Here is a 144,179-nt window from a genome sequence, read left to right on the forward strand (position 1 = left end):
CATCGTCCAAGCCTCTGCACCATATAGCAGGAATTATTCTCTCCAGAAGCAGGTTGAAGAAGTCGCACGATAGGAGTCGCCTTGTCTGAAACCTCGTTTGGTATCGAACGGCTCGGAGAGGTCCTTCCCGATTCTGACGGAGCTACTTGTCAGAACAATAAAACTTTCTTTGGTTGCTGTGATATCTACTTGGAAAACACTGCAATGGTCTGGTAAACGGAAGGCGTATTTGGTATCTAAGCTTGATTATATACTTAGTTAGGACCCATCCGTATAGATGCTTATCTCTGCGTCTCTGTTCACCTCGCCCCTTTCCTACTCTTTCTGGAAGGGATAGCAATATTGGGGGACCGAGCTCAATTTCAGTGCTCTAGGATTTCGAAAATCCGTGACCTGCTGACCTGAGCATCTGAGACGTTCAGAGATGTCCGCTTCTAGTATGTCTCCTGGTTGGATATTTTTAAAAGCTATATCCATATCTAAGAACTAGAGTATATTTTTTAACCTCTAAAGAGTTTTCAATCTCTGCTACCACTAATTAACTTTTTTTCTGTGGGTTTTCCTTCAGTAAACGCATTTTGAGAAACAGCCAGTTTTTCTGAGTTTAATTATGTGTAATTCTATTGATATTTCCAATATTTTAGTGAGGAATGAGAAAAAGCAATTTGGTCTGAAATCCTTGGAACCAATTATGTCAGCTTTTGCCCGCCCTAAGCTCATGTTACTATTTTTATTTTCCTCCGTAACGAAGGAATATAGTTAAATTACAGCGTCCCCTCAAGAATAGTTACTAACCAGACTATTATATAGTTCTGAGGGTGCTGTAATTGAGTCGCGAATAAATCGTTTGGTTCCGTCGATTTTACGGGTTTAAAATTGTGGCATTATTCTTCTAAGTCGAGATGCTTCCGGCGTATTCTCGATATCACTGCACTGCATCCTTCAATCCTTATGTATTTTTATACCCTGATCAGGGTATATTAAGTTTGTCACGAAGTTTGTAACACCCAGAAAGAAGGATCGGAGACCCTATAAAGTATAGATATAAATGATCAGTATGTCGAGCTGAGTCGATTTAGCCATGTCCGTCTGTCTGTCTGTATATATACGAACTCGTCCTTCAGTTTTTAAGATATCGTTTTGAAATTTTGCAAACGACATTTTCTCTTCAAGAAGCTGCTCATTTGTCGGAACGGCCGATATCGGACTACTATAACATATAGCTGCCATACAAACTGAACGATCGGAATTAAGTTCCTGTATGGAAAACTTTCATATTTCACAATGTATTTTCACAAAAGTTGACGCAGGTTATTTTCTAAGATAATAATGTAATCTCCGAAGAAATTGTTCAGATCGGTTAACTAGAGCTTATAGCTGCCATACAAACTGAACAATTGGAATCAAGTTCTTGTATGGAAAACTTTCACATTTGACAATGTATCTTCACCAAATTTTGTATAGATTATTTTCTAAGGCAACAATATAATCTCCGAAGAAATTGTTCAGATCGGTTAACTGCATAGAGCTTATAGCTGCCATACAAACTGAATGATCGGAATCAAATGCTTGCATGGGAAACTTCCTCATTTGACGACATAATGAACGTCTAACAAGGCATTCAATGAGTGCAGTTATATCATTATCTTCTAAATTTAGGTAACAGCTAACTCAAATTGAAATTTTCAAGAACTTCATCGGAAAAATGCGGAGCTCTCCCGCAGTCCCCCTCATTTGGTTCCGCCCCTGTTTAATATTAATTTATCAATTGCCTTATGTAACTTTAAAGCGAATATACCTATTATACTCACCTTGTTTGGAAGAGTAGAGAATAATACAAAACTCTTAACCACTATTACCATCACAGTAAGCGATTAGTTCCAATAACAACAACTAATTGATTCAATAAATTCAGTTTTATATTTAATAGTATTTTCTTAGATTTTTTACAACATAGAGTGGGAAAATTGCATTTTATATTTTTTGAATATTCTGGGCTTAAATCATAAAATAGTATTATTCAATTGTAATCAATTAGTTAGTAGTTAGTACTTAATTACTCATTGCTTAGCTACAACTTACAAGTACATATGCATTAGAATCATTACAATAGAGTTGCATCAGCCGTTTCGTGTTAGTCAAATTACACATTTGTCATTGGATTTATTTAGCTTTGTTGCAATTAACTGTATTCTTAAGAGTAGACTATCTTTAAAATGAAGAATTTGGCATCAGAAATAATGTTGCAGAAATGCAAATACATATGTATGTATGAGTATCGCAATTGTGCGCACTCGTGTAGATCGTTTCTAGTTATATGTGTGTATGTATTTTCCGGTTATATACAGGAATCTATCAAATGTGTACTTTTGCAATTCTTATTTGGCACTTTCGTGCACATTTCCTTACAATAAAATGTACACGATTATAAAAGTCGGTTGTCAGTAGCTACCATATCTTACAAACATGCAATTACAATATATTTGTGTATTTACTATATACATACATACACGCATGTACATACAAACATGAGCGCAGGAGCACTTTCCCTTCGCTCAACTTCTTAAGGCTAGAATTATTTACAATAAAATTGCATTAAGTTTTTATTCAGTTTTCTCTCTAGATATTTATAAAATTGCCATTTAACTTACACGGTAATTCATTCGCATATGAAACATAATAACTCCCAAGCATATACATATGTTACACACGTATGGAAATGTATATGTAATACCTGCATATAGTCAAGATGCGTATCGACGTTTCATATTCGCCACAAAAAGTCGTGATTTTAATCTCTTAATATTTTTAATTCATAAAAAAGTTAGTTTTTACATAGAAGAAACCCATACATTTTGCATCTCGCGTTGTGTAGGTGTGATCCGGTTACCCAAGTAGGCTTTATAAAGGCAAGATATTGTAAAAATCTCAAACAGTTTTGTGATTGCTTGACTCAGTATTGTTTGATGGTCACCATTAAAGAGAAAATACGCCTTTTTTTACAGTTTTTCTTCGATAAAGACGAAGATGCATGGAAATGCGCCAAAATTGCGCCAATTCTATTCCAATAATTTAGGCATCAAAGATGGACCACGATATGGAGTTCTAATTGTCTAAAATATCGATAAAACAAGAAAAAACGTTAACTTCGGTTGCACCGAAGCTAAATACCCTTCACAAGTGCATTTTTGTTAGTAACTATGTGTTCAGTTTGTATGGCAGCTATATGCTATAGTTAACCGATCTGAACAATTTCTTCGGATATTACATTGTTGCTTTAGAAAATAATCTATACCAAATTTCGTGAATATATCTCGTCAAATGTGAAAGTTTTCCATACAAGAACTTGATTCCGATCGTTCAGTTTGTATGGCAGCTATATGTTATAGTAGTACGATATCGGCAGTTCCGACAAATGAGCAGCTTCTTCAAGAGAAAATGACGTTTGCAAAATTTCAAAACGATATCTTAAAAACTGAGGGACTAGTTCGTATATATACAGACAGACGGACATGGTTAAATCGACTCAGCTTAACATACTGATCATTTATATGTATATACATATGTATACTTTATAGGGTCTCCGACGCTTCCTTCTGGGTGTTACAAACTTGATATACCCTGTTCAGCGTACAATAATGAAAGTTGTCAAATATAAACGTCATGTAAGCACGTCTTTAAATGAGACTGACTAAAAAGGAGACCCGATATACATATGTGTGTCAATGAAATTTTTAACTACAAATCTCTACTGAAGTGTGTCACAACTGACAACATCAAGCAAAACAGCGCTGATCGCGGTGACCTTTTTCAAATGACCTAAATTAATCATATATAGTAATCTAAATTAAATATTTAAATTATTACCAAAAAAATGAATTTCCCTTTCAGGAATAAATCTTGGATATAATAGATCTTACATAAAAAATGAGAGCCAATGTGAAGAAAAGTGTTTTTTACAAAAAGAAAATCAACGACAAAAAAAAAAATAATGAAAGGATCAAGCACCAGAGTCATTTTACTTCTAATCTTAACTTTATCGCAGTAAAATACTTTCAAAAATTACTGAAGATGCACATTAAATTCAAAAAAACTTGGCCAATATCATATTTAGAATATATGTATGTATGTAGAAATCCATTTTTAGGTTCTATGATTTCAATACGCACCTTAGCTTTATGCTTAGGTATATGTACACAACATTCACATTGTCACAATTAATCATACATAATATACACTTTCTTTTGTTTTGGGACTTATAAATTATTTTTTCACTTTCCATTTGATCATGCTATTTTTGATATTGCGATTTGTTTTAAAAAACGTTTAACAAACTTGCACCTGACATGGGTGACACTGTCCATATTCTACCTACATACATTAGTAATTCATCACTTGACGGCATTCCTTTAAAATACAAATATTGAATAACCCAGAGAACCAGGATCCCAATTTTCATTTCATAGCTCCATATTTGTATTTTAAAAGAAGTCGTCAAAAGTCTTCGATTATGTTTGATATTGCAGCATTGGCGCGGATAAGTTAGGATGGTGCGAACTGTTCATGCGTAAGGCTGATAAGCTTTTGTTGTACCATTCATCCTCCGGTGACATACCTTGAAATATAAAAATGCATTTATGTAAAAGTTAGTAAAATTTTAATGCGTTTATGAGGCTACATATTTTCTATTTTAGTGTTTGTGATTGTAAGCTCTGATATCTAACGTCAATAACGTCTTCAATACTAATGGCAGCGAATATCAATACGACCAATTAATATTGAAGAACATACGAATATAAGAATAAAAGAGCTGCTATCAGGAAGAGCAAATACAAACTTACATCTACTATCACGAGGCATTAGCCTTTTGGAGAGCATACACTAAAAATGTGCCTGTATTATCTGTATAAAAGTAGGTGCCGCAGCTGTAAGCAAGAAGGGAATATGGAAACAGTTTTCCACTTCCTATACGAATGTCCAGCTTCAGCACAAATTCGACACAAAATTCTTGGAACCCATCAAGCACCAAACCTTCAATAGTTGTTCACAAAAAGCATAATGGACATGAGTACTTTCATTGAGAGCACCAAATGCTTCGTGCGCAACAATGAAACGGAATAGCAAAGCTATAAGGTCCTACGACGCTACGAGCGCTAACTGAGCTTCTGGTGGCGGTAGTACCAGAAGAATGTGTTTATTACAATAACAACAACATGCGGGAATAGAAAATCGATGATCCAAGTATCATAAAACTGGATAAGATGAAGATTCTTGCAAGGCAATGGAATCAAAGCAATGGAATCAAAGATACAAAATATCACTTCCTACACACGGCATGAAGCAGTTATACCATTTACGTTCGAATTTATCATAATTATTTATTAAAATCTTAAGACAAGTATACTCTGCGGTTTTTGTGGAGCAGCTACTAAAAGAAAAATTCACTTGCCAATCTTATCGATAAACAACAACAAGCTGTTTTATTGTGTAACAATACTAATGTGAACTAGGCCTGGAAATTTCATCCGGATAATTAAATTAACCGGTAAATTAGAGTCTCCACGGATCTAAACAAAGAATCCGTGTATTAGATTATCCTAATATATTATTTGGATATCAGGATAGGAGAAATTAATGCTACGGAACAATATACGGCAGATATGTAGGTAAGGAAGAATGAATACAGGTTTCGGTTTCGTAAAACACACTAAAACATAAAAAAATGTTTTAAACCCTAGCATTGTTAAACTTCAACGTCTAAGCGCTTAAGATATGCGGACGACATTGTCATTTTAATAACGGATCATTCTCTATACAGTCCAGAATTGGTTATCACAAGCGAGTCTGGGGTTGAACCCGGATAAAACGGATCTGCTTGTGTTCACAAGAAAGCACAAAACTCCTCTATAGAGGTTCCCTTCGATAAATGGGACACAACTCTCTCTCAAGAACCAAGTACCTTGGGATAGTCTTGAAAAGCAAACTGCTGTAGAAGCAGAACGTGGAAGAAAGAGTGAGGAAAACTAGAATGATTTATATGCAGGTTGGCAAATGCTCCGCATCACCTGGGGGCTGCACTGGTGCTACACAGCTATTGTAAGACCAATTCTGCTCTGTAATGCAGCATTAGTATGGTATACAGGCGTGCGGAAATCCACCTACCGCAAGCCAAAGGAAAGAGTTCAGAGGATCGCTGCGCTGTGTATAACGGGAGCTTTAAGAACAACTCCAACGGTGACTCTTGAACTGGTACTAAACCTACTTTACATATAGAACCTTCGGGCATAGCCCGATGGGTAATGCGGTTTGGCAAACACCGACTACATGATCCCACTTTTCAACTGGGCAAGAAGGTTCAAAGTAAATATAGAAAAAGATGGTTGGCGTATACTCGTAGTTATGTTAGCTACGCGCAACACTCTAAACATGTATACGGATGGCTTGAAAAAGGCTGACGGAGTTGGTGCGAAGCTATATGTACTTGTATTGTTCAGAGTTAGGCATAAGGCGGTTTTTTACGTTTCCGAACCACTATCATATAATATTTCAAGCCGAGGTCTTAACCATTGCGAAAGCCGCGGAGCTAGCGGAGCAGTTATGGAAAATGTTGCCAGAAGCGAGCAACTTCACTTCTACTGCGTCCCAGGCCATAAAGGCATCGAGGCCAATGAAATAATGGACCAAGAATGATGTACGGTTAACACCTGAAAACGTGATCAACATTGGGAAACCCATACATTGTCTATACTAACTGGTCACTGTCTCGTGGCGACACACGCCCGCAGAATGAGGCCGACAGATTGTGACTAATCCCTTTACCTTTATCAAATTAATCGATTCAACGCGTTCATATTTGAAAAATACCTAATAAGACATGTATGTATTTTCACATTTATATGTATGTACTCGTGTACATACTCGTATATAAGTGGGAATGCAATAATGTGAGCATAATGACTATCACTTATATGCCAAACGGAATAATCAAATTCAATGAAGTAAGCAATTGCCTCATTTCCCTTTATATTAGGTGCCGCAACGCCAAATAATTGATTTTGTCTAAGGCTTTCGTCTTTTTACTAAGGATCTAGTCTTGCTTTCTTGTACTTTCAAGACGCTTTCGGTGCCTTGCCAAGGAGGAACTTCAATTTAAGAAACGGAAATGCGACCAATGCGAATGAGACTTTCTGCATATATGATGAATTGAAGAAAATAAATGCATAATTTCCTGCTAAAACATACATATGTTTGTATGTGTCGATATATGTTTATGCATGATTCTTTGAACATGCGAAGTTTTCTTGACTTATCCGTTCAAGCAGAACATCTTATAATCTGCGTATATTCGAAATGAGTGTAAGTACATACATATGTATGCACAGATACACATGTGAATACGTATGCAAATACATAATTGTATAAAACTCCCAGCTTTAATTATCTTCCTAACTAGGGCTCACTATTCATTGCAATTTAATTCAGCAATGTTGCTTAGGCTTAGTATAACACATAACACACACACATACACATAAAATGTTGCTATTTAACATAATTAAACATACCCATTGAATCTTGCCGCACCCCCACGGAACCCATATTGCTGCCATGCGTCATTGTGAAAGGTTGTGTCATGCCAGGATATGAGGAAGCGCCCATTTGAAATAAGTCCTGGAAAAGAGAGTGGTAAATACTTTTCTGCAAAAATTGTGAAAAATGCGTTTTAAATCATACCTGTGGATATCGATTTATCGAATTATGATGTGGATAGGGCTGGTAACCACGTGATACACCATATCCTTGAATATTCCTCATCATACCATTGCAGGAGGGGATCACAGATGGAGCTAAAGCTTTCTGCAGCTGTTTTTCCTGTTTTCGGTATTTTGCGCGTCGATTTTGAAACCAAACCTTTGGAAAAAGAACAAATTTTTTTATTTAAAATATCTATTCTATTGATCAAGAATAAAATATCATATATATTTCATTCACAATAAAACGTGTGCTGCTTTATATGATTATAAAGTAACATCGCCACAATTATGCCAGATTGTTGTTAAGAAAATCGAAATTCTCTAATCCGGAAATAAAGTTGTACTACTGTGGTGCATACCTAACTGCAGGACCAAAAAAGATTGGTGTCGAGTTTTACAAAAATATTAAATTTATGACGCTAAGGAATCGTAAGTTCAAGATATTAGTTTGGATGGCGCTGATGATCATCGAAAATATTGAAAGATACTATTTTATTTAAAAAGCTGTTCTAAACTCAAACCTGAAGGTCTGGCCACAGTGGAAAGACAATGTGCATTTAACCGTTCAAAATTATTGCACAAATAAAACCATAATTTCTGTTACACATATCAAGAAATCTCCGGTTAATCGAGCGGCCCGCCAAAAACACTGAACTCAGTCCAACTCAAATATCTGCGATATGCTTTCAGTCAAAATTTACCTTCTTGAGGAACAATATAAACGGGCTTAAGGCACTTGGAGTACAAATTTAGTGCATAAATAATATTTCTTTACTAAACAAGTGAAAACACAACAATGTGACACTCTTTCTAAAAATTTTTAGTCAGAGACTTTTTAATTTATAATGACTATACCTCTACCTATATTTGCTGTAATATGTAAAAAGGAGAACAGAATGGCTAAAACGAGTTAGACGATTGTGTTTTGCCATCCTCCAGACAACTAGTAGTGAGGTAATCACGTGTTCGAGTTTATTTTTTAATACTTTTATTGAAATATTATTTTAAAAGTTTTGAAACGTTTTGTGTAGTTAAAATGGCTTCGATATCCAATTTCGTTTTTTAGTAAATCTACCTAGTCGGACAAGAACTTAAATATGTGACTATGAGAATCACAACAGGCAGGTAAAGGTTCGACGAAGTTCCACCACGACAGTAAGTTTTCATTTCGTTGGTACTCTTGTAAAATAGGTCATTTTAGATGAGATATCAATCGCATCGACAGAATTTACAAATTCGCTTGCAGAATAAATAGTAAAACGTCCAGTTTTTAATAAATCTCCTGCTCTCTCATGCTAGGAAGTGGTAAGTACTAGTAGTCACCTCCGATTGCCTGATATATTTTGAATACATAGCACTTCATGTTTATAAAGAAACACGCTCGCAGTTTGACCGCTATTAAAACAATGTTTTCTATAGATTTAAGCCCCTCCCACTGTATTCGTAAATGTTGAGTTATGGTTTCAAAGCTCTCGGCATTGAACAGCGAGAGATCTCCTCCTGAGTTAGATGTGCTATTCAATTATCTAATGTTTTATGCGACATCGTAGCTTTGTAGGTCAATGAAACCAAAAATTTAGTTCAAACCGTGAAATTAAATTTGTGTTCATTTAATTTTAAACACATCCGCCGACCGAACGTTCAATTTGTACTGAAATAATTACGTTGGGTATTCCTTATCTTTGGTTTTCACATAAATATTTCAGTTAGAACGCTTTAAAGTCAGTTGGCAAATGATAGCATCGGCAACCAGTGAATTAAATATGTGGAAAAACGTAGAGAGAAGAAAGTGGAAAAATATGTAATACGAAAATTGTATTTTCCTATACAAATGTATATAAGTATGTATGTATGTATGTGAGTGTTTGCTGGATGTATGCACATAGTTATGTATTACATTGACTGTATATTTGTTTTAATACAAATAAGCAAGTGTGTATGTGTGTATGTGCGCCATCAAATGGATCCTTAATTGAGTTACTCCGCCCACCATTCGTTCAGTTACAAACACATTTTCATCCACGCAAAAGCAAGCAAGAAAACAAGCAACCAACCAACGAACCCACTCGACTGCTAGCCCGCCGGCCAACGAACCACCTGCAACCACCTACACACTCATTCATGCACAGGCGCATAACCATCGTCACCATCACCATCATCAACATCAACATCAACATCGCCATCAACGCCACCACCATCATCTGTTTCCCAACATTGCAAAGTTAAATCCGCCATTCCTGAAAGCAAAAAGCAGCCAAGCGAACACAAATATACCCTTAGTACACAGACGAACAGACAACTAGCAAATGGATGGAACGGATCCCAATTTCAACCCAAGGGGGATGAGGCAAATCGGCAGCAGTAAATGTTGAAATGAATTTCGAGCAAACTTACACACAAACATACCAAATTTGTACAGGATTACCCTGCAGATAGTTGAGCCCTCTCGAGCCTAATGTAAGGCCAAAATGTTTTCAAATTATATCTTTAAAATCTTCAGTCTTATTAAGTACGAGTATATGTTGAAGTTCTGTTTTAGATCGCAACAATTTTCTCCATAAAATATAAATACCATATGTATGAAAGCAGTGAAATATTTTGAGATTAACTACTATTTCCAACATGACGGTTAGTTTTTATTATATAAAAACACTCTTCCAGGTGCTTTTATAAATTCTTTCTTGGAATTTTGTAAATGATGTTGCTAACTTAAAAGGGCGTTTGAACTCACTTACCTTAAATCGAAGCCGAGTGCACTAGCTTAAAATATTGGGGACATAATATGAAAGCAAGCAGTTCGCAGCAACTCGGACTGAAATATCGAGATCTTAAATTGAAAGCGTACAAAATTCAGCGTGTGCAAGAACTGAAGCCTATCTCTTGAAAAGTTACAAAAAGATCCGACGTTTTCGGGGCAAATTTTGTTTAGCGATGAGGCCCATTTCTGGCTCAATGGGTATGAAAACAAGCAAAACTTCTGCATTTGGGCCGAAGAGCAACCTGAAGCGATTCAAGAGCTGCCATTTCTTAAGGAAAAAAGAACGTTTGATGTGGCCGGTGGAATCTTCATTTCACATTTCTTCAAAAATAATACCGGTGAGAACGTAAGCGTCAATGGCGACTGTTATCGTGGCATGATAACCGACTATTTGCTGCCTAAAATTGAAGCCCGTGATCTTGGCGATATTTTTTTCAACAAAACGGCGCCACTTCCCACACATCGCATCAATCAATGGATTGAGAGAACACTTTGGTGTTTTTGGCCGGCCAATTGGCCACCAAGATCGTGTGATACCGTTAGAATTTTTCCTGTGGGGACATGTAAAGTCTAAAGTCTATGCGGTAAATCGCGCTTCGATTCAGACCTTGAAGCAAAACATCAAGAGTCATTCGACAGTTACCAGTCGAAATGTTCTTACGATTCATCGAAAATTGAACTCAACGGATGGCCCATCTGAGACGTAGCCGTGACCAACATTTGAAAGAGATAATATTCAAAAAATAAATGCCAAAGAATGTTCTTTCGAATGATAATAAACATTCCCCATAAAATTTGAAGTTTATATGTTTTTTTTTTTTAAGTAGAGAATGTTGAAATATATCACCCTTTACATATGTAAGTATGTATGTATGGTTTATGACATAGCGAATCGTATATCGTTTGTATATATAAACACATACACGTAGGCCATATAAGAACGGGTTATTCATTTTGTTACTAGATATCTTGTAGATTTAGCAAAGCTATCATTTCTAAAATAATATGATTTTCCCTAAAATGTTAAATGAACATACCTTCGAATGTACATTATTTTGATAGTTTATACTTTTTCATTTCAAGACCGCTAAGTATCCGCTGCAAGACACAGACGTTGCTGAGTCTTATTGCTTTATTTTATTTTGCAATCTACTTGTCATCAAGGCGCCAGCAATACGACGAACGCACACACAGTCATAATATAGACACAACACTAAGCTACCCCATTTTGTGATAAATTATTTTCTTCAAAAGCTTCCATCAACTTACATACATCTGTATGAACATATACATATGTATGAACATATACATATGTATGAACATATACATATGTATGAACATATACATATGTATGTATGTTCAAATTTCAGTAAATTCATACAAAAAAAATACGATATAAAAAACGACACAAAATAATATCGTCCTTCCATTTTGCTTGGCTTTCATCTTAAGACATTTCCACGTCTCCACCATTAAAATTGCTATTGCCATCATAGTCTTTGATGCTACCTCCATTAATATGGGTATATCTGTGTATTTACGATTGTATATGTATGTGCCGCAATGAACGGCGTCGTCAACTTGAGCTGCAGGATTTGCTCCCTTCTTTATACGCACTGCGCGACGTTTCGGAATTTTTCGTTTATTTTCTGTTTGCTTCCCTTTTCCATTCGCCTTCCTTCATATTATATTCAATTTCAAATTTAGCATTTCTCTATATTTTTTATTCAAGCCTTGTTTATTTTGTATTTGGTTGTGTGATGAAATTTCAAAGCGATATAACCGCGTAGCAAGATGATAAATGGGTGAGGTAAGAAGGCTGGGATTAACACTGGTCATTATGGCATGATTAGTAGGGGTTTTATTAAAGTTTGAATATGAATTTAAAAACTCTCACAATATCAGTTTGTATTTTGTAACAAAGCATGCTGTTATTACTAAATATATAAGTAGATATACAAGGTGCTTTCCAAAGTAAACAGGAGTTTTTGAATCTAGCGCCGCCTGGGGGAGAGCCATCTATGTATATATCGACCGGTGCGTTAGAATCTGCTATCTTTATCGATTGTCCATTCATGACATTTCATTGATTGGAAGTGAAGCTATTGCGTTTTAAGTGTCAGTATGTTTGTGTTATCGGTGCGAAAATGAGCTTCGAACAAAGAGCCAACATTAAATGTTGCTTTAAAATTGGTAACACTTTTACCGAAACGTTTCAATTGATGAAACAAGTTTATGGCGATGATTGCCTATCACGTAGCAGAGTGCACGAGTGGTTTCAACGTTTCCAAAGTGGTCGTGAGGACATAAATGACGATCGACATGTGGGCCAATCAAAATCCGTGTTCACCGGAAATTCCATCGAAACTGTGTGTGAATTCCTTAAAAATCAGCCGAAATCATCATTGAAATTCATTGAAATGGAATTGAACAACTCCAAAACATGGATCTATTGCATTTTGACGGAACATTTGGGCTTACGAAAGGTGTGTGAAGGGTGTGTTCCGCACAAATTGACTGACGACCACAAATTGCTCAGAATCCAACATTTGAAGGACGATTATTTGACCAAAAATCACATTTTAACCATTTAACCACTCACCGTATTCACCTTATATGGCACCGTGCGACTTCTTCCTTTTCGGAAAAATGCATTTGCCCACGAAAGGAAAGCGTTATGCAGACGTAGAGTCCATTCAAAAGGCTTGCACCGGCATACTGACGGCCATACCGGCCAACGAAAAAAAAAAGCACTCGTTCAACATGCTTTTGGACCGTGCTAAAAGCTATATTGAAGCAGAAGGATTTTGAATAAAATAAATTGAGTTTGCAGAATAAACTATTTGTTCTGTTTTTTTTACAGTCCTCTTTACTTTGGAACACACCTTGTATAATAATTATGATTACATATTATTTCGTCTTAGTTTTCTATTTTAATTACGTGTTCTTTCGTAAATATATAACATAGTACATATATGGAAAACAAGAACACACTGTTAAAATAAGCAATTTTTTGAAGGGTCCATCCGTGTACTTCTACTCGAGATAATTTTATCAAAAGTATCTCAACGAAATAAGAGGGTATACAACTTTTCTTACCTAACGATTTTTTCTATCATTTTTAAGAAATGAAGATACATATCGTGTTATAATTTTCAAAATAATCAGTATGACGAATTGATTACTTGATGCAGAAACATATTAGATGTCTTTTTCTCAGTAGGATGATTCTCTTAAAAAATGTCGTTATAGAGTATAATAGTTTTGATCAACCAACGGTAGGTTGTATGTTATATATAAATAATCAGGAGGAAGAGACAAATAGGTTTTTAGAAACCTCTACGAAAATATCTTCACCCTGCGCCTCTGAGGTAAGCCAATTCACGTCACAAAACAGTCGAAATCGAACCTTAACTTTTTAAGTCTTCAGATACCGAAGTGGACCTAACTGCCTATAGCTTCTTTGAATCGAAAATAACAGTAAAACTCTAAAATAATATTGAAGCTCAGAAAGAATATTTTCCTGATAATTGTATGAAATACTTTCCATATCGCTCATATATGGTACTTAATATAAAGACTTCGAATTTCCGGTTGACCTTATGCCGTATATACCAGTCAATATGTGTGAGATATGTTAAAGAACTAAAAGAGCGTCTCTCTATAATAACAATATATTCTCTTGCCTAAACTGGATAAAAGCGGGTCAATACTAACACAATATACGAGTTTAAAACTTTCGATTGATAAGATGTCTTAGGTGGATAAGGCATCTTAGTAAAATTTAATAAACGTATAATATCCTGGTTATTTAAGCAAATGTATATGGGAAAGAACGATTGCAAATCGAAAGTATTTTCGTTTTAAGCAATAAGACCGATTTGATTTTCGCTGCTATATAAATTCGGACTGCAGATACATTTCGAATTCTATCTGGAATCTGAACCAAATTTGCCACATCTCATCAACTCTGAAGGCTTCAATGATTTAATAAAAGTCTTAAAACTACAAAAAAATAAAGAATATTTATTGACAGCGCGGTTAAAATAAATTAAAGAAAACTATATAAATGGACTACGCTTGTGTCAAGACATGAAATATTTATCTTTGAGCCATGCAAATTGCGAGTATAAAATGTTAGGTTACACCCGACCCCATTCCTCATTTGTTTGCCCCTAGATATTGCGAATATGTTAATATATTGAGTAGAGCCCTCAATGGATGCAATGGGTGCACAATTTTTATACTCTCGCAACAAAGTTGCCAAAGAGAGTATTATAGTTTTGTTCACATAACGGTTGTTTGTAAGTCCTAAAACTAAAAGAGTCAGATATAGGGTTATATATACCAAAGTGATCAGGGTGACGAGTAGAGTCAAAATCCGGATGTCTGTCTGTCCGTCCGTCCGTCTGTCCGTCCGTCCGTCCGTACAAGCTGTAACTTGAGTGAAAATTGAGATATCATGATCAAACTTGGTACACGTATTCCTTGGCTCCATAAGAAGGTTAAGTTCGAAGATGGGCAAAATCGGCCACTGCCACGCCCACAAAATGGCGGAAACCGAAAACCTATAAAGTGTCATAACTAAGCCATAAATAAAGATATTAAAGTGATATTTGGCACAAAGGATCGCATTTAGGAGGGGCATATTTGGACGTAATTTTTTTTGGAAAAGTGGGCGTGGCCCCGCTCCCTACTAGGTTTTTTGTACATATCTCGGAAACTGCTATAGTTAAGTCAGCCAAACTCTATAGAGTCGTTTTCTTCAGACATTTCCATATACAGTTCAAAAATGGAAGAAATCGGATAATAACCACGCCCGCCTCCCATACAAAGGTTATGTTGAAAAGTGCGTTAACCGACTAACAAAAAACGTCAGAAACACTAAATTTTACGGAAGAAATTGCAGAAGGAAGCTGCACCCAGGCTTTTTTTAAAAATTGAAAATGGGCGTGGCCTCGCCCACTTATGGACCAAAAACCATATCTCAGGAACTACTAGACCGATTTCAATGAAATTCGGTATATACTATTTTCTTAACACCCTGATGACATGTACGAAATATGGGTGAAATCGGTTCACAAGCACGCCTTCTTCCAATATAACGCTATTTTGAATTCCATCGGATGCCTTCTCTGTATAATATATACATTAGGAACCAATGATGATAGCGGAATAAAACTTTACACAAATACGGTATTTGAAAAATATGTAAATGACGGATAATGAAATCTCGATTATCACTTTATCATGCCAGAGTATAAAATGTTCGGTGACACCCGAACTTAGCCATTCCTTACTTGTTTCATATGTTATTTTAGAATTTCATTATCATTAAATTATCATTAAAAGTTGAATCAGAGTTCCATTAAATTTTGTGGGCACAATAAAATTTCTAGTGCCGAAACTTTCAAAATGTTGGAATAGGTCTTCGGTGATAATTGTTTGTTGCGAGCAAGTGTTTTTGATTGGTTCTTTGAAAATTATTCAAAGAAAAATATAATGCCGAACATGCAACAAAAAAGACCAATCATGTGTCAACAAAGAGATATTAAGAAGAGCAAGACCACGTAAAACCAATATTAGTGTTGACAAAACCATAGTACGGAAGAGCAAAGCCGATTCTGTTAAGTCATCCAGAAATTTGATGATCGATATTAATGACGAAAATGGTGTGGACGTGTCCAGAAAGCTTTTTGGACGAATTAACATGAAGGAACCACTTCGGTCAAAATGACACATCAAAACTCGACTGGCATTTGCAAAGGCCCACAGAGACAAACCAGCACAACGGAACGTGCTTTGGAGTGACGAAATCAGGATAAATAAGACGGGTCTAGATGGACACACATTTGTACTGGACATTTATGCAAGGCAATGATCCAAAGCACACCGCAAAGGTAGTAAAGCATTGGCACGACAATAGATATTGGATTGGTCTGCACAAAGCCCGGATCTGAATCCAATAGAAAATTTATGGAATGAATGTCAACAAAATAGAAAGCGAAAAATTTTAAAAATTAAGATTTATTATATATATATACTATATATATATAGTACAATATAGTAATGAAGTGAACAATCTTATGCCTTTTTTTATAATTTTTATACATTTTTGCCCTTTTTTTTTAACCCTTTTCAGATTGTGCTATTTATGTGTCCCAGCTACCATATAGGATACCAATGTTTTCGTCTTTTTTTAACGATAATATAATTTTTATTGTTTAATGACTTAATAATAAGATAGTGAAAATAAAATACAGGCCTCTTTAAATCATTAAGTGATAAACTTAAGCGGCTATGCCAGTGTGACGCTTGAAGAATTAGGCGATTTTCGTGAATTTTTTTTAAAGAAAGTACTAGATTAAATGTTTCGACGTTCTATGGACGTAATAAGTATATATTAGCTATATTAAATTTTTTTTTTTTGCAAAAGTATTGAAAAATAACGGAGTTATGTGCTGTCTGCGGAAGTGCCGAAAAAAAGTGCTTCAATTGCTGGCATGGCTCCGGTCGAATGAGTAGGTGAAACAAAAAAATTCAAAATGTTTATTAAACTTAAATATATTTTCTATACAATGAACTACGATCTTTGAAAAATATCAAAAATTAGGAAAATGGCGTAATTTTGAAAAAAAAAAATCGTTTTCTTACGAAAAAAATGGTCGTTTTTTTAATGCCAAATTGACAATTTTCAACCACTCAAAAAGATTGTAGTCCATTGTATAGCAAATGTATTCAATTATACCCAGTTTTAATTTGAAGTCGATCGGTCAATTTTTCGTTGAGTTATGACGTCAGCAATTTTGAAAAATGTCGTTTCGAGAAAAACGCGCTTAAAGTTTCACTTATATATGTATGTCTGAACCTCTTAGCTGTCGCTGTTTAGAACGCTGCCATTCAAAAACTTTTCAAGATACGACCTTGCCGATTTCACAGGATATTTTTGAATATATAAACTATCGAAAAAGCAAGAAAAAAAATTTTTTTGAAAGTGTCACACTGGTATAGCCCCTTAAGGAATATATAAAAGTTATTTATTTGATGACCAAGTGTGCTATATATGTGTCCATGGCTGTATATTCAGTAATCGCAATAGCCTGTAGAAAGACTAAAGTGTATTTAAAGTATACAATTTTCAGTACAATTATTAATTTGTACATATGTATGTGTTTATATAATATATTTGCAAGTAAGTGCATATGGGTAATCGCAGATTAAATGTGTGATAAGGTTTTAAAAGCGCATTATCAAGTCATCAAATGACAAATGTGATGCGATGTCATCAGCTTTCAACTCTTACCAAATAGCGCCACCAACAACACCAAACACTCTTAAGGTTTGAACCATTAACCACCGTCTTATTAGCGAGCGAAAACCATATTTTATTGCAAATGTTCAAATATTTTCGATTGCGGCAGTACTATTACAAATTGAGCAGCAACCCCAGCAATTTGAAGAACGCTGCCGGCCTTTTCGCCTTCCCGCCTACCCTTGGCCAGCCGCTATTTGAGTCGGCACAGAAGCGCTTTTAAGTCTACATCTGGTCTAAAATATTCACGAGCAAGTTAAAATAACGCAACATACTTTGAGGCGTACCAGCGACAAGTGTTACAGTAATATGAGCAAGGGTGCTTCACCAACGGCACCACCCATCGACTTTACTTGCCGCACAAGTATTTCGCCCTAACGAGGGTTGGCGTCATTATAAAACTATAAATTAATTATAGCTGCGGGGCACAAAGGGAACTACGTGTGTAAATCCATGACGAACCATGTGCATACATATGCGAGTAAATGTATGTACGCATGTAAGCGGGTTTTGATAGCCTTCTAAGCCGATGCATCGGATGTCAACAGTTCGAATTGTTTTGTATTGAAATAAAATAATGATTGCACTTTACAGCGACACTGCGGCCAAATGCTAGACGCGTTGCAAGCATTGAATCGGAATAATCGCCGACTAATCGCTAATCATGATTAGCACGGGCAGCAAAGTGATACATACGTGTACATTCGAGTACAAAGAGATATCTGATCGGGCGACAATGGAGTTTGTGTTTTTAGCATGTTTTTTATGATTATGATTAGTTGCGCTATTGTGGTGAGTCTAATTGTTTATTGTGCGACCATTATCTCAACTGTGGGCTAACTTACTTGTATTCGTGCTTCATTCAGCTTCGTCGTTCGTGCCAGTTCCTCTCTGCAGTAAATGTCCGGGTAATGTGATTTTGCAAATGCTGCCTCCAGCTCGGCTAGTTGCTCCTAAAAAAATATCAAAAATATATTTTTAAACTCACAAATTTTATTACCAATGATAAGAAAATAGAACATTGTCTTCAAAACTATATTCATAACTTAACTTATTTAACAAATATTTCATACATCGCAAACAAATAGAGTTAAGTTTATAAATTTATAAAATTGTCACCAATATAACGTACTTATATATGTACTAATATACTCGTATAGTAGATACACCAAACTATTATGGCGAAAATGGTTGAAATTTATCCACGAATCAACTCTGCTCTCAATCTTATATTTAAAATAAGAATGAAACGCATTTTGTTATGTGCCCGCATAACGTCTGAATATTGATTATACTGGTAGTTGTTACTGAATAAGAAAAAGTTGAATAACAATTTGAGAAGAGTGCGCAATAGCTCACAAATATTCCTGAAGCACAGAATAATTCAATATTTAAACGGCAACGATCAAACTTGTGTGTTCTTACGTGTACTACTATCTGGGTTTTAGCCGTCGATTTTGCTATTACATTCGATGGATGTTGATCAAAACATTACAAGATGTTTAGTTATAGGGCGTGAGAAGCGCCATCTTCTGCTCAACTCCTGCACTATTATACTTACACTATAACAAGAATGTATGTATGTATGTACCATTCCTTAAGGGGTTAGGGGTAGTCAGAATTTTCGAAAAATTAATTTTTTTTTTTTGCATTTTTGTTAAACGTAATATCTTGAAAATATTCGCTGAAAATTTGAGTTGATCCGATAATTAGTTTTTGAGTTATTCGAGAAATAAGAAAGAGAGCTCGGGCACTTCAAAGCGCTAGTGTGAAACTTTAAACGCGTTTTTCTCAAAACTATGTTTTTTGAACTGGTGACAACTGTAACTCGAAAACCGTTCAGTAAATTTTAATGAAATTTATACAGCTTTTCGAATACATAATAAACTCGGGCCTGATCGAAGGATTTTTTTTTTCAAAAATTTCGATTTTTTAAGATCAATTAACTGTTAATTTTTCGCAAAAATTTAGAAAAAAATTTCCTGAGGCCGCCATTTTGTTAATTTTGAAAAAAAAAAAAATCTTCGATCAGGCCCAGGATTATCTATTTATAAAACTAATTTGTTTGTCCGATTGATTTTAGATGAATCTCCAAAGACTTATGGTTGTCACCGCAAGTACCTTTTTTTGGAACAGGGTCAACACAAACAACTATAACTTTGGAAACTAAAATTTTTTTTTTGAAATTTTCGTGACCTCAAGTCAACACATTCTATAATAATGCCATATTACTACTTTTGTAAAATAACACGATTTAATAACAAAAAAAATAGTGAAAATTCAAATTTTTTCGTGCCTCTGACTACCCCTAACCCCTTAAGTGATTTACGAAGTCAATAAAAAATGTAGATTACCAATTTAACTATTCCATTATATTGTTATCATGATTACTGTTATCCTCACATACCCAATATAATCAATTTAGTCCCTTTGATTTAGTTTATACTGCATCTACATAGGTTAATTATGTTCTTTTAGCACAAAAATTTTTGGAGTAGTAACAAAACTAAATTCCTATAACACTAGTTTACAGTCATTTTGCTTCTGTGATGTTAGAGACAGTATCTTGCTAAATTTGGGCAGCTAAAACCGAAAAATATAGTAAAAATTTCCTACCACGTAGGATTTTTTGTGTTATTGTCAAGGGGCGTAGGGGTCAAACCACTACCATTTACTAATATAACAAAAATAGCTGTACGGGATGGAAAATTTTTGAACTCAAATTTGTTATCAGGACACCTCAAATATAAAGATCTCTTAGCGCATTAGTCGCATTTTTTTCCTTCAGATTTGTTAGTAGTCTAATTTATATTTGTTAGTAAAATTATAATTTATTCAAGTTTTAGTGAAATAATTAATTTTTTATTCCTTTGCAACATTTGTAAAGCTGTTCAAAACGACGAGACAAGTTGAATTTCAGGTGACTATTTGGCAGTGAAAGTGATAAGTGCTGGAATATCTTCTCCGGATAATATTGTGTGCTTGTACTGAAAATGGATAAAATCAGGTCGGTATTACTGCCGTCCTCAATTACCTAATAAAATAGTTTCTTAGAACTAAATTTATATAGTAGGTCGTATGCTCATTCGGCTTAACTAATTACTATAACTTTATTTAGATCTGAAATATTTAGTTCAAAATCAACCAAACTAGTATACGTAAGCGTATTTGTGTCTGTATTTGAATAGTTTTGGTTAATTATACCCTGAACAGGGTATATTAAGTTTGCCACGAAGTTTGTAACACCCAGACGGAAGCTTCGAAAACCCTATAAAGTAAGTATATACTTAAATGATCAGTATGTTGAGCTGAGTCGATTTAGCTATGTCCGTCTGTCTGTCTGTCCGCCTGTCTGTATATATACGAGCTAGTCCCTCAGTTTTTATCGTATTGAAATCGTTTTGAAATTTTGTAATCGTCATTTTCTCTTGAAGAAGCTGCCCATTTGTCGGAACTGCCGATATCGCAAATCTATAACCTATAGCTGCCATACAAACTGAATGATGGGAATTAAATGCTTGCATGCGAAACTTCCTCATTTGACGATATATCTTAAGGAAATTTGGTTTCAATACGATAAAAACTGAGGGACTAGTTCGTATATATACAGTTCTGGACGACCTTCGACCTCTGATGAAAATATTAAAAAAGTTAAGGATATGGTGCTTAAAAATCGTCTGGAAAGAGCTCGACATTTCTCGGGAGTCCGTTCGAATGATTTTGGTGCATATTTTGGGCATGAGCATTGATTTTTGCTCGACTCGTCCCGATAAAGTTGAAAGCTGTTTTTCAAAAAGAGTACCCTAAACTGGTCTCTTTGGTCGTGCTTGATAAGAAGTTCTATTTGACCGTATTGGTGAGCTTGCGTGAGAACAGCCGCGAAAACGGCCGGAGTTGTCGAAGAACAATTTATTTATTTTACACGATGATAATGCACCATCGCATCGAGCCATGATTGTGAATCGATCAAGCGCCGTATTCACCAGTCTTGGCTCAGTATGATTTTTTCTTGTTTCCCAAACTGGACTTGCCGCTCCGTGAAGCTCGTTTTCAGTCGATCGAAGAGATAAAACAAAATTCGCTGAAGGAGCTGAAGGACAACACAAAAAGTGCTTATGAAAAGTGTTTCAAGGACTGGAAAATCGCTGCCATAATTGTATTGCATCTGGTGGGGATTACTTTCAGGGCGACAAAATAAATATTGATGAATAATTAAATATTTTGCGTTTTCTCTACAATTTCCGTGTACTTTTTTCTCACAAAAACAAAAGTAAAACCCACTTTTCGACTAGAAAGAACAGAGAATCATATTGCATGTTGTCTTTACCAATGATTTTTTATACAAAGATGGGAAAATCAAAAACAGTTTAAATAGCTAAAAGTTAATAAAAAAAATTAGATGTTTCTGTTGGGTTGAATGGAGGGGTATTGACTGGTGACAAGTAGGGTATATGTGGAGTTTTGGTATCCAATAACATTTAGCCAAGAAATTTGATTGATATACCATGATGTATTACATTACAATACATTTCAAACATGGACCGACCAACAAGAAACAAAGTCAACCAGAAGGGGAGATAAATCGTCTTATACTATATACTGTATATATAGTATGTATGTTGGAGCTAGGGAAATTAAAACTAACAGCTTTGCAAGAATTGTATATAGTTATATATGTATGAAAAATGGTCCTTCCTGCTTACTTTTGAAAGTATACGGAGAAAAATACGTCCTTAAGTTTAAAGCTTATTTTCATGTAAACAAAATTTGTTAGAAAAACATCTTTTTTTGGCCAGTAACTCGTTTTTATCCAGCCACTTTTACCGATCTTTTGTACTTACTCATCAAAAATCGATTTGAATTTCGAATTTGTAAGGAAGTTCATTTAGTAATAAAATACTATTTTTGTCGATATCTTTCCTGAAAAAACCGATCGATTTATAATACTGTTCATGAATGTAACTGTATGATGAAAATGTATAATTTCTGTGTATATTTGTGCAGTACACATATGTAATTATACAAATATATTAAAACATTTGAATGTGCATTCTAATTTTTCAGGCAATTAGGCCGGACAATAAGTTTATGAAATGTCAGAATTAGATACACTAATTACTTTCCATAAATTCTTAACAAGATTTTCAATATATTAAATAAACGGGACTTGATTGCTTGCACCAACAGACAAAATTGGTTGCTAATATAATATTGTATATCTGCACACATATGTTTGTATAGATATGGTGGACGTACACACAAATGTTATGTAAACTAGACTAGTATTAAGATTAGAGTTGATTCGAACAAGATTTATGTAACTGACCTGTGTAAACGTCGTCCGATGTCTTCGTCTCGCTGGAGTCGGGCAGGATGCTGTGGTCGGTGTATGGCCGGCATGTTGACTTAACGAAGATAAACCATTTCCGGGCGACGTGACACCGCCGGAAACAGACGAGAGTCCCGTATTAGGTTCGGGCTTGAGCTTCTTAAATGCACCTTCCGCTGCAAAATTCAATTTAGTCCAAAGTAAACTATTTAATAAATATGTATGTACACTTAGTCGTCATTTATATATAAATTATATAAGTATGTATATTGTTTGCGTATGAGGTTAAATTAACTAGACTTGAGATAACTATGCCAACAGCTGTTGATTTCTTAAACACGTGACATTTATGTATAATTTGAGGCAAACTGGCATACAATGGCATGTACCCAGCTACACACACATACATACACGGATGTTCACACTTCTCGGCATACACATTTTTAAGACCTTCTATCTCATGCACTCTTATACGGTACATTCAGTCAAAGATGGCGACTTTAAGGCGGCATATAAAATACCGGCAAATTATTATTCAAAAAACGTTTAAGCGCCGCCAAGCACTGACCCTAAAATTATGAATAATTAGACTAACCAAACTGCGGCCACAACACAAGCAGAAAGTCAAGGCATACGCACACAAACACAAGAGGGCGAAAAGGCAGGAAGGTGTGTGCGAGTTGGTGACGTGCAAAAGATCAACAACAATAACACTTGTACATGTATACTATCGGTAGAACAATATTCCCGCAATGGTGAAGATGAAGCAGAAAACGTAAAATGTAAAGCACAGGTGCGTCTAACGGCAACGCAGCGGCCTAACGGTCATATGAATATGCAACATTGGGATAATTTATGCAAATTTTATATTAATCGAGGTGAAATTTCATCAAGTTAAAACTCATCCTAAGTAATTTGCGTATTTACATGAATGTCTGTCTGTCAGCTTTTACCAAGCAGGTAAAGAGCGACAAATTCGACAATCACTTAATTCGGAGTCCATGTAAAAGACGGTTTGGCGCAATGAGTAGTAGCTATGAAATACATTAGCGGCATTAGCGCAAAACTAATTTCGAAACTAACAGGTCAGGATACCACCGTGATAATAACAACCCATATTTTTCACCCCTTTGGAACTAATTCTAATTTTATGAAAAAAGTCTTGTGGCACGAAACACAAATTGTAGAACAATTGTAAGAACAAATATTATATCCATTCGCGGTTATTAACCTAGTCTTCGTGCGCAAAATTTCAATTGATTTCATACATTTTTGCGAGAATTAACAACTCGGCGACTTAAACTGGAAATTATGGAACTATTTCACTAAATTTGAGATCAGATCTTAAGGAGTTATATACATACAGTTTAAACTTTAAAAATTCGATAGTTTTTATTTTATTTTCTTAATGAATTTCTGAATATTTTCTAAGTTACACGCAAATTTGAAAAGGCGTTTCAGCACGCTTGAAAGTACAATACCAAACTTTAAACTCGTTTTTCCCAAAATGGTGTTTTCAAAGCCGGTGACCAACATTACTCGGAAACGGCTTAACCGATTAGTCTCAAATTTTAACACAAGATTCAAGTTTTTAGTAACAAGTCGGGGATTTTGCTCACCGATAAATACTTTAAAAACAATTTCAGACCGAAAGTTTGGTCAAAAATCGATTTTTTTTTAGAAACCGTCATTTTTTTTAAATCACTTGGCTTATTCCTTCGATTAATTACTGGATTTAGCATTACTTTAACGAAATCTGTGTGACTTTTTAATTTCAGAGGTTTAGAGACATAGTGGTCACCGCAAAACGTCTTATTTGAGAGAAGCTCCCGGAGATCAGCTGTAGTTTTTTTCCAAATAAATATTTTCACTAACACTAAGTCTTAAAATACAGTTAAAAGATACCATAACATGTGTACACATTTTTGGATAATAAATTAAAAAGTTTTCTCAGAAAAAAATCTGGAAAATTTAATCTTTTCGGCCTTCTAACGGTTTATAACCCTTTAAGATAAGATACCGATATATTACTAGATTTAGATCTATGTTTCCCACAATATACATAAATTAAGTTGATTTTTGTTAAAACACCCCATAATTCACCATGTTAAAATAAAATATAAGCTCATTTTGTTTTTATAAATTCATCTTTGTTTGAAATTCAATACCAGGGCCAATGAGAACAATATCAGACCAATGGACACCTCACGATTTTTCTTGTAATTAAAGCAAACATGATGTGAATAAATATTAATATCAACGAGTAAAGCCGAACAGAAATGAGAAAAACCACGCTAAAAGCTCTGAAAAAAGTTTTTAATTCTTATTTAAATATGTACCAGATTGAAGAATACATTTATAGGTGAAACCTTTGGATATTTGCTTCTTACAAAGTTAGTCTTTACAAAGTTCTCTTTATTGTAAGAGTAACAGGTCATGTGTATAAGGAGTATGGCCACTGTAGATTTTTTTAAAAATCGATTTTTTTGCTTAAGGGATCGTCTCAGTGTGAAATTTTCGAGCAATTGATTTTTTATCGGATAGTATACGCTGTAATAAACAATCTCTCAAATTTTAAAATCGAAATTCAAATTATTGCGGTCGCTATGTTTCTTGTAGAAAAGAAACATACTGGAAAATATAGCAGCTCAAATCTTAAAAAGCGTTTTTCTCAGAATGGTGTTTTTCAAAACGGTTTCCACTCTCAAAAGAAGAGTTTTGAAGATATTTAGTTCCAATTTGGAGCTATGTAAGCTTTTATTTTTTTAATCTTCCTTTTTTTCTACGAAAAACTGTTGAAGAAAGGGCCAAATTCGATAAATTTTCAAATTTTCCTACAGATTAATAATCTTTTTGAAATTTTTGTTTTAGATCAAAATTGCGGCCGTAATCGTGGACATCGTACGGGACTTGTTTTTTACATGTCATTCCAACAATTTATTTAACTATTATACACCCAATAAATAAACATAAAAAAATCGATTTGTATTCGTCATGAATGTATTTATTTATAAAAAAGGGACTTCAATATTAAAAAAAACTCGGAAATCAGTGATTTTGGAGGGTCACACTGAAACGATTCCTTTAACTATGATTTAATTTAATTTAAAAATTTTTCAAACGGCTTTAAAGGTATATAACTAGTTAGCCCATTCCCGGCTCAGCAATAGTTATATGTGACACTAACGCCGGTATTCTGCTTGTCACGATTGTCTCATGTCATACTATCGGGTGATTTTTTAAGAGCTTGATAACTTTTTTTAAAAAAAAAAACGCATAAAATTTGCAAAATCTCATCGGTTCTTTATTTGAAACGTTAGATTGGTTCATGACATTTACTTTTTGAAGATAATTTCATTTAAATGCTGACCGCGGCTGCGTCTTAGGTGGTCCATTCGGAAAGTCCAATTTTGGGCAACTTTTTTCGAGCATTTCTGGCCGGAATAGCCCGAATTTCTTCGGAAATGTTGTCTTCCAAAGCTGGAATAGTTGCTGGCTTATTTCTGTAGACTTTAGACTTGACGTAGCCCCACAAAAAATAGTCTAAAGGCGTTAAATCGCATGATCTTGGTGGCCAACTTACGGGTCCATTTCTTGAGATGAATTGTTCTCCGAAGTTTTCCCTCAAAATGGCCATAGAATCGCGAGCTGTGTGGCATGTAGCGCCATCTTGTTGAAACCACATGTCAACCAAGTTCAGTTCTTCCATTTTTGGCAACAAAAAGTTTGTTAGCATCGAACGATAGCGATCGCCATTCACCGTAACGTTGCGTCCAACATCATCTTTGAAAAAATACGGTCCAATGATTCCACCAGCGTACAAACCACACCAAACAGTGCATTTTTCGGGATGCATGGGCAGTTCTTGAACGGCTTCTGGTTGCTCTTCACCCCAAATGCGGCAATTTTGCTTATTTACGTAGCCATTCAACCAGAAATGAGTCTCATCGCTGAACAAAATTTGTCGATAAAAAAGCGGATTTTCTGCCAACTTTTCTAGGGCCCATTCACTGAAAATTCGACGTTGTGGCAGATCGTTCGGCTTCAGTTCTTGCAGCCGCGGTCAACATTTAAATGAAATTATCTTCAAAAAGTAAATGTCATGAACCAATCTAACGTTTCAAATAAAGAACCGATGAGATTTTGCAAATTTTATGCGTTTTTTTTTAAAAAAAAGTTATCAAGCTCTTAAAAAATCACCCGATACTATACTGTATCTGCCAGAATACCAAAATGAGACTCCTGACTAACAGAATCACTATTGTGACAATTAGAGACATGAGAAAATCGTGACAAGCAGAATACCGGCATAAGTATAAACGCGTTTTTCTCAAAACGATTTTTTCCAATTAGCGAGACAAATAACTTTGGCAATTATCTTTAGAATTTGATTTGATAGAAGTACTTGGATATAGGAAAATTTCGTTTGATTCAAAACTTTTTAAATTTTGATTGATAAAATTTTAATTTTTTGTGTTCAAATGCCTATAATTTTTGAAGGAATCAATATTTTCAAATTTACCTAGGTTCTTCTATTTGATGTGATTAACAACTTTTTTTTGTGCCAGGGCGACAATTGTAGATGCTAAATGTTCTAAACGATCAACATTTTTTTCAACAGCTTGATGTTCAAACTTGATAAGTACTATTTCATTAGTTATGTGATCGAAAAAATTGCGAAAAACAAATAATGAATCTGCACATGATATTATGCCCGCTACAGTGCCCATGCACCTAAAAATATTTTAAGAAATTATTTTCATATTCTCATTTTCTTTTATTCATCATTTGTCAAAAATTTTAAATATATGGAAATCCCGTCAGACAAAAAATTGCTAGTTATGTCTACTGAGTTATGTCTGATTTTTGTTTTTTTATATAAATCTATTTTATGAATATCATTTTTGTCACAGCATGTTATATTTAGAAATTTTTATTATAAAAATAGCTTCAAGCAAATTCCACTAGGAACTTCTCAAAACGACATGCTAATTTTTCTAGCTTAACGACTCAATAGTTTTAAACACAATAATCTTTCGGCTGTTTCGGCGACTCGAATGGCATTAACTATACACATTTTTTAAAAAAGCAGCAGTAAGTAAGGAAAAGTAGGTTCGGGTGCAACCGAACATTTCATACTCTTGTAACTTTCCAGGAGTAAAACTCCGAAAATACCTTCAGGTCTAAAAGGTTTGTTAGTTGCATGGGGTCTCGGACAAATTTTCACCCGACCTTATCGAAGTTAGGTGCAAAAAAATACTGTTATTAGAAAGCACACATTCATTCATTATTCATTAAAATAACTACCACATTGGTCGATATACGTATAAAAACTGGAAGTTTGAAAATCTTTATATTAGACATATGGGGGCTAAGGGAAGTATTGACCCGATGCAACCCATTTTTACACAAGGGTTTATTATTATCAAAGACACATTTTCCCCGAATTTCAATAACATATCTCAGAGATATGAATGTGGGCGCTTTAACAGTTATGCTGCGATTTTGGCAATTTTTATACTCGAGATGGCATACCTTAGAGCCACTATTTGTGCCAAATCATATGGAATTTATAATTGTGCTATATGGGGAAGTGACGTGGTTGTAGTCCATTTGCGCCAATTTTCAAATAATGTTATGTACCGAATTTGATTGAAACTGTTTGAGTAAGTCCGGATATGTGTTATTTCACCTAAATCTTATTATTTTGTGCCAACCTATAAAGCTCTCTTGTATCATCTTGGGTTTATATTTAAGTATTCACATATCGCACTTGTTGTAGTTTTTAAGAAAACTGTTATATGTAGAGAGAACGGATTATAATCCTGATTTCATCCATTTTCACACGGTCGGTAGGGGTTCTTATAGAGTTTGTTCTGAGCGAGTTTGGCTATTGTGGATTAAGTCGTTTAGAATATGCGTACGTTAAACACATACGGGTGTCACTTGTTAATGCGATCTCATATACCAAATTACAGTTTTATATCTCAATTTAGTGTTAAATTACAGCATTTTATACATTTCTGGAGCAAGCTTGTTGAGGAAAAGTATTATTAGCATTTATTCAAACACTGTAATAATGATTTTGTCAATTAGTTGTTGATTCATTTTTACTTTGTTCACATCTAAAATTCCTAATATTGTTTTTTTAAAATGTCGGTCAAAAGGTTATCTTTTGAAGTGGTCCAAATATTGTAACTAGCGATCCAAGCAGAGGTACTTTTTTCAATTGCCTTTTTTGTTAGATCACGCGTGAATCGTGTCAAGCTGTTCTGTTTGGCATTTCATCATGGAAAGACTTACGCCTGAACAACGTTTACAAATCCCGCACGCAGTAAAGTAAATATAGCAGCCATAGCTGAGAGTGTACAAAAAGACCGTGCAGAGTCGATTTGGGGCCGTTCGCAGCAATCTTGACTGATGTATGGAACGACTTGACGCATTTTTGGATGAGATCTTAAATTGAAAGCTTATAAAATATAGATTGTGGAAGAACTGCGGCCGCTCGAACTTCCCAAGCGACATCGCTTTGCTCTATTGTCTCTTGAAAAGTTCGAAGAAGATCCGACGTTTTCGAGTCAAATTTTGTTCAGCGATGAGCCCCATTTCTGGCTCAATGGATATGCAAACAAGCAAAATTGACGCATTTGGGAGGAAGAGCAACCAAGAGCTGCCATTTTATCCAGAAAAAGCGCCAAAAATGGTTTGGTGTGGTTTGTGGGCCGGTGAAATTATCGGTCCAAATTTCTTCAAAAATGGCTGGTGGGAACGTAACCGTCTATTGCGACCGTCGATAACCGACTATTTGATGCCTGAAATTGAAGTTCATGTAATTTCGGCGACATTTGGTTTCAACAAGACGGCGCCACTTCCCACACATCGCTACAATCAATGAATTTATTGAGAGAATACTACGGTGAGCAGATAATTTCACGTTTTGGGCCGGTCAATTGGCAACCAAGACGTTAGACTTTTTCCTGTGGGGCTATGTAAAATCGAGAGTCTATGCGGACAATCTCGCTTCGAATTAGACCTTGGAACAAAACATCACGCGTTTCATTCGCCAGTTACCAGTCGAAAGGCTCAAACGAGTCATCGAAAATTGACTCAACGTTATAACCGTCCGAAACGAAGCCGCGGCCACATTTGAAAGAGATAATCCTCAAAAAATAATTACCAAAAAATGTTCTTTCGAATGATAATAAACATTTTCCATTAAGTTTGAACTTTTTGTTTTTTTTTTTTTAGTAAGGAACCCGAAATGTATCAACTTTTATTAAGTTTTGCCAACACCTGGACGTGTGTACTTGATACTTGCAAGTTGCAATCGTATAAAACAGAGTCCTACTTTACTTGTTTATTAATATATTTTGGCGACGACAAAGACCAATTATTTACCGCGTTTAAGCAAAAGTCCTTGACATCTGACTTTACAAGGTTTATAATTTTCAAAGCTTTCCATTTACACTCGCGAATTTTAACTGCTTCAAATCAAAACGCTATCGGTGTTATGATGAACTCACATTTATAAAGATAATATTATTGAAATTTACTAGACATGTTTAAAAAAAATTAGTAATTCGTCCAGTTTTAATAGAATAATTTATGTCTGACTTATGTTAAAAGTTAAAACAATTCCTAAAAAAATATATATTTCTATATATACACCAAAAGAAAACATATTTATAATTTTGAATGAAATGCCAAATGGAAAATTCGAAATATTTTTACCAATTATTCTCAAAATATAGCAAAATCTAAAATTATTTTTTAAGAACGATCTCCCGACGGCAGTCGAATTCCGAATGTAACATGGAAATTAAACGTTTATTTTATATCACTTAATAAAAAAATTGATTTGTAATATTTAGCAAACACAAAAACGCCTACATGTCTCCATCTAAATTATTTAAACTCGATCCCTGCTCAATTGACTATCCAATTTTATATGGATGTTTGTGTACTTTCATGATCCTTTGTTTTTTCTGTACAAATACACATTGAGGCATAAAATTTCATCGAGTAAGTAGTTCAATTGTTCCTCGTATTTGAGAAGATAATTGCGGTACTTAGCTTAACAGTCACCCGAAATGCGTGATAATCTCCGGCACGTGTGCACAGTTACAACAACACACTCAGCGGCTGACAGCGCAAACAAACAAACGCATTGTGGTAAACATGCAAACACATACATACATACGTACAGAGATTCGCAGGAGTTATTGGCTTCTGCTCAATCCGGGGATTTAGAATAATCCACTACAAAGAGAGGGGAATGTGCGAACGCTGCGGCAAGCGCACATCAAAATGTGCAACAAATTGAAAGAAAGGATTAAAGTGACCACTCGCAGGCACTACAACTCTTTTCACATTCACACATGTCCCTTTGTCAGTCATTCATGCATTTTTCTTAGAGCAAGCTCCATGCAATACAACAATTACCGGATATCGAATGGTCAGAAAGTCGCGTTGGTGGCGTGTGCGCGGGTGTGTGATGGTGCGAAGACGTGTCCATGCCAGGTGTGGGCAAGCCGGAGTACAATGAGCTAAAGTCTTCGGGTGTACTACTGCATTTGCGTTGGTGATTAAGCGAGCCCTTGTCGATGGATGTGAGTGGGGAACGAGTATCTTGCATCGATGAAGTTAGGCCGAGTAAACGGTTCTCATGCGAGGAAGTAATGCCCATTAACCGATTATCTTGAAATGACATGAATTTCGTATCTTGAGATACACCAGCATGCTGCATATTCGCCGCATGGTCATCTAATAAGCCTTGTTGCAAGCCCAACAAACCGCCAACCAAATTCGGACGCAGTTCATCCATTGAAAGTTTGCTTTGGCCGCAAGTACCCGCAGTGAAATTGAGTTGTCGACTAAATATAGCCGGAAATATATTAAACTGTTGGGAGTCTGCACTGGATTGTGGACTCAGTCCCAGGCTGGGTGGAACGATGTGAGGTATGGAAGAAGCCGTTGAAACAGATGTGGCCACCGACGAAATCGGATGGACGTTATTACCACCCGAACCGGGTCCGTTGCCAATGACCAACGACGATACGGAATTCGAGCCGATGGCACTGCTGCCACTACCGGAGGTGGCGCTGCCGTTACTGGTCGCACAACCGACGGAAGTTGGTGTATGTAACTGTTGGGCTTGTGCCTGCGCCGATTGTTGTTGCTGCTGGTGTGAAGGCTGTTGTTGTGCGGTCGGTGCTACTGAAACTGATTGCTGCTGCTGCTGCTGTTGTCCTATGGGCGGTAAACCGCTATGCGATAAGCCGACGGCGTGAGCTTGGACGGCTGCGTGCGATACGGCAGCGGTACCGGCGTGATGTGGATGCAAGAGAGAATGATGCGGTGGTAAATGGGCAGACGGATTACTAGTAGACAAATGAGGCTGATGTACGTGATGCACCTGAAGGGAATTCGAGATGGTATTGCCGACGACGCCACCACCGGACACAGGGCCGCCGGCACAACTGTGTTGTTTGAAATCCAACTTGTGGCCGGTGTAAAAGCGCGTATCAATATACGTCTTGAAAAAATCAATTATACCACTCAGCGAAAAACGGTATGAACACGAGGAAGCGGTATGTCTATGAGCACACCTTCACAACAATACACAAATAGTTGGTAATCAGTTTAATCCTTTCAAGTACCAATAGAGCTTTCGATTCACACGCGTACAAATAAGTTTGATCAAAATGCACAAACACAGGATAAAATATTAGCCATTTGCAAAATAGTATCACTGTAACATAGACGCCACTTCACGAATTCGACGCACTTCACAAATTCGGCGGTTGAATCAATTAATTAATTTCAAAATCAATTACAATTATTAAGGTATCTGGGTAGATATCTATAAGTGTGCGTACGCATATATTAGATTTGTTTGCTGCTTTTTATTTGGTCCGCCGATTGACCGACGCGTAACCGACACTGGCGTCTCGATGTCTATACTGAGTAGGTAAACGACTGGTGAATAGTTGAAATCATCACTAACCCCAACACATGGAGGCACATACACACGTAGTCACTATTCCAGCTGCAAACTGTTTTCCTGGCCACGGCACCGCCAGACTACAGTACTCAGAAGACCGATTATAGTACTGGCTGGTTTAGTGTGTAGCGTTACGAACCGCCTGTCGACGGGTGAACTTTGTCCAGCGTTTCTTTTACACGCCCGTCATGCCGAAAGAGAGAGAGAAAGAGCGAATGTTGGGCCCGATAAACTTTTTAATCGCGTCAATTTAATGCCAAAATCTCTCCATATATGTAGATATGTAAATGGCGCCCGACCACCATACAACGCGAGTGTTTAACTAACTGTTCACTGTACGTCGTGTTGATAGCTGATGCAGACCAGACCAATTTCTAATGTTTACAAATAATGAAAATTCGATTTCCTCTTCTTGAGAGGGGGTAATAACAATAATGTAATTTCGGATGCGTTTAACTCTATCGCAATTTACTGCCCTGTGCCGCACCACAGCCAGAAAATGTATGCAAATGTGTCCCTCGAATTATTCACTCTGCTGCTAACTGTTCCATCTATATGAGTTACCGTGCTGTCGCGAAGAGTACGACCTCAATGTCTCGGTTCGGTGGTACGCGCGTATTCGCGGCCGATCAAACTTAAAATGATATACGATTCCAGGCAGCACACAAAATTATAACGAAATTAAGGATCATGTGCTTGCTGTCCGCTTCGAAGGCTTCGTAGTTCTTTACATGCCGTCCCGTGGTGGTGGGTGGCAGCTCATCAACGCCGACGTCGGTGTAAAATCTCTGAACTACTTGAGCTTGTGTTGCTCTTGTTGGTGCTTTCGTTCCCGTCGTTAACAGAACGCCGTTGGTGGTGGTATTGGTGGCGCTTGATTTGGTACATACATATACATACGTATGTATACATATATGTAGATATAATGTAAATAAATATGTGCATATGTACATATCAATTTGAACGAGCTCATCTGCTTTATGGTAGTTTTTGCAAGACCACGAATCGTTAGCCATACTAATAATAATGTGGAAAATAATGAAACTTCATTGCTCTGAACGAATATGTCATCGCACACCAACTGCAATATACATACGTACAAAGATAATGGCTGCGAAACAGGGAAGGCAACAGCTTTTGTCGCTGCTCTGTACGCCTTGTCACTGTGAATCCCGTCGTGCACTCATCCCTTCTGTTTACGAGCGTCTCTTGACGACGTCTACTCGCGTCAGCTCCTCATTATGCCGCACATCATAGTATTGTCTCTTTTTAACTGGTTTAACTTCGTTAGAGGTAAGTTTTTGCTTTTTTGTCGGTCTCTCAAATAGCTTACAATAATAACAATTCATGGCTGGTTGTTGGACCCTTCGACCCAATGAGAAATGACTGCTCTGAGGTTGAGTCACTGTCGCTGCTAATGATATGCGTCCACTATTTTCTGTGTCTAATGTATGTATGTATGTTCCAACGTTGTAGTGTTATTTTACTGAAAAATGAAACAACATTGTCACCAGCGCTTCCAGTTCAGCATCTGCATAGTATGCGTAAACCAGGAGCCACAGGAAGACGAATACTTTAAAATCGCTACAGCGCTAGCAACATGACCGCAAAGACAGACAAGCCTTCGAATTTATTGGTGTCCGGATCATTCGATGGTAAAAAGCATAATCACTATGCGTCTGACACACTTCCCTCGAGTTTATGCTGCAAATAAACTTTTCACTGCCCTGACACCATAGCCTAGGCGACGGTACATACATATGTATGTGTGTATATATTTGAGGCACATTTTTGTATATATGTACATATGTACATATGTATGTTAACTTTCACAGTTTGGTAGTTTCGCTGAAGAAATTTCGCACTTTATTGGCAAGGTGTCGTCGAACGTCGATTTGCGCGCCAACTTTGCAAAATTAAATTGCTTACACATAGCTTTATATTCTATGCATATGTACATGCATGCGTGCATATGTATGTATCTATTTACATACATACTCTTTCAGAAATATATGTATGTATGTGTAGTAAATGCGGAAAGAATATACGAATCACGGCAGCAAGAAAGAAAATTAATTATTAGCAGTGTACATGGTTTTGAAAAGGAATTGACGAAATATGGGTAATGCTAAATACTAAGAAGTGTATTTCGTCACCTAAAATGCTAAACAAGGTATCATCAAAAAAATCTAAATTAAGTTTTTTTTTGCGATTTACTAAATCATATTATAAATATATAGAATATAGTTTTCAACTTACGGTGTCAGATATAACAAATTTATAACCAAAACTCAAATTTCAATATGAGTGGTTTCTATTATATCGTTTTTCCATCGCCTTTAGACTTATGAAAAGTGATGTTAAGTTATTTTGCATTTTAGATGACGATTTGAGATGACGGCCCTGCAAATATGTATGTACATATGTACATGCAAATGTTTGTAAGTATTTACATACATAAGTATGTATGTTACCTTTTTAAATAATATGAAATTGTAATTTCTTATTTCATAGTATTTTCACTCAAAAAAAATTTCAAATAAAGACTTGGAAAAATAGTTGATAAGGATTTAAAAAGTTAACATTAGACAAGGCATTATCACAGAGTTTTGCATTTTCAAAAGATATTACATATTTAGTGCCACGTCCAGTGTAATTTAGGGAATATTTGCCAAACATATTTATAATTATGAATGTTTTAGTAACCATGAAGTTATATTTGAATTATTTATGCCTAATTTTCAAATGAAATCAAAGAGATAAAAACATACATACATATTTCTCATTTGTTGTTTGACAAATATGAAAATTTCGTACTGTGTCTAGGAGTTGGCGGAACTTAATTTTTGATATTTTGAAATAAATGGATAAAAGGTAATTTATTGTGTCATGAAAATAAAAAAATTATGAACAAAAAAGCTTATTTATTGTGTCATGAAAATAAACAAATTATGAACAAAAAAGCTTATTCGGATCTGCGCGATACGAATTGAAATTTTGTTTTGTAATTCCTTTCAGAATATAATCAGAGCCATCAGTAATCGATAGCAACTTTTTTGAATAAAAAGTACCGCTAATAATTGTATAATATTCATATTTTTTCCGGTGTATCCGTTACAAACCGCACTTTTAAAAATATATACATATGTATGTATGTATATCCACATGTTTTCCTGTAGTGTGTAGATTTTATAAGTTATGTGCAAGAGTATCTAAAATGTTCAAATCTACACAGATTATATGTAGATTGACCTTCCAAATATCTGTATCGTTTTCACGAAATTATCTACGGCACAGTTTTAAGCACACTGTACACGTTACACGCATGTGTTGCATTTCTTTTCGTACTGTACATGCAGCAAATTGTTTGTTGCGCCAGAGAATGTAAAAACATAGAGAAGGCAGAGAACTTAAAGCATAGAGAAGGTGCAGATTCGATATCGAACATTTGTTAGAATTAAAGTAAGGAATTCACCTCGCAACCACAGAATTCACGCTGTGAAATGTTAACATTGTTTACAGTTCTCTCACATACTTAACCAGTGAAAATGAAGAGAAATAACATATGTACGGCATATGATGCTAGTATATGTATATGATGAAGAAAAATAAGTCCTTTGATATTCCATTTTTAACAGCGAAAAATGTGTACAAATACAGCTCTCTCACATACTCAAGAATTTTACATATTTTTTACATATGTATATTTCTGCCAGAAAATGTGCTCCTTTCTGCTAAATAGCAGCGGGAATGGTGAATTCCTTACTCCAAGTTTATCAGCTCTGTTGGTCGTCAAATCGAACATCATACAGAATTCAATTTGCACCTTCTCCAGAGAACTTAAAAGTATATACTTTTATAGTTCTCTGCCTTCTCTATGTTTTTACATTCTCTGCTTTAAGTCCTCTGGTTTTTACATTCTCTGCCTTCTCTATATTTTAAGTTCTCTGGCACAAGCTGTGCACTCTATTTATCTCTTTCTCTCTTTATTGTCTTTTTCACTCCTTTAGACAATGTTTGCGGGAAACTTCAACCAATCAAAATTTGTTTCACACACAAACGCAAACAAAGGACTAAAAAAAACTCGACTGCGCAATGAATTAGTCCTCGTTAAAACCAGCATCAATACCAACAACAACTACTGTACGAGTAAGTGAATTCTGTTTCAAAGCGGCTGCAGATGATGAAGCTGACTTCAATACGTTCGTATATACTTATGTAGATGTACATATGTATGTATAAGAAGGGTGATATGGAGAGACTTGAATTTGGATCCGTGTGACGTATAAAAATCAAACAAACTTAAATCCTGTACCATTGCAACAACAATAGTGAATTTAGAAACAATACAAAGAGTAATGGTGCGGGTGTTGACCGCACTAAGAATTGCGTTCAAATATACAAACATGTGTATATAAATACATACATACATGTGACATTTGTGCTATTTCAGTATTCTCCGACACACAAATAAGGTCGTCATTCGTCAGTTTGAGCCTTGAGTTTCTTTTGTTTAAATTTTTTAGTTTTTTAGTGCGCTAGATGACGTATTTCAGCTATTCCTCGAATGAAAGCCGTTTGGTGGTCAGCAGATAATGAGGGCTCAAATTCGCGGGCATTTAAATACCAATTTTACTAATAAAAATTAATATTTGAAATGATCGGTAAAAGGGATTTATGTATATAAAAAAGCAACAAATTTACATGCGTACGTATTTGTATATATACAGAAAATTTATGTATGTACATATGAATACATACATATATACATACGTATTCATATCAATTTGTAAATGCACATCTGCGCAGAACGAAATTGTAATAAATCCATCTAATAGGGTACTGCAGAGCTGCAGACATTAAATGCCTTTAACAGAATAAAAAATACAAAATCGAAATTTCACTGATGCGACTATGGAAAATAGTCAGCTTTACTTATACTTGTACAATTTTTGTTTGAAGAATATAAAATTTTTTTCTATAAGTAAAAATAGATTGAATAAATTTGCAGAGGTTCAACATTAATTTTTGAGGATATGCATAATTAAACCAAAATGTTGGACTTTACCTTGGTAAGCGATTGGATTCACAATCCATCGCCACTCACTCAGACACTATGCTACAAAAATCAATGAAACCTATTTTATATTATTTATGCATTGATATTATGATAAATCGATCCAAACACATATATGTAAGTAAGGAAGTGTTGAATTCGCCTGCACCGAACCTTTATACTCTCGCGATTTGAGTGGGTTCAAGAAGGGAAATACTTTGAGTTCAACGCCCTATTTGGTATTTTTAAAGTTTTAGGCGACTATGTATCTGTATTTCCAAACTTTTACTTGGATTAAATTACATAAGACAGTTAAATGGGCGATGTTATTCCCAATGTCCAATAATGACACCAGCTCCTATAAAGTCTTTCCGTACCATCTTGGCTATGAAAGTTAATGATTCTGACGCATTTATAATATCTTAGTAGCCTTAAACATAACCAGTATATAGTACATATGTGATTATCCGAAAGCACAGTATGAGGAGGTACTAAAAAGACTTGTGTTCAGTTAGTTTAGTTTATATAGCTTTAGTTGTTTTTGAGATACCTATGTATATAGATTACAGTTATTAGAGAGCGAATCCATCCCCATATTTAAAATAGTTTTAAACTGTAGATGATTCATTTCCCTGTACCAAAATTAATTTTTTGTATATTCATTTGCCGTTCAGTTATAGACCTTTCTCTTAACTATATATTCTGCTCGTGCTAATGGTCCAATTTTTCCAACCTGGTACATCAATCTCATCAGGGTGACAACGAAGACGAGGAGCAGGGGTAAACGCATGCTCAACGGGTTTATTTACAAATGACAAAGAGAAGAATCGTGGTATGAGTAGGTAGTATAACATATACTTAATTTATTTATCAGATTTCGATATTATATCGTCCATTATCATTATTATTTTTTGAAATAAAAAGAAATCAAATCGTCGCTTCAACTTTTCTTGACAAAGATGAACTCATCTCATGAGAATATTGGGAACAAACTTACATAGCAAAGCAAAAAGCTCTTTAATGTTCTTATCTAAACCTTAGAGCGATGTAGAGAATATGATACTATCCGTTCCTCTAATGGGCTTTCGCAGCATATATTCGTCAACTAAAGAGTTGGTTTCTTAAGCATGGTGTGATTTGGGCCTAGAAATGTACCACACACAAACGCTAATATTGTTGTTCAGATTCATTCTCTTGATCTTAAGCAGAAGGCTACAATGTTATGTAACCATTTCTCACTGAATATTTATTTCATATGTATTCACTGGAATGAAAAGTTCTTCCAAAGATTTTTTTTTGGCTGTAGAACGTGTAAGCCATCGACAATGATCAGCGGCGCACACACAAACCAATTTCAGAGATTTTCTATTTAAATTTTACATCATGTTAAAAAGGGATGGGAAAGATAAAAATAGTTAGAGCTACCAACGTATATTTTATGAACAAAATTTTTGCAAGTCTTCTAGGTCCTCGCTAGTCTCATTCTGCAAGTAAGTTTTCAGCCTGCGAAGGGTCGAAAACCATCATTCATTGTCCGCTACTGATGCCGCTAGAGTTGCAGGTATCGATGCACAGTTGAGTAGAACTTTTCTCACAAATATTTATGGTTTTAATGAATCTTTTTGGACCTTTCTCATCTAATATACTCGAGGAGAATATGAAATTCAAAATTTTTAATTTCTGAAATAACAATAATTTTTAAGTGTTGGACGGAAACACATTTTTCAAATCAAAATTATGTTATTGCATACTGTAGAGCAACAGTCAATACGCATTTTTTATTTCCTTGAGAACATCTTTTTTCATAAGGTATGTGAGTTTTGAACAGAAGAGCTTTAAATGGGGTTATTTATATTTGAAATTCGTTATTTATATATTTGCATAAGTTATAGCTTTTGTTCAAAGGATTATGTTGTCAATCACTGAAAAATAACATTAAGAAATAATACGGTTATATTTCATTCACTTTCAACATAAAATTATAAAATTGGTGGATGAGTTCCCGATTTGATTTGATAGGGTTAACGGTGCAGAAATGTGATTTTTCCATGTCTTAAACTTTTTGCCAGAAAATAAAAATCCTTTGCGAATAGTTGAAGGCAAATACCTTTTTTTCATTGTAACTTAAGCTTCAAACTCTTCAGTAACTGTGACGTCGTTTGGCTACTGTTTTTCGAAACTCCCACATTCTGTGGGAATTTTAATGTTTGATAAAATATTTCGATGCTGAAGAATTCTATCATCCAATTCTTCTAAATAGTGAACTCAAAAAGCAATCCCTATGGATCGGCGATAATATTATGGTGGAGATCGTTCATAGTTATCACGATTTTTTTGTCTTCCTATAAGTCGTCTCAAAAATCCCTTTTCGTACGCCACTGAAAATGATCGTTGTCCTACTCTCGGGCGCTTACCGCAGTAATCAGTAAGTATAAGTGGGATTATTGTGTACAGCTTCGAACTATTTATTTATCCTCTTGAGACCGTGGACACATACATATGTGCACCTTCAATTTACTGACGTTAACATGTCGCAATGATTTGAGAGCTGTTAGTGTTTGAGTGTGTCGCGTAATTTTTATACTCTTGCAACATGTTGCTACAGAGCAAAATTAATTTAGTATTGTATTGTATTTTAAGGCTTCTTAAGACTGTTTGAAGATAGGCAAAATCAAATGATAAGCCTGCCCACTCCCCTTATAACGATTTTCTTAAAAGCGACTAAAAGTGAGATAAATCAATAACTAAATATGTCAATGACATTAAATTCTACACTAGAAATGGTGTGAGAGAGGTGTGGGCTTTATAGTAGTCGTTAGCAAATTTGGACGATAGGTGTGGCACCGCCCACTTTAAGGTGAAAATCCATATGTCAAGATCTACTATTTTGTTGATATTTGGTACGTAACATTCTTCTAATATTTCTATGTTACAGCGTGAAAATGGGGGAAATCGAGCCACAACCATGCCTACTTGCTATGAAACACAATTTTAGTTTCCATCTGATTCTTCACTTTCTAGTAACCAATGAAAATGATAATCAATCTTTGCATGAATTATGACATTAAAGTGTGCTCTCTTAAGTCCAAAACTTTTCCAACTGAAACTGTTCAAACCTCCAGGTACCAAATTTGAGGACCCCAATGCCTATAGATATAATGAAAATTCAGAGATAATCTTTTCCTGATAATACTATGTCTGTGTGTTACAAATGATGTGAATCCGGTCAATAATTTCCTTAGTCCCTATATACCCAATACATACATATATAAAAGGTTTTGAACTTGCGGGAGACTAAGAGAGTGTGTTTTACTCATAACCATGTAATCCTTGTGCCTAAATTTGATAAAATCGGGTAAAAACTTGACCTAGCCCCTGTATAACTAATAATAGAATTTTTGAACACGCGGCTTCACGTAGACTGGTGATTGTTTGTGAGATACCTTAATGAAACCCAGAGAGTATTAATTAGTATGTGGCATCTTAATAATATGTGGCATTGGCTAAAATAGGTAAAATCGATTGAGGATGATTTAGTATAATTTTCACTTTAATTGTAATCCACTCACGACTTCGTAGCACAATGAAGTTGATCCCTTTCGTTACGTTTTTCAATATTGCCAAGACTTGAACGTATTTATTCGGCTGTGATGTTTGCAAGTTGCAAGATTAAAAATGTTCGGTTAAACCCGACCTAAGTCCTTCCTTATTTGTCATTCCTTATATTAATAAAAAACAAGGAAAAACGTTAACTACGACTGCACCGAAGCTAATATACCCTTCACAGGTGCATTTCTTTTAGTAACTATGTGTTCAGTTTGTATGGAAGCTATATGCTATAGTCAACCGATTTGATCAATTTCTTCGGATATTACATTGTTGCCTTAGAAAATAATCTAAACCAAATTTCGTGAATATATATTGACAAATGCGAAATTTTTCATACAAGCCCTTGATTCCGATCGTTCAGTTTGTATGGCAGCCATATGTTAGAGTGGTCCGATATCGACAGTTCCGACAAATGAGCAGCTTCTTGAAGAAAAAATGACGTTTGCAAAATTTCAAAACGATATCTTAAAAACTGAGGGACTAGTTCGTATATATACAGACAGACGGACAGACAGACAGACGGACATGGCTAAATCGACTCAGCTCAACATACTGATCATTTATATATACATATACTTTATAGGGTCTCCGACATTTCCTTTTGAATGTTACAAACTTCGTGACAAACTTAATATACCCTGCTCAGGGTCTAAAAATTAAATACTGTGTCCTATTTATACTCCTACACCACAAAAAACATTATTATCATATTTGGTTCATGTTCAAATCTCATGAGGATAACCTACACTTCCGCCCTTATTATATTATTTATCGAAATCTAAAAACCATGGGCATTTGGAGCAGCCCCCTATTTTTACTCTGGGTAGCTGGTTAGCAATCATCTATCAGTTAAGTTCTGGTTAACTTAACCAATACTCCTTTTTACGGTAAAGTTACCCAGAACTTAACTGGTTGCTAATCTGACATTGAGGAAACGGCCCTAAGTACTTTAATACTAATATTCCGCTTCGCTACATAGCACACTGGACATCACGACATTAATGAAACAAATTTAAGTAAAGAGCATTTCTTTTTTCGATTTCTTATTTTGCTTTATACAGACAATTTTCGACAACTGTACGCCAACCGACACACACACACACACATACAAACATACTGTGAGTCTTTGAGCATAAAGGCATAGAGTGAGGGGCCATAGTAAGCAAAAGGACCTAATGAAAACCCATTACTGCGCTTAATGCGTTTTGCAAAGTAGTTTCAGCTTTAGCGAATAACCATCGAAAAGGAATACTCGTACATGGATTTACTTTTTCAAAGCTTACAACTATGAGCAGCAAAGCTTTTAAACATAAAATTTCAGTATGTGTTTATGTATGTATGTAGCTGCATACGGAGTATTATATATTTAAGAAAACCAATCATTAATGTTTAATTTACAGCAAGCTTTGTATAAAAAACTCTCACACAAGGGTGGGGAAGGTTGCAGTGCGATAAGCTTGTACGTCATAGAAAGGAAAGAAATAAATTTATTGACGTTTCGGGAAAGCGATAGTTAATTTTTTCAAAAATGTATTTAATGGGATTTATCATTACTGCTTATTAACATCACAATTACAATATGACACATTCTAACTCATCTCATTCAAGGGTTAGCTTCCGGGAACTCAATTTTCAGCAAAATAGGTTTTGCACCATAACTAGCATACAGTGGCACCTGATATATTTTTTAATAGATATTTTAAACACACAATGTTCTAATGTTTTTATATTAGTGTATCGAACATCCATAAACTAATACTAATAACTAATAAAACTAATACAACCTAAAGTCGTTATTAAGACAAACTTTTCAGGACTAATTTGGCAATTTATTTTAAGAGTAAAGAAAAAGCAATAGAATTTCCCTCTTTCATTTACATATTTGAATACATAACAATAATAATATATTGACATTAGGATCGTACAAAATTGAGGCTAATGAGTCAATGATCGAAATCAAATTTTTGAAGAGAGCCTCGAAGAACAATGATTCAAAGAACTCGAGTCGTCTGATGGATCTTCATCTACATAAGATTTCTTGAAGATTGAATTTTTTAATCAATAAATAATAAAAATTACTACTTTCATCGTCGGGGTTCTCTGCAACCTTTAATTTGATATCACCTGATATTTATTTGATCTGTTTTCTTAACTTGCACTTATAGGTTGTCGGTAATGTCAGATTTTTTCTTGCCGGAAGCATGGGGCGATGCCCTAATAACGGGTCCAAAACTGTAAGGGAGAATGACATCGGGCTTCACTTCTAATTTGTGGTGTTCATTTGATAGGAGAAATTGAAGGACCTACAAGTGTGAAGACAAGTTCTAGCATATTTTTTTCAAGGCAGAAATACTCTCTACTTAGCAAAAACTGTGTCCCATGTTCGTCAAAACAAGAATCCCAGATCCTTTATATTAGCAATACTCCTACAAGTACTGTATAATTAACCAAACTCATATACTAATAATTATATTTAATTTTTCATATTTTTTAGTACAAAAAATCAATAGATAAAACTTTGGCATAGACTCTTCTGATAGCATCCGTTAAAAAATTTGACCTTTTCTTTTTAAAAATGGGAATATTATTAGATTACATATATTCGCAATCATTTGCATATATTTTCGGATAATTATAATTGTGATCAGAAACACCGAGTATCAGTAAGTGATGAAAAAAGTTAGCAAGGTTGATAGGATCGTTCTTTTATGACGAAATACTGCTGATTCTTAAAAAGATATTGTTAACTAGAAAATTATAAAGAAAACGCTCATAAAATACCTTTAATAAAGATATAACATATGATTTCGATATTTATCTCTCCATTTACTTTCATGCGTCTTAATTTTCCAAAGATAAATTGATATTATAAATAAGTTATTTTGTTTCATGTTTTCTGATTTTCATAATGTAGAATGAAAATAAAGATTTAAAAATAAAAGAGCGTAAATCTCAGAAAATCGTTGATTGTGTCGGTAATTGCGAGCTTAAATGTATCCAAAATCGATTTTATATCCACTGTGGACTGGGACTAAGTTTTAGGAAAAGTAGGCATGCTATAACGTAAACCATAATAATGCTAAGTTATAAAAACATAATACGACATTAATTCGGCTAAAATAGTTTAAAAATTTACAAAATATAAATTACATATGTATAGGTATACAATAAACCCTCCTTATTTAGAACCACTTTATTGTTAAGGTGTCTCCAATTTCTAAAAGTTTTTCATTTGTATCTTTATACCCTTAATAGGGGGATATTAAGTTTGTTACGAAGTTTGTAACACCCAGAAGGAATCGTCGGAGACCCTATAAAGTAGTTGTATGTTTGTATGTATATATAAATGATCAGTATGATGAGCTGAGTCGATTTAGCCATGTCTGTCTGTCCATCTGTCTGTATACATACGAACTAGTCCCTCAGATTTTAAGATATCAAGAAGCTGCTCATTTGGTATACGGATAGATTATTTTCTAAGGCAACAATATAACCTCCGAAGAAATTGTTCAGATCGGCTCACTATAACATATAGCTGCCATACAAACTGAACGATTGGAATAAAGTTCTTGTATGGAAAACTTTCACATTTGGCAATATATCTTCACAAAAGTTAGCACACATTATTTTCTAAGATAATAATATATTATACAAAGAAATTGTTCCGATCGACTTACTATAGCATATAGTTGCTAAACAAACTAAACGATCGGAATCTAGTGATGGTATAGAAAACTTTCACATTTGAAAAGATATCTTCACGAAATTTGGTATGAGTTACTGTTCATAGAAATAATGAAATATCGGAAGAAATTGTTGAGATCGGCTCACTATAGCATATAGCTTCCATACAAACTGAACACATAGTTACTAAAAGGAATTCACCTGTGAAGGGTACATTAGCTTCGGTGCAGTCGAAGTTAACCTGTTTTCTTGTTTTATTTAATTTTATTAAAAATCAAGTTTTCCAAACAAAAACTTGATTTTTAATACAATTCGGTACAAACAAGGTCAAGTTTATTTCATATAATTTTGGCACAAAATTACAGTTATGAGTAAAACATGTTCTGTAATTTTCATTGAGATAATTCAAATAATAGCCTGGAAGTTCAAAAATCTGGAAGCTCAGAAAGTATTGACCCGATTCAACACAGTTTTGATAAATAGATGATATTGTTAGGAATGGACTCTCTCTGAATTTCAATTGCATATTCCATCTATTGTCCGATATTTTCGGTCAAAAGTCAACTATAGATACCGGGATACAAATATTCGGTTACTAGGCGGTTTTGGTCTTAAAGTTACATACTTCAAAGGAATTATTAATGCAAAACTATTCCGTTATAATAACTGGTTCGAACTGTACACTCGAAAGGAAAGAATCCGATGGAATTTAAAATTGTGCTATATGGGAAGTAGGCGTGGTTGAATTCCGACTTCGCCCATTTGCGCACTGTATCGTAGGAATATGAGGAGAATAGCACGCAAAAAATTCAGTCGAAATCGTTTGGTAGGGTACCGAGACCACGTCCTTTGTCAAATCTTCAAACCGGCTCCCATAAAGTTTTCTCATAACACCTCGGTGGTACAATTAAATGTCTCTGGCGTATTTAGTTATTGATTTATTGCACTTTTAGTAGTTTTTACCAGTAACGTTATATAGGAAGTGAGCGGGGCTATCCTCTGATTTCACCCACTGTCGGTAGGAGTTTTTATAGGCTTTCCAAAACTTTTTGCTCACAGGTGGCCTTTGCTGCTGCGATCCCCTGTGCCAAATGCGAATGTTTTATATCTTTATTTAGTGCTTAGTTATGGCACTTTGTAGGTTTACGGTTAAGGGTGATTTATGGACCGGGCAGTGGGCCGATTCGTACTTTTTTTAACTAAGGAACGCGCACAGAAAATTTCATCAAGATATCTCAATTTTTACTCAACTGGAGCTTTATACCCTGTGGCAACTTGTTGCAAGAGTATAAAAATCATCGAAAAAGTTGTAAAACACGGAGCACCACCGTATGTACTCATATATGTACATACCTAAAACAAAATACGCATATAATTTGCTCCCTTTAAATGCGGCAAAGCTATTAAAAGTCCATTCAGCACACTAATTTGTGTATCATTTCAATTTGCGCGCAAATATCCACATTCACACCGCAACATGTAATGCTCATAACAGTGTGTTGCCCCTTTCGACCACAGTCTGTCATAGCTTCCGCCTGATGCAAAAATACACGTTATGTGGATGCCCATGTACACATACACTCCTGTGTTGAACTGGTTCAAACATACATATGTATGTATGTGTATAACCAGCCACAAAAGCGCATCATAACAACGCAGCCATTACGGTCCATCTACTGTCAGAGCATTAGAGGCAACAAGCCAAAGAAAAAAGGTTCTCGTACAAGATAAAAAGAAAAGCGAAAATGGAAATTAATATGCGCCATTTTTTTAGAATTACGAAGAAGCCCTTGAACACACACATAAGCACGTATGTTATGTATGTATGTGTATTGTTGCCGTTATGAGTTTCAACAGTTTACATTCTACATTTTCTTTGCGACGCGTAAATGAGGACAACGCAGTGGAAAAGTATCCGAGAAATGTAAAAAAAATCTCATTGATGTGGCTTTTTAACTTTTCATTATTTACCGCTAAAAGCTTCTTTTAAAAATGTCACAAAGAGAAAGCACAACAATGAACAAGTAAGAAAGCATTACATCGAGCACAAAGAACATTATATATACATGCATATCACAGCATATTAGAAAAGAGGATGCACATATTACATACGTACATATATAGATATGTATATGTACGAACACATATGTATGTACATACACTGAGTGCTGGAAAGTGTTTCTGATAGAATTGTTCTCCAATCGCAACTTTTCGTGCGCTTTTGCCATTCTATGATCGTAGTAATCGCTCACCTGTGCTCCCTATTTGTCGAATTGTTGAAAATTTCGAGCGAACATTCTCTTTATGTACATAATGATGAAGTTCCACTAAGCCAAAGAAGCGCTCGAAGTAATGAAAATATTGCTGTCGTTCAGGCAAGTGTTGCCGAACACCGAAATTAGTTTATTCCAAGGCGTTCTTAAGAATTTGTATGGCCTCAAACTTTGAGCAAGGATTTGGGCTTGCATCCATGTAAAATTGTTCTCACTCAAGAACTGGAACCATTGGACCAGCTAAAGCGTCGTGAATTGGATGAATTTGAAAACGATAACGATTTGTTTAAGAAATTCTATCATCAGAGTGTTGCGGGAACTTAAATTGACAGTTTGGTGTGGTTTTTGATCTGGTGGAATCATCGGTCCGTACTTATTTCGAAATGAAGCAGGTGACATTTTTACTGTCAATGGAGAGCGGTATAGATCATCAATAATCAACCTTTTATGGCCGCAATTGAATGAAGTTATTTTTGATAACATCTGATTCCAACCAAGTCCAAGACGGGACTACGTGGCACATAGCATGTGCAACAATTGGAGACTCGATTATTTCAAGAAATTGGGACATTGAATGATCTCCAGGAAGTTCTGACTTAATGCTATTAGACTTTTGCTTGTGGGGTTATTTGAAGTTATTGCTCTTTAGTAATAAACCAGACTCTCTTCAAGCTTTCTAAGTCAATATTGAACTTGCTATTCAGGACTTGATTAGAAAAAAGTACTCGAAAATTGGGTTCATCGAATTAATTACAGCAAAAGAAGTCGTAGAGGATATTTGAATGATATTATATTCAGAACTTAATTGTATCGATCGATATCACTAGATAAAAAAATTAAATTTCTTTAACATCTAGGGTTTTTTTTGAAAATAAATCAAATCACACTTATTGGAAAACCCTGTACATATGCAAGGTGCGTTCCAAAATAAACAGGATCTATATGTCGACTGGTGCCTTAGAATCTGTTATCTTTATCGATTATCCAGTGAGAATTTCATGACATTTCGTTGATTGGAAGTGAAGTTATTGTGTTTTAAGTGTCAGTATGTTTTTGTTATCGGTTCGAAAATTGGTAAAACTTTTACCGAAACCTTTCAATTGATGAAACAAGTTTATGGCGATGATTGCCTATCCCGTAGCAGAGTGCACGAGTGGTTTCAACGTTTTCAAAGTGGTTGTGAGGACAGAAATGACGATCTAACATGTGGGCCAAACAAAATTCGTGATCACCGGAAATTCCATTGAAACTGTGTGTGAATTCATCAAAAATCAGCCGAAAAAATTATTGAAATTCATGGAAATGGAATTGAACATGTCCAAAACATCGATTTATCGAATTTTGACCGAACATCTGGGCTTACGAAAGGTGTGTGCAGGGTTTGTTCCGCACAAATTGACTGACGACCAAAAATTGCTCAAGATCCAACATTCGAAGAACGATTATTTGACCAAAAATCATATTTTAACCATTAATCATTCACCGTATTCTTCTTCCTTTTCGAAAAATGCATTTGCCCTTGAAAGGAAAGCATTATGCAGACGTAGAGGCCATTCAAAAGGCTTGCACCGTCATATTGGCGGCCATACCGGCCAACGAGCTAAAACACTCGTTCGACATGCTTTTGGACCGTGCAAAAAGCTGTATTGAAGCAGAAAGAGACTATTTTGAATAAAATAAATTGATTTTGCCAAAAAACCACTTGTTCTGTTTTTTTAAGACCTGTTTACTTTGGAATGCGCCATTTATGTACATCGACTGCTGCAACGTGTTTCTGGTAGAATTGATTAATCTTATTTATATTTCTTGGTCAACCATGTATTATGAGAAATTTGTTATGAAATTACTTGGATACATAAATGTAAATATATTTCAAGTGAAATTTTTTAATATACCAACGTACACAAACGCACCAGATATAAGGTTGGGTATTAAAATGGGTTGATATCCAAAATTTATTCGCACATAAAAGATTCACAAAATATTGAAAATGTCTACATTTCAAAATATACTCAATATCAAATTTGACCCGGACTGGTCCGTATAAACTGCGCGATTTTTACCATGAAGAAAAATGTAAACGAAATGAAGAAACAGTACTTGAAAATCATCACGCTGGTTGGTTGAGAGATAGCAGAGGATCTCAACACCTCTTTTGGTTAGACTCAACTATTTCGGTTAAGGACAAAGCAAATTTAGTTTTGTGTATGAAACGGTTTAATGCTGTGTGACAATTGTGACAGACTTTTTGGCGAAACTCGAAACGAGAGTGATCGCTCAGTTTCGACCAAATTGACTACCTGTGACTTTTTTCTCTTTTCGAAACTGACAAATCCACTTCGAATCATATACTCGTATCACACGAATATCAATAAAGATTGTACCTCTCCATAAAAACAACAATTATCGATTCAGCTGTCGTGGCCCAGTCCGGGTCAAATTTGATATTGAGTGGACAGTGTAGAATTGCTTAAGTCTTATACATATATTTATCCACAAATAGAAAACAAGACATATTTGCCCTATCCCTAATACGATTTAACTCGATAACAGGAACACTGTCTCCGTGAACCGCTCGAAAACGGAGTTTATTGGTGATTAAATCTTTGAGAAAGCAAAAGTTAATGCAAACGTTTTGAGTTCTGTTCCTTACGTAGGTTGCGTTTTATATTTCGGGATTTGGCAACCCTAAGGTTGTAACCTGACAATTGACAACTTTTTGATCTTAGCCATACTCAAACTATTTGACATACGACAGCTATTTGTGTTGTTTACAATAACTTAAAATATTTTTTTTATGGTATTAAGTCACCAACATTTTCGCGCAATTATTTTTTACACCTTTCGACGTGGATCAACTCAACAAGAGTGCATAGATGAACTTAGTTAAATTTTTGACAATGAAGCTGCATTAAATACTAGCATTTAGCGATGGTATGATGAATTCTATCGAGGTCGTAAATCACTTCAAGACGAATTTCGCGAAGGTCTTCCAAAATCACTTGTTGTTCCGGAAACTCTTCATCATGCCAATGCGACTACTCACACATGGACTGAAACATCCATATTTTAGAGCACTCAAAACATTGATTTGATAAGCCATCTACCGTATAGTCCATGACTTCATTTATTATCGTTCATAAAAAACTAATAGGTCAACTTGAAGAGGGGGGTAATGCGTTTAAAACGCATGCAAACGCAAATGGAGAATATTTAAAAAAAATAAAGCAATTTTCGATGAATAAAATTTTTTTTGTTCATGTTTTTACTCATGAAAGTTATGAACATAATTTGGACAATTATCAATATATTTAATACTCCTAATACTCATAAAACACCTACATATATAACTCAGTAAAACCCGTCATCCCAGATGCGATAACGCCAGGAAAGTTGAACGGTTAGAATGATTTGCTTACTTTTAGGTATAATTTCTTAAGGGGCTATTCTCATGTAATCACTTCGAAAAATCGATTTTTTTTATATTTTGACAGCAAAACCTATTGAAAACAGGCTGTGAAAAATTCAGACCGAAATACATAGTATTTGATAAGTTACAGCTCATAGTCGCCGACGTGTCGTAAGCGACTGTCTACCAGGCGCCATGACAAGTCTGCAGCTGCTACGTTTCTAAACGCATTTTTCTCGAATCATCATTTTCTGAAACTGTCATGGTAAAAAAAGTATTCAACCGATTACTTTAAAATTTACATATGTTCTTCTACTCATTTATATGTACATAGTTATCGTCCCTACCAGAATTGTTTATTTTCGAAAATATTTTCATATTTTTTTAAACGATTTTTAACGGAAAAAGACAAGATTTTCGTGACTTTTTTTTTGAAGTTCGACATTTTTTTTAATGAAATTGATTATATTTGGTAGAGACGATAGCCGCAGAACTACTGAATGATAATCCATTCGATCTTTTTATTTCAGACAACATGAACAGCCGCTGTCACCATGACCAGTGAACTACTTTTTTTTGTTGGAGACTACTTTGATTTAAAAAAAATATATATTAAAAATGTAAAAAACGAAAACAAAAAATTTTTTTGTACATTTCAAAATACAAATAAAAATATATTAAAAAATAAAATGATTGAATTTTGTTGCCGCATAAAAAATATTTTCCTAGAAAGTGGTAAAATGTATGCGTTCACATGAGAGTACCCCCTTAATTCTCATGTTACTTAATCAGTCAATATAGCCCAATAAAAAATATTGAAAATTAATCTCAAAAATTATTATTATTTATTTTTTATTATTATTATTTTACTTCATAGTAAATAATAAATACATAGCTTCTTTGTCATTTGAACATTCTCTACCATAAATCATCCAAATCGATCAAACCTATTTTTGGCACAAATATTAAAAAAAGGATCCGTACTTTAGCTTTACATTATTTTTCTGCAAAATATCGTACTTTTAATAAAGGTTCAAAATTTGACTGAAAAAATAGGGAGTAACTTGTTTCTAAAAACTTGTATTCATACATACTATAGTGGATATGTTATTCTCAAGTAGTTTAAAGTCAAAAGTACATTAAATGATTTTCCACTTTTCGCATGGTATCACATTGTACTTGAACTATATACATATGTATGTATATCGGTCATTGTGTGAGATATAAAAATGTCCACCTAATACTACATGTTTTCTCGACTACTTTGCATATTGATATTAAGATATCTTAATTAAATTAAGAGGGGTGTAGTATTTCGATTAATATTATATGATTCGATAGAGAGACCTCTACAAGTATTACGGTATTCAACTCCAGTTAGATGAGTGGCGTAGCTAGGGGGGAGCGAAGGGGGCCGTTGCCCCGGGCGCAACGTCTTGGGGGCGGCAAACGATCTTCGCTGTTTTTTAATATTCAGAAAAATACTTCAATCTACTACAGTATCTACTATAGTAACAAAATATACACTATAGTAACAAATGTTTGAATCAGTAACGACTTTCGTGCTTAAGGTAGTACGAGCGTGGATTCGTTTTTTGAATGATTTTTTTCTATTTTCAAAACACATTTGGAACAAGCCTCGTGTACAGACAAAAAATTCCATAGTTTATTTAACCGAACATATTTTGAGAAACCAATGGATATGTCACAGTTGAAGCATAGGGCAAACTGTCAAAGCGACACATTGCGATGTAGGAGTGACAAAAAAAAAACAGTATCTTTATTTTTACTCTGTCGTCGCGACGTGCCACTCTCACAGTTACCCTATGTTTTGAATGTAACAAATACTTTTATTTCTCTAAATTTTCAAAAATGGTATTTAAAAACTCCAATTCGGGCAGAAATTCCTGTAAATTGTGTCAAAAGTGTACAAGATATAGGGGAAAATGGATTTTTTCTATGGCTTTTAATAAGATGTCTTGTAAATTTACTATCAATTTTCTCAAAAACCGTATTGTGAGAATTTTGGAACTTCAGAATTTGCGTGGCTTCTAGTTCCTAAATTTTATATACTTAATATCGAAGATATTTTGTAAAAATTCACTTTTTTCGAACCACCTCATGAAACTTGTAGGTAGGTAGATAAAAGGGGCGGCAGAACATCCTTGGCCTCGGGCGACCGAAATTGTAGCTACGCCACTGAGTTAGATGAATCAAGATTAAAGAAATTCTCAACTTCAGATCAACAAAACTCATTATATTCCCCGAACAGGGTGTATTAAGTTTGCCACAAAGCTGGAATTATCCAGAAGGAAAAGTCGGAAACCCTTCTTTAAAAATATAAATACATATGTACATATATAAAAAGATCAGCCCGGCGAACTGGGTCGCTCTGAAATTATGTGCTCACCGAAGTGTATTCTCAAGAAATCCAAAGGCGGCAATTTTTTTGTTTACACACCCAGAAGTCGACATCATCGCTAAACAAAATTTGGCTCGAAAACCTCGGATTTTTTTTGGAACTTTTCAAGAGCCTATAGCGATGTCGCTTGGGAAGCTCGAGCGGCTTCAGTTCTTGCACAAGCTGTATTTTGTACGCTTTCAATTTAAAATCTCGACGTAAAATGCGCTAAGTCGTTCCAAACGCAGTCCGAGTTGCTGCAAACGGCGCGGAACCGACTCTTCACGGTCTTCATGTACACTCTCAGGTACGGTTGATATATACGGCGTCCTGGACGCGGTCTAATCGATTCAAAATTTAAATTTTACGGTCAAAAATATAATAAATCGTATCAATCATTATGATAGTTTAAAATTGTTTTAAATCGTTTATTTATCCGTTTTCCATTTTCTTTTGATAATTTACCGAAAGAAACAGTGACGCACTGGCACAATGTCGAAAACTATAATACCATAAAAAAGTCAAAGAGCGACAATTGTTCAACCGAAATTTTTTTGATGGTCTGAGTTGATATCGATAATGCAGAATTTTAGAACTTTAAACCAACACAGTTGAATCATGTGCAGCATTTTATATCAATATATGTTACTATATACACAAAATATGGTCAAGATGACGAGTTGAATAAAATGCCGTCAATGGAAAACCTATATAGACTATAACTAAGCCACAAATTAAAATAGGAAATTAAAAAAAAAGCGGGAGTGGAGTTTCTGATGATAAACAACGCCTCCTTTCACGCCTTCTGAACGTATCACATAATATTAAACTTCATCTGATGCTTTCACATAACAGTAAATAAATCAAAATCGTTTTTCATAAATAATGGCCGCCTCCTAGGTATGCTATCTTATATCTAAAAATGACTGAAATTGGACCATAAATTTACAAGCCCCCGTACCGAAAAGTCGGTCAATACTTTAGGTTTCTTAACGAAATGTGGGTATCATTCTTTTCGGCTAATAATATGTCGGCAAGCCAAAAATAAATAAATGGACGCTCTATTAAACGGACATCTCCATTAACAATGCACATTGATCTCCCACAATTTGTTGATGTTTATTAAGTACAATCTTTTAAGCGGACAACTCTATTAATTGGACAGAAAGGCTGGTAACCAGACATTGAGAAAGCAAACTTAAATTCGTTATTTTTTCCAACGAAATTTTTTTTTGTATGAACATATTCAAAATTAAACCCCAAGTACAATCCCTTGGATTCTGATACCAACAAAAACGTTTTCGCCTACTCAGTACTCATGTCCCTTACTTATTAATTTTTGATAGATGGTTTTCTTGGACACGTTTTGCTTCTTCTTAGATTTTGGTGCCAAAATCGCTCGCTTTCGACCAAAAACAGCGTCGCGTTTGCAATGCTCAGGAGATGTAGGACTCAGTCCGCGACTACCCAGATCTGCTCCATAAGGTCATAACTGGTGACGAATCATGGGTTTATGGTTATAACGTGAAAACTAAAGCCCAATCATCCCAATAGAAACGGCCACATGAGCCAAGATCGAAAGAAGCGCGCCAAGTTAGGTCGAATTTAAAGGTGCTGCTGAAAGTTTTCATCAATTTCATGGGCGTCATACATCTTGAGTTCCGCCAAAGAGTCGTATAGTCAATAAAGAATATTACCTGCAAGCAATGGTGCCGCAGCCACCGTATTCCCCAAACCTGGCCACCTGTGACTTTTGTGTCGAAAGAGGCGCTAAACAAGATCACTTTTTTAAATGCTTTGAGTATTGGAAAAAACGCTGACAGAAGTTCAATATAACCGGAGGTGATTACTTGGAATGGGCTATTTTGTCTCATTAATGAAGCAATAAACATTTTCTTAAGAAATATTCTAAATAGACGTTTCATCTTTCAGCACTTATATACTTTAAGATGTTTGTAGATCTGTTTATTGATTTGAAAATTTTTTACATATATTAGGTGTAACATACATATATATATATTTATTAATATATACGCGATTATTTGTGCTATTAGTTCATAAAGATCTTCAAGAGATACATCCTCGCCATATAACTTCAAACCAATTTTTTGTATAAATAACATCAAGAGAATTTTCGTAAAAATTGGGAGACAAATGTAAACTTGAAGACCATTCCACTCGTGGATGTGTGCGAGGCATCCTAGCTTGAACCAGTACAATACTTGCTGCCTGTCTCTGCAATCTTTGCCTATTAATTTTTCAATCAAACAATTTCCACAGCAATCCGCTGAAGCATCGTCGACGAAACACTTTGCATCAAAAAATCAAGTGTTTCCTGCTGCAGCGTTAGTATCACTCAATGGCCACCCCGCTAAGGCCATATTCTTCACGCTGGCGTTGCTTTACCATGGTTGTTGTTGATATTGCTGTAGTGCTGCTTAAAAACTGCTGCGGGCGCACATATGTCAACTTTTCCACTTTTTCCCTGCGTTTGCATAAAGATGTCACATTGCTGCGCTGGAATTGAAAAACGAGAACAAAGTGCTTTGACGATTTCAAGAGAGAAAAACTTGAAATTGGAAACTTTTGAAATGTCCTCTTATCCAAATCATATAATTTGAATGTAATTTAACAGCAAGGGGTGTGAGCATGCGTCCTTACAAACCTTCATACATAATGCGAGTAAGTTTCGGCAAGATATTATATTGATACATAAATATATACACGAGTATACATATGAGTCTGGCCAATACATACATATGCATAAAATAATGAGATTCTAGAGCATTTTTATGTACGACTTTTAATATGGACACTTCGCATTTCCCAAAAATGTTGGTAAAATTTGGAAAGGCCGTTTGTACCAGGCAGGTTAAAAAGTTCGAATTGTTTCCATTGGAGGGAAGCGTTAGATTTGAATATACTATACTTATACATACAATTTTATAATCGAATCTAACCTTCACAAGGCACGTGTATTAATTGCATAGCGATTGAAAAATTCGTTTTGGATACTTTTAAGATAAATGAATAAGAAATTAGTAGTTTTAATGAAACGCTGTTTGCAGGAAAAATTTACTGCTGATACCGGACTTTCCCCCAGGTGAAGCAAACATCGCAAGGTCGAAGTGAATATAAAGTATCCAGTCCAAGAGAAGTAGTTGCGAACGTAGTCATTAAACAAATCTTAAAATTATTTTGGATTACCGCAAATCACAGTATTTTGGACATACGAAAACTCTATGCAAAGTGAGTGCCGCGAGAGCACACAATTGACATTAAAACACATTCAAGCGATGACAAATATGCATAATTTGGGTTACTTTCACATACCCCATATTTTCCAGATCTGACTTCCAGTGACTTTTTCCCTTCCTCAGACCTAATGAAAGTACTCGTCAGTAAGAAGTTTAACGACCATGAAAAGGTAAGCGCCTGGGCATCTATCGGCATAGCTACAATAAAATCATTCCTGGAAAAAAAAACGTTTGATTTCTATTAAAGCGATACCCACTTATAGTAGTAATAGTATAGTGCCCGTTATTTTGCTTACATTGAAGGTCATTGAGAAATTTAGTTTTCTTCCTTGACTATTCTCTGATATATACATATACCTTTCGACTATTGAATATTCCAGAACATAAAAACATTCTAATTAGCTGCAACATGTGAGACTTCTTCATAGGCGGAGACACCGCTTACGCGGTTATAGCCGAGTTTGCAACAACACGCCGGTCGTCCCTCTTTTTCGCTGTTTGGTGCCAATTGGAGATTCGAAGTGTAGCCAGTTCCTGGCCTTTCCAACGGAGTGCAGGTCTTCCTTTCTTTGTACTTCTCCCGGCGGGTACCGCGTCTAACCGGGGTGTTTTCATCCATTCGGACGACATGACCTAGCCAGCGTAGCCACTGTCTCTTAATTCGCTAAACTATGTCAATGTCATCGTATATACCCAACAGCTCATCGCTCCGTCGAATGCGGTATTCGCCGTTGCCAATGCGCAAAAGACCATAAATCTTCCGCAAAACCTTTCTCTCGAAAACTCGTAACACCGACTCTTCAGATGTTATCATCGTCCAAGTCTCTACACTACATAGCAGAACGAGAATGATAAGTGACTTGTAGAATTTGATCGTTGTTCGTCGAGAGAGGACTTTACTTCGCAATTGCTTACTTAGTACGAAGTAGCACCTATTGGCAATAGTGATTCTGCATTGGATTTCGATGCTGACGTTGTTATTAGTGTTAATGCTGGTTCTAAGATAGACGAAATCATCTACGACTTATGACTGTCAACATTAATTTGGGAGCCTCGCGGCGACGACTGTTTGCTTGATGACAGGAGATATGTCGTCTTGCCCTCGTTCACCACGAGAGCCATTTGCTTCGCATGAGACTACCCGACATTTTTTATACTTGGTAAGAGCATATAAATGAATTTATTTGTTACTTATCAAAGCAGCCAACGTTACTGTTTAGTTTATTACACGAGCTGAAAAGTATTCACCCTGAAAGACAGATCACGCATATCCTACCATACACAACGAACCTCCACCTTCTTTGGAATACTTTAGAATACTAACTTTAGCTAGATTACTCTCAAATTTCATAACATTTCATCTAAGTTATCAAGTTATTGGTCCCAAGCTGACTTTTTTTCTACTACTTTTAGTACAAAGGAAAACAGTGAATACCTTATTTTAAAATTAAAAAGAATCCCATCGTAAAAAACACCGTGAAAACTATAGCTTGTTAAGTGCCAAAGCATATTCAACAGCCTAAATCTGATTTGCGGAATTTCTTCATGGATGAGGAAATGCGTAGGACATATCCACGAGGTTTTACAGATAAACAAGTTTGGATAGACAAGCAAACGTTCTGGTTCTGTTCAATTCAATACGAACCAGTTTCTGCGCCGATTTGTGATGATGTCAGAAACATACTTGAATTCAATCGTTAGTCCAAGTTCTTCCAACGTATTTGTATAGCTAAGTATAGCTAGTATAGACATGATCGGTTAGTAATTTGCCACACTTTTGAAAGTGAAGTGAAATACGTACATATATAGGCTAAAAGAGGGGTTGAAACAATTGAAATGGACATGCCCATTGACTTAATCAGCGCTGTTTGTATCAAAAGCAAAATATTCAGTAAAGTTCTACTTGTTACACCGGAGAGTTTTCAACAAAATGTAAGCATACGACACAATAGTAATTATTGCTTAAATAATTGCAAATGATTGCTAACCCATTTCTATTTCTATTTCCAGTTTGGTTCTTGCGTCGGCCCACAGTGGGTGGGATATTGACGGACGCAGTGACAAGTGTGCACTTCAGTTGCAACCTTCATCAGCGAGCCATATGTGATCGAATAAATGTGTATGTTTGTATGTGTGTATGCGTTTGCGTGTCAACGTTAAACGTCGAAGGTGCAACGCAGAAGCAATGACGGAGGAAGGCAACCAAAATCAGCCGGCTCTTCGGCTTACGCTTTCATCCCCCCTCAACGCAGTCATTCCAAGTGACTGCCAACACCTCGGGGTGTCGCACTAAAGCGCACAGTTGTTCAGCTGGCATCACCACAAGGACGAATTGCTGACAAGTAGGCAAGTTGTGTTGGGCGCACATCCATTAAGTTGAGCGGACAATTGAATGCTGAATAGATTTTGCAATGTTTGTAATTTGAGAATCTAAGTAGAAACAAATATACCTACATATGCACTATTATGAATTACTGTATGCATATAAATACAATACATACACGGTACATATACACATAAATGCTGTCGATGGTATGTTGTGCCCAGCACACCAAATCTACGTGACCAAGCACCGCCCGAGAACATTTGCATTAATAATAGCAATCTTCGATTCACCAAGTGTAGGAGAGTAGTGAATCATGCAAATTATACTCGTACCGGTTGTTCAGAGAAAGAAGCAGTATTTCCTGTAGAATCAATGGCGAATCCAGGATTTGGGAAAGGAGAGGTTTTGAAAACGTATTATTATTTGTAAGAGCATTTTATAACAACACACGTTGATAAAAGAAACATTTTCTTTTAGAGGAATAAATAATACGGTAGAATAGTTTCAATGAAGTACTAGTTCAATGTAATTATAAATATTTCCGAATAAATTTTTTGTTAGTGGAGTAATATTGAAAGAAGTTTACAACTTGTAGCGCCTTTGAGATAACATGAAAGAAAGAGAAAATTTCTAAAAGCAATTCGAGAAATCTCCAGATTATTTTGTAATTAAAAAGTTTATATTGAACATTTATTTGATGATGCTGGTGTTGTCACCGACCGCGGTTGTGATCTTTTGTAGAAAGCATCGCACTTCAAAGATTTTATTTTTGTTGGATGAATAAAATGTTTGATAAGTTTACATTACATGTTTTCTTTTGATCATTTGGAGCAATATTTTCACTACGGCAAGTATTTGATAGTACTGAGATTCATTTAAAAGGTGATCCATTTCAGTGTTCCCTACTTTTTTAAAGAAAAACCACAGAAACTTTAAATTTATAGGGGAATGTTTATTATCATTCGAAAGAACACTCGTTGGCATTTATTTTTTGAAGATTATCTCTTACAAATGTTTGCTGCGGCTACGCCTCAGACGGTCTATCCGTAGAGTCCATGACTCGTTCGAACATTGCGACTGGTAGCTGGCGAATGAAACGCGTGATGGTTTGTTCCAAGGCCCGTATCGAAGCGGAAATGTCCGCATATACTTTAGACTTTACATAGCCCCACAGGAAAAAGTCTAAGAGTGTTATATCACATGATCTTGGTGACCAATCAACTGGCCTAGAACGTTAAATTATTTGCTCACCGAAGTGTTCTCTCAATAAATCCATTGATTGATACGATGTGGAGAGATTGGCGTCATCTTGTTGAAATTAAATGTCGCCAAGATCACGAGCTTCAATTTCAGTCATCAAATAGATGGTTCTCAAGGCGCGATAACGGCATCATTTTTGAAGAAATATGGACCGATGATTCCACCGGCTCACAAACCACACCTATAACATGGCAGCTTGGCACGACTCTTACGTGATCTATCAAACAAGGCTATTAATAAAATTACCTCTACTTGGATTACTCGTTAACTTAGTATACCTATTAATAGAGAAGAATGAAATATATTCGAAATTGACCGTTCTTCAATTCTCTTAAATTAGAACGATGGCTAGTTTATGTCGAGACTTATATGACAGAGTTTCTGTTGTCTATTTTTCCTCTCATTCCAAATGTCAAAAGTTGAATATAACGATATTTAATCATTTTTGGTTTACGGGGCATCTGCGCAGAGTAGCATTCGGTCGCATTCGTTGGTGGACGAAATGCAAACCACTGCGGCAATGAAATGAATTCACAATTCACTAAGCACCGTAGCTGGTACAAACGGCAAATTTGTAACTCTAGATCAAAACAATGTTTTTAGGGCTACAACAAAAATTGCACTGACGACAACAATAATGAGACAAATGAATTGTTGAACAGAGCCACACTATTTGAAATAAATGTATCGTCATTTAGGTGCACATATTTATATATATGTATATATGTATGTGCATATCGGGATGAAGATGTGAAATCTACCTTACGCATAATCATCTTTAAAAAGCTTTTATTTTTGGTTTAAATGGAGAATCCTGTTGAGTTACATTCGTGACTTTTGGAGCCAACACATCCAAGTGATTTTCAATGCAATGATCTGCTCAATCAATTTGTCTCAGATTTTGCGACTATGATCGTGGTCTCTTGCCTTCCTTTTCGCTGCTTCTCTTGGAAGCTGATCAACACCAAGAAGTGTAGCTTGGTGGTCCAGTTTGGTGGCAGACTCTCCGAGTTTAGGAAAACTGTACGTGGGCTTTTCACAAGTTTAACCTAAATATTTATAATAAGGAGATTAAGTCTGCAAAACACCACTGGTTTAGGGAATTCTGGGGCTAGGCTGAACAGGGTTCAGGCTAAAGTTAAGAGTGACACAGTATTAACTTTCAAGAGATCTGATGGGATCTATGCGACCTGCGCAGAAGGTCCGCACTTCGCGAAGACCATTTGAGATTGGGTAGTCGCAAGATGTCATGATCTAGTTTACCAAGAGAAGGTCTCTGCTGGGCCGTAGGATCTTAACTCATAACGTCAGAGATTTAGAGTTGACAAATATTTGGATCACACTTTGGATTTTACTCTTTGATGGAAACAGCATATGGATATGACCATGGTCAAAGCCATATTGTACAATCGCCTGGTAATAAACCTAAGGCTTCGTGATAGTGATTATCAGGTGGATGTACGGTGACATGCGCTTCTTCACAGATTTCAGTAGAACTTCAACTATCGTATCATCAAAGGCCTGCTATACATGCCCGACGGCAGCAGTGGAAATCATACCACTCCTCCAAACATTGCATACCTATGGGACGTATTCCGATAACTGCTCATCAAGAAGGGGAGAGTGGTTAGGAAAAAGTATTGTCAACAAAAAAAGTTACTAATGAGTGGTTACAACCTCATTAAGTTGAAAAATGCAATCAACCTCCTGAGAGACAAATTCCAATTACTTGTGGCATTTTACACAGTGGCTCAGGAAGCATATGTTTACGATGGATATAACCTCAAGTGGCAAATTGCCACTTCTGCGACAACGAGCCGGGAACCTGATGATAGGCCTCACGGTCGTCTGTAGGCGCATGATAAAGGCCCTTAGATGCATTGATCAAATTGGGTATCCATCAATTCAATAGCACTCAGTAATTCGTTCTGACAGAGGGGAGGGTACAATAGACCTTAGGTCGCGCTGCAAAACTCAATTTATTTTTACTCTACTACTTTTAAAGGCTGTATATTATTGTTTATGATTTTTCATTCAACCAAAAACAAACACGAAACTGGAAACAATAACTGTAATGTAAAAGTAAACTATAAAATTCAAAATATATAAGTATACTATACACTTCATTGTACTATATAATATCAATCCCTCAATGTAATACAACGGCCTCTGATAAATCACAATTCAAGGCTCGCACGCTTTAGCTTTTGTGAAAAAAAAAGCTTTTGTAAAAGGTGAAAAGTAGGCGGCAATGTAGACTAAACAAACAATAATACGACAAATTGGCGGAAACACCTACTCATCGACTGACAATTGTATGGCGGATCGGAGCTTGAATAGAAACCCACTGAGCACAATTAGGAAGCTCTATGGAGTGCGCCTGTGTTGCTTTGACATTCCGCATACACATACCGAGGTATGTTTGTCTATTATGGTATGACATATGTACATTTGTATGTGTAATTCATAAAGAGAGTTTCTTCATGTAGCTATTCATCAACTTTGGTTTAGGGTATATTTGTGTACATGCATAACTTAAATACGTACTTATTTTTATGTAGGCATGTCTCCGCCGCGTTTTGTTGCATTCAGCTGGCCAAAGAGCGACGAGAAAGCAAAGACATGGTGAAGCAACAGCACGTGTCGGCACACTTTTTGACTGGTGACATTTTCACTTGACGACAAACCGCGTTTTAATTTCCTCTTTCATTTACAATCTCACTCACAATGACGCAGAGTGCCAACACGTGCCCTTATTAACTAATATTTACAAAATATTATTTTGTTCCTAAATCACGTGAAGGAAGCGTTAAATTAACTTGAACTTTAGATGTTTATTCAATTTGAGAAAAAATATTTGCACTTTTTAGGTTTCCCATACCATTTCGAATCTGACTATTTTTTGCCGTTAAGGAAAGCATACAACTGAACATATTGAATTAAGAATACCTATGTAAGTGTCAGCTCAAGACTCTTGGAAGGCTTGAACTCATCTCTTCATCCTGATCATTTATATATACTATACAAGATTCGTTCCAAAGTAAACAGGACTTTTTGAATCTAGCTCCCCCTGGTGGAGGGCCATCTATATATCGACTAGTGCGTTAGAATCTGCTATCTTTATCGATTGTCCGGTGAGAATTTCATGACATTCCATTAATTGGAAGTGAAGTTATTGCGTTTTAAGTGCCAGTATGTTTGTGTTATCGGTGCGAAAAAGAGCTTCTAACAAAGAGTCAACATTAAATTTTGTTTTAAAATTGGTAAAACTTTTACCGAAACGTTTCAATTTATGAAAAAAGTTTAAGGCGATGATTGCCTATCCCGTAGCAGAGTGCACGAGTGGTTTCAACGTTTTCAAAGTGGTCGTGAGGACATAAATGACGATCAACATGTGAGCCAATCAAAATCCGTGATCACCGGAAATTCCATCGAAACTGTGTGTGAATTCATCAAAAATCAGCCGAAATCATTATTGAAATTCATGGAAATGGAATTGAACATCGACATCGACTTATCGCATTTTGACCGAACATTTGGGCTTATGAAAGGTGTGTGCAAGGTGTGTTCCGCACAAATTGATTGAAGACCAAAAAGTGCTCAGAATCGAACATTCGATTCGTGACATGTGACCGATTATTTGACCAAAAATCACATTTTAACCATTAACCATCCCCGTATTCACCTGATATGGCACCGTGCGACTTCTTCCTTTTCGGAAAAGGAAAGGAAAGCGCTATACAGACGTAGAGACGTAGACAGCATACTGGCGGCCATACCGGCCAACGAGCTAAATCACTCGTTCGTCATGCTTTTGGACCATGCAAAAAGCTGTATTGAAGCAGAAAGGGACTATTTGAGTAAAGTAAATTGATTTTGCCAAAAAAACCATTTGTTCTGTTTTTTTTTAAGTCCTGTTTACTTTGGGAAGCTCCTTGTATATAACCCTATATCTAACTTGATTCGTTTTATTCGAATATCTTCACAAAATTTGGCATGTGTTATTGTTTAAGGGGTTACATGGGTTTACGGGTTTAAAAAAATCGAAAATTTAAGTCCTGTTTACTTTGGGAAGCTCCTTGTATATAACCCTATATCTAACTTGATTCGTTTTATTCGAATATCTTCACAAAATTTGGCATGTGTTATTGTTTAAGGGGTTACATGGGTTTACGGGTTTAAAAAAATCGATTTTTTTATGTTCTTACTCAACTGTTTTTCATGAAATTTTACACAGGTCTTTGAGATACAATTTTAAAATTTGGACGAAGTGATTTTTTTCGATTACAACTATTTGAAAAAAAATGTTGCGAAATTTCCACTGAAATTTTCCTTTTTTTGTAGAAATATCTGCCAAAAATCCAATTTTCTGTTTTTTTGAACCATGTTCTATGTTAAGGTTTTAACTAAAACACGTATTGTTTCACTTTAGATGATCCTGTAAGGAGTTACCCTCCCGAGCGCATTTTTTTTCGAGTGTTCACCGGAAATGGCGTCGCAATGGCCGAGTTTAAATTATTTTTTCCAAAAATTTCCGAATTTCTTTATTAATAATGTATGTTTGTAACAATACAAAATTCTATATCAGTGGGCAAAAAATTTTGAAAAAGTGGGCATTGCCCCACTCCCCATATAATGGTACTGTCAAAAACTACAAAAAGCGCAATAAAACAATAACTAAATACGCCTGAGACAAAATTTGCCCAAATCCAACTAAAACTGTCCAGACCCCATGTACTGAATATTTAGATCCCAGTACCTATAGTTGACTCTTTACCGAAAATATTGGTCACTGTGGCAGATTTATAATTGATATTCAGAGAGAATCCTTTCCTGACAATATTAACTCTGTGTGCGTGGGTTGAACCGGGTCAATAAGTACTTCCCTGAGTCCCCGTACACCTAATGTAAAGATTTTGGAACTTCCGGGTGATTTTACTCTATATGATTGGTGATTGTATGTGAGGTACCTTAATATAACCCATGGACATTCTTTTAGTATGTGGCTGACTATAATTATAGTTAATAGATGAAATCGGGTGGGTACCACCCCAACTCCCATATAGCACATATAATAATTTTCGTTTTCCTAACAAATCTTATACTGAATATATATATACATATAAGTTATACACGTTGACGTTTTACACCTGAAAGTATTTCCCTGACTTTGATGCCTGCAATTTGCAAGAGTATAAAATGTTCGGTTGTAGTCGAACTTAGCCCATCCTTACTTGTTAATATTTAGATTTTCGTTTTGAAAAATTATTACTGAAAAGTTAAATGTGTGCAAAACCATAAATGTAGACAAAAGAGAACAGCTGATTTCTTCAATGTCACTAGGGGCATAACTTTTAACAAATTTCGTTTGATTCGGACGGTAAGTACGAAAAGGCGGCAAGTCGGTCACCAATTACAGCCTTAATTAGGACCCCAAACCTAATACGATGCGAACTTCTTCTGCCTGGACTATACCAAATTTGATAATTAATAATACGTCTTTTTGCTTAATTTTATCCCACAAAAAATCGGTTTGAATCTCGTCTGTGCTATAATCTCTATTGTTTATCTCTATTGTATATTCTAATGGTAATGATATATGTAGATATGTATAACACAAGTATGGAGAGGTGGGGTGTAACCGCACATTTTACACTCTTGCAATTTGCTGAAATTAAAACCGTCGAAATTCTTTCAGATGCTGTCAAAACAAGTAAGAAGGGCAAAGTTCGAATGTAACCGATCGTTTCACACTCTTGCAACTTATCAGGATCAAAGTCAGGGAAATAAATTCAGGTAAATAAGGTTTGTAAGGTATATGGGGTCTACGGCAAGTTTTCACCCGATTTTATCCATTTTCGGCACAAAGTTGCACCTTCATTAGAATTTTATTAAAATAACTAACACATTTGCCGATATATGCGGTATAAAGTTAACTGGAAGTTTGAAAATCTTTCTATGAGGTGTATGGAGGTTAAACAAATTATTGATCCAATTCAACGCAGTTTTGACATACAGGCATGCTATTATTAGAAAAGGATTCTCTCCGAATTTGTATAATATATCTCAGAAATTGACCGATATTTTCGTAATGAAGTTCGTATATCCGGTATTTGAGAACTTGAATAGTTTTGGTCCGAATTGGACGATTTTGGGTAATAAAATGGACTACTTTAAGGGCACTATTAGGACAAAGTTTAATCCTGATACAATTATTGGCGATTGATTTGCATTTTGGAATGTGAAAGAATACAATGGAATTTAAAATTGTGTTATATGGGAAGTAGACTTACAACCAAGCCAAATCCGATTTCGCTCATTTTTGCACTGGTAACATAATGACATTATACATATACCAAATTTGGTCAATATCGGACGAGTGGGTTCTTAGATATGGCTTTTCACCGAAATGTAGGTGGTGTCATGCCCATCATCAAATTTGGTGCCGGTATATCGTGTGCAGCATTTAATGCCTCGGGAGTATTTATTTATTGATTTATCGCTTTATATAGCTTTTAACCGAACCGTTATATGGGAAGTGGGCGGGGTTATCACCGAATTTCATCTAATTTTAGAGTTTCGTTTGGGATGCTCAACTTATTTGTCCTGAGCGAATTTAGATATTGTGTCTTAAGAGGGAGCCTGCTTTAGAAGCTTCAAAAAATCAATTTTTTTTTGCTTAAATCTCTTTAAAAATTATCTAAGAATATATCCCCAAAGTCATAAGAAGCGAAAACTTTGATGCGCGATTTCTCGGTTTTTCATTTTTTGGATTTTTTTTAATTGGCGCTAAGGATTGAAAAAAACTAAACGTCGTATGGAATTGGGTCAAAGTTTGTTATCTTTGGCATTAAATTATCTTCTATTTAAATTAAAAACAAAATAAGAAAAGTCAAGTTTCAACATGTTTTTAAACAACATAAAGAAACATTTTTTTTTATTCAAAACCCACTTTTTTCAAGTTTTTAAAAATTTGTAAAACTTTACACTTTTTTTTTAATTTTCTTATTTTAACTAAACGATAAATTATTAAAAAATATGAATCCCTTTGAATTTTCATATAGAAATTGCGACCTGCATCCTGCCCACCGTCCGAAAAAATGCACATGCGAGATGCATCGGGCAATTGCTTCCCAAAGGCAGAATATCAAAGATTTCATATCCAAAAAATTTGTGAAAGATGTTTAAATATATAACTATAAACACTGGAAATTTCGCTTTAATAAATTATTTTTTTTCCTCCCAAAAAAGTCCTCAAAAAAATCTGTTTTTTGAAGCCCCTATAAACAGGCTCCTCCCTTAAGTGGCTTAGGAGGACGGGTAAGGCCCATTTTTTCAAAATGTTTAGCCCACAGGTGCCCCTTTCATATTACAATTTTATATCCTAATTTAGTGCTTAGTTATAGCAATTTATAGATTTCCGTTTAAAGGCGTTTTATGGACGTGGCAGTGGTCCAATTTACCCATCTACGAATTCGTCTTAACTTATGCCAAGAAACACGTCTTCACGTTTGCTCATTAAGATATCTTAATTTTTACTCAAATTATAGCTTGCGCAGACGGTTCGCGTCAGCAAATTTTATATTGAAAATATCTTCAACTAAGATGCTGTTATATGTATGTATATATTATAATATCAACTTGACCGAAGAGGCTAAATTGAGTTGTTGGCGAAAACGTCAACCAGAGCATCGGAATTTATTGTATTAAGGATTTGAAGTTTCGACCAAAGTATAGACCAATTCCATTCTAATTCGGAGCTAAATCACAATCATTCACATTTTGACCTATCTGAATGGTTTAAAGTCAGGTGGAAGGACGGAAATCATTATAAGCGGTGTATATTTATGACAGAGAAAATACTTATAAAATGCTTCCTGTCAGGGGAATCTTCGAAAATTCTGATTTGACAAGGATACAATTGTTAAAAAACTCTTTCTCATTTTCCTTGGATAACTCCATATTGGCTGATATATGAGGTACAACGTCCCCCGGAAGATTAGATATATATATTAGATATATGGGAATTCAATTCAATCAGTATACAGGATAGGACTCAGTCGATTTAAAAAATTTTATTGAACCAATCGTTACTATTCCTTAAAAACTTTCAAAATATGCTCCTTCTGCGTCGATGCAGCGCTGCCAGGGCGATTTCCAAGCATTGAAGGCGTCACGGAAGTTATTCTCCGGAATAGCCTTGAGAGCGGAGGTGCATGCTGCTTGGATCCCCTCTTTCGTCTCAAAATGCTTGCTTTCAACGGCCTTTTATGGCATCTAGGCTGTAGGGCGGCTGCGGAAGCGTTGGGATGCCGGCCTTGGTTAGGTAGCTGTTCACAAGAAAGGCGGTGTGAGCCGGGGCGTTGTCGTGGTGCAACTTCCATTCGACTGCGATGTCTTGTCGGACCCGATTGACCCTTCGTTTGAGTTTCTAAGCGTCTCCCACGTAAAACTTGGCGTTGACGGTTTGTCCAGTTTGTCCTTTGAGGTTAAAAAAGACAATGAGCACCGTTTTCCCTTTGGATATGCTCATTCATCCCTTTTTTGGGCGAGGAGAAGCCCGGCTCTCCAAAAATGCCTGGTGCCACCAAAACACACCAGTTTTTGCTAAAGCAACATCTGGGTAAGCCTGCTTAATCATATCAGATGTCTCTGTCGCCGATTTACCGAGTTTCGCACAGAATTTAATCGCGTACCTCTGCTCGAACGAACGCTGCATTTTCGGCTTGCACCACTCACAGAAACACGTAGCGCGAAAATGTTTGTGCTGGTTCCCCAGGCGCTCGAAGACAATGGACGAGCCGCTCGTTCGTTAGCTAGGAACGCCCTCTACCGAATCCAGTTAGTGTGCGCACGCTCCGAAGAACAGTCGCGGCGGAAGAAAATCAGTCCTATTACTTTCCGGACAAACCCTGTAATTTTAGAATTTAATTATTACAAGTATAGCTTTAGAGCTTTGGATGATAAGTGCAGCAAACCATTTAGAAGGCGGGGCCACGATGAACTGGAAAATTTAATTCTGAAGATACACTGCTATACAAAAAAAATATTCAATAATAATGGAACTTACCGCAACCCGAACTGAAGACAACCGCCCATCTTGTAGTAGTAACGAACTCAGCTTACCTTATATTCTCATTGAAAAATCGTAACCATTACCTTTCAATGATACTCAGGGTGGACATCTGTACAAATGCCAAATATTCGCCACTTAATGTGGGGGATTGGCAAACACATTTATTACCTTCCAAATAAAATATGAATGGGAAGTAACATCAAAGAGAATATCATGTAGGGACATTCATGTGCACACAATCATACATACATAAGTTTATACTATGTAGTATGCAGCGATGCGTCCATCAAACAGTTGGCGGTTGGTGGAGTTGACAGAGGTTCTCGTTCAATTGGCAATTTACTCGTATGTTCACATGAATTATCGAAAATCAATTATGACGAATAAGCATTAACTCAGCATTTGTCGGTGTATATTAAATATAGACGGGCTGGATAACCGGATCTATGTGCAAAATAATTAAACGCTTTTATTCAGTAACAACATGTGGCTCAGAGTGAATAGTTTTTTAGAGTTGAAACTTCTTGATTGGTGGGCTTTTCTCGCAATAAGAAAATTTGTATATTTAAAATTGTTGCAAACCAGATGTTGCCCCACCGAAATGGGATAGTCTTTGATCAACTGACTTCAGATGTACATATATGTAAGCCGATCAGTGCCGAAAACTAAAGGACTTCAGGAGACATAGGAGTAAAACAGGGCTATAGATATCATGTATGATAGAAATACATTTTATGCACCTGGCTTTGATGATTAAGTGTGGAATAAGCCAACAAAGAGAAAAATTAAAATTCCGAAAAATAGTGCCTGCATAACCAGACGAAAACATTGTCATAACTCACAGAACATTTGCCAAATTGAAAAATCAGAAACCACTAAGGAAGAGCTAACTTCAATTCTAACCGAGTGTCACAATTTGTGTTCAAACACGCAGAAATACTTTCATGTTAAAAGTTTATATTAAAATATGTTGAATGTATGACAATCATATTTTGTATTTTATTAACTTATTTTATACGTAGAGTCACTTAGTTCCATTACTATATTTTGCTCGCCTCTGCGATGTTTATCAACCTAATTAATTCTAATGAGATACACATATATACCTGTGCCCAAAAAATAAGGTGACATTGTATTTATTTTTAAAATTCTTTATTTATTCTTCCAAATCAATTTCATCCCCTTCAAAGTAATCTCCTCCCGATGCAATGCACTTATGCCAACGGATTTTCCAATCTTCGAAACACTGGTTGCAGTCACTTTCCGGGATGGCCTTCAGTTTCGTCTTCGCTGCGGCTTGAATCTCCTCTATCGTATAAAAACGGTGTTCTCGGAGCGGTCTTTTGAGCTTGGTGAACAGCCAGAAGTCGCACGGCGCCAGAACAGGGTTGAGTTATTGGCGAAATGATCACGAATTACGAGGGCAGTATGGGATGGTGCTTTATCGTGGTGTAAAAATCAAGAATTGTCTTTCCACAATTCCGGCCTTTTTAGGCGGATAGCGTTACGCAAACGACGCATAACGTTCAAATAATATTTCTTGTTGACTGTTTGACCGGTTGGAAGGAATTCATAATGCACAACACCACTATAATCGAAGAAAACAGTCAACATGACCTTGAATTTTGAGCGACTTTGGCGCGATTTTTTGGTCTCGGCTCTCTTTTGGCACGATATTCGCTCGATTTATCGGTTGTTTCGGGGTCGTAAGCATAGATCCAAGTCTCATCGCCAGTTATAATGCGTTTCATGACACCCTGGTAGTCGGAAAGCATCGTTTCACACACTTCAACGCGACGCCTTTTTTCCAAAAAATTCTAAATTTTCGGTACCAGTCGAGATTTGACGCGCTTGAGACCCAAAACATCCTTCAAAATGGTATTGGCTGAGCCTTTCGATATGCCAACTTCATCAGCAAGGTCTCTAGTTGTTAATCGACGGTTTTTCAACACCAAATCTTTGATTTGTTGAACGTGAGCTTCGTCGGTTGAGGTTGATGGTCGCCCTGGACGATCTTCGTCTTCGACACGTTCACGGCCGGCTTGGAACTCACTATACCACTTGTAAACATTTTTTTAGACATAGCCTCATCAACAAAGGCTTCCTGCACCTTCCTCAACGTATTCGCAGCAGAAAATTGATTCCGTAAACAAAATTTAATGCAAATTCTTTGCTCAACAAATTTCGACATCGCAGAAAACGAAAAACTCACTTTTAGCAGCTCAAAAAACGACACGTATCTCAAACACTAATCAATATTTTGACATGAAATTTGACATAAATGTGACTGACAGTACTACCAACCTAAAAAAAAAATAATTTCCCAAAGTAGTAGTATATATGTATATGTGTGGTATTAACTCAATCCAGAGGGACTAAATGTAATGTAATATATAATGATATATTGAGAATATGAGGAAAAGGCAATCGAAGAATCGGAAATTATTATATTAGTGATACGAGCGTTAAACCACATTATGTTTACATGTCACATATTTTGACTAATACTAATGTATAAATGGTAAGGCGAAAATTCGGAAATCGATAGATTGGGTATATTGGGGCTAGGAGAAGATCTGAACTGACTGCGTTAACTCTTGTCATTACTCGAGTACATTAGAAAAGATGTTTCCACTCAATTTTATGAAGATAACTCACACTCTGGCTGACATATTCACACATCTTCAGACTTCGCATATCTTATAGTATATCCTATATTAAACATTCATTTTATTTCTATATTGCTTATTGACCGATATACGGTATCAAGCCAACCGTAGGTTGGAAATTCGTACATAAGGTATGTATGTGGGAGCTAGAAGTAGTATTGACCCGCATATATCAATTTTTGGCATCACGACGCATTTTTACACACAAAGTACATACAAATATGCATCCGGAGTTTCATTGAGAAATCTGACGATATGGGTGGTATAAGGGCAACTATATATGTATGTATATGTTGGTGTTTGAAAATCTTTATATTTGGGTTATGGAAGATAGCGTAAGTATTTATTCAACTTTGCTCATTTAAGGGCACAAGTGTCATACCGTTAATAGAAATAGACGCCCTCTGAAGTTTAATAACATATCTCACAAATTGTTTATACTCTTGCAACCTGTTGCTACAGAAAGGTGAAAGATTGACGGATTCGGTTCCCTACAAGCCAAATGCAAATCATCAGCAGCGGACACATCGAGTTCTGCTAAATCTGCTATCCTTCACCGCTTCGTTCTCTTTAAGCACTCTACCAGACTTAATCTAGGACGTCCTCGATCTTGACTCAATACGGATGATTGTCGACTTAATATTATAAGTATATTCATATTGTGCAAACCAATTCGAATTTTTTTGCATAACTTTTGATTTTGATCTGTAGCTTTTATTCCACATTTCTGCAAATCTTTTAAATAACACCATTCGACTACTTCTTGTGAGTTTATTTGAAGGCATTGACCTTTAGCAAGTCCTCTCCTCAAGCTTTAGAAGTCAATATATGTACATAGAACGTGCTATTGTTCATCGAATTCGTTCCGGCAAAAGAAATCGGAAGGCCCATGCCTCTGCACCATATAGCAGGACGGGAATAATAAGTGACTTATAAAATTTGGTTTTTGTTCGTCGAGAGAGGTCTTTAGTTCTCAATTGCCTACTCAGACCGTATTGTTGTTAAATATGAAATGAATAAAAAATATATCATTTTCGTACTGTGTTCTCTCTCTTTTGCTCAACACTATACATCAGTAAACCCAAAGTATTCAAGTACACTACTCTTTGAATAGATAGATTAGATGATTGCATGAGTTCTACCCAAGTTCGTTCGAGGTTTATAGGAATAAAAAATGGTCAGGAGCACTTAACTGCTGAATTGGTGGACAAAGTCCGTGAAGTAATTGGTATCGAAACAAATTTCACTATTTGTAGAATTTTAACTGAAGATTCGCATAAAAGAAAGTTTTGTTCCACATGCATTAAATGAAAACCAAACAAATGAACGAGTTTTTATGAAAAAAAGGAATTCTTCATTAATCACAATCAGTATTCGCCTGATCTACCACCATGAGATTATTTTCTATTTCCAAAACCGGAAGCCAATACGAATAAAATGTTTCATTAGAATATCCCTGCCTTTCAAGCAGGCGTAATCGATGTGCTGAAGAGCATTCCTCTAAATGTCATACATACTAAGCGTTAGCATACCATCATGTCCCTACTTTTTTAAAGAAAAACACACAAATTTCAAATTTAATGGGGAATGTTTACTATTATTCGAAAGAACATTCCTTGGCATTTATTTTTTGAAGATTATCTCTTTCAAATGTTGGTCATGGCTATGTCTCAGATAACACATTTGAGTCTAATTTTCGATGACTCGTTCGAGCATTTCGACTTGTTGGCGAATGACACGCATGATGTTTTGCTCCAAGGCCTGAATTGAAACGAAATTGTCCGCATAGACTTTACAAATCCCAACAGGAATAATTCTAAATGTATGATAACGCGCGATCTATGTGGCCAGTCGACCAGCCCAAAACGTGAAATTATCTGCTCAATATATTCATTGATTGATGCGATGTGTGGGAAGTGGCGTCGTCTTGTTGAAACCAATTGTCGCCGAGATCACAAGCTTCATTTTCTGGCATCAAATAGCCAGATGTAATGGCGCGATGACAGTCGCCATTGACGATTGAGTTCTCACCGGCATCATTTTTGAAGAAATATGGACCGATGATTCTACCGGCCCTCAAACCACACCAAACCGTTATTTTTCTGGGTGAATCGGTCTTGAATCTCTTCAGGTTTCTCATCGTCCCAAATGTGGCAATTTTAATTGTTTACATAAAATTTGGCTCGAAAACGTCGCATCTTCTAGGAAGTTTTCCAGAGCTCATAGAGCAAAGCGATGTCGCTTGGGCAGGTCGAGCGGTTTCAGTTCTTGCACAAGCTGTATTTTGCACGCTTTCAATTCAAGATCTCGACTTAAAATGCGCCAAGTCGTTTCATACGTCTGTCCGAGTTGTTGCGAACGGCAAATCGACTCTCCACGGTCTTCTTGTACACTATCAGCTACGACTGCTATATATTCTTCACTGCGTGCTGGACGTGGTCTATTCGGTCGAATATTATCCAATAATGAATGCTGGGTCTTAAGATGAATGATGGTGTTGGAAAAGTACGCTTAGTAGGCGGATTACGTTGACCATAATTTGAGCGAAACGCGCGGAACACATTTTTTACAGAATATAAATTTTTCGTAAAAAAAATTAATGATTTATAAATATTGTTCAGCCGTAAGTATTTTCATGATTAAATGCCAAACAATACTGAACATAATTAACATGACAGCTTGACACGACTAACGCGTGAGCGGATCGCGGATCACCCGTTAGCATTGAGTCTAATGGAAACTATTTTAAATAAATAATACATTTCAAATATATGTTAAAATAATGTGTATTTTATGCCTTTGCCAAAAAGGTCGTTAATTTCTAGGACACACCTTTCAACATAACTACTGACATATTATTATTACCTAAATTTCATAAGGGGAATGTATTTACATGTTAATTATGCACTTTTTATTTTTGCGCCACACAACGCCGCAAGTATGGATGCGTAAGCGTTTTAGAATCTGTTTTTGCAAAGCAAAACAAAAGCACAAAAACATGACTAACTGGTGTTCTATGTAGACATATGAGTCATTTAGCGGGTTTGATTTATCTGGCCGTGTGGCCTAATGGATAAGGCGTCGGACTTCGGATCCGAAGATTGCAGGTTCGAGTCCTGTCACGGTCGCTTACAGCAAATTTTTAAATAAGTGAATTTGCAAGTTATTTTATTTTTTCTAAAGGGTGCTCCATTTCTAGGTTCCCTACTTAAAAAAAACATAGGAACTCCAAATTTGGTGGGAAATGATTATTATCGTTCGAAAGAACACTCTTTGGCATTTATTTTTTGAAGATTATCTCTTACAAATGTCGCGTGGCTACGTTTTAGATAGTCCATCCGTTGAGTACAATTTTCTATGAACTCGTTGGTGCATTTCGACCGGTAACTGACGAATTACATGTATGATGATTTGCTCAAATGACTGAATCGAAGCGGCACAGAACAAAGTCCAACGGTGTGATGTCACACGATCTTGGTGGCGGTCACGGAAGCATTCTCTCAATAAATCCATTAGATGATGCGATGCGTGAGAGGTGTCGCCGTTATATTTCGTTCGTTATAACATAGGCTTCTAAAATATATTTTGAATGTGATAGCGATTAAGGCAAATACCATTTCTTAACGAATGAGTATTTATTTTGCTTTATTGCGAATACAAATTTAAATGATATTTAGTTAACAATCAAACAAAGGTGTTTATTTCGAAGTATTAATCAAAGACATACAAACATAAGCTATGTTTTCAAACAACAAGCGGAGGAGACTTTTAGAAGTGAGTAAACAGCGTCAAAAGACTTCAACGACGACACTTGGTATTACATCATCGAATCCTTAGCACATAATTTATCCATTTGTTGATTGTAAAACGAGTTAAAATTAATACGATGCACAAGATTTATAAACCGATCCGAGGGATTGTCCGAAGCCACATCATTGATTTGCTTTAGCAGTCCAATAAGCAAGCCAGTAAATTCCAGATCAAAGCGCTTGACGCGTTCCGAGAAAGTATCGTTCGGTGCCAACGATGACTCGGACTTGAAAGTGAAAAGATTAAGAATTAAAGAAATTGTTCAAAATCAAACCGATTTTGTATAAATCAAAAGACAAACATCGAAAACTTAATACAAAAAGGACATACATATATCAAGAGCTTAATACTATATAGTTAAAAACAACAAAAAAATATGACAATGATTGTTAGAAAATACAGGGTGAAAAGATGTCTCAATGTAAATTCGTCTGTACCTGCTTCTGACTCGAGATATCAACATCCGAATCAGAATTTTCCTCGTCGTTGCTGTCGCAGACCATAGACTTAAGCTCAGCATCAAGAAAGAAACGTTGGGATTTCTTTTTAAGCAATCGGAAAACAAGATTATGGACAATATTATGCACGAGTAAAAGTAATATGTATAAGAATAAGGAAAGAAGCATGCACATACGTATATACTCATATTTGAGTTGTTAAGAAATAACTTTGTTATTTATTTTAGAGCTACTTACTACTTGCTAAGCTAAAACAAGTATATATTTTTAACAATTATGTGACGGTTATTGAAGTTGCTACCACTATCTTTTGGGCATTTTTACCTGTATAAATTCACAGAACTTTAAGCAAATGTTGCACAGTTTGAAGATGGAGCGATTAAGTAGGGTTGTGTCGGTCAGCATGCAATTCTTCAAGCAGGAGTCAAGAAAGTCCTGGTGAAATGAAAGCACCTCATCGACGTTTTCAACCTGCAATCAAAATAGTTAATATTCTATAATCTATTTTTGATTTCTCACTATACCTTATTCATATTTTGTATGAAGATGTGCCAATTCGGTTCGATCACTTCAATCATCATGTAATACTCAAGATTTTGAACAGCATTCATCATGCGCTGGCGTAAGGTAAACGCGGAACGGTAAAGCTCCGCTGCCTGAGGCGAAAATTTTTTGGCGATTGAGTTCTCCTTCCATATTCTAAAACAAAAAAATGGCAAACAAAGTGTATAAGAAAGTGGCCTATTTCCTTATAGTTTAATTATAGTTAACAATACCTATTTAAAACTATATTAATAAAAGCTATAGATTAAAAATTATCAAATTACTTGCACAACTGACGCTCAACGTGTTTGCAATAGAATAACTGTCTGAAGAGCATCTGATATTTTGAAATCGCTATATGATTCAAAACAAGCGAGACCGGCCACTTCACTTCGTATCTAAAAGCAAAGCACTCCAAACCATTAAGATCCAGTCGGTCATGGGATAGCCAATATTCTAGATGGAATATTTGTGCATTAAAATTTTGAATAAACCGATCACAAACCAAGAAATGCACCTTCTTCATTATTCATAATTTTCGACATTTGCGTAACTAGATCATATGTTAGCAATTCACAGTGCACATCGTCTTTGTATGGATCGTGTTTAGCAGAAGATAAACGCAATGTGAGCCCCAGCAAGTTCTCCAATGTCATTGGCAACACCTTATCTACGTTCTTTGCTAGTTCATCTTCGCATGCATCCATAAACTGTGTTATGAAATCGCCCTGATGCAACAACAAATAGCGCTTGACAGACATCAGGTGCCCCATTAAATCGTTTTCCTTAAGCAGCACTTCTAAGAGATTCTTTGAAGCGAAACGGTATGCATTTTGAATGACGGTGATGTGATTTTGATTTGTAGGTGAAAACTGCAGATTCATCAACTGCGGAGGAGTCACTTTCTTGCCACACTGACGGATAACATTCAAGTATTTACCCGTACGCAAAATTATATCCGACACTTTTTCTAGAAAACATGGTATGCGTTCACGGCGTATTGTGTATCTGCAAGGCAATAAATTATTAATATATTTTCTACAATTATCAACAATATTTCCATATGACATGTCAATACCGTTTTTCCCAATAATCGGCCGAATAATGTTCGGGTAATTCCTCCCGACGAATGACTTCATTGTCTTCCACCAAGAACTCCTGCTGTGGATCGCAAATTACTCCTTTTTGGACCCACAGTTGCAAAATTTCCATATACGGTACTGCCGCTAATTGAGTTAATTGAATGACGAACTTTTGCGATTCTTCATCACCAGTTAAAGCACTGATTTTATTAAAAAGAAGCGTCAGCGCCTGACCACCTCGTAACTCGTTCTGGTTGTAAAACAAAAACAATTTAAGGCATAACTTTACTATTTAGTCAACTTACCTCTAGAATATCGGACACCACACCGGCCAAAACTTCCATTGTATTTAAAGTGGGTCGAACATAAAAAAGCATTTTGTGTACTGTTAAATTTCCAGCATTCAACTCTGCTTCCAATTGGGCCAAAAGCAACTTTTTTTATAAAATATATTGTAGATAAAAAAAATATTTTCATATTGGAAAATGTTTGTGATTAAACTTTAGTTTTTAATAAACTTACATAATAATCGTGTATTAAACTGCTTAATGCCTCACTAAAAGCCTGTAGCACTTGACCACATTCTGTCAAGCTTGCATTTTGAATAAACTGTTCTATACATGTATAGTATGAGGCTAATGGCAGCATCTCCTGAGCGATGTCTCGTAATGAATTATGTATTTGCTCAGATATCATGAATTTAATACAGGGATTTCGGCCACTGGTCATACATTCAATTGGAGTGATATAAGATCCGCGCATACCTGTTAAACAGTATATCAGATCGTAGAGAAGCAGCGTTTCCTGACTGTTAATTGGAATAGCGAGAATATTATTTTGCGGAAACTGTAGATTATCAAGTGCGCGGTAATCCCAAGGCACTTCAGCATGTTGCTTGTTGCATGGCGGAAATAGTGGAGTAGTTGGAGAGTGTCCGCCGGTGACATTATTTAATGAACTATTCTGCACTGGTTTCGTTACACACCCAGTAGCTGCTTGAACTACACGTTCCTTAATCTGTAATACGTGAATATATAAAATAAGGAAAACAATAAATGCTTATTTAACGTTGTGTTACATACCTCTGATACGCAATCTGGGGTAACTGTTTCAAACATTTTTTTATTTATCAATGGTGTTGAAGTTGATATATCTTTTTTTCGTATGGACTGCATTATATTTGTGTCCGAGTAATGGTTTAGAAAATTTAACAAGCAATAGAACGGGTCTTTTCTTAAGGGGAAAAATAGTACAAATTTTATTTATTAGCATAGCTTCAGTATCCCTCTTTATAATAATTAATATATACTTCTCTAATAACTTTGCCGCTTCCACCAAATGCTCTGCGGATTTTGCTTGGTTCTTTGAAATTATTTCCAAAATTTTCAACAATTTCCGATTGGAACGCTTCTCTTTTGTTGTACGAAATTCCCGTAGCACATCATCAGCAGTAAAAGTTGCACTAAAAAATTGCATATATATTTTTTCTAAATAACGTTTGAATAAAAACAAATTAAAAATAGCGGATTTTAAACAACCCGCTCTATAACAACAATTTGTTACTACTAGCAATTTAGTAAACAATTCACAGCAGCTGTCACAAATATAGTTCCAAAAATCTCACTTTGAATGCTGTATAAGCGTTTTTAATGCTACCCGCATGGGATCCGTCGTAGAATTCACTTCCATAGTTTTTCCTTTAACTTGAACAAAGTCCGCAAATTTATTTTTTAATCATTAATTAAACCAAACTTAAGCCAACTTTTTATCGCCCATTCAGAAAATCATGACCGTACGCTCTTTAAATTTTGGTTTAGAAAAGAAAACAATATGGTATTGGCCGCACTTAATATCGTATAAAGGCTCAACTCCATGGAGTTCTTAAAAGTGTGCACCATCATTCACAAATATTTTACCTAATTTTTTATCATGAAAAATTAACACATTGCTATCGATGAGAAAAAATTAATCACCTGTTATATGTAATTGTATTAACGACAGTTTTTTTTATGTGGAGCAATCAATGATAGAGATAAAGGTTTTCGTGCTCTTTTCGGTTTGGGTTGTGAAAGATGTGACCATGAATGTATCAACAAATTTCATATAGTGAAGTAATGCAACTTTATTTTTATCTTTTAATAATGATTATCATCGTTTGTGCTCGGGCAACACGTTATATTTTATTGTAACGGATGCCTTGATAAATCGTCTACATTGTAACTCATTCTTGAGTTAGATTACTGGGTTGTTAAATAAAAGTCCCAATTTAGTGACTATACACTTGTCTTTATTTCTAATTCCAAAAACTATCAAAGATTATTAGCAATACCAAATTATAAATACATAGTATAACGCGATGATTACCCTTTTACTGTCCATCTTAACGCTTTTGGTGCATTTTTGATTTGTTAGATTTTGAAACTTTCGACAAACAATCAAATCTGTCGAAATGTTTTTTTACATTTTGAAATTTTTTTTACAAACAGAAATGGAGTCGATTGGTTGGATTGATGGAATTTTTTCAGTTGGAATTTCCTAATAATGAGCAACAAAATTCTTCTTGTGTAAATACGGTCTAACATTAAGAAAAACTTGATGTTTATCAGCTGTTTTTCGGCAACGAAAAACGCCTTGTTTTCGTTTAAGTAAAAATAACAACATATTAATATATTCGTACAAATGTTCCAATATCTTCAAAGCCGGCGTGTAAATATTGAATTGCTGCAAGAGGCAGCATGCAGAGAGATTGTAAATCTTTTAGAGCAGATTGATGGATCCAAACTTCTAATATTAGATGAAGACATTCTGGGACCTATTGGGTTGATTGCTTCTCCTTCGCTTTTTTCGGAACGGAATATTAAGCTTCTCAAATTAAAATTGGATGCACAAATACCTCGGGATGCATCTAACATCATATATATTGTGCGAACACATGTCCGAATTATGGACATAATTGCTGAACATGTTAAAAAGAATCTGGATAAAAACAGACAGTTTCACATCTTTTTTGTGCCAAGGCGATCATGCTTATGTATCAAACATTTAGAAAATTTGAAAGTGTATGAACACTTTACACAAATAAAAGAATTAGAATGGAACTTCTTTCCCTTGGACGTGGATACTGTGTCTATGGAACTACCTTTTGCTTATCGTGATGTAGCAGTTGATGGTGATCCAACAGTGTTGTATCAAGCAGCTGTAGGTTTAGTGCAGTTACAACGGCTCTATGGACAAATACCCAAAATCTATGGAAAGGGTATTCATTCGCAAAGAATATGGGAGCATGCAAAACAATTGGGTGTAGAAGAAAAAATGTTGAATGGGGATAAAGGTTTGATAGATCAAATTATTTTGCTTGATCGTTCAATAGATATTTTAAGTGCTGTCGCAACACAGCTCACTTATGAAGGTTTAATTGATGAATTTTTCGGCATAAAAAATAATCAACTTGTTCTGCCAGCAGAACTTTTCTCAAGTGCTGACGAGCAAAACACTACTCAAACGCAATTTGTCGCCGGCAAGAAAACATTCTTTATGAATTCTGGTGAAAAATTATTTGCTGAATTGAGGAACAAAAACTTCAATGAAGTTGGAAAAATTTTAGCCCGTAATGCTCGTGAGATTAGTGCGCAAATGAACACAAATGCGCAGGATACTTCGGTGCAGGATATGAAACGCTTTGTAGACAAATTACCAGCATTGCTAGCGCAAAAACAATCCGTGGCAGTGCATACAACAATCGCAGAAATTATTCGCAAAAAAGTAGATACTTTCGAATTCTCCGATGATCTGGCAGCCGAGCAAGAGTTTATGATGTGCGAGGACACAGACAAAGCCAGTGCGTATATTGAAGATATGATTGCGAAAAAGAGTGACCTTGAAAATGTTTTACGACTAATGTCGATGCAATGTTCGGCGGCTTCTGGATTTAAAGAGAAGGTAAAGCTTTATCTAGAAATGTGTCTCTTAAATAAGGTATTTATATTTTTTCCTCAGGTTTTGAATTATTACAAACGTGAGTTAGTTCAGGTGTACGGATTAAATGTTCTGCTTAAAATAAGTAATTTGGAAAAGGCTGGTCTTTTGTACACCCAATCAGAATCCCGTGCTTATGCGGTATTACGCAAGGTCAGTAATAAATAATCGGAATATTACTTAACATACCATAATTTTTTTTTTATTTTAGACTCTTAGTTTAACAGTGGAAGATGTCGTTGAAATAGAGCCAAAGGATATCAGTTATGTGCATAGTTTTTATGCACCACTAACTGCTCGCATCGTAGAACAGACTTTGAAACCTCTGGGATGGCAAACGTTGAAGAGTCAAATTAATAACTTACCAGGTCCAACATTTGAAGATTTCCAAGCTCAGTTAATAGGCATAAGCGGTCGTCACAACTCATCTACTCCTATAGATGGTTCCGCTCTGAACATTCCACGTATTATTTTGGTATTCTTTGTGGGCGGTTGTACCTTTGCGGAAATCGCAGCGCTAAGGTTTCTATCACAGCAAGAGGATAATAATGTTGAATTTATTATAGCCACCACGAAAATTATTAATAAGCATAGTTTCATCAAAGATTTAATGACATAATCAAACAAACGTGCATTGCTAAAGTATATTACTAATATAAATTACAAAAAATATATGTATATTGTAAATTAAAATAAATATATTCCCAATAAGGTATATATGTAAGTACCTATCTATATGTTCTTTTAACATTATCGCTAGATCTATTTTATGTCATCTGCACTTTTCAGATCTTGTTTATAATTTTGGGGGACCCGTTTATATGTATATTTAGACTTGTCTATCGTGGTAGCGAAATTAATTCCACTCTTGCAATCCTCAGTTTATTGAATGAATTGAAATAATTATTTACAAAACAAAGTTTAAAGGATGTATGCAACTTTTGCTAAATGTGATCAAGAAATAACTGCGTTGTCGCTACGGAAGGGCGGCACATCGGTCACTAACGGAAGCACACACATATGCTGATACAGATTCCAACCCAACTGTATTTTAGCCGAAGTTTTGAAATTCTATATTATCAATCAATTTGTCAAAAATATTATGGTTAAGCACTGACGAACTTCAACTTTTTCGCGGTATGAATAGAATATCATAAATTTATTTTCGAAAAAATATTGATAGAAAAATGGTACGTAAAATATTTACATGTATATTTAAACTATTTTCATAAGTTATTTTGTATAAACACTTAAAAAGTGAGGTGGTTTGGAAAACAATAAAAATAAAAGTAAGTGAGGAAAATGAAAGTACATTTAAGTAAAATAATAATAGAAGCGACTTTCTACTCTTTACTCATTTGGATTTTAATCCATTGCGTATAGTTGGTGTTCGTAATATTTAAAACCTCCTTACCAACCACAGATATCCATAAAATCATGTAATTTGGCTTACTTAGGTTAGAAAGTTTCAATGGATTGTATAATCACGAAAACTTTCGTATGCGCAGGATATCAGTTCTGGGAGCAACATTTGAGTTATTGCAATATAAATCTAAAATAATGTTCAATATTTTGAATATTTATTCTCTTTTATGAACAAGAACTTAGTTTTCGTTTAAAAATTTCCAGCTGTTTAATTATCTGCCAATCCTTCACTTTTTGACACCATCAAGGAAACTTCGCCTGATATTGGTTAAAATTCGTAATCCCAAAAGAGAGTTCAATTGATTTGAAGTTGATTTGCATTAACTTCAATACAACTGATCTTTCTTTGCCTTTCTTTCCAAGCCTAATTTTTCGTAGCTGTGTGAACCCTTGAGTTCCGTTCCAATATCAAATATTTTTGTAACAGTTCCTTCCACTATTTTTGAGCCATAAGTGTGTCACTAAAGTATGCATTCCTTTAAATGCTTTTTTTTAATTTTAATTATACCAATTTGCTTTGATTCCCAGGTGTTCTTGTTAAAATTCAGCATTTTTGTAGTTTATTTAACTATTGTCTAACTGTAAAGTGGTAAAGCTATAGAGATCTACCAGAACAGTGCTGCGTATATAAAGCTTTTAATATACCATTAAATGTTCAGTTAAAAACAAAAAATATATTTTAAACAACATAATCCGGATGTGGGATATTTGTGGACAGGCTGTAATTTTCCTTAGTTTAAAACACCACAGTAAATTAGCTACAACGAAAAGAGTTTCCAATATATATGTATATGTGATTTTTTGCCGTCTTTATTTTTATAGACTTATTAATTTGTTATCTTCGATTTTATTATATCTAGCATAAAAATAAAATAAATTTGAATTTCAATATTTTTAACATAAAGTTTTTCTTATTTTTCCTTAATACGTTTCTAACTTTTGTTGTTGTTGTTTTTTAAATATATATATATATGTATACATATATATATATATATATGTAGGCATGTATATGAATTTATTTTTGTTGTATTATTACAAAGTTTATGTCACTACAAAACTAAACTACTAAAAATGTGTTTTAGATTTGCTTTGTTTATGTTATTTTAATAATTATAATTGGTTGGTTTTTGCTGGCGTGGAAACTATTTTACACACTTTCATATGTGGAAATTGCTTTGCATATTTAATTACATTTTGTAGATCTTATCATATTTAAAGTAAATATTTACTGAAGCAGAGGAAAGGAACAACAACAACAGCATTAAACCGTAATATTTTCATTCCAGTGAATCGTCTGAAATTCTCATTACGTAGAATTAGGCAGAATATTGGTGCTGCGATACTTCAATGACTGGCTCGTTCGCCAATCAAATGCATTTACAATGTCGCGATCCTTTCCTCGATGAACATTATAATATTATATTTAAAATATTTGTAATAAAGTACTGTACACTGTTTATGTTTTAGTGGGCGTTTCACGTCATACTCAAATTATATGCTCAAAAGCTCTGCATATGAGTTATTCGGCAGCTTTATTATACAAGTATAAGTTTGCTTAATGCTGTTCATTTCGTTTTATAATCTGTATAAAGTTGTGGCGTTGTATGCGTCATTACATATTTCTTAAACTCTGAACAAAACTGAACGAATGGCGTACAAAGCAATTCATTAATCGGTGGCTAGGATAAATGTGTTGCAGCAACAAACCTTCTTCGCCTCACAATTCAACAACAAAAATGATACAAAACAAAAAAAAAACTTGAACAAATTTACAATATTAATTTGTTTACTAAAATTACGTAATATTATATTAACACAACATTTTGGCTAATTGTTAATTTTCGAAAAATTAATTTTATTTTAAATATTCTAATTTACCTTTCCATTTTGTTATTAATTCTTGAATTTCTTGATATATATATTTACTTTTTCCATGCAATTCTTTCATATTTATAACTTTTGATAAAATATGACCGGCTCAAAATAACAAAGCGAAATCGCAATCACAAACCAATACAATCAAAATATGCAGTTAATGGCGAATATGAAGTATTACAAACTCTAGTACATATCTACTATTGGCTCAGTGACGATAGTCGACCGCAACCTAATCATTAACATTTCAAATTTAATTCTAAGGAAAAAAATTATTTTCGTTTCAAAATTACAAAGTATTGCAGAAATAATATAAACTTTCAACATTGAAAAATTCACGAATCCCTAAAACTTGCTTCGACATTTCAGCATTATCCAATGATTAAAAGGAATTTACAGATCTTACAACAGTACATATGAGTTGTGTCACAGTTCAAACTCAGTTAAATGGAATGTTAACTCAACCACATATTTAAGCAGCAAAGTTTCCCAATGAGAGGCGTGCACAATTATCTGGCGATACTAAGTGTATTTCAACCGCCTCGCGTATATATGTAATTGACCATGGTCGAAGACTTAACAGAACTCTTTGCATTAATCGTTAGAATTGCATTAATTGTTAAATTAAATTAACGAATAAATAAAATATGGAAACGTCTAGAAACTAAAAATTTGAAACTTTTGCAAATGAGCGCCTACAACCGTTGAGCATAAATAACAAATACTACTAGGTTTTATTTACATTATACTCGTACTATCTACCCTTGGTCATCAAAAAAGTATTATTACCAAGTCACTCCGTAGTTGAATCCTTAGCTCACACTGTTGATTTGGTTTTAAGACCAAAAGATGAATGCATTGAAATGGTGCTTCAGAGCATTTCCATACATAAATAATTTAAAAGAAATTCCATGTAAATTTCACATTTTAAATATAACAAACAAATATAGCAAATTTTTCTTCTGAGCTATGATTACTGGAATTGAATTTTCCGATAGCTTCAAGTTCTACATATATCAAGGTATCTAAAAAAAATTTCAAAAGATTAAAATATCTAACGAAGGGGACTAGACTCAACTGACAGACAGACAGGCTAATGTTTGAACAAAAACATATATAATTCCATTCCACATACATATATCATCAACATAAATCAAGATGTTGCACTCTTTGATATGTAATATCACAGCAAGAAAAATATGAAGAATTGCCCATGCTATTGCATGCAAAGAAATCGTTACAATAAGTACTGGACACAAGGAATTTTGGAATATACAGTTGGATGTATGTATGTATATATGAATACCGAAGCTCGACTATATCAGTCTATATGAAAGATAGTCCTACAGCACAATGAAATTGCATACATCTCTCCATCGCACATTAGCCAAATTTCATATCTTGCAAACATATAGAAGGAAATGCCATTTTCACGCCAGCTTTATATGCATATGCAATCGTTTATATGTTATGTAAGCGAACATTCGTGCGGACATATGGACATACGACAGTGTAGGTATTTTTTATGGTGTTTCTTTATAGCGCTATTATACTGCATTATAAAAAAACTAGCGTCCTAGTTTGTAACGCCTCTTTTTGATTATCTTATTCAAAGCCTTACAGCTTAAGAAACTCGCCACTAATGCCTATGTTTTCTTTAATGATAATTAATTACTTTTCATATCTTGAATATATGTTTTACTGTGTTTTTAGATTGCAATTTTGTTGTAATTTAATAACTTAAATATAAAAATATGAACCGGCGGCAACTGCTAATATGTATTATTATTGCTGTTTATATTTTGCTTGCTGCAATCAGTGGCATACATTTAATTTTGTTATTTGCATTTTATTATTACTTTTGCTTCACTCACTGTTTATACTTTTCATACTTTCTTCTTCTTTAATGTATTCGTTATTATTATTAGTGTTTAGTTTTAATATTTTTTGGGTTTCTTTTTTACATTACTTCTTTTACTTGGTTTTTACCATCATCACTAGAATTACGAAATCCTTTCTTTGTTATTGAAATTATGTTAGTTTTAATAAAATTGCCGTTTTTATACCTATTAGTGTTTTTATGCTATAGGGAGCCAGCCGGAAAACTTGTAGAGCTATTACTATGCGCTAAACTGATCATGGACCCTGATAAGCTACCCTCCTCGTCGGGGTATGTTTCGCGCGACACCTCGCTGAGTGATAGAGCGCTGAAAGTGAAATAGAACAAAACAAAAATACGTATAAACACTTTATAACTGATGCAATTATAAGTACATAATATAAAATTAAAATTTGTGCATACATATTGAATTTTACCCTAACCTCAAGAAGAGTAAAAATAAAGTCGAATTCGTGTCATAAATATAGCATGTTGAATCTAAAATAAGATTGCATTAAAACCACACGAAAGCTTCTTTTACCACGCGACCTACATGATGTAGTAAATTGGGATTTATCAAATTTATTGATAAAGAACTTTTTTCTAGGTTAGGCCACTTAAAACGAAGTTATAAAAATTTTAATTGTCCTAAAACGTCCGTAACGGCATTTTTTCACACGATCATTTAATAAATTTTTCAATAAAATATTAATTTCCAAAGAATTCGAAACGGTATGAAATATTTATTTTATTATGGAAAATTGTATGCAGTTTTTAGTATGAAACTGTTTTTAGCTGGAAATTTAGTTAGAGATGATCATAATAAGTATTATTAGGCGCCATTATCTTAAATTTAATTTTCAAAATTTCCATATTCTTACCTGAAACCTAACGCAAGCGATTCCTGATCGAAAGCTTCTAGTTCTCTGGCATGCTTTTCTTGTTTGATACGTAAACGTTCAGCTCGCTCTTGATTGAACTGCTGTAACTCCGCATTCATCTGCATCAAATAAAATATATGCGCATTCTCTCAATTATATTAACATTCGCGTCACTTTACCTTGCTCTCCAGTAAACCTCTACGAACGTTTACTCTGTTTTCCAACTCTTTACGCTCACGATCACGTTGCTCCTGAGCTTGTTTCTTGTTTTTATTTTGATAGGCAGTGAGCACATCAAGTTCGTATTCCAATTGCTCGTTGGTACGATGGCACTCAATCACTTGGGTCTCATCCAATTTGTAACTCTGACTTTGGAACATATCGGCGATGCTTTGTTCGTACTAGAAAATAGTTCAAATGCAATATAATTTAAAGTACGTTGAATTTTATATATTATTTACCTGTTCACCGAGAAGTGTTAATTTTCGATGCTTCTCTTCCTTCAATTGTTTTATAACCTCCTTCTGCTGTTCTTTTGGTGTGGTCTGGAGAATTTGTGCCTTATAGCGTTTATATTGTTTTGTCTGAGTTTTGCAAGTTTCGCGAAATTGTTTACGGATTTGCAGTTCTTTTTGCTAAATTAAAAGTGTAAAAAAAAGTTATGCACAAGGGTAATAAAAATTGAACAAACGTTGATTGTGGAAATGGGCCGTGCAAAATTGGCCTTAAATATATTATTTTTTTCAGAAACTTATAACCTCCTTAATAAGCACTTTTAGAGTTGTGGTTGTAGTTGCTCGCGTTTTTGTAATTGAACTTTGAAGCAAATTTGTGCTTTACTGATGATATTCTATGAAATTTATAATTTTATATATCTGCTGACGTTAGGTAATATCAGGGAAGTAAATCAGAAGTTTGTGAGTCTTTATTAAGCCTAATGACTAAAATATTTGCATTTTGATTAATGAAGAGGTATATCAGTATTTTTGTAAAATAAAAAAAACAAAAAAACACGAGCATACTTAAAAAAATCGTACTACTGCAATGGGGGTTTTCCAGATATTTTTTAGTATATCACACATTTACAAAGTTTGTGATGTATACAAACCTTTAAACTTTTAGGATGTTGTCTGATTTCAAGAGCGTGTTTCCGCAGAAGTTCTTTTTTAACTCGCTCCATATAGTCATTTTGATTCTTCAGTTCCGTATCGTGCTGAGTATTTATCTGTAAAAGGATCATAGAATTAACAATATCATCACATCAGTTTAAATCAGAATTAAATAAAATCGAATTTGATTACGAACTAATACAAAATTGGAATGTCGTTTCAATGTGAGTAATTTCTATTCTATATCGTTTTTTCGTTCTCCTGTAAATTTATGAAAAGTGTTTTTACGTTATTTTCCATTTTAGATGACAATATTTATTTCTTATATCATAACGAATATTTTACTAAACTATATGGGCTAAGAATAACAGTTTCACATCGTATAAAGATTTTTCTTACGATGCTAAGTGAAGCACTGATGTTTAGTATTTGGAGCTAATGGATAATATTATAGTGACTTGAAAAGGGCTACTTAGATATATCCCTGAGCAGAGAACGTCATAGAGTCGCAGTTCTTTGTATTTTTCCTAATACCAAATACTTATAGGTCAGTGTCCTTTCTGGATAAGATGAAGCTTAACCTGCTGCAGCAGTCAGAACGAAGTTGTGCTGATTTATACCTCTGCTCTTCAAAAGGAATAAGCTAGGTGCCAGCGATGCACTGTGCTTCCTAAACGTATATTCCAATCATATAATTTTATCTCTGCGTTTACAGAAACACGTTGCGTACTAGACAATCAGCAGAAGAAGCTTAATTGGAATTGTATAGGCACTACTTGCCACTACAGTGACCACGGTTAGCCGGAATTTGTCTCTGGAGCGGTTTATAATTTATTTAAACCTTTAGATGTTCTATTCTCTCAGTATTAGTCTACCAAGCGCAAGCCAAAAGCTGATGCTAACGCCTATATCTTTCGCTTACTTCCTTCATCATTCTTCTGCCATGCTCTTCCGTTTTCATATGCAGGATTGTTTTTTCTTCAGTTTCATTATTCATGATAGAGTGAGCTGCATAATGTCTGTATTCTATTGCTATTACTTAGTACCATTAACAAAAATTACACGAATGATAGATTCAATGGACAATTATTTAGAAATTATCTATCCATTTTCGTATCGGTAGGAAGTAAACTATATAGTATAGTCCATATCTAGCTCCGTATGGATACATTTTCTTACCTGCTCCTCGCGAAGCTGATGTACACTTTTTTGCTGACGATATTCTAGTTCCTGCGTTTTTTCATGATGTTTCAGCAGAATAGCATGCGCCTGCTCCAACTGATGTTGCTTTTTGCTTAATTCCTAGAAATATTAAAGTACTCATTAGCCTAAGAAGATGTTAGATATGTGGAGTTGTAGGGACTCACATCACGCAATAACTGGTCTTCGAGCTCGTGAAGAGATATTAGGCGTCTTCTTCTGAATTTCCGCATTTCCAAGTCAATATACTGTTTTTGTACTCTCAGCAAACGTTGTTCCTCTTGCGCTTCTGCTTGCTTCAAGTTGTCTTTCTGTGATTGCAACGTCAGGTCACGTTGCCGTTTCGGTGTGGATTCATCCATCGATAGTTCACGTTTCCATCGTTCTTTATTTGCCTTATATTCCTTTTTGCGATTTAAATCAAAGGCTTTACGTTCACTTTCCTGTTTCAAAGAAATCTCCTTGAAAAGTTTCTTTTCCGCTGCGGTTGTTTGCTTTTGACGACGTTCTAGGTCTTGCTGATGCTTCGCCTAAGAAAAGAGATTAAACAAAAAAACATTTTAAGAACGAAATTTGACATAATGAAAATTACATATCAAATTCGAACCTCTAAACGCTCCAATTCCCGTGTGAAGTTGTATAACAGATTATCATATTCCTTGTCTAATGCACCCTTATGAGCCTCCATTTCCAGTTTACACTTCTCTTCGAGCTTCAGTAACGCAGCTTGATGCTCGCGACGCATTCGTTTATAGCCAGACATTTGTTCATGCATTTCCTCCTGCACAACATGTAAAGTATAATTATTTTACTGCTAGTTGAAATCCAACGGAAATTATCCGACTAATACAATGCAAGACTAAACATATTGAACTGATTGTCCCAATTATCCCCAACATGAGAAACCAAAAACAATAATACATACAATTGTTTTATAGCTTACGTAGAATACATTTACTTCAATAATTTTTTTTATAAATTTTATTTTTCATAAATTTAACCAACCGAACGGGATTGGATAAAAATTCACGAAGATACATATTGAATTTATTTCGGTTAACCGGCTTTCTGATAACGAAATCCAAAGTTGTATAATGTCCAATTCCGACAACCTTTTCCATTCGTTGTCTATCTTTTGATGAGCTTAACTTGAAAAACTCAAGGAAATATGCATTTAGAACCAAGAAACTATTTAAATGTCTTTATTTAACTCACAAATCTATAGTTTTAGATGACGAATAATGATTCTATTTCAGTTCAGTATGCTTTTTTGGGTTCTCTACATATTCACTTTAATGACAATTTTGTAATGCGTTTATTTTATACAGAAATGTTGCTGTAATCACTGTGCCAACACGCTATAATTATTTTAATACTTTAAAAACTACAATTCTACGGACCTAATAAAGGGAATATTTTTTAGGGATTATGAAATAACATTGATCCATTGGTTCAAATGAAATTCCGTTCTACACGAAAGTCTATCATGAATGCGGATTATGAAAAATACGTTCAAGTATCAATGTAAATTTTTAAATTTTAGTCAAGTTATTCTTACACCCCTATTATATAAGGCCCTGTCTAAAAGCAAACTATATTCCTGATTCTTCTATTTTTAGAAGCACCGATCAAAGTAATTGACAGGATTACTCAAACTTTTTCAAGAATTCGGTAAAAGAAAAATGATACTTAAAACCGTCACTTTTTGTTTACTGCCTAGCTAAGATTTTTCAATATTAAAAACAAACAAGTAAGTAAGAGCTAAGTTCGGGTATATCCGAACATTTCGTACTCTTGCAGCTTGAAAAAATTAAAGTCTTCATGTACTTAAGGCCTGTTAGTTATATGGGGTTTTATTCGATTTTATTCTTCATTGAACTATTTTTGTTCTAAGAGACATTATTCGTGCAAAGTTTTATTCCGTTATTTTAATTGCTTCGTGATTTGTACACTCGAAAGTAAAGAATCAGATGGAATTTAAAATTGTGTTATATGGAAACTGTATGGCTGTAGTCTGCGTGAATTTCGCGCAACACTTGCAACAGCATCACGTTCTAATGTCTCTTTTTGGGCGCAAATTATACGAATAATCGTTAACATTCAAATTTGGTCTGCAAATTTTCAGAGTATCAACAAATATGCAAGACAGTTGACAGTTCCTTAGCAAAACAAAAACTTTATAAGGTACGGATCGAAAAAAAAACTATTGACTGGTCCTCATATGAGTGGAACGAATTAGTAACAAATACCGTTTGACTTAAAGCAATAGCAACGTTTTCATTAAATACAAAGCGTTATACAACAATACCTTAAATTTTATAGGCACACAAACAAAACACATTTAATGTACAAACAAAAACATTACTAATGAAATGCATTGGATGGTGGGAGCTTAATATACTTATACTGCTCCAAGACAAGAAGTACTTATAAATTACAACCATGAAGCAAAATAGAAGCCCACACCTCTATTAAGAGTTTTATCAAGCAAATTGGGTAAACTGCAGGATGATTTAAAGTGCGTTTTATGTCTTTAATTTGATAGCTTAGAAACATCAGCACCTGTTAAGGTCTTTGAGAACTCCGTATGAAGTCGCATAAATAAATAATACTGATTGTAGTTCATATCTCATAATGGATGGGAAGAGGTTTAACTTAAAATTCGGCAGTTTTGTTACTGGAAAAGTTATTGTGGGCCATCTGGGTTCTAATTCGGCCAACTTGCGATTTCAAAATTCGTCTTTTGTGCACATTTTCAACTCATTTATGAAATTGTACAGTGGCCACTTTTAGCGCATGTGGATGGACACAGGGCATAGGAGTATGGTTCCTATTAAGAATAATGTCGTATTAATATCGGTTTCTATATTTTTTTACATATTAAAATGAATCAATGAAACGGTCTTTTAAAACAACTTTTGTGAATTTGGCTTAAAGGTAAAGGAAATATTGTGGGCGTGGCGTTTTCTTAAAATAACACTTAAAAAATAAGAAGAAAATATCATAGTGGTTAAGTCAGTAAAAAAAAAGCTTGGGGTAAACGCGGTTGATATAAAAAAAAAGACGAAATCCAAACCAAAGACTAAAAATATAAGTTTTATATAAACACTGTTGTTGAAAAAACTAAAATTTAACACCTTAAACACTTTTAAATGATTTTAAATAACTCTGTTGGCTGTTGTTCAGATATTAATGCTGGGTATCGCATTAATAATACAATAAAGTAATTGGAATCATATTATTTAGAAATACTGCGAAAATGGCTTTAGTGAAGGATTTAAATATGCATGCGTGATTGAATGGCGAGAGATACATGACCAAAACCAACTATCTGATAAATTATTTACCTGCATATGTTCTTTCTGTTGCTTTGTTACAATACTTGTAGTCCGAATAGTGGCAAAATTGTTAGGTCCATGCTCATTGACGGCATTAGAGATGGCTTGCTGTGACGATGCAGCATATACTGCGGCTGCGGCGGCAGGTGATGACAAATAGCGAGGCATACGATCGCCAGCACCACCGGCACTGCCCACGCAAACACCGCTTGCTTGAGATAACATGCCTGTTCCCATATTCGCTGTAGCAGCAGGGGAACCCCCTCCTGCTGAATGACTTGCGGACGATACAGGCATCATAGGTGCTGGCACAACGGAAGTTGAATTTGTTGGCGTAACATTATTGTTCATATTGTGCATTATATTAGGTAGTGGCGGCAGATTTCTTTGTCGTGATGAATTTCGTGCCGCAACTCCACTTGCAGCCGCCGCCGCCGCTGCCGCAGCAGCTGCTTGTTGCTGATAATTCACAGCAATATGCTGCTGTTGTGTCAATATGTGATTTTGACTGGTGGGAATAGAATTCGACGAAGAGCTCTGTAAAAGAAATGCAAGAAATTAATGACGTACTTATGCACTTAAAGTAAATTTGGGATTGCTGTACTACTTGACTACTGGCCGCCGACACACCCACCGAATGTATGGAGTGTTCTGAAGTAATACTATTACTCTTGCTGCTATCACCGCCAGCATGTTCATCCTGTGTATCGTCCGTATCGCCTATGGCGCTCTCAGTCTCGCAGGTATCGACCATTAGTATTTTTTTCATTTTACGATAATTTAAATTATCTAATTCACGCACTGCAGCTTTTGTACGAGCTATCAATTCCAGCAACACAATATCTGAACGTGGCTGTGTCAAAAATTCGTGTTTTAGCAGTTTCGTTGACGAAGGTCGCTCCACGGGCATTTTTTTGAGACACAATTCAACAAAATTGCAAAATGTATCTGACCATTCATTTTTCTGAAAAATATATTTTAGCCATTCAAAACAGGTGCAAATATTAATATATAGATGGTTTGACTTACGGATAAATTTGGAGAATCATTTTGAGCAATGTGATAAAGAGCAGACATTGCATTCATGTTAAAATATGGTGGTTTCCGTTCAGCCAATTCAATGCAAGTAATACCCAAGGACCACACATCAACTTTACCATCATACTGGCCCTCATCCATAGCTAGAATCACTTCCGGGGCCATCCAATACGGAGTGCCCACAAAACTGTTAGCTGGACACTTAATAGCAGCGCTACCGAAATCTGCCAATTTAACAATACCATTATCTGTGAGAAGAATATTGCCGGCTTTTATATCTCTGTGTATGCGCCCCAAACTGTGTAAGTAACTCAAGCCGTTCAGAACGCCATCACATATCGCAGCGATTTCGTCCTCGTGTAAAGGCTTCTTATGTACTTCAATAATATCTGAAGCCGAGCCAACACAATATTCCATTACCAGCCACGCTGTTGATTCACGTAGATAGCAGCCCTTGTATTCTATGGTGTTCGGATGATTCAATTGACGAAGAAATCTAAAATATTAAAACACATTAATAAATTAGTATTGTACTATAATACTTTTGAAAGCACATTTAACCTGATTTCTTTAAGAATATCCTGCCATTTTTCAAGGCTCTGTTTGCCCAAAAAGGACATCTTTTTAATGGCCACGATTTCTTTGGTAAGGTTGCATCGCGCATAATAAACAGCGCCAAACGAGCCATGACCAATTTCACGCAAGTCCTCGAATATTTTTTCTGGATCATGTTTATAAAAAAGATCGGCAATTTCCGGATCCTTAAGACTTCCAGGACGTGCAGGTGGCATCGTTGTTCATGTTATTTTTCTCAGAGAAGGTGCTTACGATTTCTAATATTCCTTGTAATGTTGTTTTCACTGCACCTTCACGATTCTAAATGATTAAGAAATGTAAACTATAATCACATATATATAGTACATATCCGTAATGTATATAAGAACGAGGAGTTAGCATTTTGAAGCTTCAAGAACAAATAACTATATAGGGACAAATACATTATCGGAATATAAGGGCTACAATTAAGTAAGTTGAAATTATTTTTATTTGGTAAGTTTACTAATTGTAGTTTTTAAAGAGTTAATGGATATATTTCACTATTTTCCAATACCTATACAATATTTTTTTTCACGTTCGATGGGTGCGTCAACGTCGGCGCCGTTGCTTTTTTACGTTGCATCTTACTACTTACAATACGAACGAAATATTGCATGATAACACGAAGAGGACATTTTAGAAAACCAACACATTAGTAATAATTACACCCAGTAAAATTAAATTTTTATATTTTAAAGAAAATATATACGGCAACAAAATCTGATTCATTGAAAGAGAAATATAAAAAACCGTTTTCAGCATACATAAAAAAGATAAAATATACCTTAATCCATATCTCCATCACCCTGCTCCATATACAAACCTACACACTTGCCCACACATTCGTCATTCACCACTAATTCTCCACTTGCGTTTTCTTATCGCTTGGGCACCCCAATTTAGTTTTTATGTAACTTATTAATTCAACTATTCACATTATATCTCTACTTTTTCTTATTAGTTATATTATTGCTCCAGACTTAGAAAATTAAAAATACGTTTCTTTATATATCTGAGCTCTGACACCGTCGTCTACCCTGTCTCCAATAGTTGAAAAATACATAAACGCCTTTTCTACCACACTTGATACGAAGACATTAATTTATTCCCTCTTTATGTTGTTCTTTTAATATCAAAACTGCGACAGTCCAAGCCATACCTTTCCATTTAAATCAATCACAAATCGTATGCAAATACATATCACTATATATTATTAATAAAAAACATTCGCAATCTTCAAAATCTGGTCTAAATTCCAATCCAATCTGAAAATTGAAGCAGACTTGGTCTTCGCCTTCTTGAAATTTTCTATGCACCCAAGTGGTGAAAAGGCAAAACAAAATGGCGAGTTTTGAAGTAATACTGCCAGCTTAAAATATGTTTATTAAATAATTTTGCTTTTGTTTAAAAAGTATTATATTAAAACAATTATTTGTGTGTTTTATTGATATCTCATTTATTTCGATATAACATTTATAACCCTCTCAAAGTTATGTTAAAATTTGTAATATTTGTATTACATTACATCGATTGCGATCAGATGTTACATAAAAATAAACTAATTTCAATAACCTCCGAAAGATACATAAAATAAAAAATTTTTGCATATTTTTCAAAGAAAAAATGTTTGACAATAAAAATACCTATTGTTTTCAACGTAAAGTTTCTATGCTACAAACTTATAATGGATATTTTTCCTAGACAAAGTAATTTATAGCTTTATTATACTATATAGCTTTATTAAACATTTTTTTGATTTCATTATGTAACACACTGACAAAATTATTAAATTGTCATACAGGTATTTCAATTACAGAATCATGATTCACCCGGGAAAAAGTAACAGTTTACCATAAACTCTTTACGTAGTTCAAAAATTATTTATAATACATAATTGTCAAATTAAAAATACTTCTATACGTTTATAGGTCTTTCGTTGTTCCTAGTAGCTTTTTCTTTAACACAGCCAACGAGTTGCTGCAACAAAACTTTCTGTGTATGAACACAGTATTTGTAATTCTTTCTTGTCCTACCGTACTGTTATAATAAAAGTTTTTAATATTTTTCCCGTATGTTTTTACGGTATTCCCATACCCGTATGAGCTAAAAATATGTATCGTATAAAAAATTAAGAATTTATGTAGTATTTGAATCGAGTAATATAATACAAAAACAGCGGAAACGCGCTTTGTAAAATCAATGAACAGAGTAACTGGCGAACGTCTGGCAAGATTTTAGAAATAAACGAACAGCACTTGCCAAATCATTGCAATTTCACCTCAGTTGGAGATTATCAAGCAAATAGACATGACGAAAAGTAAATTTTTATTCAGTGTTGGAGCACTATTATTTCTAATTTCTATATTTAATTCGGGTACAGCCAATAAATTTGATGGAAGTAAGTGCACATTTACAAGTTTAAATCAACTTCAGTAATTTTTATCCACGCCATAATTCGAATAACTAATTAAAAGTGAAAATATTAAGATGTGTTGGTGTAAAATTAGGTGAATAAGGAAATGATGAAAGCAAAAAATAATATGATTGCATTAAACGCAAAATGACAATAAAAATACAAAAAGAATTAGACCTTTTTAAGGTTTGATGATTTGGTTTATTTGTGGTTGCGGAGATAGTGGGAAAATTCTATTTCTATAAAACACTAAAATAATAGAAATGACAGTTATTACAGAATGGCTTCCTAGTATACAAATTCACTTTTTCTTTGTAAATATGTTGACATAATTCGGAAATTAATATAATAACTATTTGTAAGAGTAGTGTTCTCAGTAGTTGTTTTTTTCTAATAATTCTTAGAATTAATGTGTGTAATTAATCTCGTGAATAGCTCTATGTGGTTTGGTTGCAATATTGAAAACAATCTATAAAATAAATAATCTAAATCCATTGATTATTTAAATAATAATAATATTTTATAGTCACATTTCATTGTTTTAGGCGCATTTTAATAACACATTACCATTTATAAAACAGGTGACGTTGCTGATTGTTTTCTGTCTCTTATTAACAATATTCTTTTCTTTGTTAATCAGTTTACATTTCTGCTTATAAGTATCATATGTATGTTCAGACATGAAACTGAACTCTGTATTTATTCCTTTATAATTGCACTGAATGATAAATAAGATAACAATACTGCGGGAAATTTTTGTTTTTAGACATATCAATGTGAAAAATATCAGGCATGAAACAATTTTTCTGTGAGAGTTTGGGAAACAGATTTCTTTGAACACATTACAATTTAAAGTTTAGGTTTGGTGATGGTTCAACAAAATTTAATAACAAAATTTTGAGAAATTTTAGATTTAATTGGGAAGCAATCCTAAAAGAATATACACTTGTATGTACATAGTATGCCTTAGCAATTACAAGGCATGGATACACGAATGCTTAAGTAGAAAATACTCTTACAGTTTATGCTCTATTTACCACAATATTCGTATGTATAGTATGTTAAAAAAAATGCATTACAGCAATATTGGTGCGAAATCAATTTGTAAATGTTGTGCCTAGTTCCTTAAATCTAAAATCGATCACTTGTTCTGACCAATGGATACAAAAGATACGCAACAATGCTCTGAATTTGACAATTTCCAGCATATTAAATCGGAACATTTTGAAATTAGAATATCAAGGTCTGGTTCCAAGATAAGATTTTTTTTAAAACTTATTAGAATTTCCAGGAATATAATTTCTTAACTTTTCTCATTAACTGACTGTTATCAGTATTGCAGAATGCGTGTGACAGATAAACAAACTAATCCAAGCAATATTTGCAAAAATAAAATTGTTTATAAATTCTTGAAAGTACTCGGCTCAATTCAGAGATTAAGCGTTATTTTTCTCATTTAAATTATTTCGTGACGCTGAGTCGTTTACTCTTTCTAAGTATATTTGTATCGCTTTGTTTAGCAAAAATATGTATGTATGTATGTACAATAATATTTTCTCTATTTGTTGGGCCTTTCCATTACTTTGGATCGGTTAACTCTGTAACAGTTGGTTTTTACTTCTAATATTCATTGAAAAAAAAAAAATTATTTTTGGACGAGAAAAGTATTTTATGGCTGCATGATTTTGTGTGATGAATCCAAAATTACATTTTTTGTTGCTACAACTCCTTTATACACTGGAGAATGGTGTATTGGTATTTAAAAATTAAAAAATATAATATCAAAATTTTGAATCCATACATTTGTAATTCGACCTCGTCTATACTTGCCATTCACATTAGCAAAAATTTGTAGAAAATTAAGCTTACGATTGTATTATATGAATTAATTGTAGTTCTGTTCGATCACCTTTATACAAAGGTCTATAATTCTGCACATATTTATGTTTTTACTTCTTCACTTACACTGACCCTCTCTTATGTAAAGATTAATCCTAATTTCTCTTTTAAATAATGTTATGTTGGTTATTACACTAAATTCTCATATTTCTAGTTTAGTTATTATAATAAAAAATATATAGTTATAATTATGTATGTAAATATGTGTACATATACAAATGTACATATGTACATACATACATATACATATGTATTTGTAATATTAACATATCTTAATATATAATATAAGTACAGCTGCGGTCAGTCAAATTCTTATTAGTCCGTAAACGTAGACGATAAACTGTTAAAAAATAATGCGATATCTTTAAAAAAAATATTTTATACCATAAAAGCCCTAACAGTAAGTAAAACAAATCACAAAAAACTCATTGGTTAACCAATTTCAAATAATTATAAATTTAGTATATCAAAAAAAATTTATCAGAAATTTCGCCGGCCAAAACTTAATAGTGTAGCAAATTGAATATTGTGTTTTTATGAATTTTGTCCAACTTTACTTGTATGCTTGGGATCGTTGTCCTGCTGGAACGTCCAAATTTTCCTTAATCCAATAAATGGATCCTACACTTTGCCGAGAAAAGCATGCCCAAACCATGATACTCGCACCTCTATGTTTTACCGCTTTTGTTGTATATTTCGGCTGGTATTCGGTATTGGGTGGACGTCTTACACATTGACGCGTCATTTTCCGCCATACTTAACAATCTTCGATTTGTCCGACCATAAAATGTTCCGCAATTTTGTCGAAGACCAATTTAGAAGTTCAAGTCGAAGTCTTTGTTCAACATGCGTTTTAGACAGTAACATTTTCCTTGGACTGTGGGCAGTCAGCTCGTGATCGCGCGAACGCTGGCGTACAGTTTCAATATTTACAGCTACATTAAAGGCATCTTTTCTTCTGTAGCAACCGCAAAAGAAAACTGATTTGAGTATCTGACAATGTCTTTTCTCTCTGACATTGCTGTGTTCCTTTCACGTTTTTTTTTACTACTGGGTTGGTACCTGATAGCGTTACGTATCATTGTGGTTGAGCAACCAATTAACACGACAGCCGGTTCTACGCACCGGAATTGACACGGATTTCATCTGACCAAGGACGGTTTTTTCGGCGATCTAACCCCGTTTGGATCGGTAAGTGTTAATTTGTGTTTGTTGTCACTGGTGCAATGCCTTGCATCAGGGTTGCTCCGTATCCTCCTGACTCGTGCTGGCATCAAGTCCAAGGCGGGCCCAGAGGAATTTTTCTGCTGCGTTTGTGCAAAAAGGCTCTATCCAAACTTCAACTCGGTCAGGTGTAATACATGCAATGGATGGAGCCATCTTAAGACCTGCTCAGGTCTTAAGACTCACAGGGAGAGGACCACGAGTTACGTGACCCCATGTTGCCTACGTAATACTGCGACACTAGCCTCTACGGCTGTGCAATCTGCACATAGTTCGCGCGCCGCGACGCCACTCACCAACAGACCACCTCCACTGTCCCCAGGAGCTCAAACAGGCAACATAGCTCCCACTCTGACTTAAAAAAAAAACACAACAACAACTACCTCTCCGACCTTACTCGTTTCCTCACTGCACGGAACCTCACACTTTCCCCCACCCAATCCACAGCGACCATTTTTACGAACTGGACGAAGGAGTATAGACTTGAACTTAATATTGCAGTCGATGGCGATGGGATTCCGACTGTCAATAACCCTAAGATTTTAGGTGTAACCTTTAATAGTCGATGCTCCTTCACGTCGTACAGTACAGTACGCCGACCGGACTTCGGACGCAACTGACTTTCGACAGGTACTGACCGCTATTCACAGTGGAGCCATCAACACCTTCACCGACTCCCTTCCCGTGAATGGCGTTCTTGGAGTCAAACCACCACCCATCGCAGACGAAGAGCTCGAGTTGCCGAGAGAAACGCGAGTGACCCTAGCGCAACTTCGTTCTGGATATTGTAGCAGGTTAAACTCCTACTTATCCAGAATAGACCCTGACATACCCAATGTATGTCCTGCATGTAACGAGTCTCCGCATGACACTGACCACCTCTTTGCATGCCCTGCAAACCCCACTCATCTAACACCCTTTTCTCTTTGGTCCGACCCCGTCGAAACAGCACGTTTCCTAGGCCTCCTGTTAGATGACGTCGACGACAACACAGATAACCCTTACCATCCTAACGGGGATTGAGAAACCGTTAAATCAACAACTACAACAGCAACCAATAATATTTTGGACTTCGACATAAGTTTTGCCCCCAGAAATCAATTTTTTTTCTCAAGGGGCGTTTCTCGGTCGTCCGATTCTTATTTTTCGACAATGCTAAATGAACATTAAAATTTTAACGTTAAAAATAAAAATTTCAAATAAATAAATGAGTGTTATTTTTAAGTTTTCATTAAAATTTTGGGAAAATTTTAGTTTTTCAAACATTTCATTTACGCACTACTAAGATTTTGGCGGACCGAAAACGCTTTGGAAGTAAAAAATCCCCCAATTGTAACAAAAACAACAAGGCAAGCGAAACAATTCGTTGCATGTTTTCATGTCGGCATCTGGAGCTAACGGATTTTAATGTACATTTCTAAAAAAAAGTATTATCGCGACTAAGAATTTGACCGCAACTGTATATGTACATATTTAGTGATATGGAGACTTCGTTGCAAAGTTATGTTTTTAATGCACTTAATATGTTTAGTATCAAATCTTGTTTATTTGCTCGAAATCAAACCACAATAGATATACAGTTATATTTTATATACGGAACTGATTACTTAGAATTTTTAATTAGGAAATAATTAAATTTAATCTCACAAATTTTAAATGGTATTAGACTGTTTATATCGCTATATTCATAGCGCCTGTAAGTGCTAATAAATCAAAATATTACTATTCTCAGTAAATACATGGCCGATGTGGACGAAATTTTTTGTATTCTCAAAAATAATATAACCGGGCTAAAATGAATGAAAAAAATTGATAAGATTTAATTGTGCTTTTATGAAGCATATACATAGTATTATATTTGAATATTGTTCGGGACTGAGGAAATCAGAGTGTATATGTGCAAATACAATTTGGTAGATCGGTATTTATTATATTTTTATTGAATAGATTGACTTTGTAATAACTATAGGCACCAAATTACTTTGGTGCACCGAATTAAAACAATCGTTTAAAAATCTCGCCTAGTGAAGCCTTAAATATTTCATACACCTGTAATCCTTAGAAATTGGGAGCCTATCTTAAGTATGGTTGCGCTTGAACTTACTACTTTCTTGTTTTTTATTTTTTTTTTTAGATAAATATCTACGATATTTTTATGTACAGTGTGCAAAATTCGGTTGAAATGGTAATGACTTTTGTGTAAATGTTTTCCGTTCTTAGATAACATATCGTTTTGCTATAGGTTATTAGGGTAGGGTTTGGGTTAATGTGGCTAGAGAGTTTTCTGTAAATTTTTCAAGAAACAAGTTTACGTTAAGGGTCAGTAGGGTAATCTGGCTTGTTTTATTGACATTTTTTTCATAGAAATTTGTATTCTACAATAGAACTTTTTTCACACATGATGGGGTATGAAACAAACTTTTGGAGTGTATAAACAAACTTTTCACTGGCGGACACGATTTCTCATGTTTGGATCATTTGAAACACAAAAACCCAATTTATTCTTAAAAAGTACGTGAATGGTTATCGTCCCTACTAGAATCATGAAAAAATGTTGATAAATAAAAAAATAATTAAGGTTTTTTTTTTTTAATTTTTCCCCATGCTTTTTACATAAATTTTGTCATAACATTGACAATAAATTATAAAAAACAAGAAAAAACGTTAACTTCGGTTGCACCGCAGCTAAATACCCTTCACAGGTGCATTTCTGTTAGTAACTATGTGTTCAGTTTGTATGGAAGCTATATGCTATAGTCAACCGATTTGATCAATTTCTTCGGATATTACATTGTTGCTTTAGGAAATAATATATACCAAATTTCGTGAATATATCTTGTCAAATGTGAAAGTTTTCCGTACAAGTATTTGATTCCGATCGTTCAGTTTGTATGGCAGCTATATGTTATAGTGGTTCGATATCGGCCGTTCCGACAAATGAGCAGCTTCTTGAAGAGAAAATGCCGTTTGCTAAATTTCAAAACGACATCTTAAAAACTGAGAGACTAGTTCGTATATATACAGACAGACCGACGGACAGACAGACCGACGGACAGACAGACGGACATTGCTAAATCGACTCAGCTCGACATACTGATCATTTATACATATATATACTTTATAGGGTCTCCGACGATTCCTTCTGGGTGTTACAAACTTCGTGACAAACTTATTGTACCCTGTTCAGGGTATAAATATAGGGACGATAGCCAGGCGTTTTGTGAACATTAAAAAAAAAATTAAGCAAATCGGCTGTGTAGTTCGACCGGAATAATGTCCGCCAGTTTAAAAAAGCGTGTGCTTGAGAAAAACGCGTTTAAAGTTTGAGGTGTGCACTCCGAGCGCTCCGAACGTCGAGCGAGATTATTATTTTTGGGCCTTTTTCTAAACATTCCAATGGTAAAGTGGGTTTCTACGTTAATTTTAAGGGTATAAGGGAACAGAAAAAAAATTGAAAAAGATTACCCTACTGACCCCTTAAGGCAATTATGTACCACGCCTTTTTCAATTCTGGGTTTCACAGTAGAAAGCAAAATATTGGCTTTCTTGGATACCCATGCAATTTCCTACTACATACCTATAGATACATATGTAAATATAATTATACAACTGTGTTCGAAATAATAGCAGTGGCATAACGAAGAATTGAAATGAAGTAAAAAAATCGCGTAATTGATTTTTATTATGGGTTATTATTATTGCATTTAATTTGCTCATATTCAAGCTTAAAAGAAATATGATTTCTTTAAAGAATAAGATAAAGTTCTTCTTTAAGTAAATAAAAAAGTTTGTAAATGAAAATTGAGGATTTTACATCAAAAATCAATTAATTCATTATAATAATATAAAATAAAGTTTAAACAATTAGTATTACGTCGAATGACCGTTGTTGGATAACACAGCTGCGCATCTCCTAGGCATGGCGCTTGCATTTCTCGTGAGGTATGGCCTTCCACGCCTTCTTCACAGTACTCCTTAATTGCTTCGTATTTGACGAAATATCTTTTCCTACAGCTTCTTTGATCTCTGCAAAGAGATTCTCAATTGGATTAAGGTCCGGTGACTGAGCTGGCCAATCCATAACCTCAACTCCATTTAGAGCAAACCAATTGTTTGCCAACCTGCTGATATGTATATTTGCGGTTGTTATCTTGTTGACAGACCCATTTCAACGGCATTTTCCATTCAGCGTGTGGTAGCATAGTCGACTCCATTATTTCAACCTACAATTTGCATTCCATGTTTTCTTTAATCCAAAATAACGGACCTGTACCATAGTAAAACAAGCACTCCCATACATTGATTTTGGCACTTCCATGTTTTAACGTCCGTGAAACATATTTAGGATTAAATGCAGGGTTTACTGGCCTTCGTACATACTATCGGCGTCCTTGGGAACCAAATAAAACAATTTTTGTTTCATCGGACCACAATATGTTCCGTCATTTTTTGACTGACCAATGCAGGTGCTGTTCAAGTCACTGCTTTTATTTCGAACACAGTTGTACATATATACAAAGAAACAAGAATAAATATAATACTACACATGCTTATACACATACTGTCGTTTCGTAACTGAAATCAATTGTTTCAATTAAGACTTGTATGTGGCACTTTACGCTTCCTGAGGTTAATCGATCTTTTGTGAATTCTTATAAGATATTAGATACGTCAGGAATATCATAACGTTTACTTTAAATTTTTTAAAAGGGGGTTTTTTTGCCAGTTTCTATATTATTTCTCTTGATGTCAATAAATATAAATATATATTGGAAGGTTTGTTATGACTGATTTGCGTTTACTACAAACTTGCGAATACCCAATTAACCATTTGAACCTATGAAGAATGTAAATTATATTCTTCTTTTAAATTACAACAAAAAATATATTTTTTATAGCCTTTAAGCTATTTTTAAATATTATTTATTTCGTGTAATCACTTACATATAATGGTGAATTAAAAGGTAATATTTACAATTGGCAATCTTGCATTTCATAGCACAAAGTGTGCTGAGCTTATCACTTAATGAAATATCAGAATATTGAAATGCGCTTATTCGAAACTTAAATAAACATCATATCTAATTAAGCCGCGAATAGAGCGCATGGTGTGGTCTGCAGTTGCAGATGCAGTTTATTGTTCATATTTGCCGTTAGGCAGCTGTGTCAGGTTTCAGGTTAACTTGTATATATGCACAAGCATAGTATTTTGGAACACCCTAACTCTGTGGCTACCCTGCAATAAAATATATTAGTCGTAAAACATTTTATTTATTTATTTATTATTTGTAAAATAATAATACAATTATTATTATACATTATACATAAGGAGTACTAGCTACAGAGGCTTTCAGATCTCGTAAAACATATTATGGTGGTTAGCATATAGAAATTCAGTATGCAAAATGAACTAAGTATTAGTGAATAGTTATATTTGATTTCAGTAATTTCTTATAAGGGAAGTCCATAATTGAATTGAAATTTCTCAATACGGATAGTCCTCATAACCGGACCGTTCCCATAACTGGACAAATTTCATGAACAGAACGTTTTCATTAATATTTTTATATAAAACCAATTACTATGACATGAGTGCGTTCCGATAACCGGACACGGACACTACTTTGGTAATATTTCGTTCAAATAATCTCTGATTTGTGATCTGTGTTGGGGTCGTCTGGGCTAACTCAACGGAAACTAATGGGATAAATGTCATGCCATCACTCCTGGCTAACATTGGCTCGTATTTAGCATTTTCAGTATAAATATAATTCTGAGTTACAGACACGTTTTTGTCACGCTCTCATATGTGGATAGACGCTTCTTTCTATTTTTTTTTCAACCTATAAGCGTCGTTATTCGCGGAGTTGCCCATAAGCCAGCAGCCCTAAGCGTCCTGCGTATTCCAGCATACTGAGCGAAGCTTTGATTAATTTCGGGAGCTGGACGTCGATTTTCTTTAATTTTTTTCACGATAACGGCTTTATCACGACTTTGAAGTTTTTCCGGCCTCCCTGATCGCTGCCCCAACTTCAGCGAATTCCTTTGCTTTCTGTGAATGATTGAAACGCTTCTATTAGTAAATTTTGATATCTCCGAAGATTGAATATTAATTTTTCCGAAGATTGAATATTAATTTTTTCTTTTGATATTTCATTTTCACAATTCAACATATTTTTCACAAGCAAAGACAAAATGACCGGATACCAAATACAAAATTTTTATTCACACAACATAAATTTCTACTGATTGCTTAGAACGTCAGCAATGATAACGTCACTTTTGCAAAATTTCGAGTTCGTAGCTGGGCGTAATCAGACCACTGCCACGTCCACAATTCGCCATTAGCCGAAAACATATAAAGTAACTAATATCAGGATTTTCGAACATACGGCAGACTTCAATTTATATGATTGGTTTTACACCTTGAAGTATTTCGCGTATAAAATGCTCGGTTGCTTTCGAACTTAGCCTTCCTTATTTGTTTAAAATAAGTTTTGATTTATATTATAAGTCAGAGTACAAAGTTTTTTTAAAGTAATAATAAAGTTTCCGAAATAAAATATTTTCGCATTAATTTTACTAAAAAAATATATTTTCCGAATATTTTTGTGAGGCACTATATTTAGTTACATATGTATCAACAGAAGCTAAAGATAATATCAGTTAAAGCGCCCATACACGAGCACACAAGTGCGTTCGATCGGTATGTGTGCGCTTGCGGTTTATCGTGTATGGGCTTGTTCGCGTACCGATCCATGTTCGCGAAATTGTTTGATTTTTTACGATCGGTGCGCGAACATGTTTATCGTGTATGGCGTTGTCGGCGCACAAAATCTCATTTCTCTCGTGTCGCCGAACAGTGAAGATCGCGGACAATGGCAAGAGTTAAGGGGAGAGCCTGCTTTCGAGGCTTCAAAAATCGATTTTTTGAGGATTTTTTTGGGAGGGAAACAAATTATTGATTCAAGCGAAATTTCTAGGCTTTATAGTTATATATTTGAACATCTTTCACAAATTTTTTGGATACGAAATCTTTGATATTCTGCCTTTGGGAAGCAATTACCCGATGCATCTCTCATGTACATTTTTCGGACGGCGGCCAGGATGCAGGTCGCAATTTCTATCGGAACCAAAAAATTCAAAGAGATTCATATTTTTTATTAATTTATCTTCTAGTTAAACTAAGAAAGTTCCAAAAAAAAGTGTAAAATTCAAAATTTTATTAAAAATTTAATAAGTAGAGGTTTTTGATCAAAAGAATTTTACTTTATGCTGTTTAAAAATATGTTAAAACTTGACTTTTCTTAATATTTTTTTTTAGTTTAAATATAAGATATTTTTATGTCAATGATAATAAACTTTGCCCTAATTCCATACGACGTTTAGTTTTTTTTTCTGTCCTGCCCGCCAATTAAGAATAATCGTAAAAATGAAAAACCGAGAAATCACGCCTCAAAGTTTTCGCTTTTTGCCTAAGCGCTCATATATACATACATAGTGTAAGAAAAATAAAAGTTGGAATAACTTATTAACGAAATTCCATGAAATAGATAAAAATGCTACATTAGAAATAAATTCCAAGAAATGTTCCGCTTGCCTGTCGCACATGTTAACTCTGTGAAGAACGGACGCAAAATGGATTTGTGTGTCGTGTATGGGCACTATTACCCTTATTAGTTATTACTAGTTTAATTTATTTACGTTTAAGCAGGGTTGCAAATCATACATTACAAAATAATTTAATTTCCATTTAAATACAAATTTTTTAATCACAATAATTAATTATAATTAAAAATATATTTATAATTTATTTATAATTAAAAATATATTTATATATATATGATTTATAGTTTAAAATTTTTAACTAAAAAACTCGCTACACTGTTTTCAAGTAAAATATGCGGCAATGGTCGATTTCTCACACAGTTCGGGTGTGAGTGCGAGACTGTGTAATTTATTGCTTAAAAACTTCTCTAAAAAGTGTGATCACCTAAATTTTTAGAAACATTTTAAAGTGCCTCTACAAGCAAAGAGTCTAATTTGTGTATTTACTCTGAATTTATTTCTAGTTTGTGACATTTTAAATTCCTTTTTAGGGCAGAACAAAAAACTCGGTTTATTACAAATCGGTTCTTCGAAACAATGGTCATTCCTTGCCTAAGCGTCGCTCCACTTTTCCGTTACGGATTTTTAGTCCAAAGGTCATTAAAGGTCCCTAGAAAGATAGAACGCATAAACAAGATTGTGTTTTGCTAGTTTCATGCTTCTCTTTCGGTTTTAAACGCTTCACGCATTTTCATACATATAAAGAGTATAGTGTTTAAGTAGGGTTTACATTATTTTTGAATATAGTGTATGTCGCCTTAGAAATAGTTGCCTATAAATATCTAAACGCATATTCGCGCAAAATATCGATTTTCTATTTGTTGCATATTATGAAAGTGATTTCGCGTCAACCGCGTACATTGACAATTGCAAATACATAAATGCATTGGTGGCCAGATAATTAGAAACCTTTTTTTCAGCAGTCGTTAGTGTTTTATTGTATTTAAAATTGATTTTCTAACACTTAAAAGGAAAAAAAGAGTAAAAATTGTTGTAAACATTCTATAAAAGTTATATTAACAATCAAAACTTGCAAAAGAAAATCGGTTTTAATTACTTGGCCAGCAGTATATGTTTTTGCTGCATACCAAGAAGCCATTTCAATTGTAGATAAAATGCATGCTCTTAGTCTTTACACTTAAGTATTTTAAATATAAACAAAATTTTTAAATAATAACAAAATAATAACAATTTACAATTTTAAGTATAGTTTAATTAATTGAAACAAACATTATTACTCCCTTCTTTAACCAGCTGAGCTGTACAGGGTGTCGCCGGAATCAAGTTCGCATTATGACGCACATATTGCTTTGGTGAAATTACGTGAGAAGCGCGACGCACCGACAATTTATGCTAAAAATCAGTATGAGAGTGTGCCACAGAATGCAAATGCGACGATCGGTGATGTCAAAAAACCAGTGGAAACCGCCGCACCATCGAATATATCATCGATTGTGGTGCCATATAAAGCAGCCGACATGCCCCTGCTAGGCGTAAACGGTACTGGCCAGCGGAAGGATGCAGGCTTACAGTTGTCACAGCCAAAGACTACGATTGTTTCCGCTTCCATTCAGCCAACGGTAGGTGCTGCGGCTGCCTTGCCAACGGTAGCTAAAAATTCCACATTATTGCAGGAATCTAAGGCCATTGATCTGCCGACTGAAACGCCAGAAGAAAAAGTTATAGATAACGTTGATGTGCCTGATAACGAAACTCTCAGTGAAATCCAAAAAACTAATTACACAGTCAATTCTACCAATGTAAGTAGTTTGCTTGCAAAACAACAGTAACAGCTTTGGATAATTAATTTCTTACATTCTTTCGATAGGACCACCACATCTACTATAACAGCTCCATTTATGTCGACCAGGCAGAAGCAGATCGAGTATGGGAATCTGTCAAGAACTCTACATTCAATTCCATGCTCTCGCAATCCCATCGTCGTGCTATGGTAAGATTAAAATTATTATAACTGATATAATAGCCAACGATGCGATCATTTTGCAGATGCCACGAAAAGGCTTTACTTATTCAACTATTATGATATTTTGATTTAATACTAACATATAGTCAATAAGATTTATCTGTATTAAGATGAAAATGTAATTTGCATTTCATATATAAATATCAAATGAAATGTTTTTTTATGTTATATATTTTGCTACTTAGACTGTCGAATTGAGCTTCGACTTCCCCTTTTATGGTCATCCCGTTCGAAATATTACGGTAGCGACTGGCGGCTTCCTCTACACTGGTGATTATGTGCACTCTTGGCTAGCGGCAACGCAGTATATTGCACCGTTAATGGCTAACTTCGACACAAGTTTATCAAATGAATCATTTGTTCGCACTAGGGATAACGGTATGTAATCAAATACACAATAGTAGACCACGACTGATTTAACTTTTCTTTTTGACGTTTAAGGCACTGCCTTCACTGTAATTTGGGAGAAAGTTTCGCTGCAAGACAAAAAAGACGTAGGAAAGTTCACCTTTAGCGCAACGCTCCATAAAAATGGCAATATTGTTTTCATTTACTACTATGTTCCAATCGATATTAATGCCATTCAAGACGATAAGCATCCCGTTAAAGTGGGTCTTTCTGACGCTTACATAATTGACAAGACCGTTTTCTGTAAGTAAACTATTTCGTAGGGACATATGTAATGTTCACTCAAGCAGACCATTAAAATATATTTTTTCACATTTAGACACACGCAGGAAAACTATTTATGAATATCATCGCATAAATTTGTCTAATAATGGCATATCGAATGCAACTATCATTTACTTACAAGCCCTTCCGACTTGCCTAGATTATAAAGACTGCGCAGCCTGCATAAATCACAAGACTTCATTTGATGTAAGTTTTAACTTCATATCCACTGGATCAAATTAAATTCTAAATTGTTTATGTCCAATTACTTTAAGTGCGCATGGTGTCCAACGCTAAATAGGTGTTCAACCGGCACAGATCGTAAAAAGCAAGAGTGGCAACATAAAGGTATAACCTGCTAAATGTGAATTGCTTTATAAATGCTTCCATTAAATTTATATTTTTTGTTTTGTTTTATATTGAAAAGGATGTGATCGTACTCAAATCGTTGATATATCTGCGTGCCCTGCCCTTGGTCAGAAAGGTAACAATGCAATGGACAGCGGCAACACTAATGCCAGTACGAACACTACTCCAACGAATGTGCCCACTGAAAATGTTAACAACAACCAACATGAAAGCAGCACGCACGTAAGTGACACGAATAGCGTAACGGTTACTCCAGTGCATGATGACAACCATGCGGCGAAAGTAACGAATGAAGCTTTGGAATCACACGCCGAGCCGAAAAGTATGGGGTTGGCTCTTGGTTTTTTGGTGCCCATCTGCCTAGTGCTAACAGTCGTGCTATGGGTGTTTTATGCGTACAGAAATCCACACACTAAAAGCGGTCAACTTCTTATTCAGGTACGTACGGCTTAACACATTTACGAAATCGATCCAAATAAATTAAACATTAGATACCTTTTTAATAGAAGGAAAAACTAATTGAATATAATTTAAAAATATATGTTGATTTTTATTTATATATGTACATACAGCAAAAAATATCAAAGTATGAATATTTTTGTTTAATAGTAATCTTCTACATATTGACTTACAATATATATTTATTTCATTTTATATTTACATGCAGTCAAAGCACTTGCATCAGGTTTGTACAAGTTTCCATTGTATCATTCACCACATAACGACAATTTTCATTTCTTGTTAAGCAAAGTAAACTGATTAGTTATGTGAGATCCCTTATCTTTATGTAATTGCATTAATTTTTGATTTCTTTTCATTTTGACATTAAGCATTTTTCTTATGAGAACATGTTTAGATTTTGTGCCTTGTCCGTAACAGTCGAATAGTCCTCTCATTATGGCTTGAACGCGTCCAAACAGCATATTCGATTATACGTTGTAAAAGAGGTCAGATGGTCTTTAAAATTGTTATACAGTTGAACTTCCCTAACCCGAATCACCCTAAGGAAATCTCACTGTACCCCTCAATGAAGTCTGTAATAGTAACATTTGAAGTTATAAATACGTGCGGCGTCTTCTACGAGACCAGCTGTTTGCAAAGTGGGATTTCCCCGAAAAAATGCGACTTAGAGGATCACGTAACAATTTATAATTTCGATTTATGGAAGGAAATTTTTATGCATTTTGACTTCTGAACGTTATTGTCAATTCAAGAGAACTTCGAGTTATGAAAGATTTCGCCTATTTTCGAACTAACTTAAAAATATTAATGTTGTACACCAAAATGGGGTCCTGAGCTATAGGATTTCACCTAATGGTTGGCGATGCCACGCCCATTATTCACATTTGACTCTGGCCCCTTTGAATTCCTTTGTGTCATATACCAACTTTCGTTGGTATAGCTACATTTTTTTTTTTTTGAGGTATGTACATTAAACTTATTAGGCGGCGGACCACTTTTCAAATATTTTCATACCACAAATGCCCCCCCATCTACGATTGGCAAAACTATTACACTCTGTACAACATGTTGCGAGATTATAAATATTCAGCTTAGTCATTAAAAATGTTGCTGTGGTGACAGATGTTTTCACACGATGTCTTTTCACTTTGGCACTAAAAAAGATTATTAAAATAAACTAATTTGTATGCATTATTTAATTATTATTTAATTAATCCATTTTACGCTGATGCATAAGCATTAATCATAATTACAAAGCCACTAATGTCTGTTGCTTACTTGCAACCCTATACTAAATATCAATTTCTTATCACGTTTCAGTACCGCCCAAGTCAATGGTCATGGAGACGTGGTGAGGCGCGTTACACAGCGGCAACGATTCATATGTAATGTATTTATAAATGTCCCACCCTTTTCTCAGCGTCATAGAATGCTTCAAAAGCATCTTCAAATGCTGCTGCATGTTTTGAGCAAGTTAGACATTTCGTTAATTAAGTTAAATTTTTATCTCTGTACTTTTATTAATAACTTTATGAAATCTATTGGTACTATAGTGAATGTATTCAGAAGAAAATATCGTTTATTTGTGTTTTATTGCATTGCACCGTGATCAACAATTTACTTTCCACTAAATCAGTTTCAACTTTAGAGGGAACACGCTTTAAAGATAACTAAAATGTAAAACACAGAAAAGTATATTTGAAAAGACAACTTCTGCTTACAAGCGTGACAACATATGAGGTAAATTACAACTAAGATGATGTTGCAGAGTATATATATATATTTCAATTCTAAAATCATTTCTACTGTAGGTAAATGCTTTCTGTACTGTCTGTTTTATTAAAATATATATATATAAATTTTACAAAGCGAACCTGCGCTAAATTGTATAAATAAACTTATTTTAATTCTCGTTCGTAGATTTGTAATGTTTGTTTAAATATTTTTAACCTTACTTTTAAACAATTTGTTTTTATTTAATTTTTTTGCATTATTGTGAATATATTTTAATAAAATTATCAACTCTTCTCTTATCTAACATTGGTTATGCACAGTTTTTAATATCAAGCAGATATGCCGTATTTTAAACATAATAATTTTTAAAACCACTACTATATAAGGAAAAAAAGAATGCGATAAATAAACAGTGTTAATGACTTAGGGTCAGCTTTCAGTGCAATTATAACAAAGCGTGTGTACAGTCATGACTGAAATCAATTTGTGACTCATGTTTTCAAGTTGCATTATGGAAGTATTTGCCTTTAGCAAAAAAAAAAAATGTTAAAAATAAAAACAAAGTGATTGCCTGCAGAAAGTATAAAAGCAGCATTGATTATACATTCAGAGAGAGTGATTAATGTGGCTGTTTCAAAGCTTTCTTGAATTCTTTGAAATACATTTAATTCAACAATTTAACTACAAATTTTATTTGGTGATGTGTAATAAAAATAATTTATAAGGTTCAAATTATATTTCGTAAATTCGGAGCACCGAAAGCAATGATCCGAAAATTAAAAATTTGGTCTCAATGGATTTTTTGGTCTGTAATATTCTTTATTTCCATACAATGATCCTTATTTTCATAAATTAAAAGTACTTCTGTAATGCAATTATGGAATTCGTAAGAGTGTTACAATAATTCTTCAGCTAATGGCGAAGTAAGACTAGCGACGGTTTTCGCAAGGAAAAGCAGGCAGATTTTTGTAGCGTATTCATCGCTTAGTGAAGACGAGTTATTTTATTTAATTTTCCCCATATTCTTAATATTATATTATTGCAATAAAAATAAATTATGAAAATTAGTAAAATGTCGTTAGTTGCCGAATAATTATGTGTATCCAAAAACAGTCATATCAAAAACATTTTGCCGTCAAATGGTTAACTATTGCATTTTTAAATGTGTGTGGTTTTGTGTCTAAAAGTAGAAATTCATGTAACGGTAAAAATGTTAACACACTTGATATCGGTTTTTATTGCCATGAAAGAAAACCAGATCTAAAATCATTTTGATCAAATAATTGCTCGTATGAGTGGTTTCTATAGACATTATTGTCCAACAATGCCACCATTAATGCGCCCACTGAGTAAAAAATTAAACTGAAATTCTAATATATCCCGAATACGAAAATAAATATTTTCACTAAAAGCAATTCGTCACTTAGTGTTAGCAAACAATATTTTGAAAAACAACAATGTATAGTATATAAAACACCACACACGCCTTATGTACGAGTATATTTGTATGTTATAGCTATTATGGAATATATGTGTATCAGCTTAAAACACCAGCAATTGAGAATCACTTTTTGTATGAAAAATTTAGCAGAAAACAACTTGTAAACTATACTATATACATAAATAGTTAAAAAAAAGTATTAGAAAGTAAATCATGTGTAAATTTTAAACTAATATCGAAATTTTTAAACCTACACATATATATTTTAATTGTAAGTCAATGATGGTTGCAAATATATTAAATAAATGAACGTAAATAAAGATAAAATGATTAGATATGGATAAAAAATAAAACTTGTATTTAATTTCGGTGATGAGAAATCACATTAGAGCGGTCCAAATATTTGTTGGAGACAATCCTTAGAGCGTTACAAGAATTCTGCTCGAAATTTATGAACTATGGCGGCGCACTATCAAAAACCGACCCCATCGCTAGTTAATGGTTTCTCCTGCTGTAAACGGGTCGATGTCATAACATTGGCGATAGACACTTTCCGACATTGAGCTGTTATCGACTTGTGACAGGTGAATTCATTAAATATGTGTATTACAAGAACTACCTAAAACAAGAAAAAACGTTAACTTCGGTTGCACCGAAGCTAAATACCCTTCACAAATGCATTTCTGTTAGTAACTATGTGTTCAGTTTGTATGGAAGCTATATGCTATAGTTAACCGATCTGAACAATTTCTTCGGAGATTACATTGTTGCTTTAGAAAATAATATATACCAAATTTCGAGAATATATCTTGTCAAATGTGAAAGTTGGGCATACAAGAACTTGATTCCGATCGTTCAGTTTGTATGGCAGCTATATGCTATAGTTAACCGATCTAAACAATTTCTTCGTAGATTATATTGTTGCCTTAGAAAGTAATATATACCAAATTTCGTGAATATATCTTGCCAAATGTGAAAGTTTTCCATACAAGCATTTGATTCCGATCGTTCAGTTTGTATGGCAGCTATATGTTATAGTGGTTCGATATCGGCCGTTCCGACAAATGAGCAGCTTCTTGAAGAGAAAATGCCGTTTGCAAAATTTCAAAACGACATCTTAAAAACTGAGGGACTAGTTCGTATATATACAGACAGACCGACGGACAGACAGACGGACATGGCTAAATCGACTCAGCTCAACCTACTGATCATTTATATATATACTTTATAGGGTCTCCGACGATTCCTTCTGGGTGTTACAAACTTCGTGACAAACTTAAAATACGCTGTTCAGGGTATAAACATCGTATATATGGGAGTTTTTCGATACTGTAAATTAAATACTACCGAGAGTGCGTTATTGTTGTATCGGACGACTTGAAATTGTAAATTATTCGGGGATTACTACAATACTTTTAATAAGTAAGGATAAAGCCGATTATGTGAGGCATACAAAGGGTTGGTTAGTATAGTGAGACTAAATGCACGTGAAGCTTCTGCTGGGGATTTATGGTCCTTTGCACATTGCCAACGGCGAAAATCATAGTCGATGGAACGCTGAGCTGTGCGAGATATACGACGACATTGACATAGTTCAGCGAATTAAAAAACAGCGGCTACGCTAGCTAGGTCATGTCGTCCGCTTGGATGAAAACACTCCAGCTCAGAGAGTATTCGACGCAGTACCCGCCGGGGGAGCAGAAGAAGACCTCCACTCCGTTTGAAAGACCAGGAGGAGAAGGACCTGGCTACACTTAGAATTCAGTTGACGCCAAACAGCGAAAAGGAAGACCGACTGTCGCGCTGTTGTAAACTTGGCTATAACCAATAAAAAAAAGACTTACCTCAACAAAATACATAAGTTCATACGATACGGTACTAAAAGTACCTATATAACAGATTCTCGATAGTTCCGATAGTATTAAAAGACAATTACTACCGAAAGTGCGTTGCCATCGATGGGTGTAATGTCGCTGCACAACCGATACTATTGTTAGTGCTAACACTATTATTGACTCATTATTTAAGTAATTATACATATTTGACATGGAGAAGTTTGTCTTAGATATTCCTGTTTAGTATCATTGGAAAAACTCGGCCCACATCACTTTGACCGCAGTTTGATATTGTTAACGAGCGTAATCGGAATAGCGTCTCAACGGTGTTAGTATACTGCTACAAATCGAGCTCTTGTGGAACCGAACATTAGATACTAACATAACATCTGACTAACATAACAAGATCACCTTTGTACTAAGGATACTTATGTTTGAATTTTTTATTTGCGATGGCTCGTGTTTTCATTACAAGGCTCCAATGATCAGAAGCAACGACACCTTATATTGCGTATCAACTTTGTGAACAATTTTCTGGATAACATTCGCATGACTTATTAGCACAACGTAACGGAAATATAGATTACAATTAAATTACTGGAAGATTATTGTCCCAAAACCTCTTCTTATACTCTTTCAACTGAGATATCCTGAAGATACTTGGTATACAGGGCTTGTCCGGAAAGTAATAGGACTGATTTTCTTCTGCCGCGACTATACTTTGGAGCGTACGCACACCGACTGGATTCGGTAGAGGGCGTTCCTAGCTAACGAACGAGCGGCTGGTCAATTGTCTCCGAGGACGTGGAGAGTCAGGACAAACATTTTCGCGCGACGTCTTTCTGTGAGTGGTGCAAGCCGAAAATGCAGCGTTCGTTAGAGCAGAGGTACGCGATTAACTTTGTGCGAAACTTGGTAAATTTGCGAAAGAGACGTTTGATATGATCAAGCAGGCGTACCCAGATATTGCTTTACCAAGAAGTGGTGTGCTTCGGTGGTACCAAGACATTTTGGAGGGCCGGGAAGAGGTCGATGATGAAAACCGTTCTGGGAGACCTGCGGCTTCGACAAACACCGACAATGAGACTCATGAAATTTGAAATTAAACCGTCGACTAAGTATTCGTTTAATTGCCCAGATGTTAAATTTATCAAAATCTGTAGTTCATGACATTGTGACGGAGGACGGTGGGGTCAGTCGAGTACGACAAGACATCGCAGCCGCTTGGAAGTTGCACCACGACAACGCCCCGGCTCACACATCCTACCTAATCAAGGCTGGCATCCCAACGCTTCCGCAGCCGACTTTTTTGTTTCCTTGCCTGAAAAGGCCGATGAAAGGCAACCATTGTGAGACGATAGAGGGGAGCCAAGCAGCATGCACCTCGGCTCCCAAGGCTATTCCGGAGAATGCCTTCCGTGACGCTTTAAAAAATTGTAACGATTGGTTCAATAAATTTTTTTAAACGTATTTTGTACGCATTCCTATACAATATCAGCCGTATTAGTGGAATAGGATCACAGCCGCGTCCACAAAAAACATTAATTGAAAACCTAAAAATGCCATAGCTATACTCCACAACAAGATAGAAAGCTTTATTATTTAGAAAATTTAAACAAGTGGCTATGACCCGGCTCCTTAATGGATTCGGTGTACATATCTCCCAAACCACTAAACTAAAATCAACCAAATTTACAACCCCGCTCACTCCTGTATTGAAACTACTAAAAGTGCGACAGCTCTATAATTAAATGCGACAGAGTCACTAAATTTTACATCTAAGAAAGTATAGAAAGGCTACAAAAAAATCCGGTATCAAAATGGAACAATAGGCGTGGCCTTTAGCTGAAATGTGCTATCTGAGGACCTGCTGGACCGATATCAACAAAATTTAGTACGCAACATTACTCCGACGATCTTATTTGAGAAGTACAAATGGGTGAAGTCGAACTATAACCACGCCTACTTCCCATATATCAAAATAATAAAATCCAAATGTTTTATTCACATTACGTTATGCAAATCAAGAACCAACAAACACATACATATGTACATACATCAGGATAAAACTTTGCGCAAAAAGTGTCTATAAAGTATGCCATCTCACGTCTTAAAATGATCAAAGTCATGGAATCTAGAAATATGGCTTTTTTTAGAAGCTTTTTCTGATAATACTGTGCCCTTGCATTAAAAATTAATAAAATTCCCTGGCCCCCACTCATCTAATATAAAGATTTTTGCACTTCCGGTTGACTTTCTATACCGCTCAATAGTTTAATGCAGAAAATATGTTAAATTTGTTAACAAATTACCCTAGTTAACATATACATACATATATGTTATGATTATCATTATTTTAGCAGACTTCATATCGAATGTACCCAATATAATAATTAATAGTTATAATTTCCGACTTTCTACCTGATTATATGTCGTTTAAGTTGGTTAATAAATGTATGTGATATTTGAAACTTTCCATAAATATATAGGGGACTCACAACTTGTCAAAATGTATTGTAAAATCATAAATTATAAAATTTTACACTTCTTTAAAAAAATTGTTGTTGGATTACATACAAAAATGAGTCAACGCTACGTTTTCGATTTGTTATAACTTATTGCTTTATGAGACTATGTGAAAGCCCTAATGATAAAGTTTACTTTTGAATATAAATGAAATGGTCTAAGCCTTTAATTCCTATTATGATTTCGGTTTCACTGCTTCATTTTTTTTGTCACATATCCGTTATATTAAATTTAGCCTCTTTGGTTGAGTTTACGACATGTGTTCAGAATAAAAGTGCTTATCTTTAAAGATTCCAATTGTCAAAAATTTTTATTAGGTTGGTATGCATACTACATGTCCCTGAAGAACGATAAAAAATGTATTATGTTGATTACATACTGCATGCCCCTGTAGTACAATAAAATTTTGAGCTGCATTCTTTGCTTACTTTGCCTGTAACAATCGCTAAGGTTAGCGTGTTTTTATGAGCTTGGAGATATTGGTTTGTTGAATCAAACAATTTGTTCATGGTTCTACGCCGCAAGCAATGCTGTGACGATGACCCAGCCTCCGCATTCACTAGACATGGCTTCGTGTGACTTTTTTCTATTTACAAAAAAAGAAGATAACCTTAAAAGACCGTTGTTTTACAAGCGCAGATGACATTAAAAGCACATCACCAAGAGTGTTAAGGGTTATCCCAAAAATCGAGTTTGCGATAGGCCGATGGATTGCCTACCGAAATATACAAACACGGCGGCGAAGAACTGATAAGGAACATGCATCAGCTTTTTGTAAAATACAGTCGGACGAAAGCATGCCCAACGATTGGAGTTTAAGTGTGCTCTGCCCAATCCACAGAAAAAGAGACCCCACAATCTGCGCCAACAAAAACTGTTGGCCCTATTTACGCACTGCCTAGGCTATGTATGTACCTAAAAATCTTAAACACAGTAATTTCAAAAACGTAAAAGAATGTGAACTCAAAAACGTTTTGCTATCCATATATAGAACACGTAACCGATTCGAACACCGTTAGTGTACTAATAAATTTTGTAAAATAAAATGATCGTGAAATAAATACGCTGTTTACTTCAGACAACCAGGCAGAACCGGTCTAAACCGGATAAATCCCTGACCGTATGAAAATATGAGATGAAGCAATATAATGAAATTTTATGTATTGTAAAATCTGAAGCCGCAGGTTACAGAATATCTGTGAGCGATAGAAAAATTCTGTTTTCAGATTTGACTTCAGGGTATCAAACTGCATTAGAAACACTTAAGAATTTTCATGGCACAAATTATGTGTATACCTGTCCTACAGGACAGCAGCGATATTAACGACAGGGCTGAGTCATTACTAATGTTTATATTGACAAGCAATCTAGTTGAAGCTATCACGGTCGAGGATCTTACCTGGAAGAATGTTCTAGATGTAACACTGCATACTAGCATACAAATCAAGGATGAAGAATTCGAGACACTTCGGGCACACGCGATTTCAAGTAAAATTCTCAGCCCTAAAAAAAGTGAAGCTTTCAGAAATTGTAAGAACAGAAAGATAGTAAGGAGGAATTTAACTAGACTCAAAGCTTGTGCCTCAACCTCTGAACTAGAGGGACTGTCACACTTACTTTCTGAATAAAGCGTATTACATGCACTCCATCACAAGCGAAGTGAACGACCTTGTGGCCTTGTTAGAGCTCGGATCACGTAGGGATAGTGTTCAGGAGCTCTTCAAATTGGCCAAGATAGCCAATGAGGAGCCCTGCTGGAGGGAATATAAAGATGTACTAAATAAAAAGGAGATTTGCAAAACCAAAAAGGATTCGCTTAGAAGAGCTGCTGCGGTAAGTTAGAAAAAACAACAGAAGTAGCTAGGCTTAGGAAACTACCATCCAAGCACTCGAATACCCAAAGCTTTTACGAAAAACATGTGGAGAGTGGCTAGTTGCTGAGGGGAATATCTAGTAAATATACATTGTCCAGGGTGTTTGGACGCAACTAATTTTCAACTTGTAGAGTGCATACCATCGGATATGATTAAGAAAGACAAAATTCTTTGGGCGAACCACGAGCGGAACTCTTTAAAAATACTCGGCGGATCAAAAATGGCCGATGGAGTTAGCGCAGGTATCTATTGCACGGAGATCTCAGGGGACCCTTCAAGCCGGCGAAATAATATAGTATCTTCTAGGCAGAAATCTTTGCGGTCAGGAAAGCTGCTGAAATAGAAAATAGCGCTGGAAATGACATATATGAATACATACGTCGATAGCCAAGTGACAATTACAGCAATAATATCACATCGCATTGCGTTAGAGGATGTCCTAGGAAACATGGAGGCAGTGGATACAGGTGCAGTGGTGGGTTCCAGGCCGCAAGTGTATTCCGGGAATCGAAAAGATCAGTTCAAAAAAGTACTCAAATTGTTAAAAAGACACACAACGAAATTTCCAAAAGCGCTGACAGACGGATCACGGGGTGATTCCTTAGGCAGGCTGGAAAGAAAACACGCAAGTTTTCTACACGGTCTCGACTTGACTACAGTACGGTTGTTGTCCAAGTCACAGGATTCATATGCGAGCCGTATGGGCATTATGAACAATGACACAAGTGCAATGTGCAGGAAGTAGCCATGAGAGACACGCTGAAATATCCCCTCTGCTTATGTCCGGCCTTATCTAGAACTTGGCTTAGATATCTAGGAGCTTTGCAGTTCAATGGACAGGATGTCTATTTAAAACATCCCAAAAAGCGTTGTGTTCTGCACAACGTAACTTTCAGCTCATATTAAAAATTCTTCATCTGGTATTACCAGGTCTATGTGTGGCATGCCATCCAGCCAGTGTGACCTATCAAATTTAGATAATAGATGTTGTACCGCCTACATTTATGTAGGTGAAAACACATATCTCGGAACTTACTTTACCAATTTCAACAAAATTCTTAGGTAGGTAATATTATTAGCAAATATGGACAAAAACGATGCCTACATTCCATATTCCTTATTTTTTCACTTTCCAGTACACAAATCAAGGACCAATCAATTGTATCTGGCTAAGACTTTGCACGAAAAGTGCCTTTGAAGTGTGCCACCTTACGATCAAAATTATCAGACCAGAATTATTCAAGCCTCCAGATAACCAATATATGGAGCCCAGTTCCTATTCCGAACTTTTTGCCAAAAATATCGGTCAACTTGTCATATATATATTGAAATTCGAAAAGAATTTTTCTCGGCAAGTTGCGAGAATATAAAATGTTCAGTTACACCCGAACTTGGCTCTCTCTTACTAGTTTTAATATAAAATTTGCCCACACCTGAAACTACATCTCCTATTTTGATCCTTGCGAGAGTATAAACTGTTCAGTTACAGCCGTACATAGCCCTTCCTTTACCCGTTTAACAACGGGTAGCTCACCATGTTACACACTCTTACATTTTTCAAATAAAGCATTTTTTATTTGTTGAACTTCACTTACACTCGGATTGCAGACCGAAGTTGAAGCGCAATGGGAATTTAATTTAAATTTTAAAGTCTTAGCTCTTAAGAGAGCGGTGATGTGAAAATTAAATGATGACAAAGTATCAAGTTTAACAAAAATTACGGGAAATAAGTAAAACAGCAAGCAGATTAATTTTAACGTTATTAAATTTACAAGAGCCATTTGTTAAAGGATAAAAACGCTGGACTTTATTTATTGAAATTTACTCTTTGTCATATGAAATCGATATGTTTTGCAATAATTGTGTTTATATCTTATTGCAGTTTATTAAATTTCACTCTTTTTATGATTATTTTTATACATTTGTTGATTATATTAGGGTGGTTATAACTTTAATTTTGTTACACAACCTTCGCATTACAAAGAAATTGTTAGTAAACACAAATCTGTTTCAATTCAAAAAAACTTGTATACAGTTATATGGTAGATACAGATTAGACCACAAATATGCGAAAAAAGCTGAGTTTTTTTTGCCTATAATTTTAGATTCTAATAATGTAAACTACTGCAACAACTTCTGTACACGGTGTACAAATGTTCCTTTCTGTCCAGATATCTACTCATATCAATCTATAAATGACAAAAAATTATTTGAACTTGGTGCCATGCTTTAGATTTTAATTGAATAACATATTATGTTTCGACAAGTGATTTAACATACTTTTTGGTGAGTTGAAGATGATTTTTTAGAAAATATAAGTATTTTTTTTTATTAAAAATAAATAGTATTGGCTGTATTTAATTTACAAATTCTGTTTTATTTAATAGCAATAATGGATTTTATATATTTTCTTATTTCTACTCGAATATTTGTTTGGTTGTTGTTCTTCGGAAACAAGTTTTAAGGCTGAACCGTCTACAAAAATAAAGACCCTTAAGTAATTGGACCGTAACCTTAATTATTTCAAGTCGGTTATAATCAAATGTCTTTTATGCCAAAGCTAATAATTTCTGTGTCTCTGTGCAGTTGGACCTCTTGTATCGACAAGACGACTTGAATCCCTCACAATCAGAATGGGAAAGGATAATTAAAAACACGAAAGAATGAAGAAGGAAAAATGCGCACAAAACGACAAGGAGAACAGAAAATTTACCCACAAACAAAAATGAGGTAAGTAGGCGTGTTCAAGTGGACCCACATATTGTACGTATGAATTTAAAACGTTTATTTTTTGGTCAAAATCTTATTCTTAGCACGTAAAATCTAACTTCCACCTGAATGTGTTCGTACTTATCACTGGTTAAGAATAAAGTGTTGAGATGATGCCACTTCGTCTTCCACCAAGCAAATGCGACAAAATTTTTAACTTTAGGTCGTGGACACCGATTGGGCAATATAATTTGCAATTTATGTCGGACCAGAAGGAACTTGCTACGTACTTGCTACGTGTTACTATTCGAGTAGCAGTCATCAAGCTCAGTTACGATGTAGCCATCTAGTAGTTGATACTTTGATAGTTAGGTAAGGTATATTCTTTTATTAAACTCTTTTACTTTTTACTATTTAAAGTCAAAGTCAAATTTACTACATTGTTATTTGAGGTCACCCTAAAGGCTGTGAGTCGTACTCCTTTGTGCGTTCGATTGAATCACTTCAACTGTAAATGCTGAAGAATTTCAAGTTTGTGACATGATGTTTTATATATGCACATCACAAACGTGAAACTCGTAGTTCGTGGACGAGGGACGACAAGAAAATACCAAGGATACCGACTTACTCATTGCTAACTGTTTACTGCTATGTAATTCGACAATTCTTACCATTTTGAAACGATTTCAGTGGTTGCAATTGTAATCGGTTTCAAAATAATACATATTTTAGATATTTTCAGTTAAATTTTTTTTATCTTTAGATTCTATGTAAAATGAAAAAATTTATGCGAATATAGATAATATCGGGTGATTTTTTAAGAGCTTGATAACTTTTTTTTTAAAAAAAACGCATAAAATTTGCAAAATCTCATCGGTTCTTTATTTGAAACGTTAGATTGGTTCATGACATTTACTTTTTGAAGATAATTTCATTTAAATGTTGACCGCGGCTGCGTCTTAGGTGGTCCATTCGGAAAGTCCAATCAAGAAATTTTCAGTGAATGGGCCCTAGAAAAGTTGGCAGAAAATCCGCTTTTTTATCGACAAATTTTGTTCAGCGATGAGGCTCATTTCTGGTTGAATGGCTACGTAAATAAGCAAAATTGCCGCATTTGGGGTGAAGAGCAACCAGAAGCCGTTCAAGAACCGCCCATGCATCCCGAAAAATGCACTGTTTGGTGTGGTTTGTACGCTGGTGGAATCATTGGACCGTATTTTTTCAAAGATGCTGTTGGACGCAACGTTACGGTGAATGGCGATCGCTATCGTTCGATGCTAACAAACTTTTTGTTGCCAAAAATGGAAGAACTTAACTTGGTTGACATGTGGTTTCAACAAGATGGCGCTACATGCCACACAGCTCGCGATTCTATGGCCATTTTGAGGGAAAACTTCGGAGAACAATTCATCTCAAGAAATGGACCCGTAAGTTGGCCACCAAGATCATGCGATTTAACGCCTTTAGACTATTTTTTGTGGGGCTACGTCAAGTCTAAAGTCTACAGAAATAAGCCAGCAACTATTCCAGCTTTGGAAGACAACATTTCCGAAGAAATTCGGGCTATTCCGGCCGCGGTCAACATTTAAATGAAATTATCTTCAAAAAGTAAATGTCATGAACCAATCTAACGTTTCAAATAAAGAACCGATGAGATTTTGCAAATTTTATGCGTTATCAAGCTCTTAAAAAATCACCCGATATAATTGAAATATTTTAGAAAATTTAAAAATTAGCTAAATGAAAATATTTTTATGTACCCCTAACTGAAGCGTGCAAGAATTTGAGAATGTGTTATGAAAGGGAACATTATCTGAAAAATCCAGATAACTGTAGTGTTATTAAGAGTAGTGGTCGTATAAGTATCATATCACTGATGACGGGAGCAAATGGCGCATTCAGCAGCTAGCAAGCAATAGTCATATGAGTTGCATGCAAATAAAAACAGAACTTAGTCTAGATGTGACTAAAGAACTTGTGCATCAAATAATGAGAAATTATTTTTGCCTGAAATATGAAAATCGGGTGCCTAAGCTATGTCTAAAGTAACGTCACGTATATTTTTAGAGAAATTTAATTTGGACGGTCCAAATGGTCTTCATAAACATTAAAGGGATTTGAAACGTCCAAGAGAAGCATGGTGATAGTGGATCGCCCATGGTATCATTTTCATCAAAATGCAAGTTCAATATATGCTTTGTGCATACGAACTCCTTGATTTTGCTGGTGATTTTCATGGCAATGAATAGATTTTTTAAGAAGACATTGCACCGATCCACGTAGTGAAAACACAAGGGCGCTCTTTAACTCTCGGAAAATTGTATTGCTGGAGTGGCCTGTCTTTAGTTCAGATTTGAAGAATATAATATTTATACCCTGGACAGAGTATATTAAGTTTGTCACGAAGTTTGTAACACGCAGAAGGAAGCGTCGGAGCTCGAAGAAAGTGTAATAACTAAGCACTCAATTAAGATATTAAACTGTAATCTAGCGACCGATGCCCAGAGCATACTGAAATTATGGAGGGAACACTTCTCCAGCCTGCTGAATGGCAGTGAAAGTACAACGCCGGGAGAAGGCGAACCCGATTCCCCAATCGATGTCGATGGAGCGGACGTTCCATTGCCCGGCCATGAAGAAGTTCGAATAGCAATTACCCGCCTGAAGAACAACAAAGCAGCGGGCGGTAGATTGTCGGCCGGCAAACACGGCGGCAAAGAACTGATAAGGAGCACGCATCAGCTTCTTTGTAAAATATGGTCGGACGAAAGTATGTCCCACGATTGGAATTTAAGTGTGCTCTGTCTAATCCAAAAAATGGGAGACCCCTCAATCTGCGCCAACTACCGTGCGATAAGCCTCCTCAACATCGCTAATAAGGTTCTGTCGGGCATATTGTGTAAAAGATTAAAGCCCAACGTCAACAAACTGATTGGACCTTATCAGTGTGGCTTTAGACCTGGAGAATCAACAATCGACCAGATAATCGCCATGCGCCAAATCTTGGAAAATACCCGTGAAAGGAGAATCGACACACACCACCTCTACGTCGATTTCAAACCTGCAATCGACAGCACGAAAATGAGCTGCCTCTATGCCGCGATGTCTGAATTTGGTATCCCCGCAAAATTAATACGGCTGTGTAAACTCACGTTGAGCAACACCAAAAGCTTCGTCAGGATCTGGAAGGATCTCTCCGAGCCGTTCGATATCAAACGCGGTTTCAGTCCCTATCGTGCGACTTTTTCAATCTGCTGCTGGAGAAAATAATTCTAGCTGCAGAACTTAATCGAGCAGGTACAATCTTTTATAAGAGTGTACAGCTGCTGGCGTATGCCGATGATATTGATATCATCGGCCTCAACACACGCGCTGTTAGTTCTGCTTTCTCCAGATTGCACAAGGAAGCAAAGCAAATGGGTCTGGTAGTGAACAAGGGCAAGACGAAATATCTCCTGTCATCAAACAAACAGTCTTTGAACTCGCGACTTGACTTCGGACTGAGTAGGCAATTGAGAAGAAAAGTCCTCTCTCTACAAAAAAAAACCAAACTCTATAAGTCACTCATAATTCCCGTCCTGCTATATGGTGCAGAGTCTTGGGCGATGTCAACAACGGATGAGTCGACGTTGCGAGTTTTCGAGAGAAAAGTTCTGCGGAAGATTTATGGCCCTTTGTGCGTTAGCCACGGCGAATACCGCATTCGATGGAACGATGAGCTGTACGAGATTTACGACGACATCGACATAGTTCAGCGAATTAAAAGACAGCGGCTACGCTGGCTAGGTCATGTTGTCCGGATGGACGAAAACACTCTAGCTCTGAACCTGACCTGGCTTCGCTTTGAATATCAAATTGGCGCCACGTAGCGAAAAGAAAAAACGAATGGCGCGCTATTGTTAACTCGGCTATAATTTCGTAAGCGGTGACTACTCCAGTAAAGAAGAAGAAGAAGAAGACACGATTTCTCATGTTTGGATCATTTGAAACACAAAAATCCAATTTATTCTTAAAAAGTACGTGAATGGTTATCGTCCTTACTAGAATCATGAAAAAAATGTTGATAAACAAAAAAGTACTTAACCTCTATTTTTGTTTTTTAATTTTTCCCCATGTTTTTTACATAAAATTTGTCATAACATTGTCAATAAATTATAAAAAATTATGAATCTAGTAGGTACGATAGCTAGGAGTTTTGTGAACATTAAAAAAAAATTAAGCAAATCGGTTGAGTTGTTCGATGTCCGCCAGTTTAAAAAAGTGTGTTTTGAGAAAAACGCGTTTAAAGTATGAGGTGTGCACTCCGAGCGCAATATTATTTCTGTGCATCAAAAATGGGTTGAACCGGGTCAAAAAGTACTTCCCTGAGCCCCCATATACCTCATATAAAGATTTTCGAACTTCCGGGTGACTTTATACCGCATACATCAGCCATTGTCGAAGTTATCTCAATGAAAATGAAAGAGCGTGTTTTATTGAAAATACTGTATCTTTGTGCCTAAACTAGCTAATATTGGGCGAAAACTTGACCTTGTCCCCAGACGTCGAGGCCATTCAAAAGGCTTGCACCGGCATACCGACACCGACACTGACACTTAAAACGCAATAACTTCACTTCCAATCGATGAAATGTCATGAATTTCTCACTGGATAATCGATAAAGATAGCTGATTCTAACGCACCAGTCGACATATAGATGGCGCCACCAGAGGCGCTAGATTCAAAAAGTCCTGTTTACTTTGGAAAGCACCTTGTATATGTATATATAGAATTGCATGCATTCCGATCCACTGGTTGACATTTTGCACCTTATTTGCCTGGCTTTGATTTCTGCAAGTTGAAAGGGCATAAAATGTTCGGTTGCAACCCAATGCGAAAATACGAAATTATGTCTTTTATATTATACATACATATATGTATTGAATACAAATTAAATAAATAAATAAATTTGCTAAAGAAAATTTTCCAAAATACAGTACAGTACAGTTAATGTTCTTACACAGCTTTAAATTGGACGAAATCAAATAGAACTTTCCATATTACAACATTTTGAGGGGCTTGTCCTTATCTGTCACAAGCTATATACCCAACATAATGGGATTTGTTCGCCCGAATGATTTTATATCTCATAAATCGGACAACGTGTATGGTAAGGGTTTATGTCTTATAAATTAAAAGAATTCTGCTCAAAAATTTGATGAAGTGGCTTCAGACCTTCTAGTGATCGCTATATAACTAAATAACGATTAGTAAGGAAGTTATATCAGTGAAATGAATGGTGGAGTATCGTTTGAAAACTTTGCTATTAATAGATGTCTATTTGACACACACAATTTTGTACAATAAAATTTTGCGAACATTTAGACATATTTTAAATGCCTATAAGTCCTTAAAAATTCCATGAGTATGTGATGGTTGGCAGTATCCCAACTCAGCTCTTTATTATTTGTGACATTTAAAACTTTTAAAAATTCCAATTTGGTGGAGTTCATTTCCACGTATGCACTTATGCATGCACCACAAAAAATCTAAAAACGACATTTCCCGTTTTTCGGTTGACAACTTCAATTACTTTGTGGTGTTTGCGAGTTGTGCATTGCTGTGTTGATGTTCGGGACAATAATTGTATTATTGGTCAGTGAAATCGAGTTGTTTGTGCCGAGAGCGGGTAACTGCGTGCAGCTAACACTATCGCCACCACCGGTCGTCCGCCTTCGCCGTTTGATCCAACCGCTGAAGCCTGCTTCCCCAACCCTTCGGCTAGTCCCGCTGCTCATACGTAGCCCTTTGAATGTGTCGAGAAATGCACGCCGAAAGCTAGCATTCATGAAGCAATATGTTATGGGGTTGCAGCAGCTTGAGGAGTATGCGAGCAATTGAAAAAAGCAGATGGATGTGTAGTCGATGTACTCGTAAATAGCTGGGCCGATAAACATGGCAATGGTGTTGATCACGTACAGTGGCGTCCAGCATATGAAGAACTCCAGCACCAAAACGAAAAGCATTTTGACGACTCGTTTTTTACTTTCCAGATTCTTCGCCTCGTTTGACCTGTTAGAATGAAACAGTGAAAACAAAATGAATAATTTTTATCTGTCGTTTCAACCCACTTAATTCTAGTAAAATAATGAAATATTTAGACAAAATTTTAATATATGTTAGAAATTAAATCTTCATTTTAAACCTTTTATACAGGCAAAACCAGTGATGGTAACTTCTGTGAATGAAATAGGGGATTGTCAAAATTCTTGACAATTGGTCCGAAATGGAGGAATTTCCCTTTGATTGCTAAGTTGACAATTTAGGCATTTCCTGTGAAGGTTACTTGTTATAAGTTTCGAGAACTGAAAAAGTGCAAAGGAAATAAAATCATGATAAAAAGCTGGTACATACAAGGTGCGTTCCAAAGTAAACAGGACTTTTTGAATCTAGCGCTCCTGGTGGCGCCATCTACATATACATATACATATGTCGACTGGTGCGTTAGAATCTGCTATCGATCTGCTTTATCGATTGACCAGTGCGAATTTCATGACATTTCATTGATTGGAAGTGAAGTTATTGCGTTTTAAGTGTCAGTATGTTTATGTTATCGGTGCGAAAATGAGCTTAGAACAAAGAGACAGCATTAAATTTTGTTTTAAAATTGGTAAAACTTTTACCGAAACGTTTCAATTGATGAAACAAGTTTATGATTACCGATCCCGTAGCAGAGTGTACCAGTGGTTTCGATGTTTTCAAAGGGGTCGTGAGGACATAAATGACGATCAACATTTGGGTCAACCAAAATTCGTGATCACCGGAAATTCCATCGAAACTGTGCGTGAATTCATCAAAAAACAGCCGAAATCAATTTGACCAAACATTTGGGCTTACGAAAGGCGTATGCACGGTTTGTTCCGCACAAATTGACTGGCGACCAAAAATTGTTCAGAATCCAACATTCGAAGGACGATTATTTGACCAAAAATCACATTTTAACCCCGGTATTCACCTGATATGGCACCATGCGACTTCTTCCTTTTCGGAAAAATGCATTTGCCCATGAAAGGAAAGCGTTATGCAGACGTAGAGGCCATTCAAAAGGCTTGCACCGGCATACTGGCGGCCATACCGGCCAACGAGCTACAACACTCGTCCGACATGCTTTTGGACAGTGCAAAAAGCTGTATAAAATAAATTGATTTTGCCGAAAAAAACATTTGTTCTGTTTTTTTCTTAAGTCCTGTTTACTTTGGAAACCACCTTGTATATTTTGTTCGTGCTTCGTAGTTTCTTGTTTCCGACTTATGTTTTGCAAAAAAATAGTATGTATGTATTTTATTGTGAAACACACGAAATGTGAGTCCAGCGCCGATATGTTCGTTCAGCACGTTGACTCGGTTTAGAAGGTAACGGAAGTTCGCTTAATTCGGTTCACTGAATTCGATCTAAATTCATGTCCAAAGTAATTATTATATTTATATGCAGAGAGAGTTCAATTCCTTTCCTCAAGAAATAATCCTTTATAAGAAAATATCTCAAAACTATTAGATGTAATAGTTTAGAGTAATCAAAGTGTACTGTACAATATTTAAAAACTTGTTATGTATATGTACATGTATATAAGACGCTTCAGTATATGCAATCCGACAAAGTCTTATTTAAAAATTGTGTACGTAAAAAGATGATGACCATTGAAAGGGCAATATGAAGCTTATTTGAATATTCGCAAATGTGTGAGGATGCACGAATGCCTCCCTGTCAAGCTCACCTTCTCAGCGCGGATTCAGAATTGCGTATGATTGGTGAGGAATCGAATATTCGTCGATTATCCATCAAATATTGCTGTTGCAATTGCAGCGGAGTTGGTTTCCAAAAATTTTGCTGCTGATTACTGTTATGATGGGCCAAATTGGCACGCAGTGTCAAACGCGACTGCCTATGCTGATGCGTATGCTGCTGTACGGTATATATTGATGGCTCACTTTTATTGCCATTGTTGTTGTAGCCGTGCAGTTCTCTCATTGTATTATTTCGAATTTCCCGCGAGTTCTTTTGCTGCAAGTCCATTTGTGGCTCTGCCGCATCCATACCCGACAGCACACGCAAACCAAACAAGTTCTGTGGTGTTTTCACTGATGCAGTCGAGAAGGACTTGTTTGAAATGTCTTCAATGACGCCGTCATCTGTGTGAGCGGATGAAAAAAGACAAATAGAGAAAAGTAATATGGTTGATGAGAAAAACCATAATTAATCCGAAAAATGTTATTCAGTTTTTATATTTTATCGATGGTATCCTGGAAACCATTTCCAAGTTTTTCGTTATCGTTAAACGAGCAATCACTTTTAAATAAAAACTTAGATCATTTTAAAATATTAGATTCAAATTTTACTTGATTTTACTGAAAATGTTAGAAGGTTTCATATCAAAAATATAAAATTAATGATGTTCAAAAATATATCTATATTTTTTTGACTGGCATGCTGTAAATTTAAGGGCACTTATTTATAGTACCAGAAGGTAAAATATAAAAAATTATTTGAAGCTATCTATTTTAAGAAACATGATAACCGACTATTAGATGCCCGAATTTGACTCTTGTGATCTCGGCGACATTTGCTTTCAACAAGATGACGCCAATCTCTCCACATTGCATCAATCAATGGATTTATTGAGAGAACACTTCGGTGAATAGATAATTTTTAATTTTGGGCCGGTGGATTGGCCACCAATATCGTGTGATATCACACCTTTAGACTTTTTCATTAAGGTATAGCTTCATTAAGGTACCTCACATGCCAACATCAATCTACATATATCGAGTAAAAATTCTGAATACAAGTTATATAGGACCAATCCAGTTCTCCTATAAACACTATCTTTCAATTTTATTAAAATAACTAAAATATACATAAGTATGTATATGTGATAGAAAATGAACTGGAAGTTCGAAAATCTTATATATTTATATTGGGGCTAAGGGTACTAACCCAATGCAACGCATTTGTCGGTGTTATCGTCCGATTTTTCCAATTTTCATGGTCGAAAGGATTTATTCTCGGCAAAATTGGCTTGAAAGATTTGGGAGATCTGTAAATTAAACTAAATAGGGCGCGAGGCCACACCCACTTTACAAAATTTTTACAACCACAGATTACCTTCCTAATGCCATTCGTTGCATCAAATCAATGTATTTATTATTATAGTATTATCTGCGGATATTATTACTTTGATTTCATCTATCTCAATTAGTTTTAGGTGGTAATAACAACCGGTAATAACAAAACAATTATACTCTGTAGCAACATGTTGCAAGAATATAAAGAACGGAACAAGCGGTAGTGTTTTCGAAGGTTTACAGAATATTAAAGATATTAAAATTCTAAGAGAGTGGAGTGTTAATATTTATACTGTGGCGTCCAAATAAAATTAATAAACGTCACAGAGATTATGTGGTCCTTAATGTTGCAGTTGTTTCTCGAAGAAACTATGTATCTGGCACTAGATGTTCTGAAAAGTATAGACAGCAAAGTTAGAAAAAATAGTAAATTATTGAACTAAATTTCAAATAAGTACTCTGGCAAAACATAACAATTAAATATTTTTCATCGGAAAACTTTGTGGTACCGACGGTACATTCGACATTCGAAATTCGATGACAGGGGCGAAATCAATATGTTAGATATAATTTAAGATATCACACAAATTAATTGATATTTTCGGTATTAAATTAAAAAAGTTTTAGGCTTTCTAGCGATTTAGATTAGAGGTGCCACAATTTGAAGCAATATTTGAGCAGTTTTGAATCTGATGTCTTTATTAGTGTTGCATTTATATACTCGTATAGTAAATTGAAAGAACCGGATGAATCTCAAAATTGTGTTATATGGGGAAAAGGCTTGGTTGTATGGTAGTTCGATTTCATTAATTTTCAAAGTGTAACCCAAAGATGTGAAGGCAAAGTCTGAAGCCAAATTTGTTTGAAATTTATGGAGTAGCATTTCACCGAAAAGTGGGCGGAGCTATGTACCTCCATTGTCTCTGGCGTTTTTTTTAGTGAGTCCTCTAATTTTTAGGAGAATTCTAGTTAACTTTTGTAGAGAGATGGGATTGTCTTATTGCCTTATTTTAACCATTTTCAAACTTTATCACGAAATTCTAAAGAAAAATGTTTCCACATTATCTGGTTGATATACAATACTTGTATTTTACTAGTTCGTTATTCTATTGGAGAACGTTTTGGCACCGCTCAAGTTTTCGAAAAAATTTTAAATCAGCGATGTTATGATATTTTATATTACCTTAAAGGTATGTACACCTATAGTTTAAGTTGTGAATTAGTTACATCCTTTTATAGTTTTCCGCTTAACATTTTACTTGCTAACCTTCTTAGTTTTCAAAATGACTACATTTTATTCTTAGTTATAGCTTGCACGCACCGAGGAAAATACGGTATTAAAGTCGTCTCTTCATCCTGCTTATTATACTAAGTACTACTATGAGCACTTTAGGATTTTCTTCATAATTCTAAAATTCATTATTTATTCTTCGAAATCTATGTCATCCACCTCAAAATAATCCCCCTTGGCCTCAATACATTCGTGCCAACGTTTTTTCCTATCTTCGAAACAGTTGTTAAAGTCAGTTTCCGAAATAGGCTTCCATACTCGTAGCGATTCACGTTTAATGTCTTCAATTGGAATTGCTGAATAGCCATAACTTAGAGGTAAATCAGGCGAATCGGTGGTTGCGGCACGATATTGGTCGAAAATTTGGCGAAAAACTCACGAAGAATCAATGCAGTATGTAGGGGTGCATTAACGTGGTACAATATCGAAGAGTTGTCGTCCCATAATTCCGGTCTCTTTTTACGAATAGCTGCGCATAATTGACGCATAACACTTAAATAGTATTCCTTGTTGACAGTTTGGCCGATCGGAAAGAATTCGGAGTCCAGTATATTACAGTTCGGAGCATTGTTCACAAGTGTATAAAAGCGTTTTGACAAAAGTGAACACAAAAAAAAAGTGATCAGCGATGGAATTCAAACGTAATTGTGTGATTGCTTTATATTTAGCTGGAAAATCACAGCAAGCAATTGTTCGTGAGCTCAAACACCTTGATGTGAATAAAGTTTTTGTTTATCGCACCATAACTCGTTACAATGATACATGGTAGCATCGCAAAACGCCATGGAGGTGGTCATCAAAAGACTGAAGAAGCGACTTGAGCGAAATCCACGACGAAGTGCCAATCAAATGACAAGCCTTACAAGTTCAAAAAGGCCCATGATCTCACACCGAAGCAGCATCAAGTAAGACTTGAGAGAGCGAAGCAGTTGCTTCGCTTGGCCGAAAGCGGTCAAATTCCGAACATTGTGTTTTCTGACAAAACAAGTTTTCCAATTGAGCAATTCGCAAACTCTCAAAACGATAGGGTTTACTTGACTGACCGTTCATACGAGAATCTAAGTCATCGGTTGGCCACCAGGAGGCAGCACCCGCCACAAATAATGGTTTGGGCCGCTGTCACCGCAGATGGGCGCTTTTCAATTGTTTTCATCGAGCATGGCGTCAAAGTAAATGCGACATATTATCGGGAAAGTGTTCTGGAGGCTGCTTTGAAGCCGTGGGCAAAAAAACATTTCGATCGCAAACCATGGACGTTTCAACAAGACTCAGCACCGTCTCACAAAGCGCGAGTGAAAGAATGGCTGAAAAACAACGTTCCGAACTTCATTATGACCACACAATGGCTCTCGAATTCACCAGATGCGAAGCCAATGGATTATTCTCTCTGGACCATTTTGGAGAGCAAGGTCCGAAGTAAAAAATGCACCAGTCTCGAGATGCTGAAGAAAGCCATTTTCCGTGAGTGGGCCAAAATACCGGCAAGTCACATTCGGGCAGCTTGCTATTCGTTTTTTTACCGTCTCAAGGCCATAGTTAAGGCAAAAGATGTTCATATCGAGCAAAAGTGAATTGGTCCTGAATTTATAATTATTTTCACACTTTAAAATAAATAAAATAATTTCCCAAACAGAATTTATGGCTTTTTAATTGGTTACACTTCGAGTGCCGGACAGATTGGTCCGATTCTACTCATTTTTGACATACAGACATACCATTACAAGAAGAAGATTATCCTTTAATTTCAGTTATATATATCACACATTGACCAACATTTTCGATCAAAAGTCAACTATAGGTATCGGAGTCCAAATATACAGTACGGGGCTTGAACAGTTTTTATTGGTTTTAACAATTTTTGGTCATAAGATGGCACACACTAAAAACATTAACATTAACAGTACCGGAGAAGTAAGCTGGGTTATTTTCAGATTTCATCCATTTCCACACTTTAGTGGTTTAGGAGATATGTGTATTAAACTTATTCGAGGGCGGGGCGACGCCCACTTTTTCAAAAAAAACCGTACCAAGTTTCATCGAGATATCTCATTTTTTACTGAAGTTACAGCTTGCACGGCCGGACGGACAGACAGACAGTCAACCGGATTTCAAATTTTCTCGTCACCCCGATTATTTATACAAGTATATGTGTATATAACCCTATATCTATCTCGATTAGTTGTAGGCGATACGTACAACTGTTAGGTGAACAAAACTATCATACTCTGTAGCAACTGGTTACAAGAGTATAAAAACTAAAAAGAAATATTAGAAGCATGAGGGAAGAGGAGTTCATATTTTTGTTGAAGTAAACGTTGTTTACCAAAGCGGAAACGTTGTGAAGTTTGCATGCAGTCAATTACTTGCTATTTTTACTGCTGCACATATTGTTGTTTTAAATTATTTGCGATATTTGTATTAGCTGTAGAAAGAAATTCAGCATGCGCGTGTCGTTAATTTCCTATGGCGCAGAGAAAATTACTCTCCACATGGACCCAAAGGCCTAAATGTATGTGTAAGTATTTAAATATGTAAGTGGGGTTACTATTATGCCTCTCATTATATGCTTTGTTACTAAGTCATTAATGATTTCTATTTGAATAAATTCTATCTACAGTTGGATATTGAAATCGGCTTGGAAGTGATCCGTTTATGACGTCAATAGATAATTATAATTATTAGGATATGATTGTATAAAGAAAAGCGATTTGGAACCTCTATACATATGAACATATTTTTTGATGTTATTAATTTTGAATGTAAGTTTTTTCATGTAAAAATTACACGGTGGCTTAAACATGTATGAATAATTATATAATTGGTTCAAAAAGAGATATATCTGCGAAATACTTTCAATATTTCCTTAACCCTTGAAAAGTAGGGGATTATAAAATTTTCGTAGCCGCTCCCTACATGTTTTTATATGTCTTGCCATGTATTTATACTCGCAACGCACTGAATACTGGTAAAGTCTCAGCGCTTTCGCCCACAAGAATATATTACATAAAATTTCATCAAAATTGGGGACTTTCCAACGCAGACTAAACTATAGAACCTTTATATATACGTAAAAGCAGTTATTATAAATGAAATTTTAAAATTATGGACTTTTTATAAATCTATATCAATATTGCATCTTCTGACAAGGAGCAAGGACAAAGGAACTTCATATTAAAATACTTTTTCAAAAGTCCTTAAAAGTGAATGATGGCCCGAAGTTCGAAAATCTTTATATTAAGTATAATATATGAGGGCTTAGGGAAGTACAGGGTCCGGCACTCGAACTGTAACCAACTTCAGACCGTTCGCGCAGCTGTCTCACTGGAATCAGCTGTTTATAAATTTGCTGAATTACAGTTCGGAGTATTGTTCACAAGTGTACAAAAGCGTTTGGCCAAAAGTGAACGTAAAAAAAAAGTGATCAGCGATGGAATTCAAACGTAATTGTATGATTGCTTTATATTTAGCTGGAAAATGACAGCAACCAAAACTGTCGTAATTTAAAACATTTTGAGATGACTGCCAAGCTCTCACTAAGACCAAAAATGTCTCAGCCGATTAAAATGAATAAGATCATAGTACCACAAGCAAATGATGTAACTTATATTGGTATTCACTTGGCTCAGAAGATGGCTCACGTGGAGAGAACACTGAATATGTGTTGTATAACTATCACGAAAATAAGAGTAGCAAATAAACTGGTTTTAAAATAAAAATTCTAAACTTAGTCCTGACAACACAGTTCTGCTAGATATATACGTGGGTTGCTATATATATTTCTGGCCTAATAATGTAAATAGGCATACTTATCAACGAAAATGTTTCTTTTTTAGTTTTTTATTTGTTTTTTTTTGTCGATTGCTGATTTGTTTCGGGCTCATACGCATAGATCCATGATTCGTCACCTGTGACGATCTTATAAACGACTTTTGAAGCACCGCGATCGTATTTTTTCAGCATTTCTTTCTACCAATCCACACGAGCCTTTTTTTGAGCGATTGTCAAATTGTGCGGGATCCAACGAGAACAAACCTTTTTTACGGTCAGGTGTTCATGCAATATCGAATGTATGCTGGTGGGAGAAATGCATAGGCATGCCTCTATCTGAAGGTATGTTACATGACGGTCCTGCATTATCAGTTCACGTACGGCATCGATGTTTTCTGGCACAACGGCTGTTTTTGGACGACCTTCACGGAATTCGTCTTTGAGCGAGCGTCGGCCACGATTGAATTCGTTGTACCAGTTTTTCACAGTGCTATAGGATGGTGCTTCATAGCCATACAAAGATTTTAGTTCATCGATGCACTCTTGTCGTGATAATCCACGTCGAAAGTTGTGAAAAATGATCGCACGAAAATGTTCACGAGTTAATTCCATTTTTGGCCGAGATGAATTTTTTAATTCCTGTAAATAAAACAATTCACGATTAAATGACAAAACGTTCTGAGTGATGTTATGCTAAAAAATGACAAACTTTCCAATGGAAATGTCAGATTACACCTGGCAACACTTAGTGTTGCCCTAGGCCAGAATATATATAGCAGCCCTCGTAATAGAGGTTCCATTCAAAAATACTTAGAACGATAACGGGTTCACCATTGTACATGCGAAACGGAAATATTCACAAAATCTGTGTATTCATACGGAAAAGAAAGAAATGTTGAGGGCAGCAGAAAGAAAACTTAAACGCTAATGCCTTGCTGCGATCTTGTAATTAAACCCATTTGAAAAACCAGCATTCCAAAAAGCAATGTATTAGCAAAATGAATTTAAATAGTTTTGAGATGTATTACTCATTGTTAGGTTTGAAGAAAGTATATTTAATAAGTAAAGAAAGTTTAAAACAAAAATATATTTTCGCATATTTTGCCATTATTTTGTGGAAAATTATCGCACTGTAAGTAATTTAGAATATTAATATTATTTATTTACAATGTATCAGTAAGACATTAAGTAAATTAGGTGAATATTTTAATGTTATTACAGAAATAATTGAACTTCAGGAAGAATTGCTACTAAGTATAGTATATTCTAAATTCAACAATTAAGATATTATTTTCAATATAAAAAACTTTATCTCCAAAAGGTAAATCTAACAAACGATTTTTTTTAAATCTTCGGATTTTATCGCCAGTAGGGCAAATGCCAGAACATTTGTATGATGCTGCGAATTTCATCTTTAACGTATAGAATATTTAGATCCTTATGAATTTAGTTATTGGCCACAAACCAGGGCGCATTACCAATAAGTCTAAGCTTTTTTAACTGATTTCGATGAAAAATGTCAATGTTCGATTGAAGTTCACGCAAGTGAGGAAAGTCAGAAACGATTTTTTTACATATGACTCAAGCAGCTCACGACTTCCGGTCTTTGATCAAGTATAATCTGGGTAGTCTAAGAACATCCGTTTGAAGGCGAGCTGTATTGGATATGTTCAACTCCATTTTCATGAATTTCAATGATGATTTCGGCTGATTTTTGATGAATTCACGCACAGTTTCGATGGAATTTCCGGTGATCACGAATTTTGTTTGGCCCGCATGTTGATCGTCACTTATGTCCTCACGACCACTTTGAAAACGTTGAAACCACTGGTGCACTCTGCTACGGAATAAGCAATCATCGCCATAAACTTGTTTCATAAATTGAAACGTTTCGGTAAAAGTTTTACCAATTTTAAAACAAAATTGAATGCTTTGTTAGAAGCCCATTTTCGCACCGATAACACAAACATACTGACATTTAAAACGCAATTACTTCACTTCCAGTCAATGAAATGTCATGAAATTCTCACTGAACAATCGATAAAGATAGCAGATTCTAACGCACCAGTCGACATATACATGGCGCCAGCAGGGGGCGTTAGATTCAAAAAGTCCTGTTTACTTTGGAACGCACCTTTTATAAAAGGCAATCTACGTAATACAAGCAGTCTGTATAGCACTTCCATTAACTATGGTATTTCCATGTACTATATTTTAAACGACTTTTATTTATTACTGCAGAGCAACCATGAGTTCTATCATCTGTGTGCTTGCAACTAGTATTAGATCATATTCGCGAATTTTGAAATGTGTTCTGTTGGGAAAATGTGTTCCTGATATCAAAAATATATGGAACCTATTGCCTTGTTTGTTTTTGTCGGAAAGAAATCTAAATGAAAGTTCGGCATATGTATTTTTAATGACATACATACATATAACACCGCAAAGCTTTATATGTTATAAGTTCATTTATTGAGTCTTTGCGGTTTCCTAAAAATTTTTGGACAACGTTTAAAATATTTCAAGGCGAGCCTTTCCTGATCGTTTAAATTTCTTGAAAGCTGTTTTCATTTTTAAGATACCGTATTAATGGTTCTACAAATATTCAATCTTAAATTTTAGCCTCGCTTTGTTTGGGGAATTTCTCCTTCAGATAAACAAAACTCCCACTGCCGAGAAATCAGGTCGAGCTCTATGTGAAATGCTGGTTGCTTGCATGTTTTCACAAAGTTCGCTTGACATAGATTGTGTATCAAATTACAGTTTGCTTCGATTTCGCCTACCTGCAATACCAACTTTCTCAGAGTGCCTAGGACAATTTTGCACGGACGAACGGGTAGAATGCTAAAATTCGTAATAACATGAGTAAATATTAAGATATCTTATACCATGTTCAGGCCGACACTTAATCACACGATTTCGGCTGTTGAGTGGTTTATCCCACTAATCTTATAAATTTATCAAGATTTCGCCATACAAAAATGACAGTTACAAATCACTTCATTGAAATGATTTGAAACTGATCCACGTTAAATCTCTCTGTGCGACTCTGATTTTGCGCAATCTACTTGTCAGCACTGGAAATCTGTTACATTATCACAGCTGATTTAGACACTACAAAGGGAAAAAAATGTAAACAAACAAATTGTTTTTAAAGCAATGAATCTAATTTCATCTGAAAATCGACTTAACAAATGAAAAAATGTATCCATTATTTCTATTATATGAAAAACATTAAAAAAACCCGTCTTTTTATTTAAAAATACTATATGACAATCTTTTCTTTTGATAAATATTAAGCGATGTGAATTATTGAATGACAATAACAGCTGTTTTTTGATCTTTCTAACGGCAGTGAGAACACTGTTGGGTTATGAAATGCTTAAATATAATCTAATCTTTTAAATTTTCGGTCTGAACATGGTATTAGTGTAACTTTGCACACATTTTAAAACACTGTCTAGTCGAAAACAAAGCAGGTAATCCAACATGCACGGAAATGTGTCCGGTGAGTTCTTAATCAATGAAACGTATGTAAACACGCGCGAACCAGATTCCGGAATAATCGCGTATCCGAAATAAAAAATATATTTTTTCTTTAAAGCGTTACGAGCTTTTTAGCCTGCCATGCCAATCCTAAACTTGAGTAGCAAAGTCTTCCGTATTTGAATGCAAACTAACTTTAATGAATATGAATGATAACTTCACTTTGACATACATACATATGGATGTATTTCGTTCTGTTCGCTGTATTAATCTCAAAAAGTAGACGTATCTAATTTAGTTATTTTTTGATCTGCGTTGTATCTGTTTGCGTCTAGCTTAAATTATTACAACAATTGAAGTAAATAAGATACACGTTATTAGAATAATTTACAATTAGTTCTAAGTCAATCTTAATCACTTTAAGCACAATTTTCAAACTTTTTTAATAACACTCACGTTATACCTGTACAACAACACAATAATAAAGATTAAAAACTTAATTGAAATATTTACATTTTCTTAACAATGCAATGTGATTTCAATTAATTATATTTAACAACACGTGAAGGCAAAACATGCCGACATCATTCAATGTTGGCACGTATGTATATATGACGGTCGCAAACACTATTGCGTTCATAGTACCTGTACAACTGTTTGACTTTTAATATCAAACTGTTTGATTTGTATGATCAAACGTTAAAACTTAAATAAGATTCTTTAGATCCTTACTACTGGTGGCGGGAAAATAAAGACCTTATTCAAGTGAGAAGTCTTTCATTCTGATTTTATTTTGAAATTGTAAACCTTATATACTACTTTTTGATTTCTTACATACAATACAATACATATGCAATACAATACATGTGTGTGTGTGTGTTGTCATATAATTTATGTTGCATGGTTTGGGCTGTTTTTAAGTGCACAAGTGCATTTGTAATCAACTGCCCAAACCTAAGTAAATACATATGTTTATAATGTATTATATAATATTTCTTGAGTACATGCGAAAAAAGCTGAATCAGGTCATGATACGGACGCAAACATGGCTCGACACACACAACCTCCAGCTCGCTACGGAGAAAACAGAGCTATTGCTGCTAACAAACAAGCACATACCTCTCGAGATAAGCATGCACACAACTACGGATATTCTTAGGACGCAGAGAGCAGTAAACTACCTAGGCGTAAGACTGGATCCCAGACTAACCTTCTGGGTTCAAATCCAGCACGCCGCAGGAAAAGCAGCGAAGATCACCTCTCAACTGAGCCGATTAATGGCCAATATAGGGGGCCCCAGCCAAGAAAAGATAAAGCTCCTAATGACGACGACAATAAGCGTCTTACTATACGGAGCCGAGATCTGGACAGACGCTCTTAAAAAGGAAAACCGGCGCAAGGTAATGGCCAGAGTGCACCGCACCGCAGCCCTCAGAGTTGCATCAACGTACCGGACAGTATCAGGCGATGCAATATTAGTTATAAGCGGTAATGCCCCAATTGACCTTCTAGCATATGAAAGGAAAAAGCTGTGGGAGCTAAAGAAATCGTCCAATAAAAACAAGAGCGCAGTTCAACAAATAAGGAAAGATACAATAACAACATGGCAACAAAGATGGGAGAATGAAAGTCGCGGCAGATGGACGGCCAGGCTAATAAAAAATCTAGACTTATGGACAAGCCGTAAATTCGGAGAAGTCGATTTTTACACAACTCAGTTATTATCCGGTCACGGATACTTCAAAAAGTACCTCCACAGAATGGGAAAAGTCGAAGAGCCCTCACGCCTATATAACGATGCGACAGAAGACGACGCTGAACACACATTCTTTGAATGTGTGCGTTGGCAACAAGAACGCACCGCCGTAGAAAACCTGGTTGGCCCAATAAACGCGGACAATTTAGTCAGCGTCATGTTGGAGAGTGAGGCAAACTGGGAGATAATCAAGAATTTCGCAGCAATCTTGCTTCGTAGCAAAAAGCGGGACTTGGACGCAGATGTAAATCTCTCAATGAGAAAAATGGAACGCCACCCTGAAGTAATGCAAACGCGGTCCCTGGGTGGGTGACGGTTGCTTAGAGGGGGGGTTTTTAGTGACCTGCAAGTGGCACATACCGCTGCTGTGACGATAGCATCGATGATGCGGAAGGCATTTTCCACCCCCTCAACCGCAAAAAAAAAAAAAAAAAAATTAAAACAAAAAAAAAAGTTCATGCGTATTGCATATAAATGCATGTATGTATATTTATGTTTTTATTTATGTATGTTCTGTATTGCCTCTGCATTATCTAATTAATTTGGACTGTATAACTTATTATAATAGCTAGAATATTTCTTATCTTATTTAATATTAATACATACCGCCTTTTTGAAGCAATGAACATGTTCAATTTTGAACA

General features: G+C 35.2%; 6 protein-coding genes and 1 non-coding gene across 24 annotated transcripts in view; 3 read left to right on the top strand and 4 right to left on the bottom strand.

Annotated features, from left to right (window-relative positions):
- Positions 1-3,566: 3,566 nt before the first annotated feature.
- On the bottom strand, positions 3,567-58,594 carry LOC120773852 (muscle segmentation homeobox). The gene is made up of 7 exons (XM_040102990.1): positions 58,527-58,594; positions 31,593-32,758; positions 23,148-23,326; positions 18,667-18,774; positions 7,732-7,908; positions 7,563-7,668; positions 3,567-4,615 (listed from the first exon to the last, which is right to left on the bottom strand). The coding sequence occupies exons 1-7, from the start codon at positions 58,592-58,594 to the stop codon at positions 4,509-4,511; spliced, it is 1,911 nt and encodes a 636-aa protein (XP_039958924.1). The 3' UTR covers positions 3,567-4,508.
- A 16,634-nt stretch (positions 58,595-75,228) lies between these two features.
- Positions 75,229-75,301, top strand: Trnar-ucg. The gene has a single exon. It is a non-coding gene; the product is annotated as a tRNA-Arg (tRNA).
- Positions 75,302-75,789: 488 nt separating this feature from the next.
- On the bottom strand, positions 75,790-79,843 carry LOC120774970 (gamma-tubulin complex component 2 homolog). 2 transcript variants are annotated; one of them, XM_040104860.1, is made up of 12 exons: positions 79,691-79,755; positions 79,376-79,528; positions 79,149-79,299; positions 78,589-79,083; positions 78,372-78,500; positions 78,063-78,316; positions 77,502-77,992; positions 77,269-77,440; positions 76,966-77,140; positions 76,766-76,912; positions 76,421-76,525; positions 75,790-76,209 (listed from the first exon to the last, which is right to left on the bottom strand). In XM_040104860.1, exons 1-12 carry the CDS (start codon positions 79,753-79,755, stop codon positions 75,991-75,993), a joined length of 2,556 nt encoding a protein of 851 aa, XP_039960794.1. In that variant the 3' UTR covers positions 75,790-75,990. The 2 variants fall into 2 exon arrangements, with proteins under 2 accessions (XP_039960794.1, XP_039960795.1); XM_040104861.1 differs by lacking the exon at positions 76,421-76,525 and having other exon boundaries at positions 79,691-79,843.
- An 823-nt stretch (positions 79,844-80,666) lies between these two features.
- Positions 80,667-82,915, top strand: LOC120775343 (vacuolar protein sorting-associated protein 33A). The gene is made up of 3 exons (XM_040105488.1): positions 80,667-82,005; positions 82,063-82,194; positions 82,253-82,915. The coding sequence occupies exons 1-3, from the start codon at positions 80,746-80,748 to the stop codon at positions 82,658-82,660; spliced, it is 1,800 nt and encodes a 599-aa protein (XP_039961422.1). The 5' UTR covers positions 80,667-80,745; the 3' UTR covers positions 82,661-82,915.
- Positions 82,916-84,554: 1,639 nt separating this feature from the next.
- LOC120773678 (serine/threonine-protein kinase Tao) lies at positions 84,555-96,685 on the bottom strand. Of its 6 annotated transcripts, XM_040102707.1 has the most exons (14): positions 96,543-96,685; positions 95,348-95,662; positions 94,778-95,282; positions 94,353-94,712; positions 93,758-94,285; positions 91,018-91,191; positions 90,578-90,940; positions 90,390-90,512; positions 89,210-89,326; positions 88,563-88,736; positions 88,281-88,502; positions 88,102-88,220; positions 87,408-87,548; positions 87,293-87,338 (listed from the first exon to the last, which is right to left on the bottom strand). In XM_040102707.1, the coding sequence occupies exons 2-13, from the start codon at positions 95,575-95,577 to the stop codon at positions 87,425-87,427; spliced, it is 3,039 nt and encodes a 1,012-aa protein (XP_039958641.1). In that variant the 5' UTR covers positions 95,578-95,662; positions 96,543-96,685; the 3' UTR covers positions 87,293-87,338; positions 87,408-87,424. The 6 variants fall into 6 exon arrangements, with proteins under 6 accessions (XP_039958643.1, XP_039958642.1, XP_039958638.1 ...); XM_040102709.1 differs by having other exon boundaries at positions 84,555-87,548; positions 94,383-94,712; XM_040102708.1 differs by having other exon boundaries at positions 84,555-87,548; positions 94,356-94,712.
- A 970-nt stretch (positions 96,686-97,655) lies between these two features.
- On the top strand, positions 97,656-115,222 carry LOC120774128 (plexin domain-containing protein 2). Of its 3 annotated transcripts, XM_040103503.1 has the most exons (11): positions 97,657-97,781; positions 109,782-110,107; positions 110,162-110,287; positions 110,356-110,478; positions 110,697-110,889; positions 110,953-111,162; positions 111,239-111,390; positions 111,459-111,531; positions 111,611-111,990; positions 112,220-112,237; positions 113,335-115,222. In XM_040103503.1, the coding sequence occupies exons 1-11, from the start codon at positions 97,691-97,693 to the stop codon at positions 113,401-113,403; spliced, it is 1,761 nt and encodes a 586-aa protein (XP_039959437.1). In that variant the 5' UTR covers positions 97,657-97,690; the 3' UTR covers positions 113,404-115,222. The 3 variants fall into 3 exon arrangements, with proteins under 3 accessions (XP_039959435.1, XP_039959437.1, XP_039959436.1); XM_040103501.1 differs by having other exon boundaries at positions 97,656-97,781; positions 109,782-110,287; XM_040103502.1 differs by lacking the exon at positions 112,220-112,237 and having other exon boundaries at positions 109,782-110,287.
- Positions 115,223-129,538: 14,316 nt separating this feature from the next.
- The window catches only part of LOC120774095 (galanin receptor type 1-like), a 14,717-nt gene continuing 76 nt past the window's right edge, over positions 129,539-144,179 (bottom strand). Inside the window, exons 1-3 of one of the 10 annotated variants that reach the window (XM_040103437.1) lie at positions 144,142-144,179; positions 131,887-132,301; positions 129,539-130,184 (exon numbers count right to left, since the gene is read on the bottom strand). The exon at positions 144,142-144,179 is cut by the window's right edge and continues 76 nt beyond it. In XM_040103437.1, the coding sequence (XP_039959371.1) occupies positions 129,698-130,184; positions 131,887-132,206 (807 nt within the window). In that variant the 5' untranslated portion in view covers positions 132,207-132,301; positions 144,142-144,179 and the 3' untranslated portion in view covers positions 129,539-129,697. The other 9 variants (XM_040103439.1, XM_040103440.1, XM_040103431.1 and 6 more) reach the window with 9 other exon arrangements.

Source organism: Bactrocera tryoni, chromosome 4 (genome assembly GCF_016617805.1).
Source record: "Bactrocera tryoni isolate S06 chromosome 4, CSIRO_BtryS06_freeze2, whole genome shotgun sequence".
Classification (NCBI taxonomy): Eukaryota; Metazoa; Arthropoda; class Insecta; order Diptera; family Tephritidae; genus Bactrocera; species Bactrocera tryoni.

What these genes read in the sequence shown, in the direction of transcription:
- LOC120773852 (XM_040102990.1), bottom strand. Translation starts at nt 58,594, where the DNA reads ATGTCTATACTAGCTATACTTAGCTATACAAATACGTTGGAAGAACTT. An exon ending in TGAATGAAGCACGAATACAA is followed by an intron (nt 7,909 to 18,666) that starts GTAAGTTAGCCC and finishes CTTTTTCCAAAG; the next exon opens with GTTTGGTTTCAAAATCGACG. An exon ending in CGATAAATCGATATCCACAG is followed by an intron (nt 7,669 to 7,731) that starts GTATGATTTAAA and finishes TCTCTTTTCCAG; the next exon opens with GACTTATTTCAAATGGGCGC.
- LOC120774128 (XM_040103501.1), top strand. Translation starts at nt 97,691, where the DNA reads ATGACGAAAAGTAAATTTTTATTCAGTGTTGGAGCACTATTATTTCTA. An exon ending in AATCCCATCGTCGTGCTATG is followed by an intron (nt 110,479 to 110,696) that starts GTAAGATTAAAA and finishes TTTGCTACTTAG; the next exon opens with ACTGTCGAATTGAGCTTCGA. An exon ending in GCAAGAGTGGCAACATAAAG is followed by an intron (nt 111,532 to 111,610) that starts GTATAACCTGCT and finishes TATATTGAAAAG; the next exon opens with GATGTGATCGTACTCAAATC.
- LOC120773678 (XM_040102704.1), bottom strand. Translation starts at nt 95,577, where the DNA reads ATGCCACCTGCACGTCCTGGAAGTCTTAAGGATCCGGAAATTGCCGAT. An exon ending in AACAGAAAGAACATATGCAG is followed by an intron (nt 91,192 to 93,757) that starts GTAAATAATTTA and finishes CATGTTGTGCAG; the next exon opens with GAGGAAATGCATGAACAAAT. An exon ending in GGGAATTGGAGCGTTTAGAG is followed by an intron (nt 90,941 to 91,017) that starts GTTCGAATTTGA and finishes CTCTTTTCTTAG; the next exon opens with GCGAAGCATCAGCAAGACCT.
- LOC120775343 (XM_040105488.1), top strand. Translation starts at nt 80,746, where the DNA reads ATGTTCCAATATCTTCAAAGCCGGCGTGTAAATATTGAATTGCTGCAA. An exon ending in CTTCTGGATTTAAAGAGAAG is followed by an intron (nt 82,006 to 82,062) that starts GTAAAGCTTTAT and finishes TTTTTTCCTCAG; the next exon opens with GTTTTGAATTATTACAAACG. An exon ending in CTTATGCGGTATTACGCAAG is followed by an intron (nt 82,195 to 82,252) that starts GTCAGTAATAAA and finishes TTTTTATTTTAG; the next exon opens with ACTCTTAGTTTAACAGTGGA.
- LOC120774970 (XM_040104860.1), bottom strand. Translation starts at nt 79,755, where the DNA reads ATGGAAGTGAATTCTACGACGGATCCCATGCGGGTAGCATTAAAAACG. An exon ending in GCGGCAAAGTTATTAGAGAA is followed by an intron (nt 79,300 to 79,375) that starts GTATATATTAAT and finishes TTTCCCCTTAAG; the next exon opens with AAAAGACCCGTTCTATTGCT. An exon ending in GTTTAATACACGATTATTAT is followed by an intron (nt 78,501 to 78,588) that starts GTAAGTTTATTA and finishes TTATAAAAAAAG; the next exon opens with TTGCTTTTGGCCCAATTGGA.